This window comes from Plectropomus leopardus, chromosome 3, assembly GCF_008729295.1.
Source record: "Plectropomus leopardus isolate mb chromosome 3, YSFRI_Pleo_2.0, whole genome shotgun sequence".
Taxonomy (NCBI): Eukaryota; Metazoa; Chordata; class Actinopteri; order Perciformes; family Serranidae; genus Plectropomus; species Plectropomus leopardus.
In genome coordinates this window covers 27,977,370-28,093,038 of record NC_056465.1, presented here as the reverse complement: position 1 = coordinate 28,093,038, position 115,669 = coordinate 27,977,370, and the positions used below count along the sequence as shown (strand labels likewise).

The window sequence follows — 115,669 nt, the reverse complement described above, 5'->3', positions numbered from 1 at the left end:
CAAACATATTTCAAATAAATCAAGTTACTTTTATTGTTTTCATATAAATGTTAAAAATGAACCAGATATTATAAGTATAATAAAAACAACCACCAGTTTCAATTAATGTAAGAAGTTTGCTCAAATAAAGCTTGTAAACAAATGTAAAAAAAAAAAGGTTTTATACTGCTATCATATTATCAGACTTTATTTGTATACCACTTTGCATACAAACAGTCTGTAACACTAATTGCTTCATACAGTAAAACCTGCACTTTATTGCTGAAGATCTCTATAAAAAAATGATTCTCTTTTCATTTGTTTGTTTTCTGTGTCTTAAACGAAAAGGTATCAGAATAGTTTGAAATGAATAGGAAACGATGTTTGGCCTACAGGTGGCAGTCTAATCACAGTCAACCAAAGTAGAGCTAGAGGTCAAACAGGAGACCAAGGTGATAATGAGTGTTCAATGATATAATGACAAAAGCAGCACGTCTTGTGTCAAAATTTGACATTTGTATTCACACGTATGTTAGTTTTTTTTGCCCATTTAATGATAGATCAGTTTAGTTTGGAAAGAAGTTAAAGTACACTTTATTTACTTGAATGGATAATTGTACTAGTCCAGCTGTCAAATTTACTTCATGCTGTTTTCTTTCTGGAGGTAGATCATGAATACTCAGCTGACAAAGTTGTGAATATATTGCATAAGTCCTTCAAATGAAATGTTAAAATTAAGTGAAAAATAAAGCAAAATTCACAATGTTTCAGCCTCTTTCGAAATAAACCTGCAACTTGAAAACACAGCAAAATTCCCGATAGGTGTGTGTATGTTATCTCAGGACTTGTTACAGTTATTGTGCCAATTAATATCTCATTAATAGAGAAAAAAAATGAGAGGTTGCATTTATTTCCATAAAAGCTGGTAGTTTGCACATGCAACCTGCACTCATGCTGACACGACCAGACTGCTTGTTTCAGCCAATTAAAAATGGCCGTCCTCTTCTTCCAGTCGACTTTTGAACTTCAAACATCACACAGTTTAAATCAAGTGTGACTCAGCTCCAAATTGAAAGTAAAACTGAGTGTATCTCATTCACATCCTGTGTACTTTCTGACCCCCAGCAGTGTCAGCCTCCTCCTGTCATGCATCTATAAAGCATTCTTAAACACTTTAGCGGCCCTTTGTGTCTCGGCAGGCTGGAGGTTAACACAAGCACTACTTGACAGTGAGAGAGGGAGAGAGCAGGGGGGGCAGAGAGGGAAATGAGGTCCAGGCAGTACATCTTTTCTCAGTGGAGGCAGTGGCTGAGAGCACAGCGGTGGGTGTCTGCTGCTGAGCTGTAGGTGAGGATCAGGAGGTGTTTGTTGCCACGGTTCACGAGCAGGGCCCCTTGACAGCCTCGTTTGATGTGGTTGGCCCCTGTCGGCGGCTGGCTCTTTGCGCTGGTGTGACAGTCATTGCCGGGTGAGTGACTGTCAATGCCTCGACCGACAAAAGAGGAGAAGACAGGCATTCATGGGGCCTGATAATGGCCAGGCCAGGACAAGGCTGCCATTCTCATACACTTTGATCATGTGGATTCTTTTGCACACCTTTGTAGGGGCTCCCTATTTGTTTAACAGATGGAGAGAGGGCTGTTTTTGATGGAGATACTTCTCCGTGAGATGCCTGTGTTGGTAAATGCCTCTGGCATGTGTTTGTGTGTGTGTGTGTGTGTGTGTGAGGGTCTTGTGTGTGTGTGTGTGTGTGGGTTTGTGTCTGCACCATTTGCACGGAATTAGTGACCCACGGAAAAAAAAAAAAACTACTTAAGAAACTCTCCGTGTGAGACTCCACATATGTGACATCTGAGAAGTCATATTTAGAGCTGAATTTGAAAACTTTATTCAACTTTTCTTTTTTTTCTTTCAAAATCACACTTTTCGGCTGCGACAGGCAGCACATTAGTACTTTTTACAGTCTGCTGTAGACTTCCAGAGCACTGACACAGACATTATTTATGAAATATTACTCATCAAATCACACACTTAATGTCCATTACTGTCCATTATAGAGACAAATATGAGAATACTCATTTGGGTTTCTGCACAGGCCTTTACTGGACTGCTGTGACTCACACAGCTCTTACTGCATTTAAAGATGGATTCAATTAGTGAGTCAGTTAAAATGTCTTCGGATGTGTCATGCTACTATTCACAAGTGCATCTTAATAGAATAATTTGGAATCCAGTATAGCTACTTAAAACTTCAATCATGTTAGGTCAACTTCAACGTTCAGACAAAGCTACTGCGCCTCAGAAATGCTGAGTCGGCAAAGACTTTTTAAAGGTCCCATATACTCGTTTTCAGGTTCACACTTGTATTTTGGGTTTGTACTAGAACATGTTTACATGCTTAAATGTTCCAAAATACTTTATTTTTGCTTACACTGTCTGCCTAAATATACATTTATTGACCCTTCGTTTTAGTGCCTGACTCTATGAGTCTTCCTCCCAGAAAAGCCCGGCCTGCTCTGATTGGCCAGTGTTTTCTGCACTCTTGGTACGTCTGCATCGTCACTGCAGTTGGGGGAATGACCGTGACGGCACTGTAGCACACTTTCTATCTTTATGGATGAAATCACCATGACTTTGAGTTAACGAGAACAATTGCTTCCAGGTAGACAACTAGCAACTGATTTCAAGTATAGAAGTATACAAAATCAACACACTTATGTTCTTCTGTTGTCATTTTCAGCTGTGACTGTAACGCTTTTAGATATATATGATTAAACATATCAGTATCAGTGTATATGTACGCTATATTTGAATATTTGCTCCACCTTACCTTACACACTGATCAACTGCCATGGTAGACCAGCAGCTCCTGTGTTGTGCTAAGCAAAATTACTGCTTTTGTCAATGGAGTCTGGAGGCAAGGTAAAGCAATGAAAATTTTCTATATCTTGTACAAACTTTAACAGATATTGATTTTTTGGGCAGGCCTTTTGTAGTGTCTAAAAACGAATCGATTAAAGGAGCATTTGCTTATCACCACTGGATTTTTTGTACGCTATGCAGGTGTTTTCTATCTGGAAGTTATTGTAAAATCAATATTGTGATTCGGTTTAGCTTTAACATCAGACCTTAACGGAGGTCGTGTGGGGTCGTTTAGAGGCACCGTTTCTGAATACCGACTGTGTGCATTTCTCTGTGGATCGAGCATTTTGATATTTTCACAGTATTCATTTAGCCCTTATACCTGCTTTATTTTTAAAAATTCCATGGAAATCTGACTATTTACAATATGGGACCTCTTAAGTGCTTTTTCTGTCCTCACCACTGCAATCCTGTTCTGTCCGTGTCCCATGTTGTGTTTATACATCAGATTAGCGTGCACAGATGTTATATCACCCTTGACAAGTCACATTTTTATTCATCAAACTCTATCACTCAGTTAGATCGCAAACATTATCAGAAGAACTGGATCTGTCAGAACAATTCACAGTATCAGATAGTTGACCCACTTATCATAAAGCTACTGATAGACAATGTTCACATGCAGGATATGCAAATGGCCACATCCTCAGTGGGGCTGAGTTGGGCTGATCTAGTCAGTTCTGCTAACCACATCCGGATGTTTGGAAGCCAACCACAGTTGACAGCTCAAAGATATCAAGCACACCTGTGTTGGCTCTGATGCAACAACACAGGCAGCGTTGGACACGCTGAAAGGATAAATTACCTAATAGCTAAAATTATAAGAATTTATTGCTCGTGAGTAATATGTGCGAGATATTTTCTTTATGTGATTAGCATGTACAATAGAGAAAAAGTTGCTGTCTGGAAACAGTTTCATTTCAAAAACAAACACTGTCCTACCACCGAGTTACAAACTGGCAGAATGTCAGTATAAAAGCACGAGGTCATGGGTGAGCTAAAACACAACTACAAGAGCAAAGCGGGAGAAAGAGAGGGACAAGGACTTAGGGGGCAGGCAAAACAATTAATAATAGGGAGCTATTACTGAGGGATTGTCAGAGCTAGGAGGGAGGTCGGGTTTCAGACCCTTTTGAAGACTTTGATGGTACAAAACAGGCCTCATTATAGAGATATTATCTCTATTCATACACTTACAGAGCCGCTTGGATTCCTGCTGGGAAAGATTAGGTTCCTCCACTTGAGAACATCCTCCTTGGGTGCCTGGCTCACAGAGCGCTGTTCTCAGCTCAGGGCACACCCACACAGCCGCCACACTGGTCCAGACTGAAATATCTCTACAGCTGAACGGATTAAGATGAACGTTTTTACAGACACTTGTGGTCCTCAGAGGATGAATCCTGTTTAATTTGATGATCACTATACTTTTTCACTTACATCACCATGAGGTTGGAATTTGGGGTTTTGAGGGAAATGTTCAACAACTATTGGATGGTTTTCAGGGATAATGAAAATTGGTCCATGTTCATGTTCCCCCCAGGATGAATTGTTATAGCTTATAGATACTATATCTTTGTCTTGGAAGAAATAATTCAGCTCCTTATTTGGAGAATACTAAATTCTGATCTATTTCTCATAAAATCCCCTCAAGAAAAAAAAAGTGTAAACGAATGAATCAGCAGGAGTTGATTTTCTTTCTCTTTTCTTTTTTTGGCTGTGCTCATAGGTTTCTCAAATGTTTCTCAATACTGAGAATACATAAAATTCACAGAGATGAGACTTGAATTGATCACAGAGACAAATTTCTGAAATTGTAAAGGTTTATTTACAAGCCAACTGAGTTTTCTTTTGGATCTTAATGTTGTCTCAAGAGCTTATAATTTCAGATATAATAAAGATTACATCCTGAGGGATTAAGATTCAGTTTCATCTTAATCCTTCAAACTCTAGAGATTGTACCATGCAGTGAGAGAAACAAATTAACAACAAATTAGGATCAGGATGAGACAAGAGGAAGGCTGTTTCTCAAGAGCTGATTTTAAGAAGTATGAGAAAACAGTCAAAATCTCATAGTAATGTTTTAGCTCAGATGAGTCTAGGAGAAAAGGCTGGGTGTATGCCTCTGGGTTTAATGTGATCAGTAATGGCTAATACAACCAAGTCTGTCTGCGCCACGTTATTGCGTGCCTCGGCTCAGCAGCGTCTCAGACACAGCCGAGCCTATTTTTTTCGGAGGTGGACCGCAGTCGCATTAAGCTGCACAAATCAGATTGTACCAAGCAGGAAGTCAAGCAGCGTCGCATCCTGTCAATTTTCAAAACAAAACACTTTGCACAAACTCAGGATCATGCTTTACAGTAAATAATAATTAAGAACAGTACTGTATTTTTAAACAAAAACACAATTAAATTGACTACATTTCTGTTTCATTCATAATGGAGTTATTAATTATTCATGTGTATAATTATTAAAATGTATGTGTTTTTTACTAAAATACAGCAAAATATCTATCTTCTATTCCATGTATAACTGGATGTTCATCAAGGGAAAATGACAAAATAAGCATAATCTAAGCAAGTCTCGAGTATCAGCCAGCAGGACGCTTCTGTGATGCTCACCAACGCTCCCGGTGGGACACAGAGCTGCATGGAGGACGTAGCAAAACAGCGTCATAGACGTAATGTCTTGGATGTAATATCATAAACATAATGTCATCGACACGTGTTCGTTGGAATCAACGGGTAAGTTTGATGCAATCATCAGGTCAAATTTGTAATTTGTCAAATACTCTGGTTTACAAAATACCTGCAAAACTAAAGACATTGCCATCAGCCACAGCTCTAGTTTGCGTCTGATCCAAATGTTAAAAAGCTAAATACTCATCTGTACTATCATTTAGCTCAAAGCGCCACGGCGCATACAGACTGATTCATAGTTTCCGTGTCTGCGTGTCCACAAGTTTCAGCCCATAACTGCAACGATCATCGCTGACCCCTGTGCAGACATCTGCATGCAGCCCATAATTGATACTGCGCAGACTGTACATACAGCAAGCGTGCTGACTGTGCATGCTTCAATTACAAAATATTATCTCTTATTCCACAGTCCAGTTAACGGCTTGACCATAAGATTAGCTTAAAGTTGGATATTCAGATATCCAGATATTCATGCTGGACCCAACTGCTTCTTCTAAGTTTCAATTTCACCAAACTTTAACAGTAGGAGCACCATACACTCACCTCCCAATCCTTCCATTAACTGCTGGGGGTCTGAGGTGGACCCTCAGTTGTAAGTAATTTGAAATGAACTGCATGCGCACCCAGTGACTGCACCTGTCCACTGACGTTCAATGCAGAAAAAAGGCCTATGTCCCAGCCTTTAATATAGCCTAACAGAGCTGCTTGCATTAGTCCATTGTTTATTTCCAAAAGTTTCCATGTACCTTATTCTGACCTGTGAAATCAGAAGCTATGCAGCAGATTACACCCTGATTTGATTTTAAATTCTAAACTGGACATTTATCAAATGCTCAGTATGTGTTATGAAATCGTGTAAATGATGTTAGGTTTCAACATCAAAGATGCACGCTGTAAAACAGCAGGAGATTGCACATTATGACATTTAACAAAGAAATACATTATGCTTGCGTCAGCTCTGGCACTGAGCTCAGAGCCCAAACATTTGCTTCCAAGACACCACAAAGCAATCTGCTGCCACATCTGACACTCACATGGGGCCCAAGCTTTGTTGTTGACCTCAGGGGGACACACTGATTTTTGAGAAATTATACAGTACATAGACTTATTGTTTGATTTTAATTACAGGAAATTCTGCAAAGGAAGGACAACTGGAACTTTCTCTCACTTGCTCTTTATTTTTTTCTGTCTTTGTTTTGTTTGTTTGCGTGTGATTGTGTGTTGGTGGTGACGCCACTGAAGAGGAAAATAAGAGAACTTGAAGTCCAGTCATCTGGCGACTGGGCTGCAAGTCCTCTTCTAACTTATTATTAGAGAATGTTGTCATTGTACATTTCAGCAGTCCACGGACACCTTATATTTGTGTGTTTCATACATACGACATCAGTTATTCTAAATTGGTTATTTGAGATGACTTTGTCATCTGGAGGTGGACAAGATGGTGGATGGCGTGACAAGGCAGCAGGACAGCTGCAAAGCTGCAGACCACTCGTCAAGAGCAACGAACAACAACATTGGTTGTTTTTTCAGCAAGACATTGGTGCATTTCTATTGGCGATTGTGCCACAGAAAGTGGGAATTTTAAGCAAAAACATAATCTTTTCTCAACCATAACCAAGTGATTTTTGTACTTGTACTTTTGTACTTGAATTTTAATACAAAGCCAGGCTCTGTATTGTACTGTAAAGGACCTTACTGGTTTCCAAAGTTCAAGTATAACTTATATGCATAATATATACTATCATTTCAATGAAAATGTGAAAATGTGGCCAACAGTTGACGGACATGATTCTGAATATTAAAACGGTTACTTTCCTTTCTAGAAGAAAACAAAAAGTTACAGGTCTCTCAACCTGTAAGGTGGTAAACAAAAGTAGCATAAATTCTAGTCTGACTTGACTTCAATAACAAAAGTTGGCATGTTGACTGAACATTATCGATACCATCTTGGGAATATAAATGGTAGGAGTTATAGAGAGTTTATATTTAACATATGGAGTCTGTTGGGACTATTAGCTGGAAGCATCATCTGACTAGCAAGCATATGCAACAAAACATTCAGCGTAAATCAACAACGAAAGTGAAGGGAGCTGCACCTTGCATGTCAGAGACTGATTTACACAGCAAGCTTAAAATGCATTACTTCTTAAGAACTTAAAATCTCATTTATTGATTAGTGTGCCAAGAGTTCTGAAGTGGGAGTTCATGATGCAACTCGATTAATGTTTTACATGTTTGTTCATCATAAAGCAAAGGCAGTTGTTATCCAGATGCCTTATATAAAGTTGTTAACAAATATGATTTCCTATCACAGTGCTGATAAAGAGAACAATGAATGAAATACCAAGCCAGGCCTGCAAACACTCAGATGTCATGAAACCATCTATTTGTTTTTGTACTTGTTAAAGATGAGGAAATAAGTACGTACAACACTAACAAAAAACACATTCACAATAAACTCACCCCCTCTCTCAGTTGTTTTTCGTACAAATTCCCACTAGTTCCGGTAATGATGACAAGCTCAGGCATAAAAACTGTCCCTGACATAAAATGTTTGACTTCCAAGGAAAGAGACAGGAGAAAAGACAAGCTAAGAACCGGGAAGCAGATAAAGCCAAAGGAAGTTAACAGAAATAGCAGCGCGGTTTAATTGAGGGTAAAAGACTGTGACTTTTACGAAGAGCCCACATACAGTAGATCTCTACTGAAAGTAGCTTTGATGAGAAGCCTAGCGGGCAGAGCATACCTGCAGGTAGACAGGAAAGGCTTGGGGGAGTTGTGGGGCTGGAGCTGAGAGTTTGGAGAAAGAGGTGACTGGTTTCTCTCTCTCTCTCAAAAGTGTTTCTTTTATGATGGTAAGGTTTAAAAAGGGACTAGAGGGACAGCAAGTCTCTGGGGGCGGTTAACAAGCTAAAGAGTGTGAAGTGACTGTCACTCTCTTTGAGCACATGCTCCTCAAACACACTTCCAGCACCAGACAAGTGTGGCCTCAGGGTGGTACGTGTAATTAAAACAGGGACTCTTTTAAAAAGAAGGTAACTGCCACCGCCAACTGGACAGCCCCACTTGAAAACTTCTGCATCTTCTCTCTCTGTTTCACTGACTTTTTCAATCTCTCTTCTATTTCACTTCGAAAATGGAAAAACTTAAAGAAATAATTCAATGTTTTGGTAAATTCAATTATTCGATCTTTTGCAGAGCGTTAAGGGAATAGTTCATCCATAAAACTATCATTTGTATATCAATTTCTCACCCTGTGATACAGTGAATTTGTGAAAAAAAGTTTTGTTTTCTTTGCTCAGCTGAAGGAAGAATCCTGAAGAAAATTCTTCGTAAACTAGGAAGGCACATTTGACAACAGAAAATATTTATATAAAAACATCTGTTTAAAAACTCTCACACAACTCATGCAGTATAATCCAGGCCTTATGTTGTATGCTCAGTATACACTTCCCAAACAGAAAGCCTTTTATGACAGGTAATTGAACGGAAAGTTAAACTTATTGATGATATTTTCATAGTTAGAGAGCATAGAGAGCATATTTAAGTTTTACTTTCCGTTTAGTTCCCTGCCGGAAAGGGTTGTCTTTTTGGGGGTACTGAGCATACAACTGGATAAATAGGGCTTGGATTATACTGCAAAAGTTGTGTGAGAGTTTGTGAATAGATGTTATGATATAGTTTTGCTGTTGTTAAATGTGGACCCCTATGACATCAATTCAACAAGAATTTTTTGATTCTTTGATCAGTGGAGGCATGCAAGCAAAACAAAGTTTTCTTCATGAATTCAACATAATACAGGTTGAGTAACTGATATAGAAATAGTCATCTGGGGGTTAAATTATTTCTTTAATACTAAGATAGGCTGACTGGCAGCAGTTTAGTTTAAATTTACCTTACAGAGTGGTATCAACCTTATTATAGCATATTTTACTTTACGTCCACTGATGATTGCATTTACACTTCAAAAATCCTAAAAGTGGTGCTCATTTGTGAAGACTATCTTTCCGAACAAAGTATAATAAATATTTGCCACAGTGCCTATTTTCTCCAATAATCCTAAATCCAATACAGAAATAACACTGGCTTTTTGGCAAGTAAACCAGGCAGAATACCTTCACGTTGACCTACAAATAAACGCCATCACTGCAGCACTGTATTTCCCTAAATTTAAACTTGTTTTTTTAAAGTTCTAGTCCAATCAGATGGTATAAAATGTAATTTGTTCTTCTTCTTTACATTGATGTTTAGAATAATACTATTTACCTTCAAATGCCCAAAACGAGGAGTGGTAACTGCTGTCTGCAGTGGTCTGAGCTTTGCCTTGTCCTAATCAGGTTCATTACACAGCTTGTAAAAAACAGACAAGAGTGTGGGAAGTCGCAAAAAAGGTGTTCTTCATTTCCGTCCTGCTCTCCCAAATTAAACTGCAAAGATCAGAGAGGGTGTTTCATTGAAATATTAACACAGGTGATCAGAAAGTCTCTCAGGCTTCATCTGGACTTACTCTGCCGACACTCCTGCAACCTGCTCTGTGTTTCCGACTGCTTGATGATTCAAACCAGCAGCGGTAAGAAAAAAAAAAAAGAAAGCCCCCCCCCTAATTTGCCCCATGTGGCCACAGAGAAGAAAAGAGAGTGAAGGTGTCAAAAAACGGCCTCCTAGCTGGTTCACTGGACAGTAATGGAGCTGATTTGACTGTGTTACAAAATGCTTCAGCATTCACCACAAGAAGAGACAGCAGAGGTCATGGGATAGGAAAGAGGATGTAAGTCTTTCCAGGTGTCCGTGACCAAAAGAAAAAAAAGAGGATAAAGAAAATAGGACAATAAAATCCTCAGGTGAAAAGCAAATGTGCACAGAGTAAACTTTTCTGTGAGAGAGAATAGAAAGGGGACGGTGCTTGATGCAGGCTTTCTCATTTGTTTGAAATGGTTATGAATGAGTGCGGTGGCCCCACCCCCCCACCTCTCTCTCTCTTTCAACCCCCTAGATGCAGGCCCTGCCCAGGATAAAATGCAGGACAACTCAGCCGGTGCCTCCACAGAAGAGAGGACTGACTGACTGACTGCGCACAGCAGAGCGTGAGGCCGTTCACTTGCTGCTTCACTGCCCCGTGCTAGCTGCCACACACTCGCTGCCTGCCGCTCACTCTGACACACACAGACACACTCTCACTGCCTCTCTCTCTGTCGCAAACACACACCGGCTCTTTCCCTCCCAGACTCGCTCTCTCCTTCTCTCTCTCCCTCTCTCTCTCAGTATCACACACTCACACGTACACACACATACACGGCAGTCACCAACCCTCATTCAACTCCCTCTCAGCCACGGGTCAGCAGCTCAGACAGGCACCTTGTTCCTATTCAGCTGGAAAGAGTAGAGCATCGCAAGGTGCACACACACATACTTAAACACACAGACACACACCTATCCACACACACACATATGCGCATCCTCATACAGCCCAGGACTTTCTCTGTGGTGCGGGAAAGAAGACCTCAGTCCAAGGAGGAGAACAAACAGGAGCGACACTAAAGAGGAACTTTTGAAGGTGGATTCACAAAATGACTCCATGAAAGGATCGGACAAATAAAATCAAGGCTGAAGATGACAACTTTGACGAGCCTGTTGCTGTAGGAAGGCCCGTTGTCAACGCAAAGTGGAGATTGGTCACCTGTGACATCCAGAGGATCTGCTGCAAGTGCCATTTCCCTCCCTTCTCTCTTCAGGACTCCCACCCTCTTGTCATCCCTCCACTGGGACATCTCCACATCATCAGCATGCCTACAGCTTGCACAAGGTGCACCTTGGGAGTCTGACCCACCATGTGCAGATGGACGCCGTTCGTAGCTCATCTCTGTCCTGAACCTGCCCTCGGCACCACCACCGCCGCGGCCTCTGCCGGGCGACCTCTCCCCTTCCCCAGTGCTGCCTCCCTCTGCCTGGCATGCTTCACCCTGCTCCTGGTCACGGCTGGCACCGCCACAGGGGCCTGTCCACCTGGGGTTGGACATGAACCCCTACAGGTGCTGGCGAGCAGCATCAACTGCTCATGGACTTTGGAAAGGCACACTCGCAGTTACAATCACCTAGAGGGCGACGTCCGTCTACGGCGTCTTTACTCCGCCAACAAGTTCTTCCTCTGCATTGACAAAACAGGCAAGGTGGACGGCACCCGGCGGAAAAACTACGCAGACAGTAAGTGCATCCAAGTTGTGGGTCTCATATGCGTCACAGACACACTGTGACATTCTCTCTTTTATTTTTATGGCTGGACTCTGTTATCTGTTGACTTTTATAGCAGTTCATAGGGATATCCTTTGGTTCTATCACTGCTGAGCTATTTGTGTTGTGTTTGGAGCATGAGAGACGCGTTGCTAGGTAAGAAGGGAATACCCCAGTGTGGATTTAGACTCCTCAGGGGACAGTCTGCATGAGAAAGCTAAGTTGAGGAGAGACATTGAGCATCAGTTGGCGATGCAAACTGGGCCTGGAAAAAAAAGTTTCAGTGGAGATTAACTTGTCAAAACTGTGACGCAAGTGCATCAATTGTAAGTAGCAGGTGTAAATGGAAACACAGTTTCAACAAAACTCAGATTCACGTGCACTGTTTATAGTTTGATTTGTCAAAAATAATAAGACAGCTAAAATCATATTTAAAGTGCCGAGGGGAAAAAAGCCTCATGCAACTTGTGCATTCTTGACTAAGCAGTTTACTGTTTGCAGTTCACATTTTTTGACAATCGTGCACACAGCTACAAATTTCTTTGTACAGCCTCATATGATTGTGACTCTTGCACACAACAATCATGCCTTTGAGCACCTTCTTAGACGGGACGACCCTTCCCAACATGAAGCATTCAACATGCATCAGTGCAGTTCCACCTCAACCCACATTGGCTATTCTGAGGTCTGTATCTGTGATTTAGAGACACCTGAGTCGAGGTTTCCTTATACAGCAGCTGTGCCTCTCCAACACGTCCATCAATGGGCGTCTTTCACATGCTTGACCAGGTCAGATGAGCCGACTCTGGTCATGCTCTGACCTCCTCCTCCATTAGTCACCGGCTGACTGACTGACTGGATAGCCCTTAGAGACGTTTATGCCTTTGACGGTAATATTTATGCATTTGGTCGTTAATGCCTTTTTATACAAGTGGGTGAGTCAGAGTTTTTCCATACGGCTACCGGGGGCTGGAGCAGCTGCTGCATCCAGCTCACAGGCCAGCCAGTCTGCTGCCACTGTTTCAATAAGCTCCAAGCTGCAGACTGGATGACATTTGTTAACCTGTCGGGATTAGTCACCTGGCAGAATCTTTGAAAACCACACACATTGGTAGAAATTCAAGTTGAAATGAATTATTGCTGTGTTAAATTTGGACCTGCGGGCGTCTCCAAGTTGGGACATTATTCTCTAATATTAGTGGTAATATATGTCAGCTACCATATTAAAATATTACTCCCAAACTGTACATGAATTTGACACAACAGAGGTCATGCTGGAAGAGTGGTAGCAATTTGGCTACATGAGGGAGTTTGATTTGAATCAAGCGTGCAAAGTCTTTGGAAAGGAGCAAAACTTAGAAATTTGTGCTTGTTCTTGCCATGTCATTAATGCTTATGTGGTTGCAGTAGCTCTCAGTGAAAAAGTGCAGTCCTCTTAAATATAATGTCCTCATACACTTTAGCCATCATCCTCTCATTTCCTTTGGTGGAAAGAACGATTCTATCTGCTCGCACAGAGCGAGGGTGTGTACCTGCATACGGAGCTGAGCACAGTGCCAACCCAGCGGTCATGTAGACGCTGTGGTCAGTCTGTGGTTGCGCCTTACAATGCGGAAGATCTGGTTTAAGGCTGTTTTGAGGTCTCCCTCTGTTTTTGTGAGAAGCTACCTTTACTGCCATCACGCAAGGAGGCTTTCAATCAGACTTAAAGCCTCCTGACCCAGACAATTTCTTGATACTGATACAGCGACCGGGCTACAGATTAGAGTGGCAGGACAAGCAGGAAGTCGTGCATATTTAATGACAAGTGTGGTGACGCAGATGTGAGAAGACAGCATCGGCATAAAGTCTAAGACAGGGAAGAAGACATTGGTGAAATGCATCTAGGTGCATTTATTCACATACAGTACTTAAGTACAAATTCTAGATACTTACACTTTACTTGAGAAATTTCTTTTCATGACTTTATACTTACAAATATTGGACGCATTGTACTTTTTACTTCACTACATTTATCTGATAGTTTTAGTTATTAGTTACTTTACTACATAATATTTAATATTTTGCATAACAACATAAAAGGTATTTATAAAATAGATTTTTTTTAATGAATTATGCTACCCGACAGTTGATGCAGGTACAGCTGCAACGAGTAGTCCATTAATCAATTTGCCGACTGACAAAACATTTAGTGGCAACTATATTGATAAACATTTTAGCCTTTTTCTATTTCTACTGAAATACTTTTGGTTTTTTTTAAGTTTTTTTTTTTTTTTAAGTTTTCTATAATGGTTACTTTCGCTTTTCATACTTTAAGTACATTTTCCTGAATATATTTTCTTACTTTTAGTATCATTCACAATGCAGGAGTTTTACTTTTAACAGAGTATTTTTACATTTTGGTATTAAATGGATAGTTCAGATTTTTTTGAACTGGGGTTGTATTGGGTACTTATCCATGGACGGTATTCTACATACAGTAGATGTCATTCAGCACACCTCCAGTTTGGAGAGGCAGGCTTGAGGTAGGTATTTTATCCACCAAAAACAAAAATCTGCATCAGTTAAAGTGTATGATATATTATATTTCATTACCTTACCTTAATGTCAGACAGTGATTTACAACGGGAAAATGAAGCTGTTATATTGCTCTCTTCAAAATGACTGCCTCACCAGTCCAGCACTCAGCTTCCTTGTCTGACTCCAGCCTGCTTCTGTAAACAACTAACATCTACTGTATGTAAAACACAAACTATAGATAAGTACCTCATACAACCCCACTTTGAAAAATGTCAACCAGCCCTTAAAGTAAAGCAACTGAATAATTCCACCACCGCTGAAAGAGAACATGTTTTTTTAGGATTTGTTGATATTTTTAAAATTTATTCTTCTATCAGATGACAACCACACTGTAAAAAAGATTAATTTCACACTAAAAAAAATCGAAGTAAATTTATGTTTACTTTATATCAAGTTAAGTCAGACTAACTTTGTTTGCTGGAGTTTCTAAAACCTAGAAAGAACAAGGTAATTTTACTCGTCATTTTTAAGTTGCTTCACAAAATTAAACAAATGCAGCTTAATGTTGAGTAAGCTTAACAATCAATACTTAAGTAAACATAAATTAAGATTAATAGTTCCAGTTAGTTTCCTTTTTCAAGGGAATCGGTTTCCAAAACTATTTTAAATAAGATCAACTTGTCAGATTTTACAGTGCAAAAAGAGTCTTGTGTAAACATACAGACATGCTTCATAATACCCACACACACAAATACAGATATCAACAATCTTGGAGGCACAGTGTTGTTTTGGCCTATATTATAATTCCCAGATTCTTTCATTGTTTTGTGCAAGAGTAACCTGCAGCAGCTGAGATCAGGGCTGCCCTGAGCCCTAGCATGCAGCTTCCTCGTGCGCTGCCCAGCAGTCTGGCCGACCCCTCCTCTGTCCTCTGTGTTGCCCTTACACTCTTGTCGACACAGCTATATTGCCCCGACAGCTCTGCCTGCTACACCCAGGGCCCCGGCCCTCACCTCCACCCCACTCAGTTTTTCCAGCCCCAACTCCCAACTCCCTCTCAGGTGCAAAAACAGTTGGAATTAGTCAACAGGCTCTCTGCTAATTGAGGTTGGAAAATATTGTATCAATCCCAGTGGAGCAGGGGCATGGAACAGCTGAGGGAAGAGGCAAAAGGGAGAGAGACATGAGAGAGCTGGACAGGGTTGGAGGGAGATAGAGAAAAATGCAAAACACAAATGGTAAATAAATGCATTGTTGTTAATGTAGAATAACCTACAAGTATTACATGTGAAAATATTGTATAGCATGCCTGGTCAGATATTAAAGGAGACGTGAGTTTATATTCCCTCTTAGTGATGAAATTCAAAACTTCCATCCACATCAGACAGCTTGACCGAACACGTATCAGTTCCATCTCCAAAGTGCTCTTAGAACAATGTCCTACCTTGCGAGCACACATGCGGAAATATACACAAACACACACTCAAACACACACACACAAACATTAAAGTTTCAGGTGTCCATCCCTGAACTTTGTTCTTCTGAATCAAGCAAGTTGAAAGCTTACAGAAAGCATTTGTTAATCAAAACAAAGAGACAGAAATCAGATAAGATTCATGACTCGACAACAGCTTATGAAACCGCACACTCTAAATATAGATCCAACCACATGCAGTTATCATCAAAGTTTCTAAAAATAACTTGTTGAAATAGCCACAAGAAGAGACAAAGTACAGGACTTTCAGGGCCCGAAGGGGAGGGCCTCGACATGTTTTTCTTTTGACCTATGGCAAAGCAGAAAATGATCGAGGGGAAAAACACACCCAAGTGTTTACAAAAGCTCCAGAGGCAGGTACGCATCATATCCTGTCCTGGGTCATCGGTCATAGCCTGCTAATTAGACAGTACTACAGCACAACAGCTGCGTGGGCACACCCAACAACCGTTTAATAATCAATTGCAAATCATAAAGCTAAGTAGATGAATAAAGAGTAGAGTCCAAGGGAAAATGCTCCATGTATGTCACTAATTCAGATAATACAGGCCAAGTGAAATTTTATGGCTTTAGTTACAAGCTTGTTTTCTATTTATCGCCCTCTTCCTGTTTTGTTGTATAAATTCTTAAATGTAGTTTTTGGCATGCTACACTGCATATATTTCATTTAGTGTTTCATTTTTTTCATTTTAAAGGATGGACTGTTAAATTTTGGGTGTGTGTGGCTGAAGGCATCAAACGTTTGTGCAGTCTCCAGGTAGTGACAGCCCGTTCACCCTTAGGAAATAAGGTCACCTCGCCACGCCGCTATAATCGCAGAAGTCACTGTGGCCAGACAAGCTCCATTCTGCCTCTATAGCCGCGCAGCTCTCACAGCCAGGGTGTGTTGTGTTTACCAATTTTCCCTTGGTGTGCAACATCTTGCTGTTTGATGTGAGAGTTTTCCTAGTTCATGAGTGTATTTAACTTGGAGAGGACCCATGGGAAGAAAATCTTCCACCCTGCTGAAATATGTTGTGGAAATTATTCAAACTTGTTTTAGACAGGGGAAACTGTCACTGGCCAAGGAGAGACTGACTTGAATTTGAAAATGGGAAAAGACAGGACGAGTGCTGGAGACAGATGACTAAATCCAGCTAAAAGGTTTGACCAGTTATACATTATTGGCAGTGATGAAAAGTTAAACCAGCGCTATATACATTTCTTATGTAGAAAATTCTTATCTTTTTCATCATATTTGAAGAAATGTTTAAATAATGGGTCAACTGAACTTAAGGGACAATTCACAGTTCAGTAGAGATGTCTGCCTTCTCTTAGTATAATGGAACTAGATGACATTTGGCTTGTGGTGCTCAAAGTGCCAAATAAAACTGCTCACAACAATTGTGTTTTTTTTGGAAAGAGACATTGCTGTTGAGTTTTTCAAATGTATTTCTTTGGTGCTATGAGCACCACAAGCCAAGTGCCATTTAGTTCCATTATACTGGAGAGAAGGCAGACATCTCTACAGCCGATATCTCCAACACTCGGCAACTCACAATCTAAACTGATTTATAGTACTACAGATAAGAGTAAAAATATGTATTTTTGATTTTGGGGAGAGCTGTCCAGTTAAAGCCTCTTTCACACTGGACAAAAAACCCACTAAAATCTTGCTTTTATATTCAGTGATAAATGCTGCTATCAGCATTCATTCTTGGCATAAATTACTCTCTAGTAGTTACAGGTATTTATCAGCACACGTTTCAGTGGGTTCACACTGGCAGTGATGGGAATGCGATAAACCAATTTTTGCTAGTTTTCTGGCTGATCATTACATCGTGCTACAAAATTCGGTGCTCTACACTGTGATAAATTAGTCGGACAATGTTTAAAATAATGATTTAACAGATAGAATGAAGAAATAACCACAATAAGATTTTCACTGGCCTCCATGCTGCTATTTACCGTTTAATAAGCCTGCTTTATGGTGTGCTTGTGACGCTGCGCATGACACACCAGTAAAAAGAAAACAGAAAGGCAAACTTGTCTACTGGCAATGGGAAAGGTATCTCTCACTTATTTTTAGCGGGGTTTTGCACATTGAATAAAACATATATATGCACTAATTTTAGTGGAAAAAGGGTGTACATGCAGGAGTAAATATCACGTCTCATGACGACATGACAGCTCATGTACGCTGCAGCTTTTCTTAAGTTCTCACTATTGTAATATACTAAAACAGACAACACTTACAATTACTTTAACTGGAGATAATATGAATGGAAAGGCCTATTCTTTTTTTTTTAGTATCAAAACCACCACTATTCTCCATCATCAGCTCATGTGTTATGTAGGCTGCAATGAAGGGACAATGGCATACACATGTCAAAGGGACAGACACTGCAAAATGTCTCTTCAGCGCTGTCTGCAATTTTAAAGATGTAAGAAAGTTTATTCTGTCCTGGCCATTCTACATCCTTACCATGACTCACCATTAATTCTGGTAGAGCTCAGACGGGGACGTGTGACGGGATCAACAGCACCGAGGGCTGGAGGGGCTAAAGAGGGAAGCACCTGGCCGAAGGAAGTGCTTTGGTGTTTTGAATCGGGAGAATACACATGTTAATGAGGCTAGGAGAAGAGCTGGGGCGTGCTCTGCTCAGTATTGAGGTGGAAATTAAAGGCTAGAGGAGTGCTGGAGCGTTTCCCGTTGCTCATTAGGCATTATGTAAGGTTTCCTCTGGGTCGTCTCAACTGAGAGGGGATTCGTGGACATTTTGGATGCCAACGGGAGGGTAAAATCCCACGAATCATGCATTTATTATCCCCTCAGTATGGACAGTGCATGGCCTCAGCCTGTGGGAGACAAACGAAAATCGACCCTTTGCCAGCTGTTCCTTGGACCAAAAGGCCGAAAGCTAAATAAAACAGCTAAACATGATGAACATGCACATTAAATCTCTCTCTCAAACACACACACACACCCAGACACACACTGCCACTGTACTGGGAACGTTGCAGGACAAGAGTGTCAGTGTCACCCTAATTAGCCGAGGATCCCTGGTTTCTGCCACCGGGGTTTGATATCATGAATGGGCTCGAGAAATGTAGCAATTAGTAGCTAACAACCTTTAGCAGTCTGGCTCCACTCCTCTCTGGGATTTACTGGGTTCATCAGCAGGTTTATAGAGTCTGACTTTGGCTCCAGCAGCCAATTCCTTTATAGCATCCCACAGCTCTGGACATCCTGTGGGTGTGAAGGGAACACAAAAGACAAGACTTCACAGTGCCAGTAAGCAGCTACTTGGATCTTAAAGCCATTGATAAAAGATGTTTGCACTGATGCTCTGAAAGGCTTCTTTAAAAAACGGAGAGTGACACTGAATAGGTTCAAGTATATCTATTGCTAAATTCCTCGAAGTTAGAAATAGTGTGAACATCAGAAAATGATTAAAGAGAATAATAGATTGAGGTTTTACACTTTGAATATTTTGGGGCCAGAAAGAATAACCATTTAACTTCGACTTTCCCATGAGCAGACAATCTGTTGCAATCCAAAAACTGCTCTCTCAATGATTTAGGTGCTTTTTACATCATTATAATGAGCCACAATTAATTAGGCAATGTAATATTGAGCATAGTCACAGCCAGGCAGTATGTTTTTAAAATGGGGGTAAAGAGTTTGGCCTTTTCCTCAATAAGAACACATTAGCTGTGTTATTACTGTGCGTGTGTTTTTTGTGAAAGGTGTAAAATGAGTATTAATTAGATCAGATGGGAACAGTCGGCCAGCTAGTCTTACTCATGCAGCACCACATGTTTGAAATCATTCGCCAAAGGAAATTCTCACCGAGGAGCAGCCGCCGCTCACATCTCGGACCCTACACACACACACACACACACACACACACACACACACACACACACACACACACCCACACACACACACGCACACACACACACACACACACACACACACACACACACACACACACACACACACACACACACACACACACACACACACACACACACACACACACACACACTGACGTAATCAGCCCATTGAGTCAAGGGAGACAGGTCTTGCCTCAACCCTAGATAGACCAAGACAGATTAATGGTTTTGTTTTGACCCTTCCAATACAGCCTCTCACCTCCCTGCTCGAACTGAGCCAGACATCATGTCTTGGAAGGCGTTTAACCACTGGCCCAAGAATAAAGAAGCTGAAAGAGAACCCCTGGTAGACGAAGGGAAAAAAACAACTTGGCATCTCTAAATACAGCTACGGCTGACTGGCTGCAGCTACAAGAGCTTAAAGGTGTTCAAGTTTAACCTAAAATCACGAGGAACCCCGGACTAGGAAGCAATAATAGCAGGAATGTAATGCACCTGTTGCCCTGAAGACAGATATCCCTCCCTGTAGGATTTGGTCAAAATCATAAAGGAAGCAATAAGATGCAGTAAAATCAGGCACGTCTTTCTCATAGGTGACATTCAGCTAAATCTGAGGCTCCACACCCTTTTTCCCCACGAAGCTTTAAGCCAGGAGTACATGGGAGCTCCGAGGACTTTCGCAGACTTTAATCTCAGCAACAAACAACTCACACACGCAAACAGAATAACCACAGCCTGCCCATCAATCTCTGTGGCTAAATATTGACTTGCTGTCAGGCAATAACGTCATAAAACTCTAGTTTACAACACTTGGCAATGTGCAGTAGAATGGAAATCTGTTTAATCATAACACCACAGTGGAGAAATGCGCTGCATCACACCGAGGATCATATCTGGAAATGACATTTATTGAACTAATCACTTATCTGTGCAGCAAAGAAGATACTGTGCAACAGAAACCTTGCAACATATCTTATCATGCAGACATTACGTCTTGTACTGTATGCCTGTGCCAGTTAATATTTCTGAAAGCTGCTCTGTGAGGCACTGTAAACAGATGATGCCACGAAAAGAAAAGTCAGGGGATCAACAAAGTCATTTGGATTCATCTTCTGAGGAACATTAATGTCTGTGCCAAAAAAATTGCTAGTCCATCTAGTATATTTTGAAATTTTGTAAATTTTGCCTTGAATGTGGCAGTAGATGAAAAGTAGCACAGTCATAAGCATTCATCTCTGGGCACCATAAACGTCTAAAAATTTCATGGCAAGTCATCCAAAAGTTGTTAAAAACCAAAAAAAGCATTAGAGGAAAAACACTGAGGAAAAGCAACCTAGTTGCAATAATGAAACATTGGCACTGCATGTTTCTGCAAACCTCAGATTTATTACAATCGTAAGTTTCAACTGATGTCATAGTTCAGATTACATGAGTACGAGTCGAGCCTCTTATCAAGAGGAGCAGTGAATAGTGGGTGGCATGACACCTCGGTCAGATGGCTGCAGAGCAGCACACAGCAGCAGACCACTGCTGAAACATTTAGGTTGGGAAAAGTCAGGGCATGACCAAAGTCAGTAAGATTTATACTGTAAGGACCATAAATGTCTGTACAAACTTTTGTGACAATTCATGCAATAATTTTTGGGATGCCCTGACTTTTTATACAGATAGAAGCCAAATGCAGGTGCTAAGAATCTGCAGTTTAAAGTGTTAATTATGATAATAACCCAGTGTTTTGAATTTTTATTTCAAAGCCCCAATGTGCAGCCCAGTTGCAAGAACAAACCTAGGTGTTTTCTAGACAGACACCGCAGCATTTCCAGCCATGACTGTGTCACCAAAACCATGTGTTCTTTAGCGTAACTTTTTACACATTTTTTAACCAAAAGGTTTTTGTGCAGTAACACAACCACATGTTAACAACAGCGGTGTTGAAACATAAAGACACATAAAATTTAAAAAATATAAGCTACAAACATACAAATGTTACATATCTGTGGTTTGCAGAAATGTGCAACGCCAACATTTGTTCTGGCGATTGGGCTGCAATATGAGACTATAGATGATTCATTATGCATTCCAGTTGCAGTCCTTAAAGTAGCATCAGATACTGCATATTGGAAGGTAGACCATGTACATTCTAATATGTGGGTCAAAATGTAATAATGCAGACATTTGGGACTGAAACCTGAGTGGAAAAAGGGGAAAACTCTGTCTCTAATTGGACCTTAATCCAAAATTGTTAGATAGAGATCATATAAAACTTATATTTTGGTTTATCTTGGATTTAGATTATTTTTATGGGAACAAACACATAAAAAGTGTGATTTTGTACCACTAGGTTAACAGCCTTTGCACTAACGCTGCTGTGCCTTCAAGTTTGAAGTCCCAGTCTGGACCGAATAACCATGTTGCAAATGCATTTCCTGAAAGTAGGATAATTAATGCAAATGTGGAGGGCTAAAAACAGCGACTCCGGCGCAGGTCTGTGCATACCAACAGGTTGAGACCAAACAGCGTCTTTTCTGAACCACATTACACACATCCAGCCGTACCTGCTTTTTATCTCTAAGGCCACTTTGCTAAACGACCACGAGCAGGATGTGAGTGTCGTGTCAGGGCTCTTTTGAATGTGTGTGTACATTTTAGAGAGCATGTGCCTGTGTTTATACTTGTGCCATTGTGGGAGCATGAAGTGGACCCTAAACTGAAAAAGATGTGCGTTTCCTCTCCCTAATGGCTAATACGAACCAGACCTTACCTTGCACTCAATTCAGATGCATGCGTGTGTGTATTTCCGCGCAGGCTGAAGTGTGCAAGCCACGGTAGTTTTTCCCGCCTGGAAGGCCGTGCTGCTGATTAGAACACAGAGGGTGGCACAAAGAAATGCATGGATGTAGTTAAAGCAGGACAGTACACCACAAATCAGTGCTCTCCTGTATGGATCTCTGTCCTGAACATAGCTTCCTTATTAGTTAACACTTACTACAAATTTAATTTTGCTTATTTAGCTTCTCAGAGCGTGACAAAGTGGATGTCACACCAAAACACTCATCTTTGAAATCCACCCTTTCAGCTACCTTTGGGTGAATCAGGAACAAAAGATTGCAGTCATAATATGTTTTTCTGCATTTAGGTAGAAGCTGGTTAGATGCTAACCTCCTGTATCCATTTCTTTTGATATTAGGGCTGGGCAATATGGCTTTAAAATAATATCACAATATTTTCAGGCTATATCGTAATACACAACATTTCAGTATTTTGAAAACTCCTCTAAACTACTGCAAACTACTAAAATACAAAATTATTAAATGAACTGCAGTTACAAATAAGGTAGCTACTGCCAAAAAATAAACTTACATAAACTACTGTTAAAATAAAGTTTAATAAAATACTGTTATAATGTTTAATAAAGTATGACGTTTAAGTACTGTTACTGAAAAGTTAATTCAAGTATTGTTATCATTTAATAAATCAAGGAACAAAGCATTATCAGATGATTTAAACAAAATAAATGATACAGCAAAAAATGAAATGATTGATGTTTTTTTATCGTCAGATGATAGATTTTATTATATTGCACAGACCTACTTCATATACTTATTTCTATACACATATTCTTTCACCTTGACTCTTTCTTTGTGTCTGTCTGCCCCTTTCTACCTATCACCATCCCTCTCTCTCTCCTGCTGTCTCCATTTCTCCCTCTCCTCCCCTGCAGTGGATAGGATTGGGGTCAGGGCCCTTTGGCCAGTGGAGCAAGTGACAGCTCTGACAGGGCCCTGATTTCACTCTTGTGCCTTCTGTCACCTCCCTGTATACCCATCTCATTTTAATAATGTAAATATGGGGCAGGCTCAGGCCACAGAGAATATTCTGTGTCCTGGTGCTCACTCACTGGAACCTCGCTGCACACCTGAGCCACAAATGCACGCACTTTACTTTCCAGTATTCTCCAACTCAAGTTCAGTGGGCTTTTAAGACTGCTGCTGAATGCAGTGCTACTAGTAAAAAACTATATTCTCTTTGTTTATAGGCATCCAGTAAAGATGAAGGTGTTGATGTGATTTACAAAGTCCTGAGAACAATAAAAACATACAAAGAGGGACTCACAAAAGACAGATTGGACAAAAAATGGTCAGACTCGAAGCAGCAGCAGAGATATCCTAATTGTAGTCCTAAATACGTGTCAAGCTCCTACAACTTATAATTCCACATTTTCCATAAAGCAAGGGGTTAATGTCTTCCATTAGATCTGCCCTGCCTCCGAAATGACAACTTCTTTTAACCAACACTCCTCCGACTTATAGTACACTCTTCCTGTTAAAACAATCTCAAGCCCAAGGCGAAATATGACATGAACCCATCAGGGTCATTTTTTTCAAATTTTGGGAATATCCCACCTCAAAAAACATTATAAAAATACATTACATGACTGTTTTCACAGGCAATGTACCCTCATAAAACAGTTTGTATGAAATCTAATGAGTCAGCGTCTCACAAATGACGTTGCATACTAAATGTAAAGTTCAGTACTCAACGCAAAGTTAAATGGTTGGGTTTAGGCATGTAAAGACGTGCATCATAGGTTTAGGAAAAGAAACGAAAGAAATGAACCTGAAAATAACTCAATGTTCAGTTAGTTTCACACAGGACATGGACACCCGTCTCCTGGGGGAAAATCCTGTGTTTGCTTGACCCATCCACCACCCTAACCTATCCTTTCCATGCAAACTTTTTCCTCCAGTCAATGCATTGGTCACATGATTTCAGCCTTCACAACTTTGTGGGTCATACACAAATCACTTGGTCATGATTACATGGGTTGTATACAAATGGTGGTGCATTACTTTTTGTAGTTAGTCATACCAACAGTGCATGAGAACAGCCTGTCGCAAGCTGAGTCATACTCCTTGCTACAAGTTAAATTAGCTGTGTTTAGGCAAGTGAGGTACCCCTTTAAAAGTGAAAAGCATCCAAAGTATTTCACACAAGATTCACAAAATATGGGTTTAAAGACCTTTAACAGCTAACTTACGGAGATGTGAGGTGTCCATGTTTGTTTGGTTTTCAATCTTAATTTTCAGGTAAAATACAGAAAGTTTACAAGCTGTAGTTGACATAAATACCATTCATTCAAGCCAAGAAATTGGAATTACGATATCGTTGATATGATATGAACAAAGCATTCATCCAAAGAATATTTGGACACAATCCAATTGCCAGAAAAAATGTTGGCACTGATTGTTTCTGCAAAGCAATTATACATAACATTTGCATGTGATTATGTAGCAGACACGTTTAAACTTTACATTTCAACAATTCCGTGGTTAACGTTTGGTTAGGTTTAGGTACAAAAACCACTTGGTTATTTTTTTGAAAAGAAAAAAAAAAATCTTTTTTTTTTTTTAGCTTAAAATACCCCGTTTGGGAGGTACAGTCCTGACAGGAAAAGTCTTGATAAAAATAACCACTTTTTGTGACACTATTTCCATCAAAGGGTTGCTCCAAAATAATCATGTTTAGAGTCTAAAGGGGTGGAAACAGCAATGACTAGCCAAAACACAACTGGCTTTGACGTTTGTTGGTTAGTCTGCAGTCAGCTATAAATTACATCACACTGGAAACATTGATATGATATGAAACAAACTCACTGAGTATTTGTGGTTTGCAGAAAAATATAATGCCAACATTTTCTTCTGGTGTCTGGGTTGTTTGACAAATTCAGCTAGCCAGCTTGCACTATCATCACCTACAAGATCTGGGCCAATTTTGCTGAAGGAGGTAAAACAAGTGGCTCACTTGGCTTACTCTAATCTTATCTTAAATAAATTAGTGTTTGCCAATGTAGACATAGATTTGCAGTGGTTACAAATGAAAGGGAATGCTGGTTTGGCTCAGATGTGGATGCTCCTCGATAACTACCAGGGAAAATGAAGGTAGGAAACTGTAAACAAGTCCTTTGTTTGGGCCTGATTACGTTTCCACTCACTGAGTCTGGTCTGGACAGTCAACCAAACCAGCCACAGATGCATCACACCATCTTACTGCAATTTAGTGGCACAGGGGAATGACCTCAGTCTAATGTGGATCCCGCCGTCCCAGCCGCTCCTCCTGGGGCACAACAGCGCAGGAAACTGCAGAAGCTGTGAGTCACAAAGTTCTCGGCGGGCAGATCTGTTCGTAACTATCTGTGAAGCCTTTGATAGCCCGCTATTCGCTTGTTACGGATGTGATGCATGATTTGGAGGCAGTTTGCCCTCCTTGATTAAAGAAAAGGCCTCTTGGTCGGTAAGATTGAGGCCCCTCGGTAAAATACAGACGCAGACGAGTGCACCGTGGGCTTCGTTAACCTTTTTCACCTCTGCTATCCCTCAGCCTCACTACACCAGCCCTTCACCCCACCACTCGCCCACTCCCTCAGGTTGTCCTCTAGTGTTACCTTTGCTGGCTGGCTTGCCCCCTCCATGCTTGTAAATTTGGGGTTTGATCAGCGGAGGGTCTTTTCCCCTCTGATTCAGCATCCTGGAGGTCCCTAATGAACTGACTGATGTTCCATTACAGACAATCACAGCTTAGCATGTCCAAGGAAGTTAGTGTTCGGGGGTATAACTACCATGGACTGCATGCTGACAGGACATGCAGATACACTAATCACTGTTTGATGATGCAGAGTGTGTGTGTGGTAGAAGAGATCCAGAATCTTTGACCTGAGTTTTGTCATTGTTTTTCCACTAAACTCATGTCTTTGTACTAACAGTTAAAGCCTGTTAATGTCACTTTAGCAGTTATATCGACTGTGTAAGAAGTGTTTTTAAGCAGTGAAATAGTTCAAACAAAGATATATTCAGATGTGGGTGGTCATTCTAGACTATTGGGTCAGTCTGTCTGGGGATAAATCAGACAGACTAATCTGGCCTGTGAGGAGATGGAAGGTAATTGGTCGCATTTGACCCCCGGCCTTGTGGACTGTGGGAACACGAGCTTTATCTACCAGCGGTAATTGGCTAATGAAACACTTCCGCAACTCCTCCACTAGATTGTCATCCACCGGTCGGGATTGGGTGAGGCATGCGTGTGTGTATTAGTTTGAGTGTGGCCGGCACAAGTGGCCTAGAGGCATGTGTGTGCTGGCGAGAGTGTGTGCGAGTAGAGAAAATGGCAGGATGCGGAACTCCCTGTGGCCATCTCCACAGCATTATCAGCAGCATCGGTCTCATGATGCCTGCAGCATACTGATACATTGACAGAACACACATTAATAGTTTTGTGTGGTCACCATTACAATTTAAATTTAGGTTTTAAGTAGAAATGGTTAATGTAATTCAAAAGAAATCTTTGGCCCGAGGCAGAACTTTATGTGTGGCATTCTGACAGTGCTGATACTGATAGTGTAGCCATGACAGGACGTGACTGAGTGTTTGCAGCAGGTCATACTCTCAACATCGGGGTCGATATGACACAGCCTGTGTTGTATTTTATTGAATTTTGCTCGTGTTTTATAGCCATTTTCTGTGATCCGTTATCTGGGCAAAACCGTGCCCACAGCAATCGAAAGACGAGAAAACCCGGGTGGGGAGAGTGAGTTGTAGGGGTGGGTGGAGGGGTACTAAGAAAAAAAAGGCTAAAGTTACGCTGGTGAGACAATGTCTCTGAGGTCCCATCAAGTGAGCCATTCATAGATGCAGGCCTACCAGTTTGTGGAGCCAGGGAGACACTCCGATAGAGTGGGGCCCAGGGTGGCCTTGTCTTTTTGTCCCAAGCTGACCCCTGCTCTCCCGCCTGGCCTCTGCGCCCCTCACCTGGCCTGTCCCAGCGCACTGGTAACAGGATACCTGTAATTTGCTCTAATGGCCTTTGAAAGACCTGGCTGGGCTAATCCCTGGAGTAGTTCTCCCAGCAGCACCATATGAAAGGGTGGGGGTAACAGGGCCGAGTGCGAGTCCTGAAAGAGGACCGGCCTCTGGATTGTGTGTGAGAGAATGTCACCCCTTGCGGCCGGGGCTGGGGCCGAGGGAGTACAGGAGTCAGCTTTCAGCAGATCACCACCATGTGGCTTGTTCACAGGCTCAAAAAAACTCAGGCCCGGCTTGTAGAGGAGAGGATTGTCTCTGCTTTACACCTCCCTCAGTGGCTCAGTCTGGCAGGCAGGGGGAACTGGCTGAAGACCAGCCTGCACACAACTTTGAGAGTGTGCACTTCAAATTGTTTCCAGATTTCTTTTTGTAATCTGTGCTAAGGTATTTCTTCGTGGTTGACATTTGCTCATTCAATAACAGAAGAGATTGACATCCTCAGAAAAGCAGAGCTGCAAGAAGAGTAGAAATAAAGGGAGAGCATTTTGACGTGACGTTTAAGCAAAGCAGCCCATGACGTTGGTAAAGGGGACAAGCCAGTCATGGAGAAGAACACAAGTATATTATACAGTCAGAGTTGTTACATTGTCAGGTTTAATAATGGAGGATGTTCCCTCCGATGGTAACCTGCATAAAAAATTATGAGCGCCATACATTTTTTGAAATCCTTCATACGTGCCACTTAAAGGAATACTTCACTCACAAAGTGACACGAATAAAAATAACTCACTGCATGTCACCTTGTATTTCTGAAGAAAACTTTCCTCCCATGCCACCATGGTGAACAGAGAATTTAAAAAAAGAACATTCTACATAATTTTAAGTAAAAGGAAACCACGGTGATCAGCAGCAATAACACGGTTTCCCACACATTCATTTATCTGTATAGGCACATCATGATTTAAACATCTGCCACCACATATAGATTTTTAATTTTTGGAGGTGGATCATTCATTAAAAAAGTGCTATTGAAATACACTGTATATACTGTATATATAACACTGCAGCAGAACGTCAGGCGCATTCTCATCATTCTGCTTAGTCTAAATGTTTGAATTCACTCACCTCTGCAGCAGCTGCTACCCTCATAAATCGATCTGATTTGATCAGCTCTGAAGAGATCAACTTATGAATTATCCACCCCACCATTGACAAACTTCTGATGGGGGAAAAAAGAACTACTGAAAAGTTCTGTCTGCACTGCGTTCATGGACCCGCAAAAACCTCAGACTTTTAGAGAGGGGACACAGAATGATACAAAGGGATGCAGCAATTAAAAAGGGATAAAATGGTAACGTTTGCTATATTAAATGTGGTTCTCAATACTTCCATTCAAAATGAATGTTATCCTGCTTTGGATTCTCTTTTCATTGCCGAAGCATGCAAAAGAAACAAAGTTTTCTTTACGAAATCAACGTAACACAGTGAGTAACTGATATTCAAATGGTCATTTTAAAGTGAAGGAAGAGCTTTAAGCCATTGATGATAACAATGATAATAATACAGCCATGGCTGAACAAAAGACACTGGCTGTTGAATATGGACAGAGATTAAAAAGACAGCAGAAAAATAATCTTATCAGCCTCATCTTGACTCTCATCCCTCCAGAGATTTTAATGGAATGCGGGAACAGCAAGTAATATGTGGGCAGGGAAGACTCAGCCCTCTGCCAGCCTTTTCTCTCTTGCTTCCTGTCCTTTCTATCCATCGTCCTTGTTTCTTTGATGGGGCGTGTCGCATGCAAGGGAATATACTCACAAAAATACACAACACACGCAGACTGGCCCTCCCTGTGTCCTACTTCCTCAAGGTATAGAGGACACTGATTGTACACAGTCATTTTTAAATGGCAGCACACATGCACACCGTGTGTACAGAGTGAATTAGAGAGTGACAGCATGTTTGGATCTGCGAAAGTTCAAGTGTGTCCAAAAAAAGAGAAAGGTGAAAAAATAATCCTGTTTCTTATTTCCTTTGCTGTTACTTTAATTATGTATTTTATAAATTTTGTTTGATCAAACATGAGTCAAGTTGAAGGACTCCTAACTGTCCAGGAATTTGGAGCTAAATTAGGCAAGAGAAACACTGTTCAGACCTCCAGACAGTCTGAGCTCATTTAAGGGAACTGAATTACTTGGCAGGTTGGCTTGAATGTGCCGCTTTGACTAACATGTGGTGGGTAATGAGAGGAAGGGCTGTTCAGCTCATTTCATTACTTTGTATCTTGGAAATTTTTGGTAGTTTTTATCCTTCTTAGTAGAGTCAGGTCAATTTTCAGTTTTGCCAGTCCATTCTGGTGTGCAAGCTTAAACTGGTTTAAGTTTATGCAAACCAGCTTTTACCATTATGGCACAATCTGGCAAATTAAAAGTAAGCAACATCAGCAAACTATGCTGAGGGCGTTACAGCACTACGTGCAACTCATATTGCGCTATAAGTAATATGACAACATGATTAACATAATATGTTTATAAACACACTAACGAAGCCAGTAGCGTCTGACAGGCCAATTTACTGTGGTGCTGAGGCTGGTGACTGCAGCATAAGGGAGATCAAATTTCAGTAGAGGTAGGAGGGGGGAAAAGTGAGGCAGGCTGGGTATATTTACTAAAGTTCATGTGTTTTGGGGTTGACAAAAGAAGTGTCCTATCTGACTGCAGATGTCGTTTTGAACTGAACTTTTGTTGGACCCAGTGTTTTTATTTACTCCTGTCGCTTGCTTTGAAAGCACTGCAATAGACAAGAAACGACTGATCCATGAAGTTGAAATGCAGAATTATCTACACAGTACCTTCTCATTTACTTCAAAAACCTAAATAAGGTGGCAGGTGGCTAGGGGACTACTTGACCAGGTAAATGACCATTGCTACTAACAAGTTGGGCTATTTGCTTTTGGCTATATTGTATGTTATTTCCAGTAAATATCACAATGTAAAATGTGTTTTCTGTTTTAAAAAGTAATGCTAAAATGTAGAAAGATAGCAAGTAGGCTACTCACCCATCTTTTAAGTGCATATGTCTATGGTCTGATCTTGAGCATACAGCTGAATGTTTCGTTGTTCGTTTACATGATGTAACAGAACTGCATATTCAATGGATTCAGTGTGGATAAAGAACTCCCACATTACATAAAGATAGTCAGACCATATAGTCAGATATGTTTTTGTTGTAACACAGTGTTATTATATTTCACTTGGGAATGGCTACTGAGTATCATGGGTCACTTGGTCAATATATAGTCATCCCAGCTCATCAAATACCGCTGTTTGGTCAGTACAATCCCACATCAACATGACTTGCTAGTTATCTCCCTGAGTCTGTTGTTGATGTTCAAGGACAGCATGTTAATTTAAGTCTGTTACATTCATTGTGTCTTTTCAAAATTCACTTCTGTTTTTACAGGAAATGTACAGTTTGTGCTTGTACAGTACATTTTCTTTTTCAAAATTATTTTGAAAACCTCAGTGAAACACCTTTTATTTCTGATTATTTCCTTGTACAACAAAATCACATGGTTATGTTTAGACAAAACAGGGTTTTGCTCAACATTCATAAAAATCAGCAGGCTCCCAGGTGAAAGTCCAGTGTTTCTTGAACCAATCCACCTCTTCTCCCGCTTGCCCTAAAGGGACTTTCAGCTCTTTATATAATGTTGTTACCTTCAATGTTTCAAACTGACCCTGTGCAGTGGCGTATCATACTGCTGCGTAAGGTACTTTTTTGTCACAGTGACAGACACTAAAATCCCTGAGCAACTGGCGGTATTTGAGTTGTGAAAGAGTACAGGTCGACTTGGTAAAAATTGTTCGCCGGTCCAGTGTTTGGCTTAATATCAACCAGTTTGAGAAATTAGCCCAACCATAGCTTGTTTTAATCTTGCCTCTATTTAAAAAAAATTAATGTATTTTAAAAAGTGACAAAAACCTGAGATTTGTAACTGCAGGCTGTATGTTTTGTATGTGTTTTCAGTCCACCCCGACTCAGCTCAGAGCAGACATATCTCATAGCTAAGGGATGAATAAATCATCCCAGTCCTGTGAGAGTTAATAGGTATGATGCATGTCCGGAGACCCGCTGCAGACAGGCCAGTGGGGAGGGAGGGAGGTGAGGGGTGACCCAGGCAGGGAGAGAAACAGACTGAGACAGAGAGACCAAAGAGGTATGACAGAGGAGAAGTGAGGGACAGACAGGCAGTGAAAGGCATGCTGGTAGGTGGGAGACAGGAGGAAATAGCGAAAGACAGGTACAGTTTGTTGGAAGGGATGGAGGTGCTGCCTGTAGACCGACAACTGCTCTACTCTGTAACAGAGGGCCACTCACAGACACACATAAAATTGCATGTGAGACATACACATACATACACCAAAGCACGACTCCTCTGCTTGAAACAGTAGAGCTCTCAGAGTGGCCTTCACAGCTCCCTTTAAAGAGACTGTAAATGTTATATTGCTGTCCAGAACTGGTTGTACCATTAAAACCAATAAAGGTATTGCATCATATATATTCTGAGCCTGATCACACTTATTCAACAAAAATAAATGTCATAATTTCATCACTATGTGTATGAAACATTACAGACAGTGACTCAACCAGGGTGTTTGTACATTAATGAAAGGGAAATCCAGAGAAAATCCTCAACTTTAACCAATATACTGAAGTCTAACCCTTTTCGGAGCAAACCTCAGAAAGAAGAACATAAAATATTTCCCTTTGACCTTAACCGAAATGTTTCAAATGGACCTGCAACCGCCTAATAGCTGTTTAAAAACGGAAAACTTGGATCAAAGAAGACCTAATTATTAATGCTACTTAAGATATAGGGCAGAAAATCATTGTGGCACTCCAATCAGTCATGTCAAAGCAGGTACTTTGGCCTTTAAAAGCAGATGTAAAACACCTGCTCTGACATCGGTTGTTGGGGTGGGGCCAAAAGTGCGTCATGCTCTGAAGTTTCTGCCTGTAAAGTAGTCCGGTTCTTTGTTTTGCAGTGCACCCAAAACAACACGTCTCTGTTCAACATCATTCTGGACATTTTGAAATACTAGCATGCCTGAAAAGCACACAGCTGACCACCAAGTTAGAGATGTCCTTTACACTGACATCATCCCAACTCAAGTAAATGACAAAGGCTGGTTGCTGTGTGTGGCTGCAGGAAAACAAATGCAACCTTGTCAGTGGGAGAAAAGTGGAAAAGCTTTCTGGGGCCCTAACCATGCAATATTAATGTCCATACTACATATAAGCAGTGAGAACCACATCTTATTTTTAACGGAAAAACTTCAGACGGGCGGAGACCAGCTCCAAGACCTGAGAACTTACTGATCTGAACTAGGAGAGAGACCAGCACATGTGTTGATATGAGTAAAGCAAATATGGAGGGAGGACCTTTTCAGGGGCCCAGCCATTTCTGTGAGCAGGCCTGAATCTGGTGTACTCAGCACATGCTGGTAGAAGGAGCACATAGCTTTGGGAGTGAGCATGATATTATGCAAGTGGAGAAGACAATAAAATAAATTGTATTTTTTTTTAAACACATAGGTTGAATTTTTGCTCATATATCTATTGGTTGTTTTAATAATTTGCATTAGACCACTATCAATATATGTAGGGTTGTACCCGACAAGTCGAATCAGATTTGTCATTTTTTTTCATACAAAGTTTTAAAGTTTGAGAGGCTTAGCAGGACACTCAGCGTGACAGTAATGTTCATGTTCATAGTAAACAAGCTAAGAGCACTAATGACATAACTCAAATTCGCAAAATTTTTTGCTGACAATAGATGTCATTCAAAAGCCAATGACTGTATAATTTTAACTTGCTGTGAGCTGTAAATTTACCACTTCTTCACCTTACGGTGAAGTCACTCCCTCCCTCTGTGCCACTGCCTGCATGTCTGCAGCTGCAAAGAGTAGCGTAACAGTCAAAAGTCCTCACTCCACAGCAAAATCTGGGAACCAAGACATACCCAGAAGTACACTGCACAGCACACTGACAAGCAAAAAAAGCAAAACGAAAAAGAGACTGCTCGACTTGAAGCAATCTCAGTCAAATGAGGGTCTCCAACCAATGATTTGAATCTCCGACTTTCAAGGGGCAGGCCTAAATGTATGCACTGTTTTCACCAACAGACGTTTAAACTCATACCGTTCCCCTCAGCCATGGAAAAAGCCATTTAGGAAATTCTACACCGTCTGCTAATCAAGCACCACATGGTGGATCCGTCCCAGGGGTCAAAAGTTTGGTTGACAAAGTATACTTTACCAGTAGAGACTCAGTCTTCCACTGATGTCCTGTTTCATCAGGAGGATTTTGTTTACTCTGGTCGTCTTTGACTCAATTTGAGTGTCTTCTGTATGAGTTGTTCCCTTCTGTGCATCCCTGACCTGATCCATCTTATATATGTGAAAAACATGTAGCTTATGATGCAAAATCCTCCAAAACCTGCTCAAAATTTGGCTTTCCCTCACGTTGAACTGTTCACCTTCACAGCAAAAATGGCAGGCTACTTAAAATTACGTTACATCTTTGTACGAGAGTGGACAATGAAATGATATTCAAACTATTTCAGTCCAGGACACTGTTTCCTATAAATTATTTCATGGCCTCCACAGCACTGTCATATTTCACAGCAAATTGAAGATCAGCTTTCATATCAGCCACTCACTGCAATGAGATCATCACTGATCCAGTATCACACGCCAATCCAGTATCACATGCCACACAGGATATCACTGTATTGTGTACTGTCAGAAGATGAGCCTCCTGACGGGGCATTCCTTCATCAGCTACCAATCAATATGAAGTATTTGGGTTTTTCTTTCACTCACTCCGACACTTAGGAACGTAACACAGACACCCAGTAATTGACTGAAACATAAGTTCTGATTTTTCAACAAATTAGTCCTTTGTATATATTTTAAACATATCTCTCTGTCACAGCATGTTTGAATATGAAGGCAGAGCAGTAATTATGCTTCCCACGTGCCCTCTGACCCACTGACACAGTGATTTTTGTGCTGACACATCACTTGTTTTGGATTTGATCAGTCACCACAAGGGCCATAATCAAAGTTTTTGTGGATCGACATTATGTTGTTAGGCCGTAAACAATGGCCTCTGCCCCAAATCAAAGTCATGATTATGCTTTATGGACAATTAAATGAAAGGGCAGTGTGCATGTATGCTTGTTTTTCTTTGGCTGCCTTTCAGCCCGCGGGGTAACCTGATCCCAATCAGATTTTCCTTTCTTTGCAAGTGAAACATCTCTTTTTAATGGCAGTATAATCAGAAAAATCCCATGACAGCATGCATCTCTGGTATGCGAAATGAATTTTATGTGGTCTATATACTGTAAATATAATATTGTGAAAGACTTGTTTTTCTCACAACTCTCCACAGTGAATGAAGAATCCAAAAATAGAGAAAATTCTAGATTCATGCAGGGAAAAAGGGGTCAAATATTTAACAACAGCAAAACTATATTAAAACATCCATTGGTAAACTCTCACACAATTTGTGTATATGTATATGCATATGAATTTTTGCTGAGACCCTACTTTTTAAAACACCTTTATATGCGAGTTGAACGCCTGGGCAAGCACATGTTTGGACTCTACTGATGTATTTTGTTGAGCAGAGTTCACATCAAAGGTGCACTACTCATCTGTGCATGAGACAGTTTAAGCAGAGGTCTTTTAAAATAGTTAGGTTTCAGCAAAAATACACTTTTGGGAAGTACTGAGCATATGACTGAATAAATAAATAAATTACACTTACATTATATGCTGCACATGTTGTGGGAGTTTGTAAACTGATGTTTTGATAGTTTTGCTGTTGTTTCAATACAGCCCCTCTTCACATAAATTCCTCAAGAATTTTCTGTTTTTGATTCTCCACTTAGTGGAAGTATTCAAGAAGAAAGTTTTCTTTACAAATTCAATGTAACACTGGTTGAGTAATTGAAATACTTAAACAAAATATTTTTTTGGGTGAAGTATTCCTTTAATATCTTGGCTGTGTCGTGTACACCTAAAAACCTGTCTTAGAGTGTCTTATAAACAAACTAGGTTGTACAATATGTCGTAGGATCACATCTAAAAGCAAAACTTTGTGGGGAAAGTGAAGAAAAACCCTGCCATCACAGCCTCTATCTGACTGCATCACACTGCCACAGAATTGTTTTATTTGCATGTCATTGTAGTCTTAACACAATGAATCACACTTGTAGGCAGTCATGATGTTAAATTTGGTGGTACAGTTGAAAAGTGATGAAGTTTGTGTTGTTGTGTGAAGAATGAAACACCTGCATAATAGAAAAGCTATAACCTTTTGTCGTCTTTTTGGATATTAAAGGGCTAACTCAAATGGTGATTTATCACTGAGAAAATAGAGACAAATAAAGGTCTTTTTAACTCTGCTGCCTAACAGCTTCTGACCCTTTATGTAATCTCTTTTCCATGTGCACAGTGACACGCTAAGCCAGCGTATTAAAGGCCCTGACACACCAAGGCAACGGTCTGCTTATGGTCTATGTCAAACAGTTGGCAAGCATCTGTCCTCCAAGTTTTTATGGTATTTCCTGCACTGTTGGTCCTTGCTGGTCACTATCAACTTTTTTGGGGTCTTGTATTGATCCTTTCAGTCTTCTGGTTTGTTTATTTGAATGACAAATATAAAATACAGTTCCTGCTGGTATGGAGAGTTATTTCCTCTCTTGTAGGCGCAGTGTGAATGTGCTAGTTGGCCCTTGGCTGTAGTCTTTACGGGTTGTTCAGGTGCAACTTTTTGGCTGAGACACAGGTAACGCAACAGTCTGCCTTCGTCACCACTTCTTCTTTGATGTGAGTTTGGTGTGTCTGGACCTTAAGAGAACAATTCAAACACTTGGCCAAACACTGCGTAGATTTGATATGATTGTCGGATATGTCTCTTTTTAGATGCAGCGCCCCTCATTTCAATATAAAAAAGGTCCGACAAGGACTTTATTTGAAGCATACTAAGGCCTTTAGTGGGACTAGAGATGTAAGATAAAGGACATGTGATGGAGAATTTTAGTGGAGGGACAACGAAGTGTCAGACCTCGAACATTCTTGAAATTTTCCATCAGTGCGAGCAACACAAAGTTACATTTTGACAGATTTTTCTGCTGTAGCCTGTATTTGAAAACATCAAATGAATGACAGATTAGCTTGTGTTTTCTGCCTGTAAATGTACAAATGACATGACCTACAAAGGCATTAGTAAGAGTTGCTTCTATTTTATTTTATTTGCAGAGTGTACCTCCTTTTTTTGCATGCACAATCTCTGTGTGTGCATGCAATGTATCTTCGAATCTTCGAAAAAATAAAAATATCTATATATAAAAACTGTGAAGTGGTGTCTACAAGCCAAAGTTGCAAAAATATACTAGGATATAACGTAGGGTTTTTTAGGGGGGTGAAACCTAAATTGTGTTCAGGTTCCCCAAAACTCTTTGCTAGTCATTTGGTGGTATTTTACTGTACATTCAAGGGTTAATGTCCAAGTCTCCATATCACACCACCTGTGATGGCCTCCACTAGAGCGCCTGTTCTCATGGTAATCTCTCAAGGTGTTTAAAGCAATAGTGAGTGATGCAGCCTTTGTCCGTGCTGATACACACAGGCGGCTGCTTCGCCCAGTACCAGACCCTTCGAGGGGGTCATGGCAGATCAAAGGTGCTGGTCACAGCCATTAGGCCCGGCAGCCCAGACCCGACATGAAAAGCTTGTGTTTTGAAAAGGAGGGCAGAAGGAAAAAAACAACAGGGCCCTCTTCGTTTAAAAAGCAAGCAAACTGTGAAATAATTGAAAAGGTATGTCAATCAAGAGCAGGAGCACAGCGGGAACTCCGAGATTCCCAGGCTCTGCTCTGGTCGAGCACTGAGCCATGGAGGGCTGCTCAAGGGGGCAACCCAAGAAATTAAAGACCTGGGAAAAGGAACAAAAAGAAGACAGGAGGAAAGGAGCAGAAAAATCTCTTTTTCTCACTCTCTCTTTGCTCAGTCTTTCACTCTTTTCTGCTTTAAATTTGCGATGAAAGGAACCATTTTGCCACACTTTGTAGAGCCCCATTCAAAATGCTTGGTCATTAATAAGATCTTGTCTAGCTCTTCACCTCTCAGGTGAGTAACAAAGACTTATTCGAGGGAGCAGCCATTGGTAGCCCCCACCACCGAAACCCCCATCTTATAACCAGCACCTTCACCCTGTACTCGCTCCCTCCTCCTCCCCCATACCATGAGTCTGACAAAAGGGAACCCCGTGAGAGTGTCTCTCTCTTTCCTTTCTGCCTTTTTTTTCAAAGTCAGAAAAGGCTTGAATGATCTGACGTTGGGCTAACGTCCAAAAAATGGGGGACGGAAAGAAAAGAAAGAGTAAAAAAAAAAAAGACTGGGTAAAAGACGTTTTCTATGCTTTTAAAAATCCCATAGAGGAGAAATAAATGGCAAGTCCACAGTTGACTAGACATGTATAGTGCAGGATTTGCTTGTAATGGCAGCTTGAGCTTATTGACAGTCCCAGCCAAAACATGTCAAAGGTTAAGAGATCTTGCCAATTGCAAGTGGGAGGCCAAAAGTACCTTTTTCATGAGCTCAATAGGGCCATCAGTTGATACTTGCTCAGCAGAACGCAGAGCAGAAGTGACCTTCAGTTTCCAATGCAACTCAGGGACAAAGAATTAATTTGTCTCCATTGTTTCTCTCTGTTCTTTCCAAGTGTGATATTGTTAAAAGATTTGAAACACGTATTGAATGAAACTTATTCACAGTTCCAGAATACTTGCATTTTCTCTCAACATAGTTGATTAATTTACTAGAATGAAGGCAATTTTATTGGAGCAAACTAGATATTTTCTTTCCCTTTGAGTAGATAAAATGTCTTTAAAATCTGACAATGCACCAGGGCTCCCACACAATTCCAAGGACAAAATTTGAAAACTTTTTCATGACTTTTCAAGTACCCATGATAAAAAGCTGGCTGGCATACATGAAGGGAGAGACGTAACACGGGGTGAAAATGAAGAAATGTACTCGATGGTAAACAAAACCTAGTCACGCATCAACGCATATTAAAGGGTTCCCACACATTTTTTGAAGAAAGTTTAAAAGCTTTTCCAGGTTATCAGCTTGAAACTGCTGTAACTATTTCATAACACACAACAAAATCCCATGACTTTTCCAAACATTTTATGACTTTTCACTTATTCTGCTCGAGGCCTGGAAAATGTGATTGTAAAAATCCATGACTTTTACAGATTTTTTTATGACCGTGGGAACTCTGCTACAATTGAAAATGTTCCATATATTCAGAGAGGGGTCCTTTTCCTTCAACTGAAATTTACACTGGTTTGCGGGTGGCTGCAACATCACTAAAAATTGTTTTAGGATTTCTCAAAAAAAACTGCCATCAATCAATTCTATAGACAGTTTTGTTTAAAAAGGTATACTTCTAGAAAACTGCATCAATACTACCGCACATTTCTTCAAGTCAACAGGTTAAACTCAGCACACAGCCTTTCCCTCCAGTAAAGTGACCTTTGGATTTCAGCAGTTAGGGAAACCCTCTAATAGCCTGAAATACCTCACTCTGATTTCTCAGGCTTCCAACACAATGGAGTGACTTTTCAAAGGGGGGACTGTGAGTTATATGGATCTAACTGGTCTTTATAGATGTGTGGTCAAGCGTCCACAGCCCAAGTGATTCCTCCAGACAATGTGAAATCCCCATTTCATGTCCTCAGATCTTTTGTGTCTGCTGGCTGCTCCACCAGCATGTATGAATGAAATGACATGTAAGGTACTTATGAGACTAGAGGAGAAAATGGACTACATTTAAAGTTCTATAGTTGCGAGTTTTGTTGAAGCATTTCACAAAATGATCCCTAACACAAACATACATATTGCAACAGATAAACGCTTCAAACTTTGATTTGTTGAATACTTTTTTATTCTAATTTTCAACTTTTAAAACCCGAGTTTTGACTGTTCACGGCCAACTCTTTGCAATGTCTCAGATGTGACAAACATCCTTCCAACACACCTACTGTGCCTTGAACTCAAACCAACAAATAATGGCAATGACTGCTGGCACCACTTTCAGGCACCAGCGGTTTTCATTGGCCTGGACTAATCCCCCATAAATCCTTGCAGCGCTCCAATCACCAGCCGGGCCTCAGCTAATTGCTTATGAGTCCCTTGCACGCTCCAGGTGCCACCGTAGCACACCCGGTGTTTGTAAACACAGCTCGTAAAAAGGAGGCTGCCATCAAAGTGTTAATGTTTCCTCGGAGGATCAGAGGCAGCGCAGGAATGATGGGGGTGCAGCTGGGCCGGTACCTGGATGGACTCGGCTGAGGCATTCCCCTCCTTGTCTGCAGCTGTGGCGAGCACAGAGAGGGCTTCATTTACACGGTCCTGTCAGAGAAGAAAGACACTCAACAGGAGTTTGTGTTTGTTTACCTTCCTCGTCTTTTCTTTCCTCCTCTTTCCTCTTTGTACTTCTTTGTGTCTGTGCCCAGAGTAGATGACCTCACTTGGTAAGCACGACTGGAGATGTTCAGAGCAGGAAAAAGGTTTGAGATAGTTGCGTGTTTGGAGTGATGGGAGCAGCAGATGTGTGTTTTTAAGTTTTGGAGCCATTCAGATGTGGTCTTTGAAATCAGTAGTCTGATTGTCTTAGCAGCCATTCTACAGAGAAGAGCAGTCAGAAGCACCTTTGTAATCAGAATATAAGATTACCATGTTGGTGTCATCTTTACAACATAAGATGTCACAACATTTTAAAGGATTTTCATGTCTGTTTTGAATACTGGCTGGCTGTAAGTGATCTTGTTGACATCATTACATTATGGGGAACAAAATCGACTGTCCTTGTATAAAAATTGCATTCTAAAGATGAGCTAAAATCAGCAGTCTGGGTTTGTCGAATCAAGGGGGCAACTATCAAATTTACAGCTTCAGTTTCCCTTTTTTCCCTTTCCTTTCAAACAAAAACACTGTCAGAGAAAAAATAGCGGCACAGAGTGAGGAATACATATTTTGTTCCCCAACTCTACATCAAATTACGACAAAAAGGGATCTCTTGATGCCCAGTGTGAACCAGAGGTTCAATTACAGCGAACCAAAAACCCTTGCAAAGTACATAAGGGCATCTCAGTGCTGCTTTAATGACTGATTTCCCAAAAAGAATGAGAGCATCAGTTGCTTAAGCATGAGCCCCAAGATTACATCAGTTTATGCTGAAGTGACAGTGAAAGACCTCTAGTAGCCATACAAATGAAGAGGGAAGCAGAGTAGTAAGTCAAGTGTCAAAACACCACACTTGAAACACAGAAAACTGATTTAAGCTTCTATTGTCCAACTGACAATCAGCGGTGCGCTTTCTCACAGCAAAAGTTGTTATATTCTCACACCTATTTTCCTTGTTAAGGAGAAAAATGCAGCTGTACACCTTTTGAATTTAACTTTCACTCGATCAAGGAAGACTGAAGAAGCTTTATTGCCTTGTTAACTCATCATAACAAAATGTCAAAAAAGAAAAGTTAGATGTAAAAACCTTGACATTTTTCCTATGGTCTCTCCCAGCCGTTGCTGCAAATATGCCCCTGGCTTTTTACAGCCCCATAACTTATCCCTCTATCATTGGGGGTCTATGCTTCCTGTTCCAGTAGTAAAGACCAGAGACTGAGCTGTGGCGATGCGTGCTGTGCACTACACACAATGAGTTTAATCCAAAGAGAACCACCTGTATTTATGACAGTATTGAAAAACATACCTTCGGGATTTCTAAATACCCTGGTGTACTGTAATACCATGATACAGCTCGAGCCTATTCGATGTGCACTGCTCTTTCACTGGTCAATCTAGTGCTAGTCTTGTACACTCAAACCTGTCTCCATACTTTGTTTTAGCTTTGTGCCAACACTGGAGAACGCAGAAAGTGAAAGTGAAATCTATCGTAAGCAGCGGTGGTGAGGCAGAGGCAAAATCCCGAATTTCTCACTGATGGAGAAGGAGTAGATCTGCCTCCAGCCCAGTTTCAGAGTGACTTTTTTTTTTTTACAATTTATGTGGAAAATCATGCAACAGAAAATATCAATATATATCAGTCAGTATTTTTACTAACTTTGAAATGTGTCTGGTGGGGACTTAGGAGAAGTGTTTACTATTGTACCCAAGAAAATGAAGCATCCATACGCTTAGCAAAGTAGTAATTTAAGCCTAAACCACAATGTTTCTGTAAGCTCAACCAAGTACTTATTTTAACCCAAACCATGAAATTTCCCTAAACTTAACCAAATCATTGTTGTGACCAAACCTAAACCATAAAACGTCATAAAACAGAACAGATGGTTCTGTCAGGTATAAACAAATGATGCTATCCTGCCATACGATCCATTAGATCAGAAAACGTTTCTATGTGTCATTCTAGAGGGTGTGGACAAACAACATATTTGGTCATTTAATCTAAAGGACTTGTTGTGTATTAAGATGGACTTGAAAAATGTGAACCTCTCCTTTCAAGCCTCTTCTAAAACAAATATAAAACTCATTATTTAATCTAAAAACATATTAAGTCGAGCCTTTGTGCCAAGTTCAGCTTTACCGCTCTTTCCAAACAAAATGTGAATTTGCACAAATAAATAGGTAGAAAAAACTGCAATGCAGGGGCAGTAGCACCTGTAAAACCCCTGGTGTCAACATTTATTTTTCGTTGCTGGATGGGTTTAACCAGCAAGACTGCTCAGTCATTGCCCTGCAAAAGACTTGCGGTTGTACCAAAGCAGCTGGGGGTTGGTCAGTTGGGTGGCCGGTGGCCCACTGCTGCTTTTATGACTTACATTTCCTACCAGCTTTCGGTCACCCTGTCCTTTAGCACCTTGATCTGGTGCTATGTTTACAGCATCTTTCCAAAGCCAACAACTCATTTTTTCACAAATATTCCGCGGTGCCAAGCCTTTGAGCAACAACATTACATGTTTTCTCTGCACAAACCTGGTTTTCAGGGGTGTTAAAAGAAGATTTCGTGCTCTGATCAGATAGCAGACCACATCAGGGCGCTTTTGAAGGTGTAAGTGGTTGCATAAAGCCAGAAAAATATCATCCAAAAGAGAGCTTCATCTCCAGCAATTAGCTGCTATTCAGAACCCTGCGGTGAGCCCTCAGGTCATCTCCAAAACATCTCCCTGTTGTAGCCATGACAATGGGTGTGTGCCTTTATTTTTGTATGCAGACACAAACCAGATCAAGGGTGAGCCACATGGGACTTGTTTGCAATCAGTGCCCAGAGGAAACAATTAGCCCAAAAGCTTGCCAGCTTTTTCATGGGGTGAAGTGAGTTGGAGTGGCTGCTTAAGTGGCCGGCAGACACGGGTTTTGCGTCCCTCAGTAAACAACACTGGGCATCATCAGGATGGAGTGTCACATCTAAAGTCAGGGGGGTTGGCTGTGTGCAGGCTCTGATGCTGTGTATTTGTGTGATACAGAAGTGTTTGTTACGATGTGGTCCGAGACTGTGGGGGTGCATAGGTAAATTTCCTTAATTAGGTTTTATTAAGAAAATAATACAATTTACTTTATTTTCTGATATGATATACGCATATATATATATGATATATATCTCAGTATACTCAATGTATTGCAGCTTTTTTTCACAGAGGATGTATAAAATGAGTATACTGTGTACATCAAGTATAAATTGTCAGGACATCTTTTTAAGTCAATTGCATGAGACTCACTTTAGCGTTTGTGTTTCTCGCTTTCTCCTGCAGTTCTCTCCTTCTCACAGACAAATACATCAAACACACACTCCACCCATCCAGGCTACTTCATCCTAAGTTGCAACCATGGAGCACCAGTGCATCTTGCAAATACTGTTAGACTAAAATAGAAACCAGAGAGCTGTTAGTTTGCTGCTCACAATGGATCAATCTTCATGTTTAATGGTGCCACGGTAACAATTTAACTTCACGGGTTTAAAACAATGTGAGCAGGTGACGCTCATGTATTTGTAACCAAAGTGCTCCGAATGCGACTATTTAGTCGCATTTTGCATCTTGTAAATGCAATTAATATAGGAACTGGAGAGGTGTGATGTCTGTTCACAGCTAACATACATCCTCACTTTAACTGATGCGTTGGTAACAGCTGAACTTTCTCCTAACTGCGAACAAGTTACAGGCTGGAGGATTCAAATTCTCAGAAAAAAACATGAACACTTCCAGCCTGAGACAAGCCTGGTGTTGTAAAAGAAATGCACCAGTGATTACGCTTTCTGTCTTTACAGTTCTATCTTTAGCTTTATTGTAGCAGGACACTATTTAACTTAATTGTAACAGTGGTTTATTTCAACGGTATTGTAGCACTTTATATAACAGCATTTCTTCATTTTTATTACAAAAGTACTTAATTTACCTTAATTATAACAGTACTCCATTAACTTTATTTTAACAGTACTTTGTTTAACTTTAATATAACAGTATTATATTCAATTTTATTATAATGGCACTTTATTTAAATATGATTTTTTGACAGTAGCTAGTTTTATTACTATAACTGCAACTGTGGTTCATTTAATAATTTTATGTTTTAGTAATCTACAGTAGTTTAAAGGAGATTTCAAAATACTGAGACGTATACATTGTGTACCATGATGTAATCTAAAAAAGTATTGCAATATTACTGTGGTTCATTTAATAATTTTATATTTTAGTAATCTATAGTAGTTTAGAGGAGATTTCAAAATATTACGATGCATACATTGTGTATCATGATGTAAAATTAAAAAAATAAAAAGTATTGCAATATTATTTTAAAGCCATATTGCCCGGCCCCATATCAAACCTTAAATTGTTTTAAATGCTCTAAGCTCGACTTGTCTTCTAACAAAGGGAGCTCTCTCGGGCCACTGTGCATGTCCTGTGAATGTGTGTGTTACTCTCTTGTCTTGTGCTCTCTCTCCCCAGATCATATGGCTGTCTGGTATCCTAATCGCTAATGATAGAGTGGCTTTTGATGGGGAAACTCCCAAAGCTAGATGTTTCTAACCCAGACTCTTGTTCCCTCTTTTATTTTCCAGGCCTGATGGAAATCCGATCTGTCAGTGTGGGAGTTGTTGCCATCAAATCTGTCAGCACCGGGCTGTACTTAGCTATGTCCAAGAAAGGCACGCTCTTTGGATCGGTGCGTATACAACCTAGCAACATTGTTTCTGGAGGTCAAGATGGGAGGGCTGGGAAAGGGAGGAGGGTGGTGAGGGTAGGGGAGGTATAGGGGTCTGAAATGGGTGCCTACCCAAACATGTTTGATTCTGCTGAAGTGAAGGGAGTCTAAGTCCAGAGAAAGTTCAGAGTGTTACAATCAATCATGGCTGTACACCTGGGCCACGGTTGATGATACCTGCAGCTTGAGTTGGTTTTTTCTACTGTCAAAATAAATAGCAGAAAAAGAGACACCATCCAGCAAGGACAAAGAGCCAGCTGGGCGTCTTTAAAAGTCTTCGCGTGCCATCTGCCAATTGTTATTTCCCACAGCAAGCTTTCAAAAGTAATCACCTCTCTTTGTTAAAATCAGCCACACATCAGACCTGAGGTGTGTGGTGTCTAGCTCATGTATTTACATCTTAGAAGAAGGAGAAATCAGGGACAAGCAATCAGTCAGCAGCAGTGATAAGAGAAGTGCCTTTACCGCAGTAAATAAGACATAAAGTCCCGGGCCTGAATCCTCCCATAATAACAAAAAGGCAGGTGAATCACGGCACTCTCATACTAACCTGATGCTATCGCAGACAGGGCCTCATTATGGCAGCGCGATAACGATCTGGAAACGGGAATGCGGCAGAACCTCTTGTCACTACAATATCTTTTAAGACTCTTTGACTAACTGATAAGAGGTGGTAACCACCCATGAAAAAGTGGCTTTTCTGACTGTTGGATTACCGTCACAGATCAGGATGCCCAAAGACACAGTTCATAACTTAAATTACAGGATCAGAAGACATATACAATGATTTTGACAGACTTTCATGTTAAATGTCAATTAAAAGGGTGTGTTATTTTTATTTCTAACTTCTGATTATGTTGAGTATATTGACTGTCCCGTGTGTATGATGTAGGGGGATTTTGAATCATATAGCAGTGAGGATTGCAGACTGCAACCAGCTGAAACTTCTCCAGGTTAGATTTCCCTCAGTGTTCATTGCTCAGGAGGTTTTACCAGGAGCCAAATTATCTGCAGAGGTCTCCTGCTCTTCAAAACAAACAAAGCAGGAAATTTAAACTGGTAAAAACATTGAATGAAGCAGTTTTATCTTACAAAACAGTGTATCTCCTACACTATTTGGCATGTCGGACATGGGCAGCTAACCTAGCACCTGATAATGTGTGCTCAGCATTTATCTGATCCAGAAAATCAGGAGATTTTTACCAGGAGCTGAATTATCCGCAGAGGTCTCCTTCACTACCATAACAAACATATGCAGTTATTTAAACCAGCATAAATACTGAATAAAGCAGTTTTATGTTATAAATCAGTGTTGCAGTTTGGCATATCCGAGACAGGCCGCTGGTCCAGCACCTGCTAATATGTGATCACCCTTTTTCTCGGACAACGTAAGACTCTGACATTGAGGAGATTTTCACTGGGAGACATATCATCTGCAGAGGTCTCTTCCTCTCCAATACTAACAACCTGATGATTTAACTGGTAAAAACAATGAATAAAGCGGTTTCCCGTTTCGATATCTGTGTTTTTCTGACACTGTTTGTCGCAGAGGGCTTACTTCATATGGTGGCTGACGCAAAAGCACAAAGACGTGAAAATGTATAAACACAAAAGGCCTTATCCAGAGCCAATGTTTTTTTTTTCTGTTCTCAACCACTGTAAAAACGTGGCAGAGCAACATGGTGGACCCTGTAGACGAGGAGTCACTCCCTATGTAGATATAAATGGCTCAATCTAAGGTTACCAAAACACAATGGTTGTTATTTTCAGGTGATTATACATTAAAGAAAACACACTTTTTATATTATATATCCCACCCGTATCCTACACACTGGACTTTTAAGGATTCTGTTCGCACTAATTATTTTTCAATATTTGAGGTTTAACGTGTGGTATCATGAGGTATTTTGAGGTTTTGAACTTTGTTTCCGCATCTGAAACAATCAAAGACTGACTTTCAAAAATAGCAACGTTTCAGTCCACTAACAATGTCCCAGTTTCTCAGGATATTTCACAGACCACATAGTGATCAGTTTCAGTCAGTGATCAGTTTTCAGGGATTGGTCCCAATGAAAGCTTAATTGTGGGATCTTTAGATTACTGCGAGTAACCAGAACATTGTTTCTGGAAGGAGCTGTTGCTTTTGGGTTTTAATTCTTTAGTGCTTTAAGCAGCACAAACCATATTCCACTGAAGCAAACTGTATTGGGTTGATGGAAAAGAAGTTTCAGAGGTGGACATCTCAAAACCTCAAAAGTATTTGCATGGCTAGACACAAAATGCTGTTTTAGCAATTTAGATGAACCAATTTTACACTAAAATATTACCTTAAAAAAACAAGCTTAACACCTAATGCAAAAACTGTATCAGCTACAGACACCTGGGAATTCTTTACTGCAACAACAAACATTAACCTTTGTGCACTTCTTGGAAGTTGGCCTAGCATAGCACAGCAGGAATAGCAATCAGCTATATTCACTCATCTGTTTTAACCTCTTTAACCTCTCTGTCGTCCTCCCTCTGATCACAGGTGAAGTACAACCCAAGCTGCAAGTTCAAGGAGCGCATTGAGGAGAATGGCTACAACACGTACGCCTCCCTCCGCTGGAAGCACGGTGGCAGGCAGATGTTTGTTTCGCTGAACGGGCGGGGGAAGCCACGGCGAGGTCACAAGGCCCGTCGAAGACACCCATCTACTCATTTCCTGCCCATGCTCCCCTCCTAGCTGCCCAAGTCTGAACTCTGACCGGCGACTGGCCGGCTCACCTGCCTCCTCTCACTAGCGTTGATCTAGCCGTGACCGCCATCTTTATTTTTATTACTCCATCCTCCTGTCACATAAATGTACATTTGTTGAGGGTTGTAACATTTGTAGAGTTAGTATAATATGTACTTTTAAGTTATTTTTTCCATTTTCTAATGATGTTCAGTAATACAGTAAACATACAGTAGTATTATATTATCCCCAGGCGTCCGTCTGGCTACAGTATCTGTCTGTGTTTCTGCACTGCATGTAAAGCAGTGTTTGGGTGACTTTAAGAGGACTTAAAAGGGACAGCAAGGCTTGGAAACAACAAAATGTGGCTCACTGGTTTGTTATGTAGACTATTTAGATGCTCAGCTCAATAGGAAAGAAGCATCTGGTACAGCAAAAATGATATTTTAATTCTAAGTATCACAGCTTAAACAAGAAGAAACTTTGAAATAGCAGCCTGTTCTCATTCCCAGGGCGTCAAATACCACCACTTCTTTTTACACCCCTTGATCTGTGATATTGATGCCAAAGGCCCTCTTTGGTGTTTTTAGGAGATGCACTGGGCTTTCGACTAACCCCAATGTAAACCATTCTGCGGCACTACTTGACGCTGTCCACTCAGGGCAGAGGGGAAGTGAGGTGGATGGGTCAAACAAAACCGACCTTCAGGAGACCACAATTCATCTCCAGTGTGAAATCAAAAGTCAGTTTTGTTTTAACATAACGTTACACAATTTGCATACTTATAGCCACCTTACGTGACAAAAATACTTTTAACCCAAAACTTTATTCTCTAAACCTAACACAATACACTTTTTGCCTAATCCTAACACTGACCATTTTACGAAGTCAAACACGTGTAACAATGTGTTTCAACTGTGTAGCCTGTGTGTTGTGATGAGACTTCCAGTTGCGTGACAATTCATGTATTTGACAACCTGCACTGAGAATAGTTTGGAAATAGCTACTCATCAGGGTCGTTGCTACCACTGGGGATACTTATGTTCTCTGAATTTCAGGGGGAATTTAGGAGGTAACATACCACGTGGTCACATATGGACCACGATTTTACATGTTAAAAAAAAAATCCCATTTTGAGTAATTTTCAGGTGTCTCACGTGAAATTTATCACATAATATGTCAAATAACAACAACAAAAAACATTTAATATTTCTTGTGCAACAGCTTTGCACATATTCACATATACATGATACATGGTTTTATTTTACTGAATTCACATATTGGCATATATATTGGCCACCAATAACAAATAAATGCCAAAAATGGCATTTCTCCACCAGAAAGCAACTCATTTGGAGTTAAGTGGTTGGCCTCAATAATTATAATATAACATGGGAAAAAAACTAATTGATGAACAATTTGTGGGACTTGAACTCATGACCTCAGTATTTCTAAAATCCTGGCTATGGCCCTGCTACAAAATATCTTAACTGTTGTTTGGGATAAACTGTACTGACGCTACTGGATAAGAAGAGTTACTGATCTCCACCTGAACTGTACAGAAGAGATAAAAATCTCTGTTGACTCAAACGTCAAACGTTGATTAAGGTACTGTTCTGTCTGTATATGTCTATGTACGACAAGAACACAACAGAAACTAAGCTAACTACTGGGATAACATGCTGGATTTCCTGAGATGACCTTTTGTATTTTTGTGCATGCCTCTGTCGGACTGCTTCTTCCAGACCAACTCACAGCTAATAGATTTAGAAATCAGCATCGGAAAAAAAAAATGCATTGTGTCTCTAGTCTCTGATTCTTGGTCCTTAATTCAGTCGTGAAATAATAATATACATTTTGAGTCATTTAATGCATTATAGCAGCAATAGCAGATGTCACGTATGAGCAACTTCATTAATTTTGTACACAGTAGTAAATGGGTATTACATACTGCCTCTCTGTTAAGTCTTGCTAACATTTTCTCGACAACACGGCTGTTGCTAATAGAACATTTAATATATTTAAAACATTTTGTACTCTTTAACTGTTTGAAGTTGATGTTTTATTGTTATTGTCGACTTTTTGTGTTGGATTGTAGTCATACTGTTAAAAGAAGAAGAAGGGAAAAAGTAATCTTTTCAAGTCCATATTCAGCTCATTTTGTATGGAATTATGGATATCGGTACATTTGTGATCCACTTATCATAAACAGCTGTCAGCCCTTAAGGCCAGTAATTGTAGGTTGTATACAAGGCCAACATCTCAGAACAAACTCTCTTTAGATTCATTTCAGCAATCATTTGAGTGCCTTGGTCCATGCTGAGTTTGGTAAACTTCAATAAAAAATGTGGATAAATCACGAGTCATGGCACCCTCCCTTATACTAGCAAACCTTTTTAAAATCATGTCTCCAAAATTATGCAAAAATGGCATTTTAATCTTGTCTCATGCCTGGTACTGATTGTTAAGTGTTGGTAACATCTCCATCAGAGCTCTCAGACCTAATCTCCCCTCCTCATCATAATCATGACAAAACTCACAGCAGGAGAGGCGTTGATGTGGAGGACCTCCCCGTGTCTGATGAAAGGTCTGCGGTTATGAACTATGCACCCGAGCATCAAGGTCATTTACACACAGACGAGCCCTCCAGTGGCACAGGAGGCCACTCAGCCCTTTCAGTGAACAGAAAGGAGAGTCGGGGATGAATAGTGGCTGTTTGGGGTGAATAAAGGCCAACCTTTCAGCCTGTCATAATGTGAGATTACTGTGACGGGGTACATGTCTGGTCAGAATGGCGTGAAGTCACACTGTAGTTCAGTTCCAAAGGTCTGGGTGCTGCACACAAATATCAGTATGGGGGGTCTGGCAGTACTGTTGCCATGCAAATGTCTTTGTCCTTAGCCGTGCACCCGTTGAGGGATTTTTACATTTTGAAAAGTATTAGTAATTGTTTCTTTTGTTGCGGTCATATTAAAACTGTAAACTGCAGTCATGTTATTTGAAGCGAAAGCTTATCATTTTGGAAAATGCGCTTATTCGCTTTCTTGCTAGAGTTTGATAAGAAGATCGACACTACTTTCATGTCTGCGCTGAATATGAAGCTGTCACCAGCAGCCAGCTAAATTAGCTTAGCACAAAGACTGGAAACAGGGGGAAACAGCTGGCCTGGCTCTGTCTGAAGGTAATCAAATTAGCTTACAAACACCTCTAAAGCTCACTGATTAAAACACATCTTGTTTTACCCATACGAATGCCCAAGTATAATGCTGACCAGTAGGCCACCAACCAACAGTGACTCAAAGATTTTACTAGCCCCAACCGAGTAATATGCCATTGCTGTTGCAGTTGTTTCAACAGTCCAAATTTCCAAAGCCCCATTAGTCAGAAAAATGTTCTACTGGAATAAAATCCTGTTTCTACAAAAGCTTATCATCCCAAAAACATACACTCACTGCTTCGAATTCCCGGTTCTTTAAAAAATACACACTTTGGTGTTTGTGCTATTGATTCCCTGTGGTTTCACCGACCCTTTGCAGCATTTCCCAGCAGCATCTGAGCCATGGATCCCAAGTGTTTTATTGACCCTTTGCAGTGTTTCCCAGCCGTGTTTGAGCCACCAAACCCGGGTGTTTTATCGACCTTAGGCAAATGAGCCACTTCGAACCTTTGCAGAATTTTCCAACAGCTTTTGAGCCACAGATCTCAGGGCTTATTGCTGTACCTTTATGGAGTTTTCCAGCAGTGTTTGAGCCACTGATCCCAAGTGTTTTTACCCCATATCCCTAATTTTCCAGCAGCTTTTGTGATCCAAACCTGGGTTTTTATGCCAAAACATGATCTTTTCCTAAACATAACTAAGAGGTTTTTTTATGCCTAAACCTAACTACACATGCATCACAGCATTTCAACATATCGGCTACAAAATAATGTACAAATGTAAAATATCCATGGTTTAGTTACATTACATCTGTAGGCTACAATGCAAACACCAATTGCTCTGATTTCCTGTTTCTCCGAAAATACACACCCGCAGTTAGACAACCCAATCACGAGAAAAAAAGTTTATTTTTAGAATAACGGGCTGTTGGACAAATGGGCCTTCGGTCTGATGCGGTATTGTTCAAAATAATAGTCCTTCGAAATTTTTTGGCAATTGAAACAATGGGCAGTTCCTGAAACAGTCTCCTTTTAAGCAGCATTCTCGCTTTTACATTTCAGTTTTTGAGACTTGCAAGCTAGCAGTTTCCCTGTGTTTCCAGTCTGTCTGCTCAGCTAAGTTACAACAGACAGAATGTACATGATGAATATTTCAGCTTTTTTGCTTTCTTGGTTTAAGAAAATACTACTGAAGCTGTGAAAAATACAGTATCTTTCAGTTTTACAGGTGTCTCCGAACATATGATCGTTATCCGACCCTCAGCTGGCAGAGACACACTAAAACATTCACGCCACAAAGTAATCCCATTTTCTGCCTGTTCTCTCGATTGACTCGCCTCTTTGTCAGTGTGTCCTCCATCTTTTCTCCTCTACCTCTCCTCTCTCCTCTTTTAACCGTCCAAGAATCTCTCCTTTCTTCTTGGCCTGAGGGTGCGACTGCCTGTTGGTGCCAGTTCCAGGGACACCAAATGGGAGCTGTAATTATCATTGCTCCACCACTGTCCTGTCAGTGTGCTCGCCAGCAAAACAAGAGGGATCCTTTGGAAGTCCTGATCAAAAGCTTTGGCCTTTGATCACGAAGCAAAAGGAAAAACCTAAACACTGTGCAAAATCAACGAGGAATGTCCCAAAGAGAGCCCAAGAGAATGGAAATGACAGCCATCCAGAAGACATCCTCAGCTCCTCCTCTGCTATGATGTGTTGATGTCAGGAGCACAGGTGTTTGGGCTGTGTTTGATCTGACCGGTGTAAGCAGGAGACTGAGAGAGTGAGTCATGAGATGTTGTCTGTCAGATAGCACCTGGTAGGCTGCACAGAGCGTCATGTCTTTGCGTTTATTGCAACGGCTTCTTTACAATCTGGATTTGCTGGAAATGTCACTTAAAGCACATCTTCACATTAACGCATGCATGAAAACATTGCTTGGACGAAGGTATTCTGCATGACCCAATAAAAATAGTGTTTATAGAGAAGGTTACATTGACTGCTTCGAAATTAATTTGCAGCTGAGTGACAGAAAAAAGTAATAATAGAAGCCCATTTTGAGGGCCTTAGCCAAAATCTACAGGGGCACAAGTCATGCTGCTTCAGCGACAACAAACCACAGCCTCTGGAACCTTTGAAACCCTGTGTGGTCATTTTCTCTCACAGTGACTGAAAAGAACTGTGGTGGGTGGGAAAGAAAAAAAGAGCCCTTCGCCACTCATAATACCAATCTTATGTATGTAGACGAAAATGGGAGGGATGGGAGGGGTTCGGGGGTGGCAGACGGACTAAGGCACAATTTTAAAGCGCTTATTGAATTGCCATTACAGCTTCTGAGACTAATTGTGGCTGTTGTGTGTCTCTCGGTGGCCTAGGGGGCTCTGGAGTGGCCCTGTATGCTCTTACTCAGTGGGGTTTTCAAACCGAGTGGCCCTGAAAGAGAACAGGACCACCGTAGATCAATGGCAAACCTTTCACTCTTTCACAGGCCCTCGCTAATCCTTCTCATTTGTCTGCCATTTGTTGAGGCACATTCACAGTTCCCTGAATTTAGGATTAGGCCTTGTTTTGTTACAAAAACAGCCCAAGTTATAATGCTGAATAGATGGACTAAAGGGTGGACGACCGATGAGTGTGTATGTGAGTTTGTGAGCATGTGTGCATGTGCGTGTATGATTATCAGGTATGCACTACGTTTATGACCAAATTCATGACAATACAGAAGCTATTCAGGGTTTCGTCTTGAAATACATTTTTGTGATAAATGGTTAAAAAATGACAGTTTGTAGTTTTACTTTGTGGAAGATTTGTTTGAGCTTTAAAGATCTCACAGAGCAATACGAATCTAAAAAAATTCAGGAACCTTCTGAACACTGTTGAGTGATGTGACACAACACAATGTTTAACACAGTCATATTGTAATTTCGTCTATATGTGGGACCAATTTCCAACTTTTTGGACAAAAGTGGGTGTATTATTACCTTAGGTTCAGATAGAACATGTGAGTTTGAGAGGTGGCACGAATACTAGAAAGGTCATTAAAAAGACGCAAGTGCTTAGAGTAGACCAGACAGTATAAAATAATAAAAGTAGTATAGTGACTCCTGTTCTGAAGCCTAGAGTTCATTATTTTCATCACCTTCGTTTTTTGGAGCCAGAAGCCAACGGAACTAAGGGAAGGATTAGTCCTCCCAAGTTGAAACAGTTTCAACTTGAGGCCATGAAAACAATTTATGAATCTGCTTCATAAACATCCACAAATACGTGACAAAAAAATAAATAAAAGACTAAAGAGAGATGAACAAACACGGTTAGTTAATCAATTTCTAATGTAATTAGCTAACTAACTTCTGCACAATTAGATCCTAATGGCTGTTTGCAGGGGTTACATAGGGATTTGCTATAAGAGGGCTGGCCGAGGACCGAGCGGTGCTGGGGTGGGTTGGACTTTCAGTTCCCTCTGCCTCACTCCCCGCCGCAATGGGGAAAGTAGAACACTTACGGCAGCTGTAGCAACATGAATTCAGGCAGGCCAACCCCCGGCAACAGGGCAGATCCTGTATGGCCCCGATATAGTGAACAGCAAACACTCTGTAGCTGCCGTTACACAGGATAGACCTAGCCAGCCTACTAGACTCCAGCTCACTGTTATGAGTGACAAGTGCTAGCTATCATTCAAAAAACTGCAATACAAGTATCAATACCAGTACCCTTTAAGTGATACTGATACCAACAGAACACTTAATTTGATACTTTCTTATTCCTACTTCATTGCATACCAGTAACGTGAATGGAGCCATTCAGTTGCATAAAATGCCACCACCACTCCTCATCACATCACAGCATGCTTAACTGTCAACTCCATCCAATACAATAATATGCGCTCGACTTCCCCATACCATAGACGGTATTTGTTGTAGCTGCTGCATTAGTGGGCCAATTACATGTCACATATAAACTGAAAAATGCTTGTGGTGATTGGCTGCGAGCGAAACCATGCACATCTATATCTGGGTACAAAAGGATCACATGCAGATATTGTTTGACTCAAGAAGCTTTGATTCTACTTGGTGCTGGGTTTTGAACAATGCGTAGCACCGATACCTAGCCCTATGCATGACTGACAAGTGCACTGAGGCTGCTCCTTCTTCTTTTTTTCAGTTTTATAGCGGATAGCACCAACGAAAAGGTGAAATACAGCCATACAGCATGAAATGCCCCAACCCCTGGCTGTTCGGGGTGATTAAACATGGACTGCACAATATATGTTACACAATTTAGCTCTCTTCAAACTTCTAAAACTGTATTTTGCAGTCTATTTTCTGTACCGGAAAATAGGCATTCAGTTGGGCAAAACATTTCTAGGTTTCTACATGATGTAATGGCAAAAATCATTAGTAAAATGTTTTTCAAAACTTTGGAGCTATTTTAGAAGGAATGAAAAGGGAATATCATGGTTTATAAAAGTCTTGATGAGATGACTGTCAACAATTAACAGCGGTATCACTACTGTGAGCATTGCTGTCAAAAATGAAAATATAGGTCTTCTAACAGTTCCACATGCTGTCTTTTCATATGTCCTCTACTTCATCTGAAAGCAAACAAAGAGTTCACTGTCCCGTGTCTTCTTTTGAAAATAAATATTTCATAAGAGAGAGGAAAAGCATGAACAAATTGATTCATCACAGTCAAATACCTGCAAAGGAAATGCAATTTCATTAAACTTGCAATGATTCCCTTTGAAGCCTCCAGTTTGTCCCCATTGTGCTCTGTCTGAACCCGACAATGTGCTCGGACAGTCTTGGCAGCCTGCAGAAGAGCCATCAGACTGAGGCCTTCTCATCGCTGAGTGGATTAGTGTTCATGTCTGAAGCCACTTACTAGACATTAGACAGGGCTGCTGAGTGGCACATGCGCCACATTTCCCCTAAAGCCCTGCCATGCCACGCCGCAGGTATGTGGTGCCGACCGGCCAAACCCCATGTCGGGCATTCTCTGGATGCCTGCAGTCGTGCCAGACACCGGGGGACAAGGTGAGGAGGTGGACGGAGGGATGATTGTGTGAGTCAGAATGGATGAGAAAAAAGTAAGGAAAGTAAATGAGTTTATACCTATAATGTTATATCAGCAAGATGTGCTGAGAAAGAAAATAAGAATTAGTTGCTAGGGAGAGACAGAATTCAGACATAGACGTCACACTTACAGTGTGTGGTAGTGTAATGACATTAGACTAAATTGTGATATTGGTAGCACAGGTGCACAAAATGTTTTCCATTTTATGAATAGAGTATAACATTAAGTCTCAAAAAAGCAAAAAAAAAAAAAAAAAAGCAGAGAAATGCTACTATTAACTTTCTTGTTAAGATTTGGGTGAGGAGATTAATAGCCTACCACTTGTGTCTGTATGGCAAATATGAAGCTAGAACAAACAGTTACTTTAGCTTAGCACAGCATAAAGCATGGAAGCAAATTTGCATTTTGGCAATGTAGCGCCTAAGGAAAGGGCTGTCTGACAGTAAAGTAAAGCTGCAAAATATTCTGAATGTAGAACCCACTTTGACAAATACTGACTTTTTAGTGAGGCCTTTTGTTAAGCGGCTGAAATTCTTGTGTCTGTGGCTTTGAATAAATGACATGACAATGTATGCTTGAAGTTCCAGACATGTTCATGTTACAAATCCAATGTGGAACAGGCCACAATACATTAAGTATAATCAATAATCCTCTCAACCCTACTATATATCTGCAGTTGTTTAAGACTACTGCTATATGTCTGGACTAGAATCATTTTTGCTAATTCTGTGCATCACTAAGACATTATTGGATCGAATGCCCATCAGGCTAGATAGTCACTACTGTGACAAACGCTTAGTGACACTGGAGTTAAGTTTTTCCGAAGAGGAGAGCGATAAAACCACTCTTCCTACTAGTAAAGTGTAAAAATATAGGAATATAATCAGAATGTATACAAGCAATCAAAAAAAAAAAAAAATCAAAGAAAATAAGAAGAAGATCACTGAAAGGTGGTGGCAGCCCACAGGGGCACAGACCATCTCCTATATAGTTTGGCCAACTGAGTCCGGCCACATGCTGGCTAATGTCCCAGTCAACATCATGAGGTTGTCTTTGGCTGTTAGTGACTGGAAAAGACCAAAGTCAGTGCCACTTCATGCAAAGTTTTAGCTGTGCCAAAGCCTATCCACCCTGCCCCTCAAGCTCCGCTGTGTGAAGTAATTCTTCATGCCAGCGAAACCAGACGGACTCTGTGTTTTGTCACTGCGTGCAAGGTGATACTTTTTCAACACTTCTTTAGATTCAACAGGATTAACAGGTGAGTGTTCTTCCTCAAAAACACATTTTTTCATGAACAAGGTCAAAATCTGCTTTCTTTTTCCTGTAAGGAGATGACTTGACATAAAGCAGGTGAGGTTTTTATTGGATTAAAAACCTGTGTATCAGACAATTAGCATTTCCTATGTCAAGGTCTGTTATTATATTGCAGGAGAAAGAACTTGACACTAGCTGGAAAACTGGAGGCTAGATCCAATCCAACTGAGTGTGTAAGGGAACAATCTTCTACTCATATCCTGGCTTAAACTAGGGCTTTAAAAAGAAGCTGTGTATAACGTTTGTTTTGTTCTTCAATAGAGACGCACATGTATTCAGATTATGGAAAAGTGACAGAGAAACTTAGAAAGTATTCTAGCAGGACAGCTGTGTCTAGACAAGCAGTGGGTTCAACTGCAGGCCAAAATCAGGCTCTCAAGGGCCAATAATGAATCTCTCTAGGCTCAACACCTTTGTACATTTTACGAATGTTTATAAATGCATGACAGCGACAAAGTGCCTCTAAAATCGTTCTCAGTGGTTGGGTTTCCAGTACAGTGTTGCGCAAAAATTGCATTATGTTTTCAAAATGTAAATAAAACACAACTGCGAGATGACTGCGTTTTCATTGAGTGAGGTTATGCGATTTTTCTCACAATGTTGGGCACTTTTCTTCTTGCGATAACATTCCAAGAAGCATGGCGATAGATGTTCAAAACACTAGCAGGTGTATTTCTATTGCAGCCACCGCACTAGCCGCCATTATATCCAATCAAAGGTGACCTAGGCGTGCTATGCAAGCTATAATAAAAAGGCAAGCGAGAGCAGCCACGAACGAGGGATTTCTGGGAGGTGATAGTCCACGATTTAACAGAGGAATTGTGGATTCAAAACTTCCAGATTAGCCACTCAACTTCTGAAGAGTTATGCGATGCAATAACACCTCTTGTAGCGCCTGCTGCATCATGCCTGAGGGAGTCAGTTTCTTCCGACAAGTGCACAGCCACAGCATCATGTGACCTATAAAAGTGAAAAAAAGTGTTTCCATTACAGTTTTGGGAAATATGGCTTTCATGCGATCGTAAAACCTTTTTTGCGTTCAATGAGAGTTGCTTATTGGTATGTTTCCAATAGGGTGTATTTTATATTAGCAATTTCAATTTGCGCAATTTGAGGGTTATTGGAAACCTGCCTAATGTTTCTGTGTCTACAGAGCAGCAAACCTGTGCCTTCTCAACCCTGAGGCTATCTGCCACAATAGTCCAAGATGTCAAAGCCAGAAAGAAAGAGCCAAGCCAGAATAAAATATGATAACATGATAAAAATATCAATCCTATTTACATTAAAACCAAAATGATAGCTAACTACATTAAAAAATAAAATTAAAAAAACAATGCAGCAGCTGTCTAGTATCATGCTGTGATTCCTCCCATCCTGCCCTGCACTTCCTGGCCTCAGCGCCAGACTGAGCGGCTGCAGCAGGGAGGACTAGAATTGATCTGGCCTCTGAGGCTCTTAGATCTTCTGTTTCATCCCTAAACCAGGAAGATTCTGTTGCTGTTTATCAGATATTTTAACCTTTCTTTTAAAAGCCAAAACCAAACAGGCTACAGACCAAATCACAATGTTTTAACTATAACTGTAGTGTAGAAAACCACCATGTCATATACATCAAATGAAAAACAAATGCAAACGCTGCCTCAATTGGTTTGTTTTTAGCTACCTAAAAAAAAAAGCCTAAAAATATCAGTACCATCTCAGTGTATGCTATATTTAGAATATTCTCACCACTATGCCTTGCTGTCAGAAGCCCATTTCTAACTGTGAATTGAAGCCATCAACTCAAAGCCACCAGAGTCAATTAATAAAAAAAGAGTAATTTTACTTCACAGAACTCAGGTGTTGCTGGTGTCTGGATTGGTTTGTTTGCAAGGTAAAGCAGAGAAGATATTCCAACTATAGCATGCACTTTAAATGAAATGGATTGTTTTTAGGTGGCTAAAACTTGTTTTCTTGCAACCCCCGTCCCCAGCAGTACAATGCTTAGCTTTTGTGTCGGCAAAATTGGTTTATCAAAGATAAAAGCAAAGCAAAATAGCACATAAAATAAGCATAGCGGAAAAGTCAGATAGGCCAGACCAGCGTGTTTAACGATGTACCTTTAAACACTGCAATTACAGCTGAAAATGAAAGTAGAAATAAACAAGTTTCACATATCTCAAAATCAAATGTCAGTTGTCTACCGAAGTAATTGTTGTTGTGAGTGAAGCGTAACGGTGATTCCATCGTGGCTTTGATGTTGTATAGATATGACCACCTTTTAAGCACAGGATCAGCTGGTTTGGATCTTATTGGTCTTTGCTGCATGCTTTCAAGTGACTCACATATTTTAAACCTTCTTGTATTCTGTGCATTATTTCATACAAATGTCTAATTTCTATCTCAAGTATAGTCCACAGAAGTATGGCTCCTTTTTCATATTTCACTGTCATACTTAAACAACCTCCAGGTCACAATCTGTGAGCCACTTCCCATTGTATTTGTATTGGGATGACATGCTCACTGTTTTGCTTAAAGTGAGAGAGCTGACTTTAATGCCTCACAGAAGGCAGACAGATGCTGTGAGGAAGATTCTGCAGACAGCTCAATTTGGGACTTTACATTCGATTTGTACTGATGGAGAAGTGGCGCCCTCTGATGGTCAGAAAGCTAACCAATTTATAAAGTTTTGTTGCAAACTCTGGCACTCTCTGCTGGGTGTCATTAGGTACTGAGAGGGTAACAGGAACAGCTGACATACCATATGTAATGTCACACTTGATGATATGTAGTTATAGAGATCATAAGTAAGACGTGAGGTGGAGCAGACACTTTTTATAATATTATTATCAGATTAAGATATCAGCAATTGTATGATAGCTTGAAGACTGTTGGAAAATAAAAGCTTTGTCATTAATTTAGATGTTTTACTGTCTGATTTTGTCTATAGCAGTCTGCAATGGAAAAATAAAGCACTAAATATTTTCTACGCCTTTATTACTATATATTATATATTATTATTTATTATGATTTTTATTATATTTACAAACAAACGCAGGTGATATCTACAACTAAGGTTACATCTACATTATGGCTTTATGAATAGTCATTCTTTCTGTTTTTCAGGCACATACTCACCCATAAAGGTCAATACCATAGACAGATTTCCCTGCATTGACATTTTAAGGATTTTTTTTAGGTAAAGACAGAAAGACACACTTGCATACGCCAATCAACAATGAATTCCACTTGCTGCAGCAGCAAGCTTGCCATATAAAAGATACTGCACTTTAGGGACGGTCCAGTAGACAGTGTTGCTGCAATCAATAATCTGTAAAACAATGCCTTACACTAACAGAATAACTCTGTCACAGTAGATACAGGGATAATTAGCTGCAGAAAGGCAGAAGGCAAAGATGAGGTTGTTTCTTTAATGTATACTCTTGGGAGTGACTCTAGTCAACTTAAACATTAATATACTGAGTACTATGCTTCCTTAAAGAGCTGCCAATTGATGATCAAAGAAAAAAAATGACAGATGATTACATTTGATGCTAGCATCTCTAGTTTCTGTTGTTCATCTTGTTTTCAAAGCTCAAAACCTCATGAGCTGAAAGGTAACAACTAGGAAGACTATCCAAGCACCTTAATTTTAAATCTATTTTCTTCACTCATTAAATTCATCCAGTTCAGTGAGTGGTATCCAAACAACGAGGAAGAGGTCCAAATTGAACAAGAATAAACAAAATATATAGACAGAGGCTAAACATGTCAGATATGGTCAGGATACATAAGGAAAAATGGAAATGCTGAATGAAATCAAAGATGTGAGAATGCATTCATTTAACTGACAGTGTAAAAATCAAAAACATCTCCACTAATCAGGATAGGGTAGCTGAAACTGCACCAACAATGAGGGGATGTAAGCTAAGGAAGTTAAGTTGAAGGAGGTGATAACCACATGTTCGCTTAGTGAGAACACCGCTGTGTAAAAGGGTCGACTTGACAGCCCCCAAGACCACAGGGTGGATGCTACCGACACAATGCACTGTCTGCAGAAGTTCTTGCTCTTTCATCTTCTGACATGTTTCACAGGAAATGGTAAGAATAAGACTATCATAATCCCCTTGCTCAAAAATGAGACACAAAATAATTTTATCTTTTTCCTTATTTTTTTAGCACTTGGGAGTGAAATCATAAAAGGTAAAAAGACCAATGACAAGTCAATGCTGTATATGGCCTCAATACAAAACAACAAAGGTCATATATGTGGAGGATTCCTGGTCAGTGAAGACTTTGTAGTCACTGCTGCACATTGTGATGACTTGTGAGTGGCATTCACACGCTATCTTTCATTCACCTAAATATATAACCTAAATCTAAAAAAACTAAATATTGCTGTAAATTTCTCAAACATTATTCATGTAGCAATCCTACAAGTGTTGTTCTTGGTGCCCACAATCTCAAGAAGGTCGATAACAGAACAATGAGATACGGTGTGAAGAAGTGCAAACACCCATCTTTTGTGAATATTTCATCTGGGAATGACATTATGCTCCTCAAAGTAAGTAGATATCTATTTAACGTTTTAGGCAGGTGACATTATTTATTTTTACAGTCAAATTATGTGCACTTACTGAAAATTATGTGACATTCCATGAGGTTTATAAAAAGAACATGTTATTTCCAGGGAGGGTAAACGTAAAAAACTAGCAAAAATGCAGGACTATCAGAACCAACAACTAAGACGAGGTTTTGTACCGATCAGTTTTCGAGTTTGACTGGTATTCGGTGTGCCCTGATATGTGCTGCCTACAGAGGTAGTCATACGCATGCACTCCGACTGACAATAACAAAGTCCCTCACCATCTCCTGCCCACTTGGCTTTTGTAAGTGACCAAACTAAAGGCCAGTGATCAAAATGAATGCATAAGAGTCTTATACAGTGCTAAAAACTCAGTATCCAGCTCTCTTAATATATTTATGGTACATGCTCACTGCTCTCAACACTTCCTGTGCACGCCGAGCTGCAGCCCGTTTGCTTAAGAGTACCAAACAAGGGCATGAGGGCATGAGGCTTGCCAGATTTGTTCATGTACTATATATGTATGTAGCATGTGGATACTATTCCTGGCTACCTGCAGATTTTGCAACCTAATTACTAGAATACATTTTTGCACTGTACCTTGTTGCAAACATCAGATATGGTCAATTTGCAAGTTTTATATGTAGCAGACATGTTGAAACTTTGCATTTCAATTTTAATTTAATGTTGTGACAACGCTGTGGTTAATGTTTGGATAGGATTAGGCACAAAAAAACACATGGTTAAGGTTAGGAAAACATCATGTTAGGCTTGAAATACCCAGTTTGTTGGCCACAAACAAAGCTGTGAGTGTCTCAATGCCTCATTAAAACTTTAAAAATATAGCATATCAGTGGTTTAAATGTATAAAGGCAACATTTTATTCTGATAACTGAGCTGCGATTTGAGCAAGACTCACTGCTGTATATCTGTTGACAGTTAAGACAAGTTTTAGTGTTTGTCAGTATTTATATTGTTTAGCCTACTGATTTAAATAATTATCATCAATAGTTATCATTATCATTATCACAATTATCATCTGCAGCTCATTTCTTCTAACAGTAAAAAGAATACCACTTTACACGCACACTATTATCAAAGAAAGTAAAACACTTTGAATTAATGTGTTATCAGCTTTAAGTACACTAAAGCTTAATTATTTGGGATCATGAAAAATAAATTTCTTTACTCCATATATCAAGTAAGTGTGAGTGTGCCCTGCACCAGGCCTGACAGGTGCGCAACATCAAACACTGGAAAACTTTAATACTGGAAGGTTTAACATACCTGGGCCTGTCTAAACTAAGACAACACATCACTAAAACTTTATCAGCTCCATCTTTCAGCAATTATTTGTTACCTTAAAGTCTCCTGGAGAAACAGGCAATTTTACTAAATCAGCTGTGGCCACTTTTTAACATTACGTTCTTTTTTTATGTCTCCAGCTGTCAAAGAAAGCTCGCCCGAGCAAAAAAGTACCAATTAAGCCAATTCAACTTCCAAGTCATCAAATACACCTTAAAGAAAAGAAAAAGTGCCTTGTGGCTGGATGGGGTTTCACAAAAACTAAAGGTAAAGTTGTTGATGAGCTGCAAGTGGTGGATGTGCCTATCATTAACCTGGAGAAGTGCCAGAAGCAGTGGCATAATGCCCTTCCTGCCAATGTTATCTGTGCAGGTGGATATGGAACAAACAAAGGATTCTGTCAGGTATGTTTTCTGTCTGTTTACAATAAAATACCAACTGGTTTATAAGTTATAAAGGTATAAATATATTAAATAAACAAGTTCTTCCTCCTCACAGGGTGATTCTGGTGGCCCTCTGGTGTGCAACGGGAAGTTGGCAGTCGGTGTTGTTTCCTTTAATAACAACTTTAACTGTGACTACCCAGATGTACCTAATGTCTATACAGAGATATCAAAACATCTTCCCTGGATGAAAAAGATTATCAAGAAAAAGAACTGTTAAAACTGTTTCTGAATTGTGTATATACTGTATGAAATGTGTCTTTGTCAGCCAAATGAAAAATGTGTTTCCTTCTGTGACACCACCCCCAGTAGACATAACTGCAACAGTAGCCAATAAAGTTTTAACAAAACCTGTCAGGGTGAGCAGTAATATTTTTTTCTGACCATGTGGTCTCCTATTGCTCTCCTACCACTGCTTCAGGTGCAGAGACCTCTGCCAGTACCTAAAAGATCGTATTTAGTGGAAAATTGATGTGATGCCTGGCATTTTTCCATTGGTACATTTAATCAGCTTCAGGTAATCTTATGTGGCAATATGCAGAAAAAGTGAGATGAGAACCGACTAGGTCCACAATTAATACCAGTCACAAACTGTGAGACACTACTCCAATTTGTGACTTTACATTACATTATCACTGATGGAGTCGCAGCACCCTCTGATGGTCAGAAGGTCACTGTTTTTGCAAACTTTGGCACCACCTGCTGGATATTATTAAGTATTATCAGAGTAAATGTAACAGTTGAGAAAATATTTACAATGTTACACAAATGAAAAAATAAATATGAAAAGTGACAACATAATGTAATAAGACTTGCATCAAACTTAATTTTCCTCTCCCCATCAAAGTTACACTTAAATGTCACAGATTACACTAGGATTAGAAATAGTACAAATTTTTACTGTGACATTGAGTAAGTTGGTTTTGTGTTGAGCATGTACAAGTTTTGGACTATGTTTTAATTTGGAACAACAGGTGGCCTATTGTGCAAATGCATAAACTGGTACCATAAAACAGATCTCCACTGTAAAATAGATGGCAAAGCTGAGAAAGGAAATAAAAGCACAGAACATAGTTGCCACCAGCTGGGACTAAACTGTTACTACACAGGAGCAAGTGTAAAAACATTAGAGTTAATCTGTTTAGAAGTTACTCTTGAATAGAATTTAAAGAGTAAGATGTTTTGCAGAGCGCTTGTGCTTGAATGTGACTGACTGCATTTGATAAGCAGATTTACATGTTGTTGAAGAACATAGTTTAACTCATGAATAGGGGAGAAGAAGAGAGATTTCCCTTAAAAGTCAAGGAGCAAAACTGTTGGAGGGGCGCTCCACATGGTCAGGGTTTAAATCCAACTTCTTAATGTGACTCATTTGAATTTGAATTTAAATATTATTGTCAGTATTGTATTTTCTCATATAAAGATTGCATACGCATGTTTTACCATTACAAGCTGTATTCAATAGTCTTTCAACTCAGTTGCTAACAATGCTTTCGCTCAAATCCAGCAATAGATTTAAAAAACTACATTGAATTTAAATGTTTTAAATATAGTTGTGTAATGTGCAAGAGTACATTTTTAAATGCTTTCTTCTTAACTCCTTACCAGAGCAGCCTATTAATTAAGCATTATAAGCAGCTACTTATGGTCTCCGGGGCCAAAACAAGCTTGGAAATGGAAGAAATTTACATTTACCAAGGCTAATTAAGTAATTTACTGTCCCCTATGAAACAAGCACCCCCCACATCCTGTGGTAAAAAAATACTTTTTTGTGTTGTAAAAATAAACGAAATTAAGATAAAGCCAAGAACAAAGGTCAACAGAAACTGGGAAATATCTTCACAAGCTTTTCTTTGACAGTTTGCCAGCACTGCAGCCCCTGATTTAAGTTATATAATTGGGGGTAATAAACAGATACTGTATTTACTGTGATCTACTTAAAGATAGTGTTGCTGCTAACAGATCCCACTTTAATTTTTATGCAATTAATTGTGCATTATTTAAGCTTAAACTAAAATGCTACGCTTTGTGATAGGTACTTATCTTCAGTAGTTCAGTTGTCTCTGGTGTGAGATCTGATACTCAATCTGGGAAACAATGAGCGGCTCATGAGTCCAGTGTACAAAGTAGTAACTGTCTCCTATTACTCTTCTGTCGCTGCTTGAGGTGCTGAGTCAGATCTCTGCCTGTCTGCACCTAAAAAGTCTTACAGAGTGCAACACAGTTCCAAGTGTCAATGGTTTACATAAAGCCTTCTGCATTACAGTTAAATAATATAATTTATGGCATTAAAAAACATGCTCCGCTGTCTGATAAATAGTGACAAATTTAATGAGCCCTAGTTTCACAGCTGCAACTGTGGAAACATCTATGCTCAAATTTGCAACGTGGTTTTTGTGGTTCTTCAGCATAACACAATTCAGAGAAATGTCTCGGTTATGGGCTGTCACACTGAAACACCAGGGGACAATGGCGATGCATCTGGTTTCCACTAATTATGTTTAGTCAACTAAGATTCATATGACGTGGCACTAAAATGCGAAAAAGAGATAATTCACACACGCTGTCCGACTTCTTGTAAAAACGACCCGACTGACTACTGAAACGTTCTTCAATGAACAAAGTAAAAAAGTAAAAAAGTTTTCCTACTAAACACCGGTCCACAAGTTCTCAAGGTGTGTATGAGCCTCCGCACTCAATTTAATGTGGCCAAAAATGCGAGAGGATATTCAAAATTGTCCAACAATAAATAAAAAAAATAATAAAATAGAGAGAATTTAAGTGTCATGGATGCAAATTGAACATATGCGGTATGGAAAATTGAGTGATGTAAATAAGTCATTGTTTATGCCCATGGCACCAAATTATTTAAACTACTGATTTTGGATTGAGTTGCAGAAAAAGCTATTGTTGATCTATTTGCTCTTCTCTGCTTTCTCCACACTTTGAAACCTTTCTCATGTGTTCTCGTTACATGGGAGATATTACATACAATGTCTGATTAATATATTTTCGAGATGCCTCATTTTTTTTTTAATTTCCTATTTTACCTCACACTTTATAACACACGTTGTCATTTACACACATTTTCCACTGTGGTCGAGTGAAGCCCCGACTGATGAGTCACTATGTTCTTTTACACCTCTAGCTGTCATTAAATGAACACAACACTTATAACACTAATAACATCAAAACTCAAACCCAAAGCTGGAAACTGCGGTTTACTTTTAACCATTTAGTTTCCAGTGCAATATCGTAGTGACCAAAGCTAACAGCAGCCCACAGCTAATAGGTATATCCATATAACTGCTAATATGACAATTTTTTTTTTTTTACTTCAGTTTATCTAACAAAAGTGTTATCCAAACTGTGAGAGAAAAAGGTCCAAAAATTCCCAGAATGAATAAAATAAAGCAAAATTCAGAAGGTGAAGGAGACTTGCATCACAGATACAAAAAGAAAACTGAAAAGATTGAATGACATCAAATGTAGAGGAAAAAAATGGGTTAAAGTTACAGACTGTGTGAAACTTATCTTATGCCGATCACACGATGTGTGCGTGCTTTATGCTGCTGTGGCAGATGAACCACAGGCTTTATATTTACTGTAACAATGACTAAACACCATGATGCTTCATGTCTTTACTGACCACATGCACTTATTACTTTGAGACAATTTAAGGTTGTATAGACATACAGAGGATGTGGCTAAAGATATCTTCGTGAAGGTGATGGAAACCACTGGGTTTGCTCACAGAGCAAACTGCCATATAAAAGGGTTAATAACAGGTTCAGTTTGCTACCGACGTGATGCACTCTTTGTACAAGCTCCTGCTTTTTCATTTTCTATCATGTTTTGGACTTCACAGTAAGATTTCTACATATAGTAATTAGTCTCTAAAATTTAAATACTACATTAACTCATCCCCTTTTTCCTTTAATCTTGTCAGCACTTGGGAGTCAAATCATAAATGGTACGACGGTCCCAGAGAACTTAATGGTGTACATGGCCTCGGTGCAGAACATCGAAGAAAAACATGTATGTGGAGGATTCCTCATCAGTGAAGACTTTGTGGTCACTGCTGCGCACTGTATTAATGCGTGAGTTACATTTCCTCTTTCAGCAATCTTTGATTCATGTGAACAGAAATAATAACAAATATCCTATCCTATATCCATTTCTTTTTTGAATGTATATTTTGTCGCCACAACTTAAAGGGCAACTTCAGTATTTTTCAACTTGGACCCTGTTTTCAAATGTTTTGAAAGTGACTAAGGGGAACAACTTTTTTATTTCACAGCTTATTTCTAAATTGGCACCATTTGTCCTCTACAGCCAGCATTAATGAAACAGGCTGCAACGTGACCACTCAGAGGACTTGTGCACTGCTAATTTATATCCACTAAAAGTGTTTGTTTTGCCACTGACAACTGCTTTAGTGTGACAGTCCTCATAACATGACAGCCTGTCAAAATACATGCAGGGGTGTGTGTGTGCAGCAAGAAGAGTAAAGGAGAAATAGCAGCACATACAGGTCCAGGTGGAGAAAACTATTTGGATATGTGATTTAAAATCGACTATACTATTTTATAGCTAAAATTGATATTTTATACAAAATCCAAATCTCTGACATCTCTGAACTTGTTGTTTACAAATTGAAGAAATTAGGGATTTTTATTCAGTTTTTACTGAATATTTTAGAGCAAGCTACATGTGTGTTTACACAGACAATTGTAACACTTATTTTTTTGCAACTGTATGTTTTTGAAATTAATAATCAAAATTTTTTTGTCATATTGTCAAGAATATCGTATCACAAAAATACATTCAAATATCGTGATATTATTTTCCAGCCACATTGCCCACCCCTGAAGCTGGATATTGAAATTATTTTGGTGAATTTACTATGAATACCAGCTGTCTAACGTTCATGTAATTCTGTGTATTTCATTTCATCACCAGCTAACAGAGATGAAGCTGTAATAAGTACCTCACTATCACGATTCTCACTGGTATTTAAAGAAGCTACAAATTATATACAGCTACAAAATAAGAATTAAAAGCTGGAAATTAGAAACTGAAGCATAAAGAGTTGTTGATTTAGAGATGATACACCATCTCCTCTAGTTGCATTGGTGTGAACTGGCAGGTTTTTAGAACATTGCTGACGGTTGCATTAAAGGTAGTTTCATGTTTCAACTCATCTCGTCGCAAATCTTTGGTCTGAAATGGGCTTTAGACACAAACACATTGCTAAATAGGCATCCGAGTTGAAAAATACCAAAGTTAACCCTAAAGAAATCATACTGACAACATCTCTATGATCATTAACTCAGGAAACCTACAAGTGTTGTTGTTGGCACCCACAATCTCAAGAAGATGGGTAATTACGCAATGAGATACAGCGTTAAGACATGCAAGCATCCATCTTACATAGATGTCCGAACAGGGGATGACATCATGCTCCTTAAAGTAAGTCAGTATTTACTCAGCCGATCAATCTCAGTTGAAGCATTTCTACAGTAAAATCTATTTTATGTTATGTTTAATGCAGTTTAAGTTCTCCAAAACATTCAGAAACAACACATCATTGTCAATATTCAGGGAAGCTCAACTTTCTGGCAATTCCTTCTTATCTTGAGGTCTGAAGGAGAATATAAAGTATGCTACAAATCTGTCTTTGCTAGTTTTAAAATGTTATGTTTTGGGTCTCCAGCTGTCTAAGAAAGCTCGACTGAACAAAAGAGTACAACCGATTCAACTTCCAAAAAATGAGATCAAGCTAGAAGATAACAAAAAGTGCAGCGTGGCTGGATGGGGTTTCACAAAAACTGGAGGTGAAGCTGTTGATGTGCTGAAAAGGGCAGATGTGCCTATTGTTAACCTGGACGTCTGTAAGAAGGAATGGTGCAGTATTTGCTTCAATCTTCCTGCCAATATTATCTGTGCAGGTGGATATGGAACAAAAAAAGGATTCTGTCGGGTATGTTTTCTGTTCTCTTTTTTAAGTCACTTGGTTTCTAGTCTTAGAAGTGAAATAAATAAATGTTGTTTCTTTAATTTCACAGGGTGATTCTGGTGGTCCTCTGGTGTGTGACAAGAAGGCAGTTGGTGTTGTGTCTTTCAACATGAAGGAAAACTGTGACTACCCAAATGCACCCAATGTCTATACAAATATATCAAAATACCTTCCATGGATCAGAAAGACTCTCAAGCAAGGGCATTGTTAAATGTGACAGCATACTCGTATTGTATCTAACTAGCTCCTGGGCTCTGAAGCAGCTTTACAGAATAGCCGCTCTTAATAACTGAGCCAGCAGTCTTTTATTATTTTTTATACATTTAATTCTTTTTAATATGTAATGGTTTTATACCTCTTGAAATTGTTCTGTTTAGACCTTGTAAATTCCTAAACTTTGAAAAACTGTGACTTTTGTTTAAAGCGTGCTTTATAAATAAAACTATTACTACTGCAAAGTATTAACATCATTACTATCATAAAGGTTTAAGTCAGTCTGTCAGTTTAGATCTTTAGCTAAGAGAAAACTTAATTGCAATATAGATATGCATACACATATGTTTTTGTATGTGGTCAATGTGTAGATATTTTATTGCACCATTTATATTTTAATCTAATTCTGAGTAACTTTTACGGATTACAAACTAATGTAACTTATGTGGACACATAAAATTATTATTTATTTTTTTAGGGATGCAAAATATTTTATATAATTTTTTATATAATATATTATATATATTATATAATATTTTTTGCCGTTATCTGACATGCCGACATAAAAACACCTATTTTGTCCAATAACCGATACCCAAATACAGATATATCGGTTTTCCTCCCCACATCATTTTAGTCATCATGAAGTCCCTTCTGTAGTGGAATTAACATCATATTATTTATACTCTTACCATGATCGCCCACCAGCAATGAAATAGAATACTTTTCAGTGTATTTAATATTCATTCATTATGCAAAAAAAAAAAAAAAAAAAAAAAAAAATACTTTAACTTAGGGTTGATGTACATTGTCACTCTGTCAATAAAAAAACAAAATAAGTTTGGGATATCAGCGGAAATCTTCATGTTGGTTGATTCCAATATTTAATTTTAAAGCCAATATCTGCGAACACCTACAGCATGCCGATATTATCATGCATACCTTCTTATTTTGTTGCAATTGCAGTCTATGTCTATGTCTATGTTCCCAAAATTTACATTTAAAAATATTTTTTAATATTACGTCATATCATCAAGAATATCTTGTGCATAAATAATATCATGATATTATGTTAGGGCCATATCGCCGCCGTAAATTACTCTTTTTCTACTGACTAAAATATATCACAGTATATATCACAGTATATACAGTATATATCACAGAATTATATCACAGTTTTTCAATGTGTTTATAGTGCCAATTGACATCGCGATAACGATTTAATTAAGAAACGATATATTGTGCAGCCCTTTATACATGCACAGAAAAAGTGCTGTGTCAGTACTCACTGGTCACTGGGAGCTCAGAAGGCTGTTTGGCGTTTCCTCTTTTCAGCGATGTCCAATAAGCGCTGTGGAGAAACACTTTTTGGGCGGCAGGCTCTTTTCCTGAGCGTCTCTACTGCAGAAGGTTGTGCAGCAGCATTATCCAGAAATCCTCAGACACCACAGTCATTCATAAACTCGGTGCAAAATACGTTTTCCACGCACCTACACACATCCCAGTTAGCGAGTGAGGGCGGCAGCTAACGATAGCTAGCATCAGTCCACGGCGTACTTATCACATGAGAGAAATGACAGAAAAACAGCTCCACACGAGGCTGACTAAACTGGTTTTACCGGGCTGTATAACAATATGAAGCGTTAGGCTTTTAACCGATTAAATAAACATTAACTTTACTAAAGCAGTGTTTTTGACTAGCAGCTGTCATTCGTTTTCTTCACGCGTTCTTTTAAGTCCCACCCACCCACAGGGTTAAATTACACTACTCATCAATGATTGGCTGATACAGAAGACTGACACCTCGGCAACCAATAGGCAGAAGAGAAATAGATCATGAGAAGTTCAAAGATGCTCTAAACGTAGAATATTTCATGAGTTGCAAAAACATAGCGTAGTTGGGGCAGTCTTTTTTCAATAGTATATTTGCACACAAATCCAGACGAACAAAAGTGAGAAATGTGTCAGGAGCGGTCAAGAAACCACAGGCTTATACAATCAGATCCCCCCTCAACTTGAACACAACAAATGATAACTACAAAAACATAATTGTGGTTAAAAAAAAATATACAGTATCAAAAAAATAAAGCAAAAGTTAAATGACAATGAGCACACTGAAAAGAAAAAGTAACCAGTCAATGAACATTATTTCAATAAAAAACAAGAAACACAATGAAGACAAAGAGAAAAAGAAAAAAAAAAGATTTATATACACATCATGAAATAGTAAGACACCATAAATGAAATTTAATTATAATTTACTTGATTATAATAGGACAACAAGCACTTGATAACATGTAATTTATCATTCCTTATCTGTACAGCATGATATCTAAGGGAATATTGGCCATCTTTTGTTTTGTAAAATGTAACATGTAGCTAGCCGACCTGTCGAGTTTATATGAATGGATTTGGAAATAAAATTAAAAGAAATTGCTCAAAGATGATGGTATAGAAGAAGGTAAGAGATGTAAATGTATGTTTGTTACTGAAGTGCATGCAGATGAAACCATGAGGCAATCAATTTCAGAGCAACACAGGAACAGCAACACAGCAACACAGGCATTTTTAAGGCATTTTTTTTTTATTTTTGGACTCATCATCTTTGAACAATACCTTTGGTGAATTTTTGGTACTTCACCGATGGCTCTGAGACACTTTCAACTTATTAGCAATTTACTTTCAATGTGGCAACAATTCAAATGATAAGAAAGTAATTGTATTTTTTTTTTTCTTTTATGACAAACTCTAACAGACACACAGCAAAAAGATGGATTTGCACTTGCTAAAATATAAATAATAGGTTAGAATTACCCATAGCACAACTCAACAGACTCACTCTGAAGGGTGACAAACTCTTTGATTGTTTGATTAGTGGAGGTTTGTGATGCACTGCAGGGATCAGACATAAACTAAACTGATGGAGTGACATTGACCAATGGTCAAAAATGAGAGTTGCAACTCTGCTCTGAGTGGCCTCTCTGCAGGGTATGATGATGTTATATAACCAGACAGCAACAGCTTGCATTTACATCTGTGAAATATAATTTGTATTCAGTTCAGGTTTGAGCAAAACTCAAACCTGAACCACATGGAAACTGTGGTTATGTGTTTCATGTAGTTGCAGATTTCGAAGAAATGTTTCAATGGGCTGTGCTATGTATTTCCACACTAAAGAGGTGTTGCATTCATGTTCCTCACTTGTGAGATTATGCAACAAAAGCTCACATGATGTGACCAAGATGTATCCACAAATAGGGACACAAGGAATATATTTGTATTTTTTTCATGTTTTTCCAAAACATGTTCTTGCACAAAGTCAGGACTGTATTAACCCACCAGCGGGGCTCAGGGCAAAAGTGAGCTATAGGCCCCTTTAAAGGCAAACTCCGTCAGTTTGTTTCACTTATAGACAGCATTTTTAAAAAAATATAATTATTTAATATACTGATTTCAATTTATTGCAGTTTAATTTAAACTTTTTACATTTTTGAAACTTGTGATGATGCTTTTTTTAACTCTTGCTGAGAAATCATAAGTGATTAAACTAGCGCAGGAAACTGGTTTCTGTGGTTCATCTGGTTTGTTGCAGAATTCAGAAGAAATGCTTGGGTGTGCCGTTTCATCGAAACCCGAAACAGCCAAGTGGTGACAGCTGAAAATCATTAGATAAAGACAAAGTTTTAGTGACTCACCAAACTGACTCAATTTAAGTTTGGTCCACAATTGAAAAAAAACATTTATAGATGCAGAAAATAAATCATGAATGTGGCAAAAAGAACTAGATCAATAAGGGACTAATGGGGTAATCTAAAAGAGCCAAATGGCCACAATGACATTTTTCACCTCCAATACTCAAAAACTTTTTAATGCATCTGTGTTTTTTTTCTTTAACTGATCTAACAAAAGTCACTCAATGTAGCCAAGCAAGATTCATTAGCAGTGAGGTAAACTAAACTTAACTAAATCAAGAGGCTGAACGTGTCATAAATACAGAATTGAATGAATAAGGTAAAAAGTGAGAAAAGAATACAGTATAGGCTACCTTATAGTCCACGGCGGTGCTTGTTGTTTCCAGACAGTGAGTTGCCCCTCTCTAAGCCAGTGGTTGAAAGATTTAAAAACATGTTTGGTTCTCGAAAGCTTCCCTATATTGTGAGAAAGAAAGCTTCTGAGTGTATTGATATTTGGAAGATTTTATTTTGGAATTTGTTGAAAGTGGTGACATTGAAGATAAAGAACATATTTTATTGTGAGGAAATTTTGCTGTATTCAATCCTATATGTGTGCTTGTAATTTTATACTGTATTTATTTATGCATTTATTTATTTTCAGTGTTGAAATATTTACTCTATGGCTTTTAGATGTTTTATGTTGATTTTTTTCTTAGGCTTGCAGATTGTTTTCTTTTTTTTTTAAAATAAAAAAATGTATATAATGTCATATTTTCTAACGCGAGTGGGGTTCATGTATAACTTGTTAAATATTTAAAATAAACATTTGTATTTATTTATTTTTTATTTGTTACACATTTATTTGTGTAAAACCCATCACATACTGATCACATAATGTATCTGCTTAAACTGGCTAATGCATTAGATCAGAAACTAACAAGACGATGCAAAGATAAACACTGCAACCTTGTAAAAATACATCTCACCATGGTTGTGGTTAGAAGTCAAAGTAAAAGACATTACAATCACAAAAGGACAAGTCAGTTGTCCTGCTGGCCATCATGCATGCTAAGCACAAAGTTCAGATTTTTCATGATTATTGTTCTCCATCCATTTAATGGAATATTAAGCTAATTTTGATTTTGCCCTTTTTTGCAACACACAGGAGTGAAATCTCTCCTTGCAGAGCAACACAAAACATGTATGTGGAGGATTCCTCATCAGTGAAGACCTCGTGGTCACTGCTGCTCACTGACTACTTGTGAGTTACATTTCCACTTTCAGCAATCTTTGATTTATGTAATTAAACATCAATTTAAGAATACTTCAAGATATATTAAACAACCTTTTTAAAAAGCAAAAATATATTATTATTGTTCTTTTCACTCGTTTACTCGAGTCCCATGATTTGAACTTGAGTGGACAAAGCAGCAGACAAGGTCAGCAAGGACACTCATGTTACAACACACACAAAGGCAGAACAATACAAAAGCAGTGTGTTTATACAGGAAACAAGAAAAGAAACAAAAATATTTCAACCCCTTTAAATTCGTAATCATTATTTAATCTATTACATAGCTCAATGTCTCTTTAACCTCAGCTGATAGGTAATGATTAATAATTGATTAAGAATGAAACAGCCCTACTGTTCAGTGAATCACCCACATTATGAAGAAGAACAATTTGCATTGCATTCATTCCTTTTGACAAGAAGAAAAACTGTAGATGCACAAAACATCTTAATTAATCAATGTGTCTTTCCTGGATCGACAACATCCTCAGACATTTTTGGTAAAATCTTGCACTTTTGAAGTGGCGCTTCAGCTTACTTTCATTGTAGTATGGAGGTTAGGAATTATTTTAAGATTCTGAAGTGTGTAATTTTGAGTCTGTTATTATATAAATGTGATAGCAACTAATGTCTGGTCCATCACAGTTGTTTCAATCTGTCATTTTAGGGCAGTACTGGTGCCATGAGTAGTACAGGGATATTTAACCTGGTCTCACTTCCAACTCATCAAATACCTGGCGCTTGGTCAGTGGCCCTTGACATCAGATACTTACACACAAAGCCAAAGGCACCCATTAGACATGAGCTGCACTAGGTGATGGCATCTTTTTGACACTTTGGAAAATAAAAGATCATGAATAATTGTAACCTCTGTGAACAAATACTCATCACACATATGCTTTTGAAAAATTTTGCAGCAATAGGATGTTGCTGCAAGTCAATAGATCAATATCATATCAGAGATCAAACTCTGCTGCCGTGAACACGTTTCTCCAAACATAACTGACTACTTTTCTTCAGCCTGCAAATAGAATTTTAACTAATATAAACTCCTTTTCATCTTCTTGTCATGTCTTCAGAATCTGGAAGTCATATGTGTGAAAGAGCCCTGCAGAACTGCGTGATGTATATGGCCCATATCCCTTAAGGGGCTCCGTATTAAATCACTTTTAAAATGCATCAGAATATTTTTTTGTCAAGGAAGTGTGTTAGGTGTTAATGAATGTAAGCTTCATCTGGAGAATCCAAAGATTGCTCTTATTAATGTATTATAAAGAAATAATAAAAAGGTGTCTTAGAAGAGAGTACACATGCCAAAGTACACAGACATAATATAAGGAACAGATTTGTAGAAGGCACTGGTGATGATGATGGGGACCCCACACTATCCAAAGACTCAAACTCACCACAGGTCACCCTTAATTATAAAAACAAAAAACAAAAAAAACCATTTTGTTCCCTCTATTTCTTCTGGTTGAAGCTAAATGCCACATCTTGCCCACCCAGAGAAGACAAAACAGAAAGGACTGCTCAGTAAGCAGCAGCCTCATTTTTTTAATGCAGTAAATACAAATTAGAAAATAGAAACCACGATGTATAAATGTAGCCTGTGTCAATATATCTGCAACATACGGTATATGTGCATTGCAAACGTTATGCAGCCCAAGGGTGTGGCTGCAAGTCAAGATAAGACAGATCAATATCAAATTATACAGATCAAACTCTGCTGTATAAAAGGGTTGACTTGGAGCCGAAACATAACGGATTAAACATCCTACCGCCACGATGCACCATCTGCACAAGTTTCTGCTCTTCACTGCTCTGGCTTGTCTTGGAAACTGTAAGTTGCACAATCTGACTACTTTTCTTCTGCCTGCAAATAGAATTTTAACTAATTTGAACTCTTTTTCATTTTACAGTCATGTCTCCAGCATTTGGCAGCACAATCTTAAATGGCACAGAAGCACCGAAGGACTCCATGATGTATATGGCCTCAATACGTAGTGACCGCAAACATATATGTGGAGGATTCCGCATCAATGACGACGTTGTGGGTCACTGCTGCACGCTGTATGAAGTGAGTCACATTTCTTCTTCTAGTATTCATTATTTCATCTGATCTTATTAGAATTCAAACAAAATCAATGAAAGTTATACAAACCTACTGTTTTAAAGAAAATGTATAATTTGTTGCTGTGGGGGTTTTGTTTGTTTGATTGTTTGTTTTTTGTTGTTTTTGGCAGGGATATGAAGGGAAAAGTAAAGGTGGTTCTTGGCACCCATGACCTCAAAAGCCTTATGCACACATCGAAATACATCCTTGAAAAGTGCAAACACCCATCATATGAGAGCTCTGACAAAGGCTATGACATCATGCTCCTCAAAGTTAGTATATACTCTTTCAACCCAGTTGTTCCAGATGACATGTTGTATTTTTACAGTCAAATTATTTGCTATTGGTGGTTTGGTTGTTTTGATATATTTAAATCTATTGAGTGTTGTTTCCCAGGCAGGATTTTAAAAAAACAGCACTGAAAAAGAATCACAAGAACAAGAATCACAGAAATGCAATCATTTAAAGCCACCACTGTCAGAGCCAGTGATTTTACTGTACCACTGTTAACAATAGCCTACATTTAAATGATTTATCAGCTTTCACTTTTGGTTATTGTTTAGGCTGACTGCTGGTTATTATTTCTTCCCTCTGATTTTGTGTGTTTCCAGGTTGGTGGGGAAGAGGGACACAAGAATCTCTAAAGAAACTATTAATCTGAGTGAGAATAAGATAGCAAAAAACAAAATCTGCCATGTTGCTGGATGGGGTTGCACTAAAGATGGTGGTATTCTCAGTCAGAAACTAAAAGTGACGGATGTGTCCATCAATAACCTGAAAATCTGCAAGACGAAGAAATGGCCTGGTCTTCATGCCAGCTGTGCAAGTGATATACTACAAAAAAAGCACTTTGTGAGGTATTCCTTTAGAAAATGTGGTTTATACTCCAAAAAATATAACATAAAATAACATATAACATAAACATATTTCATTATCTTGAATGAAAAAATAAAAATATCTCCTCCACGCAGGGTGATTTTGGCGGTCCTCTAGTGTGTGACGGGAAGGCTGCTGGTGTTGCATCTTATAACAAAAATGGCAACTCAGGACACACCAGTGTCTACACGGATATCTCAGAGTTCACTGAATGGATCGAGAAAGTCCAGAAAGGTGGTTGGAAAGATTGTAAAAAAAAGCCAACGAACAAAAAGCTGTGATTCAGCATTTGTAATTGTATTTGGGAGGGGCAACTGTGTCTGAGTTGCTCTTTCAGTTTGTGTTCTTTACTGGAATGGCAAAATAAATGTGAAAAAAATGTTTCAAAAAATGTTTTCTCTTTTCTTTGTCAGAAGATGCAAATTTGAAAATGGCAACAGTTTACCAACACTTAATATTTTTTTTAAATGATGCTTTCAAACCCACATGGCTGAGAGATTCAGTTGCATGTAAGAGCAGAATTATTGTGTCCGCAGCACATTGCATCACAAAAAACCACATTCTTTCTTAAGCAAACGTTTGACAGAAATGTGATGTAATGATAAGATAGGAAAGTGTAACAAGTCCACAAACACAAGATTTAAATCTAAGCACAAACACGAAAGAATGAACCAACTTTCTCAGAAGCACACACCCACAAACATATCGCACTTTATTTTTTTTTTTTTGCCTTTGATAATGTATTTTTTAGACAATAACTACAATAACTAATTTCAGTGTTGAAATATTTACTTGCAGATTGTTTTCTTTTTTTTTTTTTAAATAAAAAAATGTACATAATGCCATATTTTCTAATCCGAGTGGGGTTCCTGTATAACTTGTTAAAATTTTAAAATAAATTTTGTATTATAAAGAAGAGTAAGAATGGTTTAATGTGACAGACCGTCTAAAACCCATCACATACTGATCACATAATGTATCTGCTTAAACTGGCTAATGCATTAGATCAGAAACTAACAAGATGATGCAAAGATATATAAACACTGCAACCTTGTAAAAATACATCTCACCATGGTTGTGGTTAGAAGTCAAAGTAAAAGACATTACAATCACAAAAGGACAAGTCAGTTGTCCTGCTGGCCATCATGCATGCAAAGCACAAAGTTGAGATTTTTCGTGATTATTGTTCTCCATCCATTAAATGATATTAAGCTAATTTTGATTTTGCCCTTTTTTGCAACACACAGGAGTGAAATCTCTCCTTGCAGAGCAACACAAAACATGTATGTGGAGGATTCCTCATCAGTGAAGACCTCGTGGTCACTGCTGCTCACTGACTACTTGTGAGTTACATTTCCACTTTCAGCAATCCTTGATTTATGTTATTAAACATCAATTTAAGAATACTTCAAGATATATTAAACAACCTTTTTAAAAAGCAAAAAATATATTATTATTGTTCTTTTCACTCGTTTACTCGAGTCACATGATTTGAACTTGAGTGGACAAAGCAGCAGACAAGGTCAGCAAGGACACTCATGTTACAACACACACAAAGGCAGAACAATACAAAAGCAGCGTGTTTATACAGGAAACAAGAAAAGAAACAAAAATATTTTAACCCCTTTAAATTCGTAATCATTATTTAATCTATTACATAGCTCAATGTCTCTTTAACCTCAGCCGATAGGTAATGATTAATAATTGATTAAGAATGAAACAGCCCTACTGTTCAGTGAATCACCCACATTATGAAGAAGAACAATTTGCATTGCATTCATTCCTTTTGACAAGAAGAAAAACTGTAGATGCACAAAACATCTTAATTAATCAATGTATCTACCCTGGATCGACAACATCCTCAGACATTTTTGGCAAAATCTTGCACTTTGAAGTGGCGCTTCAGCTTACTTTCATTGTAGTATGGAGGTTAGGAATTATTTTAAGATTCTGAAGTGTGTAATTTTGAGTCTGTTATTATATAAATGTGATAGCAACTAATGTCTGGTCCATCACAGTTGTTTCAATCTGGAGTCTTAATTTTAAGAGTGATTAAATTGATTTATTGACACGATGCACAAAAAATTAGGAATATGAAGAGTCTTGGTTAGACCCCTTTGTGTCTTAGTCATTTTAGGGCAGTACTGGTGCCATGAGTAGTACAAGGATATTTAACCCGGTCTCACTTCCAACTCGTCAAATACCTGGTGCTTGGTCAGTGGTCCTTGACATCAGATACCTACACACCAGGGCCGTGCAGAGACCTGTGAAGGGGCAGGTGCTCAAAGTTTAAATGGGGCACATGGAGCACGTATTTGAAGCACCATAGAGAAACATACCTTACAGTATAGCTGGTTAAATTGTAGCAACCTATATTCGTAAAGAATGTAACATGGACTCAACATACATCACTGTCCCACACTCATATCTCAGTAGTCTGTATTTTACCTGATTCTGTTTAGGGAGTTGGTGATGAGGCTGCTGCTGCTGCTGATATCGCTGGATGTGGGCTGTATTGATCTGAGAATGTAGACATTAAAAAGAGCATGAGAAGAAAAGTAGTCAGTTTAACAAGTGTTACGTGATCACGACAAGATGCAGAGATAACTAACACTGAAAATGGCTCACTGTGACCTGCCATACTGCTGATTGCCAAGAGAGGCAGCAGCCAAGGCTGACTGAACTAAAGCAAGCTGCAAATTTGTAAACTGAAAGAGGAATATTTCTGGGGGGGAAGTCAAGATGCTATACCACAAAGCCATTATTCAAGCTGTGCATTCATTTGGGATATAGGAATTATCACCATTAGATACCTGACTGTTTAACTGTGGCCAGTCTTCCTTGAGTCCTTGCTTTTCAGTTTTAAATAAAAAGACAAAAGACAAATATTGAACAATTCTGACAACTCTTTATTTTTTAGTTCACAGCTCTATTTTTGTTTTCTGGTAAACTGAAAAACTGAAAAAGGAACATCAATACTGCGTGAAAGAGAAAATAGAGGAGGAGTCTTTGTCTCTCTGTGTGTCTGTGTCTGTCTATGTCTGTCTGTGTCTGTCTGTATCTGTTTGTCTGTGTTTATCTGTGTCTGTCTGTATCTGTTTGTCTGTGTCTGTCTGTATCTGTTTGTCTGTGTCTCTGTGTCTGTCTGTGTTTTTTTACACATCACAAATGCCAGTTTTCTTTGTTGCTGTTATAACAGTAACTTCCTATTGCCCATGCTCTGAAAAATGTCAATGACTTCGCTGTGGTGGACTGGAATATCCTTCTCAATTGCCAGTAAAAGAAGATCTGACAACCTCTCCTCTGTGCAAAGGGTGCGAAGTTTTGTTTTCACCAGCTTCAGTTTCGAGAAAGAACGTTCCACAGTTGCCTCATTGCCTCTACAAACACAGGAAAACCACTGCAACTGACAGTAAAATTATACATCTCTCTAATGCACTCGGCCAAAGACAAAAGAAACATATAGAAACAAAAAGAAGCCTGACTCAGCATGTGTCATTAACTCGGCTATCATTCATGAGAGGTGAGTGTGTGCAGACTCAGTTGCACACACTCACTTGCTCATGCTCACTTTACTTCGTCAGTCATCTTTCAATGAAAGACTACACCAGATGTGCACAAACAAATATTGCTGCACATCCTACTCACCGGAGTCATTGGGCTATCAGCTGTTAAATAATTAGCAGCGCGAAGGAACAGGGCTCCACTGGGCACGTCTGGGCAGTGAGTGACGAAGTGTGGGCACGTTTACGTGGATCATGTGACCGAGGGCAACCACATACACACACACATACTCGACAAAAGGGCACTTTGGGCATCGAGAGGAAAAGGGGCAGGTGTTCCAGTACCCCCCCGCACGTGCCAGCTACACACACACAGACAAACTGCTTTAAAAAGAAATGTATTATGTGATTTGTTTTGTTATGGTTTTTTTTTTTCTATGAAAATAGTGAGAGTCATCACAAAAACAAGTGCAAACACCCATCTTATGTGCATTTCACTAAAGGATGTGACATCGTGCTCTTCGTCAAAACTAGCGTCAACACAGATATCTCAGTGTTACTTTCTTGGTTCAAGAAAGTTGTCTTGGTAAATGATTGGATGAATTGTTAAGTAGAATAGTCTTACACAAAGCTGTGTTTCAGCATTTGCAATTGTATTTGAGAGGGGCAGTTGTGTCTGAGTTGCTCTGTCAGTGTTTGCTCCTCAGTTGAAAGGCAAACTTAATAAAGGTCTCAAATATTGTTCTCTCTTTTTCTTATCAGAAGATGCAAATGGTGTTTAAATCGCTTTTAAAATGCATCAGAATATTTTTTTTGTCAAGGAAGGTGTTAATGAATGATAGCTTCATCTGGAGAACCCAAAGATTGCTCTTATTAATGTATTATAAAGCATTAATAAAAAGGTGTCTTAGAAGAGAGTACACATGCCAAAGTACACAGACATAATATAAGGAACAGATTTGTAGAGGCACTGGTGATGATGATGGGGACCCCACACTATCCAAAGACTCAAACTCGCCACAGGTCACCCTTAATTTAAAAAAAAAAAAAGAATCATTTTGTTTCCCTCTGTTTCTTCTGGTTGAAGCTAAATGCCACATCTTGCCCACCCAGAGAAGACAAAACAGAAAGGACTGCTCAGTAAGCAGCAGCCTCACTTTTTTTAATGCAGTAAATACAAATTAGAAAATAGAAACCAGGATGTATAAATGTAGCCTGTGTCAACATATCTGCAACATACGGTATATGTGCATTGCAAACGTTATGCAGCCCAAGGTGTGGCTGCAAGTCAAGATAAGACAGATCAGTATCAAATTATACAGATCAAACTCTGCTTTATAAAAGGGTTGACTTGGAGCCGAAACATAACGGATTAAACATCCTGCCGCCACGATGCACCATCTGCACAAGTTTCTGCTCTTCACTGCTCTGGCTTGTCTTGGAAACTGTAAGTTGTACAATCTGACTACTTTTCTTCTGCCTGCAAATAGAATTTTAACTAATTTGAACTCTTTTTCATTTTACAGTCATGTCTCCAGCATTTGTCAGCACAATCTTAATTGGCAGAAAAGCACAGAAGGACTCCATGATGTATATGGCCTCAATAAGTATGACCGCAAACATAAATGTGGAGGATTCCGCATCAATGACGACGTTGTGGTCACTGCTGCAAGCTGTGCTAAGTGAGTCACATTTCTTCTTCTAGTATTCATTATTTCATCTGATCTTATTAGAATTCAAACAAAATCAATGAAAGTTATACAAACCTACTGTTTTAAAGAAAATGTATAATTTGTTGCTGTGGGGGTTTTTTTGTTTGATTGTTTGTTTTTTGTTGTTGTTTTTGGCAGGGATATGAAGGGAACAAATGTAAAGGTGGCTTTTTGGCACCCATGACCTCAAAAGCGCAAAAGCACATCGAAATACATCGTTAAAAAGTGCACACACCCATCATATAAGAGCTCTGACAAAGGCTATGACATCATGCTCCTCAAAGTTAGTATATACTCTTTCAACCCAGTTGTTCCAGATGACATGTTGTATTTTTACAGTCAAATTATTTGCTATTGGTGGTTTGGTTGTTTTGATACATTTAAATCTATTGAGTGTTGTTTCCCAGGCAGGATTTTAAAAAAAACAGCACTGAAAAAGAATCACAAGAACAAGAATCACAGAAATGCAATCATTTAAAGCCACCACTGTCAGAGCCAGTGATTTTACTGTACCACTGTTAACAATAGCCTACATTTAAATGATTTATCAGCTTTCACTTTTGGTTATTGTTTAGGCTGACTGCTGGTTATTATTTCTTCCCCTCTGATTTTGTGTGTTTCCAGGTTGGTGGGGAAGAGGGAATGAACGTCCCTATAACAACTATTAATCTGAGTGAGAATAAGATACCAAAAAACAAAAACTGCTGTGTTGCTGGATGGGGTTGCACTAAAGATGGTGGTAGTCACAGTGATGAACTAAAAGTGATAAATGTGTCCATCAATAACCTGAAAATCTGCAAGACGAAGAAATGGCCTGGTCTTCATGCCAGCTGTGCAAGTGGATATACTACAAAAAAGCACTTTGTGAGGTATTCCTTTAGAAAATGTGCTTTATACTCCAAAAAATATAACAAAAAAAACACATAACATGACATATTTCATTATCTTGAATGAAAAAATAAAAATATCTCCTCCACGCAGGGTGATTTTGGCGGTCCTCTAGTGTGTGACGGGAAGGCTGCTGGTGTTGCATCTTATAACAAAAATGGCAACTCAGGACACACCAGTGTCTACACGGATATCTCAGAGTTCACTGAATGGATCAAGGCAGTCCAGAAAGGTGGTTGGGAGAAGATTGTAAATAAAGCCAACAAACAAAAAGCTGTGATTCAGCATTTGTAATTGTATTTGGGAGGGGCAATGTGTCTGAGTTGCTCTTTCAGTGTGTGTTCTTTACTGGAATGGCAAAATAAATGTGAAAAAAATGTTTCAAAAAATGTTTTCTCTTTTCCTTGTCAGAAGACGCAAATGGGGTTTAAATAACTGAATAACTGCATTAGAATATATCTCAATCAACATCAAGAAATGTGTAGAAGTTTGATGTAGAGCCACTGGCTTATGTTGGAGGCAAGGCAGTTGTTAAAATATATATTGTTTCAAAAAATTTTACTTGCAATCCCCAGTATGTTTTAACATTTGTCAGAAGATGCAAATGGTCCTTTGTTTAAATAACTGAATGTAATCATTGTCATAAAGAGCATTAGCATTAATTACCACTGGTTTTAGCTCACAATGTAATGAAGTTCCTTCTGTGATTTGTCCAAGTGGTTGCAGCACTTCAGCAGAACACGCCCTATTCAACTGCAGTTTATGTCTTAATTATGTTTATTTGTCAGACAGTCCACGTGAAGACTGAGTAAAGTGTCAGTCATGTACGTGCATGCGCAATACATGCGGACAGTAGCATTTTTTATTGCATATAGAATACTTCATAGTGGTATTGTGATGGATAATACAATATAGTTGGAAATGAGTTTTAAAAATTTTGAGTTATCCATGGCTATGGCCTTGGTTGGCACATGTTCATCAATATGAGTTTGGTCAGAGAAGCAGGTGAGCAAAGACACTCATGTTAAGAGACTTTCATACAGAGAGACAGATTATTACAGAGGTAGTGTGTGGAAAACAGGAAAGACACAAAGCTATTTTAACCCCTCTACATGTTATGATCATAACCTCATCATTAATTATATAGCTCAATGCCTCTGTAGCAATATAACCTCAGCTGAAGGGTAATAACAATTAGTTAGGAAAGAAACAGACCGACACTGTTCAGTAACATTATGACAGAGAGGACCTTGTTGTGAGTTGTAAATGGTGGTAGCCTTTAGTAATACTATAAAAGTGAACTTTTTTTTTTTTTTTTTTTTTTCAATCCACGGGGGGTTTTTGATGAAAAGAAGGGCAAAGGTCAGCCACTTTAGCATAACTTTGCACATCTCTTAGCTACAGTCCATAAGATCAGCTTTCATGACACTTCACTGAAAGATACGTTGGAGTCTGGTGTCTGAACATCGACACTCAGATCTGAGGTTGTAAACTGTGGTTACACGTGATTCAGCTAGTTTGTTACACAATTCAAAGAAATATTTGTTTGGGCTGTCAAGGAGATCCACACAGAAGAGCCGCTGTGTTGCATCTGTGCTTTTCTTATTAAATTCATAGAAATACAATCAATCAAACTTCATTTATATAGCACTTTCATACAAAAAACATTGTAGCACAAAATGCTTTACAAATAGACACAGTAACGTCAGATAAAAAGAAAAAATCCTGTCACCCCATCATCCACTCCCCACCCTGCATAAGGTTAAACATTGATCTACAACTACTTTAATAAAACAAACAGGCATTATCAGTTACGCTGCTTAATGCGGCAATTGTGTGTACAAACAAAACCTCATCTAAAATGGTGTATTATTGTGTGACATTCTTCATCAGGACATATAAAATGATATTTAAGGCAATAAACAAATGCAAAGGTTATTTTTCTAGTGTGCAGTTGATCTCAGTGTTGCTAAAATTTGAAAATGGCAACAGTTTACCAACACTTAATATTGTTTTTAAATGATGCTTTCAAACCCACATGGCTGAGAGATTCAGTTGCATGTAAGAGCAGAATTATTGTGTCTGCAGCACATTGCATAACAAAAACCACATTCTGTCTTAAGCAAACGTTTGACAGAAATGTGATGTAATGATAAGATAGGAAAGTGTAACAAGTCCACAAACACAAGATTTAAATCTAAGCACAAACACGAAAGAATGAACCAACTTTCTCAGAAGCACACACCCACAAACATATTGCATTTTCTTTTCTTTTTGCCTTTGATAATGTATTTTTTAGACAATAACTACTGTTTATCCAACAATGTTCGCCTTTGCTCAACAAGTGTCAAACTAAATCTGCTGTAACTCTAACACCACATTCTTACTGCATCAATTATGAAAACCTGTTTTGAAAAACATCTGTTGTGAAACTTCTTGTAATCCCACCAACAACTTCACTAAAAGCTAAGCAGCCTGTTGACGAACACACTGAAGCAATAAAGGCCACAAAAAAGTAAGTTTTTTTTCCTTCTCTAAAAGTCATAAGACCATGAGAGGAAGGTGTGGATTTGTTTGACCAGAGATGATGGCAAGCGGTGTCATACTCCTGCTGCTCTTTGTCCTAAATGGTAAGCTATGCATAGTTAAGACATACACATCCACATCGGATAAACGTGAGTAAATAATGGATGATTATTTTGTGTTTCAGGAGCTCATGGTACTCATATTGTCGGAGGCAGAGATGCTGGCCCCCACTCGCGCCCCTATATGGCCTCGCTGCAGGTTCAAGGCCGCCACATCTGTGGGGGAGCCCTGGTGAAAGAGGACTTTGTGCTCACGGCAGCACATTGTCAGCTACGCATGTAAGAAAAAACAAACCATTATGATTTTCCTATTTCACATACTGTCAGTTGTTTCATGTGTAAAAATAAACTTGCAGGGTTGGTTTGCAAACTTTGCAAACTCTGCTGTATTTCTCAGTCATTATTTATGTTAGAAGGTTCTAATCAGCAGCAAATGAAAGTTTGAGGTCTCAGCTGTAAATGCATTTGTTTTTTATAATCAGGCATAACTTCTAAAATGAGGCTACTTTTTGATTTAAGTCATGTTGTGCATTTGTTTGGCACACAGGGTTATGGGGTTGATTGGCACAATATGTTAAAATGCTATGGTTACCCCCCCCCCAAAATCAAAATGAAAAAACAAACAATTGAAACAATTTGAACATTTATTCAAACAAGAGCTTGAAATAATGAGCATTTAATTCAATATCTGCCCATTTCAAAAACCAAACATTATGAGCAATTCATCAGTAGGAATGTCTCATTACTTGTGCAACTAACAATTCAAAATAAGAGTAATAAACTAACAATATAAATGCATCAGAATAGTTTTAATCTCTCAAAATATAGATACAGTTACAACTGTTACAGTTGTTTGGCCAAACAACCACAAAAATGAGTGTGCCAACCAACCTTGCTCACATTTGACCCAACTTTGTGATGAAATTATATTAGCCAACTAAAATCACTCATTACAGACTTTTAAATCTCACATCAGAATGTAACTGATTCCTTTCTCTGTCAACCAGAGGTAACACATTTCCATTATCTCTGTCTATCACTGTATTATAATATGTTTAGTCTACAGACCACATTTTTTCTTTAATATTACAATACTGAAATGTCACCTTTACCAAAACAGTTAACGACTGTGGTGAAGAAAGAAAGCATTTTGATATTAAAAAAAACATTTGTGACACAGTTATGATGACATTATCATGACAACCAGATCCAAAAGCAACCAGACACAACTGTTGAATGTAATGTCAATGCATAAAAAGTGACAGAGACATGGATCAGGACTGGAAGGACGGGGGCAACAGAAACCGCTCATGTGCTTATGCACAAGGCCCAGAATTTGTTGCTATGTTGTGCTCCTTCATGGTAGTGATGATGTCATGATGTTGCTAATGAGTTTTTACAAGAGATATTATTAGCAGCCTCAAAATCATATCTAATATCCTTTCTCTATTGAATTGTTATTTTTTCAGCCCATACACAGTTGTTCTTGGAGCTGACTCCCTGACTGCTAATGAGACTACAAAACAGCAATTCAACACAAGCCGATCAATTCCACATCCAGATTATGACGGACATGCAAATGATATCATGCTCCTGAAGGTAAGGACAGTTACAGTCATTGTGTACTAAACGATATCAGATTTTAAACAGTCCCAAGTCCCATTTTGTGTTTCTAGTTTAATAATTTATAATGTCACAAAAATCAAATGTATTTTCTACCATTATTTTTCTTGTCTCAGCTCAATGGTAGCGCCCAGCTGACTGAAGCAGTGCAGCTGATTTCTCTGAGAAGAGGCAGACTGAGAACATCCAGTCTGTGCCTCACTGCTGGCTGGGGGGACGTGGGGGATAATGGCACCATACCAGACAGGCTTCAAGAAGTCAATGTAACCACCCTGTCACGGGGGACATGTCGTAGGAGATGGAGAGGTGTTCCCATCACCAGGGCTATGGTTTGTGGAGTTGGGGGGCGCATTTTTCAAGGCTTCTGCTCGGTAAGAGAGCACACTGGCAAGACATAGGCGTAAAACTTACACAGGATGGAGCTGTCTTTTAATGTTAACTAAACATCTACTTAAAATCTGAGGTTGTCTTGTCAATAGACAGGACTCAAAAGTACACCTTCTGTTAAGTGTCTCCTAACTTTTCTGTTCAAGGGGGATTCAGGTGGTCCATTAGTGTGTGACGGAGCTGCAGCAGGCGTTGTCTCCTTCTCTGGACGGCGATGCGGAGACCCCAGGACCCCTGATGTCTACACACGGGCATCATCCTTCAGGGAATGGATTATAAGCGTGTTGAACAACAACTAGACATATATATTGAATGTGTCAGTATACTCGATTTGGATGTACTTTTTAAGACAAGGCTCTTTGTGACAGTCAAACACGTAGTGTTGTGTGATATCTGCTTAGCAATGCTGCACTGTGGTTTTTGAGATGAGGTGATATATAATATTTTTGTCACTCCTATCTTTCATATTGTGTTCCTGCACCACTATGCATTTCAAATAGATTGGGTAAGACTTTTTTAAATTCTGAACTTTCAAAAACATGCTAGGCTGAATGTGATCATAAAATTAAATTGAAAAAGTGAGGTAAATTCCAGTGCACTCATTTTTTTGTGACACCACGATAAAGCTACTAATTCTATCATTACAGTTCTTGAGAAAAAAATATTTTATGGGTCAAGTTTTGTTCATGTTTGCATATTTAGTTGATAGGTTGCTTTGTTTCTGCAGCATACATGTCATTGATTCATTTGCCAAATGATAAAGGTATCTGAACAGCTGCACAGGCGTAGTATTCAGCTGAACCACAAGTCAAGCCTGAGAGGATGCAAACTGTTTGAGTCATGTGTATGCATAGACGATAACTTGTAAGCTACAATCAGATTATGCAACTTTATAATGAACTAAAGATAATAAAAGTTCACAAGATAGTGCATGATGCATTCTGGAGACGTTGTGCAAACAAAGCCAAACAGAACAAAATACAAAAACCCACACAGAAACTCTTGTGTGTGCTCAAGTCTACTAACAAAGGGACAGCAGTTATTATTTTTATTTATTTGACTATTTTTGGCAGGTTTTCCTGTGTATGTAAAACAAAACACATTCATGCACAAATTTTGAAGAGAAAAGGGTATTTGTAGCAGTATTGTAGAGAACACAATGTGCATCATGCATTTTAGTGTCGTGTTGATTTTCTGAAACTCAAGATGCAAAATGCTGTTATAAACCTGACATTTAAATGCTAAAGGAAGAGAATTGTGGAAACATAATAATAACTTTACACCTAAAGTTAAGGCTGCTTTATAACTTTAACCCTCTGAAACCCGAACTGACATCAGTTTTCTGTGCTGCATTCAGATGCCTTTCATAGGCATGTAAACCTTTTAAACACTGAGCAAATTGGATTTTTTTTTCAAAAACAAGGGAAAAAAGGCAATCAGCTTCTTGACATGAAATGAAATGTCCTACAAATTGTGGAAAAATTAATAAAAGGTGACAAGAAAACAATCTTTAAAATATAGCTTTAAAAGGAGATAAAGTATTAAAAATTCAAATAACTTAGGAAAACTATTAAGAAAACTAAATTTATTATTATTCTAATTATTGTTATTGTCGTTATTACTATTATTATTGTTGTTGTTATTTTAGTACTTTTTTTCTGTATTTGCTCTTTTACTTTATTTGGCCAATTGTAATTTTCTTGTAATTTTTTTTACTGATTTCTTGCAAATTTCTGGGTCATTTTTAATATTAAGTTTCTCATTGCCTTCTTATCATGTTTTGGAAGGGTAAAAAAAACACCTTGCCCGGGTTTCAAAGGTTAATACATCTCTTATTAAGGTGTCTGCCTCTTTAAGTCAAATTCAAGGCAACTCTCGCGTTACAGAAACCCCCGACCTCCCTTTGCATGCTGTGGTCATATGTGTTATCTACGTATTTTATACCGATTATGCGCACTAATACCGTAATTACGCTATTTCCGAAAACACGGCAGCAGCACGCAGCAAGCACCTGAGTAACTTCGACCGTAAAAAGTCCACATCATTGCCTTTGAAACACCAACTCCCAGTGTTCATTGCGCGCACGTTCACGTCCACCTCTGATGTAACGGCAAGCGAAGGCTCGCTGGGAACTTGAGTCTCGTGTCTTTAACTCCCATTTTCCACAGGTTTCGCGAGATTTACATAGGCGGGTTGGTGTGTGGCAGCGTCTCTCTGCCAGACGAAGTGAACAATACTGATATGAAATCTGCGTAAAGGTAATGAAGATGTGTGTCGAGAGGAGAATAAAAGCCGTTGACACCCGGTTGTAGCCGGTGTTTGTTACCTGCTGTAAGCGACACCGAGGAGCCGATGTAGCTAAGCCGACTCCACTTATCTTACAGTAACATCTGCATTGAGGTAGAGCCAGGACGTCAGTGTTATTGATTAATGTGAGGTGTAGGTGTGTTGGATTTAGTCCAGGACAGGTGTTAAGGGTTATGGCGTAGTTTATCTGGCTTGCCTCGTCATATTTGACATGTATGTTGCTAATGTACAAGTTATTAGCACTAAAATGTAAGCGGCTAACGTTACATACTGTAATTCGTCAGATACAGTTAAACGGCTGATGTGTTTTCTAGGAGCAGCCAGATGTTTTTTTAAATGTCTTTTTATTGCGTGTAATAAATATGACAACCGACACAGTCTCATCTCACTTGGTTGTGCATTACAAACTGTGACCTCCATATCTGTGTAGTTAAAGTAAATACCCAGGAAGTTATTCCATCATGCTAATCTATTGGCTGCTGGGGTTGTCAGTCTCTGCTGAGCCTGTCACAAGCCTCCTCACACAGACCAGCCTCTCAGCTCAAGCAGAGGCCTTCCTCATGCTGTGGCATACAGTGTACATGTGAAGTTTGGCAGCTGTCTTATTCACTCACACTAATGACTGAACTTTGCCCTGTTTTTGTTTTAATCAGTAGCCTTTGACTTTCTGGAGGCATGTCCAAGAAAAGGGGCAGGTACGTAGATGCAAAGCTACTGTACATAACACCTCACGATGCCATTAATTTGTGGTTCTAGTGTGTAATTTAATAGTAAAGCTATAATGTCACAAACAGATACACGAGAGAGTTAATTATCCAGGTATAAACTTCTGGAATTAAAGGTCCAGTGTGAAAGATTTAGGGGATTTAGTAGCATCTAGCTGTTGCAACCAGCTGAAACTTCTCCTGGGTAGACTTCCTGTAGTGGCTGTTGTTGAGGAGGATTTTACCAGGAGCTGAATTACCTGCAGAGGTCTCTACCTCTCCAAAACAAATGGACCAGGTGATTAAACTCTGTAAAAACACTGAATAAAACAGTTTCGCATCACAAATCAATGTATCTCCGATGCTGTTAAGCATGTCAACAGCCCGCTTGCAGATCTGTGAGCTCACCCTTTTTTTGATAACTGAAATTGTGCTTATCTTGTTTCTGATCCAGATGTTCAAGAAGTTTTAATCAGGAGCTGAATTATCCGCAGGGGTCTCCTCCTCTCCAAAACAAAAAGACCAAGAGATTTTAACCGTTAAAAACACGGAGTAAAGCAGTTTCATGTTACAAATCAATGTTTTATTTAGCGGTTTCAGAGACACCTATTTGTGTGTGCTGCACCTTTTTTCTCAAATAACTTAAGATACAGATGTTCAGGAGGTTTTTACTGGGAGCTGAATTATCTGCAGAGGTCTCCTCCTCTCCAAAATGAGCAGATATGGTGATGTGAACTAGTAAAAACACAGAATTTTCATGCTAAAAAAAAAAAAAAGAAAATCTGATGTTTTTCTAATGTTCTCGCAGCGTTACTGCTAACTTTGGTTGCTGATACAAAAACACAAATGGCTCTATGGTTTGGTTTGTCCTTTGCTGACTATTGTAGAAATATAGTGGTGTAACACAGCGATTTTCACAGAACCCGCTCCCTTTGACAAAATAAATGGCTTATTCTATGGTAATAAAAATGAAACAATTCTTATTGTTAGGCGATTATGAACAAAAGAATATAAAAATAGAAAATATTATAATCCATTTCTGCTAATATATCCTCCTAAATCCAACACACTGGACCGTTACCAATATCTTATAATAGATTTACGTCTGTAATTAATGAATAAAACAATATCACATTCTTTTTATATAATCAGCTGTATGAAGTAGTAAAGTAAGTTCTGGTGTTGGTAACGCAGACATGCATATTTATCCTGTTTTGCCAGAAAGCGGAGTAGTGGGGAGCTGAGTGACACATTGAGCCCGGATCCCAACAGCATTCTGGGAGTCCGTATTCAGCATAACTGGCGTGAGAAGGGCAACCAGAGCAAATGGAAGGGAACAGTACTCGACAGGCTGAGTGTTAACCCTTCTCTCTTCATGGTGAAGTATGACGGCTTTGACTGCGTCTATGGCATCGAGCTGTTCAAGGACGACAGAGTGTCGAATCTGCAGGTCCTGTCGGAAAGCGTCGGTGAGTTAGCGAGCCACTCTTGTTACCTTTGCCAGCTGAATTCATGTTTTAGACCCTGATGTCAACTAAGACAAACGTCTCTCATATAATGAAGGTGTGAAATATGTAACAGTGACGCGCTTTTTTGCACAGATAGCCATGTTTCTCACTTTTTTACTGTACATCCTTTGCTGCTGCGTCTCCACAGTAAACAACAAGATCAAGATGCCTCCAGGGGCAGAGGAGCTGGTGGGCAAAGCTGTGGAGCATCTGTTTGAAAAAGAGGATGGAGAGAAGAACGAGTGGAGGGGCATGGTCCTCTCCAGAGCTCCAGTCATGACCAACTGGTATTATATCACTTATGAAAAGGACCCCGTACTTTATATGTACCAGCTGTGGGACGACTATGCTGATGGAGACCTCAGGATTCTGCCTGAAGCAGGTACTGGTGATTTGTCTCTAACAAAGACAGATTGATACTTAACAAAGCTTTATTAAGTCTTCAGTGATTTTGCCCTAAAGCTTAATAAATACGATTAAAGTGACTGCAATGTGACATAATTGATTTTGAGGATTGCAAAGTCTTTTTTGCATGGATACCATGTGAGTTTACCATGGATATCTGTATTGATCCTCATCAAAGGGTTCAACTCCCTGCTGAAAAATTACATTTCTAAAAAAAAAAACAACCCAAAAAACAGTTTCTGAGCGGCTCTTCTAGAATTAATGGCTTTGTTTAAACATGAATGAATTGCTGCATCTAATTTGACAATATTCAAATGATTTTTGCACATAAACATTCACAATAACACTGAATAAAGTGTGACTGAGAGAGTGAGAAATTAAGGGCCCAGATCTGCATCTGAGCACACCGCAAAGGCTACAGCTGACGAGAAGTTCTGTTCCTGCGTGAGAGGAAATAACTCTCCACAGCAGCCACTGGTGGTTGTCTGCATGCATCATTAAAAAAGGGAAAAGAGCACAACCGTGTGTTGAAAGAGCAAAGAATATTTACTGTGTACTAGTGAGCAACTTCTGCTAGAGCTCAGTGACTAAAAAATTTATTTTACCTTATGTAACAAGTTTTTGTTCTCACGACTTTTGACTTTAGCCACTTTTTTACTTTCCTCACTTTCACTGAATTGAACTGCCAGAGTGATTTCATTCACTGATGCTGATTCAACATGTTAAATCTGCCAAAAAAGCCGATAAGGGCCGACAGGGACTGATTAGTGCCAAAAGAGTAAGAAAGACCACCCAAAAAAGGGTGACTTTTAGCTTGGTGTGTCAGGGCCCTTTTTGAAATATCAGAATACTGATGCATCATGCAAGAAACAATTGTAGTTTGTTATTTCAGTCTGTTAAAGCTTTGTATCCGTGATCATTTTCAGTTAACAGATTACAGTAAGGATTCTTACACTTGTCTGGAAAAAGTCTTTACAAGTCTGAAGAATTTTTTTTTTTAATTTCTGGGTCTGTAAATGTATTCAATGGTGAAATTAAGAGAGACAGGACTGAGAGACAGGACCGAATGGGCTGTGGACTTCCAGTGAGACAGGAAGCACTTTTTGTCATTTACCTATAAAGATTAATGATGAGATGGTTCATTTAAAGAATAACGCAGAACCTCAAGTTTCAGTACTTTTCATGTATGTTTAGAAAAATAATCAAACATTATTTCAGAGCCACATTTAGATACTTTTAGTAGGCAGTGTTTGGTGAGTCACACACAAGCACATTTCAAATTAACTCGGATGTAATGTTATAATGTTTCACTCCTCAGAAAACAAGCACCTGTTGCCTGCGGACAGGAAGCCAGGAGAAGAGACGGAGAGCCTGGTGGGGAAACAGGTGGAGTATGTTACTGACAAGGGTGTGAAGAGAACAGGCCTGGTCATTTACCAGGTCCCAGCCAAGCCCTCTGTCTACTACATCAAATATGACGATGACTTTCATATCCATGTCTATGACCTGGTGAAAACCACCTAGAGATAGTGGACACTTGATCTCACTCTCCAGCCTCCCGCCATCTGCTTTTGTTCCACTCATCGTTTTAATCTGTTATCCAAAGCCATGGCAGGGTCGAATAGTTAATATGCTTTCGTTGTTCAGAAGAAAGTGCAATCTGTTTTTCATATGCACAGCAGAACTGTAGCACCGCTATGCTTGGCTATTCCGAGGAGATGGGAGTCGACTTGTTTTATTGTTGCTGCTCTACTACTTTATTCTTTAAGTTTGGACAGTCCAAGATTGCACTGCCCAACAGCTGCAAAGTGCAGTTGTTACTGCATTTGTATTGTTGTACTTGAGATACTCACTGATCTGTCCTTAAAGTAATTATGTTAATTAAATTCCAGTATGATCAAAAAAGCTGCTTAAAATGTTCTTTTGAAGACACTGATGATATTCACATTATGTTTGGGACAGAAACCTTCCACTGAGGCATTTATTGAATTAAATGGGCAAATAAATTGAACCATGTTATCAAATTTAGTATTAGTATTGGAAGGAATGAATGAAAACGGGTTTGTAAAATCATCTGATTGGGGCCCTTATATGTGCAAAAGCCGTTAGATTAATGTGGAAATATGCTCTTGCACCTTTGCACCATGTTTAGCATTGTATCGGATCCTTTGCTCTGGTGATGCAGACGCTAAATTCTCATTTAAATTTGATCCCACACAAATCATAAAGTGCCTTCCGGCTTATCATCTTGCAATATTGTACATACTGTATCTCCGACTATTTACGCTCTCATTGAGTCATTGCATATAAAGGCTGCTTTTTGGTTTTCATTCATAAGCGGTGACACTGACAGCTTGAGGAAAGTTTTGCAGCCATTCAATTAATATTAGTGCTGTTTTGCTCTTAATGCAGTATGAAAATGTTCTTTCAATATTACACATCATCATTGGTTGTATAAGCTCACTGTTGATCTTGTGGGGAGCACTTTATTGTATAAAGTTTACATGTTTAGGTTATGGTACGCTATATAGTTTCCCCCAAAAAATGCTTTTTCCTTAAAAGCAAATGTGGCAGAATAAATGCTTTATAACATACGCATGAAGAAAAAAAAAACTTGTTGCAATACACTCAGATGACAGTATTTAATATGTACAACTTGTGTAAAATGCCTTGTAATGTTGCCTCTTGTGGTTACTCTCATTTATACGAATATTTCATCACCAGCTTTTAGTGAAAGGGTTGTTTATTTACATTTATTATAAACGTTATATTTAACAGGTGTAATCAACTGACAAACCAGTTTGTTGACAGTAACTAACACTGGTTTTAGTCTTTATAACTTTGTCTTGCAAACATGACATATATGCTTGCAGAATGCATTTCATCCAAACTTTGTCACTAGTCGTTGAATTGGCCCTCCCAGTCTTCAAGTCACTCAGTGTATCCCTTAGCAAAGTAGTCAATCAGTACTGTTACTGTTATTTTTAGCTGTCAAAACTCGCGCATGCATAATCTAAACAGTGTCTGGAGATATTCAAACTTCATCTTGACGGTAGAGAATTGACAGTGTGTGGCAGAACCGATTCTGTTTGATTAACCCAAAAATAAAAAGTGGTCAACGCTGTACATCACCACTACTGGTGCTGTGTAGTGTTTGTGTGTTGTGTAGATGGAGTTACAAATGACTGTGTGTGCTCTTCTTCATGCTTTAAAATCACCTCCTGTTCTGAAGTTGTAGCAGCAGTTATTATTCTGTCATGAGTAATAAAGATTTTTGCACATTTGTTTGGTCTTGTTCTTTGAAGGCACTGCCACGATCAACATGCAGCACACATTTGGCCTCAATGAATCAAACTAATGACTGGACGTGTTTTAAGATTGATGTATTTAGTCACAAATGGTGAAACTGCATATATACAACAAACAGACATTCTCTTCGTAACATTATTTGGATGGTATGAGAACAAAGGGGAGTGGAGCATTATATGTTTAGACAGTACAAAGCAAAATGAAATCCAATAGTATACACAAAATTGAATTTTTTAAAAATACATTTTGCTTCCGAGCATTATGCACAAAACAACTCCCAACCAATGCCACGATTACTTAGAGAGCCTGAGTACCCATTCAGGAGACGGCACTCCTTGCAGCTGATTTTCACAACTTTTTGTCTTTTTTTTCTTTCATGCTGGGTGTTTCTTCTTTCTTGGGAGGGGCTACAACTTTTGAAGAAGTAATGTCATTCAAGTGCAAGACTCAAAAAGTCAGATAAAATGCCAGGTTTTCAGAGAATTCCTGTTTACTTGGTTAGGTCCTTGAGGTACTGCAAACCCTGATTTGTGTATCCAGCTGCTTTTGTTGGAGCCTCCGAAAGAGCTGAAATTGACGTCCGAACCCCTGCAATAAAACAAACTCAAGAGCTTAGGTTTGAGGCACTTAAAATACATACGAAGCATTTAGCATTTAGACTGATTACTGCCCCAGTGAAATGTTAGCTGTATCACTGCATCTAACTTGATGTGCAAAATCACATCTAACTATCTGGGTGCAAAACATGACTCGTGACATTACCACACACACTCCCTTTTAAAAAAAAAAAGGAAAAAGCTTTTTCAGTTCTCACCAGAGTTCCACGCCTCAACGGGGGAGAATTCAATCTTTGGCATCGTTGGAAGCTGAGCCTGGGGAGAGGAAAATACCAGATAATGTGTGAAATGTGAAGCAATTTTGGCTGATCACTTAACATCATGCAGTAAAATATTGCAGCATGCTCCCAGAGGCAATAATGACAAAGGGCTAACAGTTTGGTGCTTCACTGAAAGTGGGCATATTACTCCAGCAGTACACTGGAGTAAGAATATGAAACACATAATGACATATAATTTGGGTATTTTGTAGAAAGAATACACTAATACTTAGTTATTGACTGATGAACATGGACATGTATAATGACTTGTATGTTGTAAGTATTTTTATGTGTATTGCCATAACTTTTTTTTTTATAGCATTCTGTATTTCTGCTTTTATGTACCCTTTCTGTTGTCATATGTATGTTTTTAAGGGATGTGCTATTGTGAATTTGCATTTTTTGTATGTCTTTCTGGCATAAGTTATGGTGAAACTGAAAGAAAATGTCCACATTGTAGACACAGTTTTTGTATTTGTTGTCTTCTCTTTACTGGCATTTTTAAAAAGACACAACTGGGCAAATTAGATTTAGAATAAACCAAAACTTTGTACTTTGTCAAATGTGAAATGCTGCTTTACAGAAAATTGTGTTCTTTACCATCTATCAAAGAAAGGATCTCTTTGTGTTCACATTTGAGCTGGTATAGTGCCTCATAATACTAAAAAAGACATTGTTTTAGAAGAAAAAGTGGAATTAGTCCAATGTGTGATCAGGAAGAAATAGATAAGTATCATTTAGTTTTTTAACTGTCCTTTGTATGTAAAATGTCATGATCTTTTCATCAATGTGAGAAAAGATAGAGCCGAGGTGCTGGCTTTGAATGACTTGCATCGACTGAAATGGTTGTTGGAAAAAGGAACATTTTAATTTGGAAACTTGTTTTATGAATCCGTTTTTGTTCAGGGGGAAAATCTTGTAACAGCAGTGGATGATAAATATTACTGCTTCTTTTTATTTTTAAATCACTGAAACTAATGTAAGGCCAGTACAGTTGGAAGCTGTTCACTATTGTTCAACTGTACATACAAGACTTCTGTCTCAAGTGTCCTGTAAGCCCATGATGAATGGGCCATGAGATGGCAGAATACTTAACATTAATTTAGTTCATTAACTGTGGAAATCATCAACAGCATTGTCAGTGGTGTCTGTCAGTGGTTCTCAACTGGCATAGAGCTTTAATTTTGAAGTATGCTTTCTGTTTATTTTTGCAATATGTTTTAATTTCTTTGTGGTCTATGCCAACATGTTGTTTTCATACTGTGAAATAATAGTGAATATGTGATTATTCAACCAAAGTGGGGACCATGAACTAAGTGTAATCTTAATTTCGACCACTGGGCCATCAGGCCGATCAATATGAACTCACGCTAGCCCACCCTCAAGTGCAATTCAGTATCAATGTGCAACATGTGATACAGTCTATAATAACAAATATTCATCCTTTAATCTATGACTGAGTGTGTCTATAGTCCAAATATTTGATAAGTGTCTCCTCTATGTTACTTGCACCTGATCAGATGTGGCACTCATTATTTCGTTGTATATTTCTATGTCCAATGATAATAAAGACATTCAATCAATCTATCTATCTATCTGATCTGGATCCTGTGACTGAATCAGTTGGGAACCGCTGGTTTAAGTGAAACTGTATTGTCCTTCCTCTTACATCATCAGGATCAGATCTACCCTTCAGCAGTGCATCTTATCTGTACCTCCAGGCCAAAGTACTTCATCCATTCCTCGATGGCGGGTGGGATTGCAGCTTTGGCTTTACCCAGAGCCTCTGATCCCTGCTCGCTGCTGCCCAGCAGACCAGAGTCAACGGCGATGTACAGAGCTCCTCCTGCAATGGTCACCTTGGTGGCCAGTCTGAAAATAAAATAAAGGAAATCAGGCATTTACCTTAAAATACACACCTGAGTGGCAAGTCAAAGACAAGTCAAACTGCACGAAAACACTGTTACATGTTACTGTTGCTGTTGCTGCAGTGGACCTCTTAAAAGTGTCACCTAATGCAAATCATGATCAGTTACCTAGATTGTGACATTAGTTAGCCATTTTTAAAACATTAGCTAACATTAGCGAACTGATGTGAATTAAGCCAACGCCCAAAACTCATGTATACATCTAGAATAAAGAAATTTTTGTGTGTTATTGAGCCAACTACCTAACTATCCCGTCAATAAGCACAGTGGTTGAAGATGACAGCTGGAAAGCTCTCAGGCACACTGACAGTTAATTTAGCATCGGTTAGCTAACTGGCTAATAGCTAGCACCCACGGCAGCAACAACCTCGTGGAAATTAGGGGTCAAATTAAAAATACTAACTTCACAACGGGCAAAATCTTTGCCGCCATGGTCCACAAGCGATGTCGTTTCCTTTAACGCAGGGTTATTCCGCCTTTTCCGAGAAAAAGCTGGACTACAGGCTGTCTGACTGAGATAGCTCTGCTGAAGGACAACCCTGCTGGATGTCTGCGCAGACGGGTTGTGTCAATAAAGTTGCTTTGAAGAGCTAGCGCTAATGCTATTTAAGAACCGCAGATTCGTCATTGTCCTCTTAATATTTATAGCGAACTAAATATAATAATAATAAATAATAATAAATAATAATAATAATAAGGTAAAACACTGATAATGACAAGATAAAATGGCAGCAGCAGGTTTAAAGTGCCATCTCATGGCAAGAGGCTAAAAAATATTTATAAGAAAGCCAGGGAATGATCCTTTTAAAGTCTAAAGGACTCTGGGTGTTATAGATCAAGTAAAGGTTGCAAGTTATTTGTAGAGGAAAAATTGAAGGCCTTCCCCACAGGATCCATTAATCTTTTCAGTCATGATCAATGACCCTTTTTCTTGAGTACATCTAAATATTGGCAGATCTGTTTTTGCAGATGATGGGGCACCATGGAAAAGGATTCAGGAGGCAATTGGGTTGAACAGTCTGTATACAGTTGGGAAATTACATTTTCTGCTGAGAAAACTTAACAGTTTTCAGTAGAAAAATGTTTTTTCCTGATACGAGTCTGCAGATGTATGGAGTTTTTATATTGAGCAATAACTTGACCTGCAATGCACTTTAAACCTGCTGCTGCCATTTTATCTTGTCATTATCAGTGTTTTTTACCTTGTTCTTATCTTGTCTTAATGTTTAAAATTTAGCTTTCTTTTAATGTTTTTTTATTTGTTTGTGTGCAGCTGTCACCCTGAGAGTAACCAAACAAATAATAAGTTTATTTGTAAAGCACCTTTAAAAGATAAAAAAAATCATAAAGTGGTTTACATTAAAGACATTAATGACAGATACACAATAAAAGCCAAATAAGAATATGAATAAAAACAAAATAGCTGTTACAACCAGCATACCGCTCAGAGTTGAATCACACCATCAACCAACCAAATGAGGGAAGAGACACAGAAAAAAAAAAAAATTAAAAAACAAAGAATAAGACATATAAAAGTTAATGTCTTATACGTCTAAAGACTTACAAGTCCCGAAAGCAATTCAGAAGTCAATGAAATAGTTTGGAGTCAAACAGAGGAAGAGTGGAACAATCAAATAAGGGGAAGGTTTCTTTACAATTGAATAATAAAGTGAATTCAACATTTAGAAACATATAGGTCAAGAAAAGAAGAGGTCACTTTAAACAGAATAATACTTAACTTCAAGAATAAGTAAATGACATGCTTAAGATAACAGGAAAGCATTCAGCTAGTTTATATACTCAGTCAGGTTGAGGGGTCTGATGTGCATGTAATCATGTTATATGTATGAACAAGAAAGATGTGCATATGCTGCAATTCAGGATCTTAATGTTACAATATTAATGAATCCATCAAGTGGATCAGACAAAAGGACTTTCTTTGATGTTATCAGACAAACAGAATTTGCAAAATGTTATTTACGGGTCACAATCTGAATCAGAGCGTGGTGTCGGCACACTTAATACAATTAACAAAATCCCCCTAAAAGATGAAGAATAAGGAGAAAAACATGAGAAAAAGGCAGAGAAGAAAGTGGTCTTGACTGCGGCACCGCCCCCACCGGCCTTGCCAGATGAAAGTTCAATAAACATCTTATCTGAACAACACACCCTTTTTACTATGTCACGGGAAACAGAGAGGAACGACGGCATAAATGGTGTCCTCGTATTTCTCCTGGAAGCCAGTTGTGAAACTGTGGGGGTCTGAGCAGAGTTCACAAAATGGGAACTTTCACAAAAATCATATTTACTAGTGTATGTGTGGCTTTCCTGGCTGTCAAGTGGACTGCACCAAGCTTTGATGCAGGTAAGAGAGACACAACATCTGATAAGTGGACTTATCTAAATAGGCTTGTTATAGATATCAGATCGGCCTATGTAATCTTTGTTTTTTTGGCACTTTGATCTCATTGAACGTGTTGCCAAAGTGATCCTAATGTGTGCTTGTTGGCTTCCTGAAAATTACACTGGGTTTGTTGTTAGTAAAATAATTTCACATATAAGACATGTTGATCTGTTGTACTTTTTTAAATGTAATGAATAAAAGTTTCCCTTTTTTTTTTTACTTTTATTTATTTTTTGCCATGATAAAAGCATTTTCATAAGTTTGCTCAGAATCCCGATGGATTTCTCATCAGATGCATTGACTGTTATGATACTGTAAAAAAAAAATCATACTGTACAGAAAATAAAATAAAGACTCACCTCCAAAGTCAAAATGACATGCATAATATATTTGAAATTTCATCATAACAAAATCACTTTAAAAGGTTTGCTGAAAATCCCAATGGAATCCTGTTCAGAACGACATTGATTATGATTATACAACTGAACAGGTGAAATTTCAAGACAATTTCCCCAAAAAGCATTTTAACGTGTCCATGCTTTATTTTCGAGATGTATTGCTGTATGCATGATAATCATTTGCTACTTCAACATTCAATACAATACATTTTCCCCTAATGTTTCACCCTTCATAAGAAAAAAAATCCACTTTTTTGGTTTGCTGAACAGTCCATTTTAAGTTTTGAAATGATTTCAACACACTGTTTTTGAAGATCATTCCTACTTTTTTGTTTCACCTCAAATGAAGAACTATTCATCCAAGGATTGCTCAAAATCACTATGTATTCCTCTTATGAACGGCTTTCACATTTACTTTCATTCTACTGTGCAGTTTGGAAAAAAAGGGCATTTAGAGAGTTCAAACATGAATGAATATAGATTACAACAAATTCGTTTTTTGACATACTGTTAGGTGGTACAATATAGTACAAAAAACAAATTCAGTAATAAGCTATCTAGTTTTAAAAAACAAAACAAACAAACATTATTTATATTGTGTGTTTTGACTGTTGGAGCTGTTTTCTTCTGTTTCAAGAACCATTTGGATGTTTTCTGCGCAACATTATTGTGTCAATTAACTGCATTTTTTTTTTTTTTTATTCTCATCCCACATCTCTACTGTTGACCTGAAAACTCTTTTTCATTGATAATCTACTGGAAGCTAATTGCTGCAGACAAGATTTGAATTTATTTGAGGTGACTCAAGGTTATCTACAGGTTTATGTGACATATTTTGGCAGAGGTGTCAGCGTGATAAAGGACAACCTGACCTGACAGCAACGGGACAAAGTACAATAGTCTATACTTTTTTGAATATTTCTCAAACAATATTATTTGGTACAAATGCTCTGTGTCTCTGACAACGAGTGCGTTTACATGGATACAAATAACCAGTTTATGATCTGGTTTTTGGAGTATCTCATTTATGAATCTGTGCATGTAAATAACACATTCTCTTAATGAGAAACCCAAATATGCTGGCTGGAGTTCTCTGAAAGACACTAGGATGTATAGAAGGAATATGAATAACTCTGTGATTTCTCTGTGCTCATGTAAAAACGATATCCCATCATGATCATAACCGGGATAAGCCTCATAAAACAGTTACTCATATGCATGCTATCACACTCTGTGATAAAATATTAACTCCGGCCAGCTGGAAACATTATTATGATCATAAAACGATCCAATCCATATCTCAAAATCAGTGTTGTTTTGATTTATTGCTGGCACAAGAGTAGTGTTTTAATGTATTTTTCCTTTAATAGCGGCTAACATTTTTTTATTTTACAATAACAAACATATTCAAAATGCTAAATAGGATTTTATCTTGAAAAATCTCAGTATACTGCCCCATCACATCAGTCTAAAAGCTCCACAGTGCACTGGGACCATGTGGCTTTAACTACATCTGAATATGGTCCATCATGTAACTGTATGATGGGATGTCGTACACGCTTAATGCTCTGTATTGCTCAAAATATCTGTGTATAATAATGATGACAATGAAAGTTTAAAGTTCCCCTGGGGGAATTTAGTTATTGAGAATAATCTGACATGGTTTCCACTTGTGACTGAGGCCTCACCAGAGAGAGAACGCAGCATTTATCGCTGCTGTGAGGAAGCAGTGTACAGTCGAGCTTCCACAAGTAATGAAATGATGTGGTTTGAGTTAAAAGAGTAGTGTGTAAAGTTTCCAACAGCTGCAACCGCATGTCACCTTATAAAAAGCCACTACCATTGGAGGGAAATGAGGATATTTTAACATTTTATATAAATCTTTTTGCACATTTAAATTATGGATAGTCTAGTCATAGTCATTTTTTTTTGATTATCAGTCAGAACAATGCTGATATGTTGGGGTGGTGATTCAGTAATGGGCAATTTTGAGGGCACCTGTCTCTCGAATGCTAACAGTCTCTCATATAGGTTAAAACAAAGGAAAAAACTATGTTAAAATAGAAATTTGAGGTCAGAAAGTGATTGATAAAATGGGCAGGCTATATGCACCGGATCTGAGATAATAGTTTAACGTCATCAAACACTTAAAACTTGATATACTTTTTAAGAAATCACCATACAAACTGATAATTGGTTTATGTCATATACCTGTCCAGGCGAAGAAGAAGAAGAACCAATGTTATAGAATTTGAAAATCTGTATCAGTCATCTTGAATTTAAATGAAGTTTCCATCAACACCACTGTGTACCCTGAGTTTGTCTTTGTTTTTGTGTGTTTCATGTGTCTTTCAGGGTCTCTCAGAGGTGCCAGGGTAATGGTGACTGGGGCCAGTACTGGTATTGGTGAGCAGATAGCATATCACTATGCTCGCTTTGGTGCCCAGATAGTAATTACAGCAAGGAGGGAGAAAGTGTTACAGCAGGTCAGTGAACTTGGAAAACAGCTCCAAAGCTAAAACCACTACACATACAAAACGAACCAATGAGTGCTAATTCTATTATCTATCTGTGTCCATCATATTGTCTACAGTATATTTGAGGAAGTTAAGTTAATAATACAACACTGTGTCTGGGTTTAGGTTAATAAAACACATTTTTTCAGTTTGCTGAAGTGCCCATATTAAGCCACAAGTGTTTTCTATCCTCTTTTCTGCAACTGCATGGATCTATTTTTTTCTGATCTCCGCTTTAAGGTGGTAGAGAAGTGCCTAAGTTTGGGAGCCGAGAAAGCTTTCTACGTAGCAGCAGACATGTCCAGTGAGTCCGATCCCGACAAAACTGTAGATTTTGCTCTGGAAAAGCTCGGAGGGTTGGATTACCTGGTTCTCAACCACATCGGCCCGAGTCCCTTCAGCATGTGGGAGGGAGACGTGGAGCACACCAAGTGGCTGATGAAGGTAGTGAAGCATTTTGATGATCTGTCAGCACATAAAATGAGGGGAAGTCACTGATCTTGGGATGTGTGTGTGCATGTGTGTGTGCTTTCCAAAGGTCAATTTCTTCAGTTACATTCAGATGACTTGGAAAGCTCTGGCCTCCCTAGAGCAAAGTAAAGGATCACTGGTGGTTGTTTCTTCACTTTTAGGTAAGTTTGCCAAATCATTTTGATTCACACATCGATGAACGCAAACTATGCAACATGTACATTATTACATGTATTTGTTTTCACCCATTAAATACAATGTATCATCTGGCCTCATTCTTCTCTGTTTTTCAGGGTTTTTTTTAATTAATACATGATAAACTTACAGGGTACAAGGTAGCTTCGTTTGTCTTTTTTTTTAATGTAGTTTCTGAGAAAAATTAAATTAAATTTGCCCCTAAATCCTGCTACAAAACAAAGATAGAAATAAAAAATAAAAAAAAAAAATATTTAGACAATGTCATGAAACATGCTGAAAGGCTTTTTTTCTTTCCTTTTTTTTTTTTTTTAAACAATCACACCTCCACATCCATTTAGTAGCTGCTCCAGAGCTTCATGATCACATGATCTTCATCTACTTCTGTTATACTGGAGAGAAGACAGACATTTTTACAGCTGACTTCTCCAACATTCAGCAACTCACACCAAAACAATCTAAACTGATAAAAAGCACTACAGAGGAGAGCGAAAATATACGTGTTTGATTTGAGAGTGAACTGTCCCTTTAAGATCAAATCTGCGCGTACAACAGTGTCATAAATGAGGCCCCTAAAGGCCTATAATAGACTAATGTTTTACATTTGACAAAAGAGCATGAAAACCTGAGTCTAATGGTTATTGATGCTTCGCAGGTAAAATGCCCAGTCCCTTCGTGGCACCCTATACCTCAACAAAATTTGCCTTGAATGGTTTCTTTGGGGCCCTTGGACATGAGCTGGCTATGAAGAAGAGCAATGTGTCCGTCTCTGTATGCACACTGGGGCTCATTGATACTGAATCAGCTATGGAGAAAGTCAGGTTAGTCCAAGTCCAAGCAATCACTAATACTTTCATATTGATGTTTGTAAATTTCACTACACATAGTAGTTAAGAGCATATTATTATTAATAATTATTTATTTTTTGCATCCTAGGGGAGTCACTCGTGTGCCAGCCTACCCTGCCACAGACGCAGCCTTGAACATCATCAAAACAGGAGCTACGAGACAGCAGGAGCTCTTCTACCCTTGGTTCACCCAAATTTTGACTCTGACTAAAGACTGGTTCCCCTCCATGACAAACTATGCCATCCAGAACTCCTACATCTACAGCCCCTGACAAACATTAATGCTCTAATAAATATATATTCCACACTGCACATTTAGCCTTATTATTTCAGCACACTCAGACTTTTTGAATTTTGGATATCTCTTTTTTAATCACTCCATTAAATATTGTCAAGAGTCATAATAATATATTTTTTCAAAAAACTCATTTTGAGAAAACTGCCTTTAAAGATAGTATTGTAAATGAGACACACAAAAAAGGACACAAGAGTAAAAACAAAACAAAACATACCAACATGAAAGCTTCCCATTTTCTCACATAAAGACATTTTTGCATTGTCCTTAAATGTTATGTTTAAATATGCAAATTAAGCATTATGTATAAAAATATTTGGGTTTTTTGGGGGATAAATTTACAGAACAGAAAGCTGAATAAACAAGAACATCTAGACATGTATTTTGGATGTTTTTTTTTCTCCCACCGGTCTGTAAAATATACATTTTGGAATCAAAAAAGCTCAAAATCACCAATTGACCAGTACATGAAAAAGCTGCCTTCACCAGAACACCCCGTCAAGAGTTTCATTGAGGTCCAAAAGGACAATCTTTGAACAGTGATGAAAACATTTAGTCATATATATACTTACAAAAAATACTACACAAAAAGAGACGTTAATCTGAATGTATTATTCCTAAAAATGTCCACATGAGGGCAGTAGTGCCAAAATAGTGAAGTGGCAGTGAAGACCATTTATGTCAAGAAAAATCCTTGCTAGTAGAAAATCATGTATTTGATGCCAATGTAGCAAATAGATTTTAAATAATTTTATATTAAATACTGAAGTGTTGGTTTGAAACATAAACTGGGTCCCATATGTTCACAGATTGAATGATGTGACTTTATTTTTCAAACCTTCATCACCATATCAATTCTCTCCCTCCTTGCTTCCTTTCCTGTCTTCACTGTTCTCCACCCCTGGGTTTCCCTCCATCTCCTATTCTTCTCTATTTCACTCAGTTCCGTCTTTCCAAAGCCGACCACAGTAGGCGTTGCAGACTTCCTACAGAGCAGGACTTTCTCAGTGGGTTCCTTTGTGTCTTTGTTCATCATCCCTCAAAAGCACCACAGGCTTCCTGTGAAGCTGTTGGCTCAATCCATCTTGGTGGTCTTTTCGTCATTGTAATACACCCCAGAGGTTGTACCCTGCTGATAAAGCGGGTTTCTACTGTATAACCAGAGTGAGTCGTCACTGTCAAAAACGAACTCCTCACTCAAAATTACAGTCAGATTTGAAAAGTTGGGAAACAAAATGAAGAATGCTTTCTCTGAGTGTGACGTCAGTTATACACCAGAAATATGTGTGACAGTCGAGCATCTGTTCATAATGTGTAGTATTAGAATTACACAAAATCTGTGTAAATAGCTATAACCTAAATGTTAGGCCTCCAGAGTCAATATGTGGATATTTTGAGACTCAGTTGCTGTACCCATATGTCCCCCCCTTATATCTGTGTCCCTTTACCTCCTTTGCCCTTTCGCTGATGTTCTTTATCGGAGGGATAAGTGAAATTGTGGTCATGGAAATTTCCAAGTTTCAGCCTCTGTGTTGAATTATATTAATTAGATTAAGTTCACCTGCTGGCTTAAAGTTATCGTGTAGTATGTTAACACACATTCCTACATCGTTTAATTTGTTTCGGGGCTTAAGTCACAAAAATAATGATTTACAGAGGATTTTATTGTTTACATCTTTTGTCAGATATATTGTTTATGTTGTTAATGTGTTGAATGTATGCCTTTTTTGCCCCTTTGCTGTTATTTTCCATGGGAGAGGAGCTCAAGTCACCTACATCATGATTAACGGAGGATTCTGTTATTTATGTCTTTTGTCAAAATAAACGGAGATCACCTCCAAAGATATCCTGTTGGCCTCTTTGTCTAAACACAACACTGAACACTACTGGTTATGAGAAGGAAGTCGTCTTAAATCTAATAAAAAATTGCGCATTCTCTCATTTGTGGTCTTTCAAATGGTATGACGGATGGAGGGGAGTCATTGAAATACATGTTCTCCTTGTCCTTATCTTGACACTCTTGATGATTTGAGGGGATTGTGGAGATGGTATAATCTCCCCACAAATGCTGTGAAAAGAAAAAAAACTCCTCTTGCTCCTTCTGTCTCCTCCTCTGTCACACACACAATCGCAAATATGGTGGGGCCTCCCGGGGAGGAGAGCAGGCATGGCCTGGGAGAACAGCCAGAAACACCTGCAACAGATTAGTGCTCCTAATGCTAGGTAATAAATCCTCTCGCCCTTCTCGAGCATCTCCATCTCCACCAAGCGTGGATCCTATAGGCTGAGAGGCATCCACCCACAAAACACAAAATATAGTATAAAAAACTGAAACCTTGATGCATTTGTTGATGGATTTGTTTTGTCCTTCTCAATTATTGTCCACTGCCGTGCATGCTGCGAATTAAACAACACTTATATAATTTCTTTTCTATTGGTTCAGCATCATGAAGGTTTTCCCCAGAGTTTTACGCTGGGCTCTATATCAAGATCAAACATTTTCATTATGGCTGCATACAGCCAAGGCCAACACCAGAGCTGAGGCTGGCTGCTTTACCGACTCCACATAAAACTTGAAAGCTGGCAGACTGATTGGCCAATTGGACTCTCACTCACAGAGGTTTGTAATGGAGGCTGAATTTAGCTTTAATATCCGTGATACAGCGTATTATTTAATCTCTATGTCGACCGATAAAGAAAGACAATCTGTGTATGTGCTACAGCAGTAAAATCAAACGACATGTAAAATAACCCTTTCCCGGATAGCACGCAGTATGTCCTCGGTTTTATATTTGCACACTACATTTGCTGATGCAGCAGAAATGTCAAGTTTCAGGCCATAAATAGTCACCTATCCATGGCAATAGTACAGTGCACCTCAACCGTCATGCACCGGGCCCGATTTATGATTCTTTCTTGTCCTGCTTCTTTGAGCACAAAGGACACTGCTCCACAAATCTCCGTCCAGCTTCATCCACCAGTTAGTTTGAGCAATACAGAGAGAGCAGCCTTGACACACATGCGCCGTGTCATGCATGCTCGCTGACTTGTGTGTATTACATGTGTGTGATATTTATCACCCACTGGCTTGAGAGTGGGTGACCAACTGGTGAGAATGGGACTCGGAAGCGTCCTGTGTGAAGGTGGAAGTGGGGAAGGCAGAATGATCCATGACCGAGAAGTAACACACATTATATCTGTATGTCAGTGTAATCCTGCAATGAGAGTCAAGGAGAAATTATGTGGAAAGCAGAAGAATGAAGAGGAAGAAGATGAAAGGAGCAATTAAAATACTGTGCTTTTTAAAATGTATGGTAATTTTCAGGGATGCATGATATTGGATTTTGAACAACTCATTTGGCCAAATACTCTTATCATGATAGTCCAACAACAGATGGAGACATGAAATACAATGCATTTTAACATAAGTAACATTCATTCATTGTGCAAAATAAGAAAAACACTACAATGTAGGATAGATGTTTTGTTCATGTTGATTTTGACAGTAAAAAATGTATACATCAGTTTGTAACATCTGCAGAAATTAGCATGTTGGCTGATTTAGATATTTCATTTTAAAGCAAATATCTGCCAATACCGACGACATGTTGATATTATTTTTGTACCTCGTAATTTTATTAGTCACAAAACTGTTGCAAGTCGAATGCATCCACAGAATTCTCTTATGGCCTTGAAGAAATAGTTCATTTTGCTTAGTACACATTTGCTTTCCTTGCAAAAATTAGATGAGAAATTGACCACACTCTCACATCTGTACAGAAAGTACATCACCGGAGGAAGCAGCCTAGCATAAAGTCCAGTAACTTCCTTGAGTCTCCACTTTTTGCATAAGGCTGAGTTTAGAAAAGTCCATATGAAGGTCCCCCTCTAGTAGTATTCACTAACTTGTATTTGGAAACTTTTCAGAAAGCTTCCAGTACACAAGTTGTGACCATAGACTGCATACGTAAATAATCAATGCATTCTCATCACAACTTGCCGCATAGTGCCGAACATAGTGACCCTCCATATCCATTTATCAAGTTTTAGGCATCCTTCCACCTCAGCTGTTTATGCTCCCTTACTGTGATGTCAACAAATGCACACGGTGGGATGGAGCAGCACGGTCCTTATGTTTACACAACAGCACATGGCAACCAACGCGGGACTTTCACGATGGTTGGGATCGGGCAACAAAGTCACAGATGGTTATGTGTAGGCAAAAGAGGTGATTATGCCTTCGCATTTCCTGCATTATGTTACCCACTCGCTAGCTTGCTTAGCTGTTAGCCTCAGTGGCTTTTAGATGACGTCAGTATGGCCGTCAGCTATGGCCTAGCAGCAGTGTTCTTCTGAATAAAACAAATGTACACATGTACTGTATATTGCAAGTACACGAGTTTCAATAGGCAAGAGTTTCAGGCTACAGATAGAAGAATCCCAAAAACATTTAGCAAATATCGTCTGCGGTGTAAATGCGATCTAAAATCAGAATTTCATAATTTATTGGCTCTACAAGTTGAAACCAGCCATTGATCTGCATAGCCCTATGAGCCGATTAATTTTCAAAAGAATGTTAATCTTCCCGAATACCCAGCTTTTGCATGACCTCTGAAAAGTTTTCACAAAACATTGAGCTATGATAACAAAAGGAGAGAGTGAGCGAGGGAGACGGAGGAGGAGGAGGGGGACGAGATGGAAACCTATGAAAGGGAGCGTCAGTGTGAATAAAAACTGTGGGTGTGAGAGGTGGCTGAGGTGGCCCTGTGACCCCTGACCTCCTTCCCCCAGGTCCATTCAGAGCAGCACAATGGTTGACACCTGTGTCCTTTCAGTACTGGCACTATTATTATTTACATCAGTCAGTGGGAGAGAGAGGGAGAGACAGAAAGAGGCCAGAGGTGCTGTGAAGCAGAGTGCACCAGCCTCATGCCAACAACACCCCCTCTTCCCCTCTCTCTTTCAAAGACAGGTGCCTCCCTCTCTCTCTCTGCCAATCTCTTCCTCTTAATTATTTCAGATAACTCCAAACACATCGGCGGAAGGAGAGGATCCACAAGGAGGACAGACGGGGTGTTTTCACATCCTGTATGTAATGGTCTGACATTGCCCCTGCTCTTCTGTATCTAAAACCATGTTTTAACAAATGGTTTAATTGGCCTTTTATGGTAAAAGTAGTGATGTTAAAATAATTTACATTTTTTTTATTAAAAAAAAAAGAATAATTGCTGTTGTTAATAACGTATGTTACGCCAACATATCTTTGGTGAAATAAATTCCATCAATATGATTTTATATGCATTAAAATAATATTAGTACCAGTAATTCTATTAATTCCATGGTCACCAAAGTAACATATTACAAGCCCTGTAACAATAAATCATTTGTAATTTAGATCTTATAATTTTTTTTTTTACCATTACCCTGAGCGGCCATCTAAACTGTTTGGCAGGGGTCCATATTAAAAAATAACGGGGCTTGCTAAAAAATAAGAAATAAATAAAAAAAATTCTTTTGGTGAGGACTTTAAAGGGTTACTGTAGAGTACATGAGATTGGGTTGGGGGGGGGGGGGTGTTTGCAGAAGTAAACATTTGACTCCTAAAGTTGTTTTTTTCTTTTGATTCAAGGTTTTGTGCACGAGTTGCAAAGTGTTAAACACTAACTAGCACAAATAAAAAAAAATCAGTTGAGTAAAATGGTTCATATTCAGAGATTAGCGCATATGTACGGGTTTAATGACGTTCACAGGACAATCCTTTTGTTCTGTTCTTGTCATTTATCCCTCTCTTGCTGATCGGGCTGGTGGGGAGAGTCACAGGGAGCATGGGTGGCAGGCTGGGGGTTACATGAATTCTTCTTTTTTTTTTTTCATTGGGGGAGAGAAAGCCCAATTAACAAAGGATAAGAAGTGAACCGTAAACACCCTCAACAAGGCCCAACAAACCTACAAGAACAAGAGCTGTCTCTCTCTCCCTCTCTCTCTCCCTCACCCCCCTCTGCTGACCACTCCTCCCTCCCCCTCTTGCTCACTCACTCTCTCTTCCACTTCCCTCACAAAAGGAAGGCTCAGAGCTTACAAAGTGCCAATTAACACTGAATGTTTGCCCCTCGCACCTCCCTCTCTGAACTGCTGACAGCTCTGGTGTTTGGGTTAATACCAAAGGCCTGCAAAGAATTATAATTCTCCTCCTTGCCCCATCCCCCCTTCTCTCCCTCTCCTATCCTTTTATTTTGTTTCCAATGGGGTGGTTTTACAGTTCAATGCACAGTCAAAGGGTGATATAAAATGACTTTCCAAAGAATTTCATTTGGGGAGAAGAGGGGCTGTGTTGCGTTGGGGCAGCCAGGGGCAGGACCAGCGATAGAGGGGGGAGCGGTGAGGCAGAGAAAGAGAGACAACCATAAATTAGTAGTTAAGGACAGTGAAAAGATTTGTATCACAATATATTGTGTTGATCTTACTTTTGTTATTTACAAGCACAAAAACATTCAGTCACTCAAATTCAGGTCATTAAAAAAGACATCTTTATGTTTAGGATTGTTTGCTATTTCTCCCCCTATCATCGGTACACTGTATGCAAAAACACAAGCATGACCCCAGTTTACACACATGTGAATACACACATATATGTGCTCACACACCATTGAAACTGTAGGTCCCTCTTGAGATGAAGATAGCAGCGTGGGTCATTTATCACAGACGAGGCTGATGGCTGTGCTATGCTTGTATTTCTCCCTCGTGAACTCCAATAAATCAGCGTACTGAATAAAAGAGCGGCCAATGAGAAGAGGTGAGAGGGTTAAACTCTGGGAGAAACGCAGACCACTAGGCTCTTTAAGGGAGCTTCTGCCTGCACTCAATTCTCTGCCCAAACTGGGTCTGCCTTGACAATTTATGACCTCTTGGGATCGGGTCTCTCCACTTTTTCTTTACTTTGGGATGAGGTGCCCAGTTAAAATGTGTTATTCTTAGGGAAGGAGCAAAGCCTGAATTTAGTTATGCTTATTTCGAGAAAAGGCCTTATGGATCCTAAAACCTTGCATGTGAAGGGTGCAGATTTGAAACCTCAAAACTGTTTACAGATCTTGGGGAGTACTGCTGCATATGGAAAAAATAAAGTTGAATAAAGCCTTCTTGTGGCTACATAAACTGATAAACTGCCTTAACTGATGTCACTTGAGTCAGCATTCATTGGGGCTGAAGACTTCAAGTTTGAATAAAATAAATAAATAAATATAAATATATATATATATATATATAGGGGCATGGAGAATTAAGGTCACCAGACTTCTATAGCCTGTGGCTACCAGCCCAGGGCTTCTTTAGCCTTTAACAGGTCTAGCAAGTATTAGTGAATATTCTTTTTCATTAGCCATGTAAATAGTTCAGTAGGAATATTGTCTTTTTTAAAATAAGGGCAAAAAATGAAATGTTGAGTTGAACCAGTCTTGGGAAATATTTATGAATGAATAATTATCACAAGACTTTATTTATTATTTAGGAAAATGGAAGACATGAACAAAAACTAGGTCATATTGGGATGGTGAACTTTCATTCAAAACTCAAAACTATAGACATGGAATAGCTAATTTTAATGTGTGTGAACTGAATTTTGAGGCAGCTCTTTGAAAGTGTGAACCTGCACAGTGTGCAATGTGGAATAAAAGAAAAATAAGGTCAAAATCTCTGGTTCTTTTAATAAAGACGTGTTTATATATGGGGTTAGAGGCTATATTGGGTCTAATAAAATAAACCAGCATCAAAATGAATCACATTTAGGGCCTGTGGCCTTTAGGTGATTGCTGACCAAGCAAAAACTCAAAAACACAAAAACAGAGAGCTGCCCTGATGCAGGTGACCTAGAGCAGGTGTGTTCCTTAATATTCCTGCTACTGAAGTTTAAAAAAAAAGCAAATGACAGCAAAGCAGCCTAAGAAGGGCCTTGAAACCAGAGTTTCTGGCTAACAATATCTGCTAACATGAGGTCTGCATTTGATCGAGGAAGGATCAGAATGCCCTGAGTGTGTGTCTCCTCACCTCTTTTGAGCCCTCAGAAAGGGCGTCGTCACACACTGACAAGCTCAGAGGAGAGATGCACCAAGCTGCTCTCAATTCTTAATTAGGAGTCAGTCTGCACACCCTGCTCAACAGGTGATCTGAATCACCTCCCAATCAACTCTGTGACAGTCAGCTAAAATTAATTGGGAAAAGGGAAATGTGTTCAAAGATGTTACAAAAGTGCTACATATGGGAAAATATGCTATATATAATAATACAGATCTCTTTTAATGGTTGTATTTATAACTAAACCTACTTTTACATTAAAGCAAGTGTGTCACTTTTTAAAGAAGACAACACATACCTCCATTTGATGTATCATTCCTAATCTTTCAGCATACAACCTGTTTGCCTGTGTAAGCTGCCAAACTGTTTTTTTTTTTTAGCATTTCACAACTTTTCCAGTCTTTTGCTGCACCTGTCCCAAATTTTTTGCAACCTGTTGCAGACATAAAATTCAGAATATTCTGCTCTGTGCTGTATTTTATTGAATATAAATTGAAAATGATTCCAACATCAGTGTGTTCTGTTTTTATCAACGTTTGACAGAGCTTCACAGTTTTCTCTGGAATTGTGGTTTTATAAGAATAAAATGGCTCAAAAAAAGGCTCAATTGCATCAAGAATTACCCTTTAGACCTGATTAAATGAAGCTAAAATAAGCTTAAAATTATGAAGGACTCAATTTAAACCTCAAAACTTTAACACCAAAACTTTAACTGTGATCCGGGGTTAACTTTAAACCGACAGTTGAGGAGGTTTAACGTTTACAGTCTTTTTTAGATGGACTGAGCAAAATAATCAAGTTCCTCAAAAAAGAGGAGAGAGAAACATACTCAACCCACTTGACTTTTCTGATGACCAATCATTTTTTATCACAATAACAGTCACCAAGGGCACTATTTCGGAGCTGAGCTGCAGGATTGGGCCAACTATCAAACATGGCAGTGACAGAAACGCAGCTGTACGTAGATTTTATGCTACAGGTTGTTTCCAGAGGGTGGATGCAAATTAGGCCAACAAGTTTTTTTGAAATGAGGAAAAAGGTGAGCCTCTCTTCTGAACTATCCTCAGTATCATTAAAATAGCAACTTTTTAGCTATAGCTAGCAACAATGAAACATTTATTGTTATGGCAAAGCAGCTGTTTCAACAGTTAACAGCCCCCTACCCCTTTTTTCTTAGGTGCCA

At 38.9% G+C, this 115,669-nt stretch overlaps 8 protein-coding genes across 9 annotated transcripts; 7 read left to right on the top strand and 1 right to left on the bottom strand.

The window, feature by feature from the left end:
* The first annotated feature begins 11,241 nt into the window (after positions 1-11,241).
* fgf22 (fibroblast growth factor 22) lies at positions 11,242-48,577 on the top strand. The gene is made up of 3 exons (XM_042484026.1): positions 11,242-11,798; positions 44,672-44,775; positions 47,345-48,577. The coding sequence occupies exons 1-3, from the start codon at positions 11,426-11,428 to the stop codon at positions 47,537-47,539; spliced, it is 672 nt and encodes a 223-aa protein (XP_042339960.1). The 5' UTR covers positions 11,242-11,425; the 3' UTR covers positions 47,540-48,577.
* Positions 48,578-61,077: 12,500 nt separating this feature from the next.
* On the top strand, positions 61,078-63,696 carry LOC121941086 (granzyme B-like). The gene is made up of 5 exons (XM_042483804.1): positions 61,078-61,138; positions 61,217-61,364; positions 61,466-61,601; positions 63,068-63,331; positions 63,426-63,696. The coding sequence occupies exons 1-5, from the start codon at positions 61,081-61,083 to the stop codon at positions 63,588-63,590; spliced, it is 771 nt and encodes a 256-aa protein (XP_042339738.1). The 5' UTR covers positions 61,078-61,080; the 3' UTR covers positions 63,591-63,696.
* A 3,483-nt stretch (positions 63,697-67,179) lies between these two features.
* LOC121941087 (granzyme B-like) lies at positions 67,180-69,600 on the top strand. Its single transcript, XM_042483806.1, has 5 exons — positions 67,180-67,237; positions 67,320-67,470; positions 68,707-68,842; positions 69,087-69,353; positions 69,439-69,600. The coding sequence occupies exons 1-5, from the start codon at positions 67,180-67,182 to the stop codon at positions 69,598-69,600; spliced, it is 774 nt and encodes a 257-aa protein (XP_042339740.1).
* Positions 69,601-76,326: 6,726 nt separating this feature from the next.
* LOC121938360 (trypsin-1-like) lies at positions 76,327-83,876 on the top strand. The gene is made up of 5 exons (XM_042481622.1): positions 76,327-76,407; positions 76,487-76,644; positions 76,811-76,952; positions 83,396-83,640; positions 83,753-83,876. The coding sequence occupies exons 2-5, from the start codon at positions 76,607-76,609 to the stop codon at positions 83,772-83,774; spliced, it is 447 nt and encodes a 148-aa protein (XP_042337556.1). The 5' UTR covers positions 76,327-76,407; positions 76,487-76,606; the 3' UTR covers positions 83,775-83,876.
* Positions 83,877-86,157: 2,281 nt separating this feature from the next.
* On the top strand, positions 86,158-89,105 carry LOC121938349 (serine protease 57-like). The gene is made up of 5 exons (XM_042481613.1): positions 86,158-86,289; positions 86,370-86,523; positions 87,714-87,843; positions 87,984-88,238; positions 88,401-89,105. Exons 1-5 carry the CDS (start codon positions 86,244-86,246, stop codon positions 88,551-88,553), a joined length of 738 nt encoding a protein of 245 aa, XP_042337547.1. The 5' UTR covers positions 86,158-86,243; the 3' UTR covers positions 88,554-89,105.
* A 1,318-nt stretch (positions 89,106-90,423) lies between these two features.
* On the top strand, positions 90,424-96,737 carry LOC121939129 (spindlin-1-like). 2 transcript variants are annotated; one of them, XM_042482253.1, is made up of 5 exons: positions 90,424-90,512; positions 91,218-91,256; positions 92,487-92,734; positions 92,922-93,155; positions 94,497-96,737. In XM_042482253.1, the coding sequence occupies exons 2-5, from the start codon at positions 91,237-91,239 to the stop codon at positions 94,700-94,702; spliced, it is 708 nt and encodes a 235-aa protein (XP_042338187.1). In that variant the 5' UTR covers positions 90,424-90,512; positions 91,218-91,236; the 3' UTR covers positions 94,703-96,737. The 2 variants fall into 2 exon arrangements, with proteins under 2 accessions (XP_042338187.1, XP_042338182.1); XM_042482248.1 differs by having other exon boundaries at positions 91,215-91,256.
* micos13 (mitochondrial contact site and cristae organizing system subunit 13) lies at positions 96,547-99,842 on the bottom strand. Its single transcript, XM_042482262.1, has 4 exons — positions 99,696-99,842; positions 99,080-99,236; positions 97,302-97,359; positions 96,547-97,075 (listed from the first exon to the last, which is right to left on the bottom strand). The coding sequence occupies exons 1-4, from the start codon at positions 99,722-99,724 to the stop codon at positions 96,978-96,980; spliced, it is 342 nt and encodes a 113-aa protein (XP_042338196.1). The 5' UTR covers positions 99,725-99,842; the 3' UTR covers positions 96,547-96,977.
* Positions 99,843-101,572: 1,730 nt separating this feature from the next.
* Positions 101,573-106,448, top strand: hsd11b1la (hydroxysteroid (11-beta) dehydrogenase 1-like a). The gene is made up of 6 exons (XM_042484076.1): positions 101,573-101,657; positions 104,450-104,580; positions 104,851-105,054; positions 105,149-105,242; positions 105,932-106,097; positions 106,213-106,448. Exons 1-6 carry the CDS (start codon positions 101,573-101,575, stop codon positions 106,394-106,396), a joined length of 864 nt encoding a protein of 287 aa, XP_042340010.1. The 3' UTR covers positions 106,397-106,448.
* The last annotated feature ends 9,221 nt before the right edge of the window (positions 106,449-115,669 follow it).

Coding starts and splice junctions, on each gene's coding strand:
- LOC121939129 (XM_042482253.1), top strand. CDS start 91,237: ATGTCCAAGAAAAGGGGCAG. Junction 92,735..92,921: donor GGTCCTGTCGGAAAGCGTCG/GTGAGTTAGCGA, acceptor GCGTCTCCACAG/TAAACAACAAGATCAAGATG. Junction 93,156..94,496: donor CAGGATTCTGCCTGAAGCAG/GTACTGGTGATT, acceptor TTCACTCCTCAG/AAAACAAGCACCTGTTGCCT.
- LOC121938360 (XM_042481622.1), top strand. CDS start 76,607: ATGACGACGTTGTGGGTCACTGCTGCACGCTGTATGAA. Junction 76,953..83,395: donor ATGACATCATGCTCCTCAAA/GTTAGTATATAC, acceptor GTGTGTTTCCAG/GTTGGTGGGGAAGAGGGAAT. Junction 83,641..83,752: donor ACAAAAAAGCACTTTGTGAG/GTATTCCTTTAG, acceptor TCCTCCACGCAG/GGTGATTTTGGCGGTCCTCT.
- micos13 (XM_042482262.1), bottom strand. CDS start 99,724: ATGGCGGCAAAGATTTTGCCCGTTGTGAA. Junction 99,237..99,695: donor AAGATTTTGCCCGTTGTGAA/GTTAGTATTTTT, acceptor TTTTATTTTCAG/ACTGGCCACCAAGGTGACCA. Junction 97,360..99,079: donor TGAAGTACTTTGGCCTGGAG/GTACAGATAAGA, acceptor TCCTCTCCCCAG/GCTCAGCTTCCAACGATGCC.
- hsd11b1la (XM_042484076.1), top strand. CDS start 101,573: ATGGGAACTTTCACAAAAATCATATTTACTAGTGTATGTGTGGCTTTC. Junction 101,658..104,449: donor TGCACCAAGCTTTGATGCAG/GTAAGAGAGACA, acceptor TGTGTCTTTCAG/GGTCTCTCAGAGGTGCCAGG. Junction 106,098..106,212: donor TCAGCTATGGAGAAAGTCAG/GTTAGTCCAAGT, acceptor TTTGCATCCTAG/GGGAGTCACTCGTGTGCCAG.
- fgf22 (XM_042484026.1), top strand. CDS start 11,426: ATGTGCAGATGGACGCCGTTCGTAGCTCATCTCTGTCCTGAACCTGCC. Junction 11,799..44,671: donor GCGGAAAAACTACGCAGACA/GTAAGTGCATCC, acceptor TTTATTTTCCAG/GCCTGATGGAAATCCGATCT. Junction 44,776..47,344: donor AAGGCACGCTCTTTGGATCG/GTGCGTATACAA, acceptor CTCTGATCACAG/GTGAAGTACAACCCAAGCTG.
- LOC121941087 (XM_042483806.1), top strand. CDS start 67,180: ATGCACTCTTTGTACAAGCTCCTGCTTTTTCATTTTCTATCATGTTTT. Junction 67,238..67,319: donor ATCATGTTTTGGACTTCACA/GTAAGATTTCTA, acceptor TAATCTTGTCAG/CACTTGGGAGTCAAATCATA. Junction 68,843..69,086: donor ATGACATCATGCTCCTTAAA/GTAAGTCAGTAT, acceptor TTGGGTCTCCAG/CTGTCTAAGAAAGCTCGACT.
- LOC121938349 (XM_042481613.1), top strand. CDS start 86,244: ATGATGGCAAGCGGTGTCATACTCCTGCTGCTCTTTGTCCTAAATG. Junction 86,524..87,713: donor GCACATTGTCAGCTACGCAT/GTAAGAAAAAAC, acceptor TTATTTTTTCAG/CCCATACACAGTTGTTCTTG. Junction 88,239..88,400: donor TTTTTCAAGGCTTCTGCTCG/GTAAGAGAGCAC, acceptor TTTCTGTTCAAG/GGGGATTCAGGTGGTCCATT.
- LOC121941086 (XM_042483804.1), top strand. CDS start 61,081: ATGCACTGTCTGCAGAAGTTCTTGCTCTTTCATCTTCTGACATGTTTC. Junction 61,139..61,216: donor GACATGTTTCACAGGAAATG/GTAAGAATAAGA, acceptor TTATTTTTTTAG/CACTTGGGAGTGAAATCATA. Junction 63,332..63,425: donor CAAACAAAGGATTCTGTCAG/GTATGTTTTCTG, acceptor TCCTCCTCACAG/GGTGATTCTGGTGGCCCTCT.